Genomic DNA, 144,179 nt, shown 5'->3' on the forward strand with positions numbered 1-144,179 from the left:
GATGGCGCCAGCCGCTCAGCCAGACCGGAGGAGGAAGTCCGCTCCCGCCCTGAGCGCTAGTCTCCAGGAAGCCCATCAACCCTCAAAACCCATCAAAGTGGGTGTGGCTACCAGCACAGTTGCAGCTGATCCAGGTACCCGGTTTCCAACTCCCTCACCCTTAGCTGCGATAACTCAAAATATTTCCCACAAGCTTTTGGGGGTTGTAGCTATCAACGAAAAACAACAACTGTAGAGGCACCTGGTTTCTACCTCAGAGACTAGAGTAGGGAAGATACAGGTGGAAGCTCATTTCCCTTCACACTGGCTATACCCACCACCCTGAATACAGAGGCTCAAACTAGGAATAGACAACGCCACCTACTGGAAGCAAGGAAAACAGTGTTCTGAGAGACTTTTTTTTTTTCCTCTCTTTCTATTTTCTTCTCTCTCTTCCACAACTTCAGCATATGTGAAACCAAGAACTGAGCATGAACAACTGAATTACCAAAGTAATATAATATAGAGGAATTGCATATACCCCACCTCCCCCGTATTTTTTTCTGTATTTCTATCTTACTTCCCTTTCCCTTCTCTTATTTCTCTTTTCTTCCTTGTTATTTTTTTCTTTTCTATTTTTTTAATTCATATTCTCTCTATACCACTTTCAATCTCCTAACTTTTGCTATCTATACATAGGGTAACTATCTAAATAGGAGGTTGAGTCTATACATTCTTCCATAAATTACCAGTCGAGTGGTTAGAGTTCTCCAAAGGTGCTAAGTTAGTTTAACCTCATTCCCTCACTCTTTTCTCTTTAAGTATAACATCCTTCGTCTGAAAATAAGTTTTCTATATGCCACCAGATATGGTACGCCTTTTATGAAACTAAGGAATATATTCTTAAGTAATAATTAAATCCAATATCTATAGTCTTAGAATCTAACTATAAATGTATTAATAATGAAAACTTGTCCTTAGATAATGTACTGTTGATATTGGGATCTGTTAACATTGTCTTTCTCCGAAAAAGAGGGATATTGGAGCTATTCAAGAACAATACAAATATATAAGGGGAAAAACATTAGCTCAACAGTTTCACAAAGCTAGAAAGAATCATGAGCAGTATGAAAAGACAAGGAAAGAAAGGACCACAAACAATACAGGTCAATTCAACATTAGATGAGTTAATATCTGCAGCTGATGGAATGTCAGACAAAGAGTTCAGGATATAGATGCTTCAGATGATCTGGAGTCTCAAGGAAGACATTATTCATCAAATTCAGACAATGAAAAATCACTTTGACAATGAATTACATAAACAAATCCAAGAAGCAAAAGATCAACTCTATAGGGAGATAGAGGATATAAAAAACAAACAAACAGAAATCCTGGAAATGCAGGAAACAATAAACCAAATTAAAAACTCAAATGAGAGTATTACGAGCAGAGTAGAACACTTGGAAGATAGAACTTCAGACAACGAAGACAAAGTTTTTCAACTTGAAAAGAACATAGACAGCTCAGCGAGAATGTTAAGAAATCATGAGCAGAACATCCAAGAATTATGGGATAACATCAAGAAACCAAACCTAAGAGTTATTGGGATACAAGAGGGTACAGAGGTCCAAACCAAGGGAATGAGTAATCTATTCAATGAAATAATACTAGAAAACTTCCCAGACTTAAAGAATGAAAAAGAAATCCAAATACTAGAAGCCTACAGGACACCGAATATACAAAATCATAAGAGATCCACACCAAGACACATAATAATGAAGATGCCCAACATACAGAATAAGGAGAGAATCTTAAAAGCCACAAGAGAGAGGAAGCAGATTACATTTAAGGGTAAACCAATCAGGATAACTGCTGATCTTTCAACACAGACTCTGAAAGCTAGAAGATCCTGGAACAACATATTTCAAACGCTGAAAGAAAAAGGGTTCCAACCAAGAATCATGTATCCAGCGAAATTAAGCTTCAGGATTGAAGATGAAATAAAAATCTTCCATGATAAGCAAAAGTTAAAAGAATTTGCAGCTAGAAAACCAGCTCTTCAAAACATCCTTGGCAAAACATTACAGGAAGAGGAAATGAAAAATAACAATGAAAACCAACAACGGGAGGTAGTACAATAAAGGAAAAACTAAGCATAGAGGAAAAACTAATCATGTTAAGTATCATACATAACCAAATATGGCTGGAAATACAAACCATATCTCAATAGTAACCCTAAATGTTAATGGCTTAAATGCACCAATCAAAAGACATAGGCTAGTAGAATGGATTAAAAAAAAGATCCAACAATATGCTGCCTACAGGAGACTCATCTGATAGGAAAAGACATACACAGACTGAAGGTGAAAGGTTGGGAAAAATCATATCACTCATACGGACCCCGGAAGCAAGCAGGGGTGTCCATACTTGTATCAAATAAAATAGACTTCAAGCCAAAGTTAATCAAAAGGGATAAACAAGGACAATACATACTGCTCAAGGGAACCATACACCAACAAGACTTGACGATCATTAATATATATGCCCCAAACAATGGTGCAGCTACGTTCATCAAACAAACTCTTCTCAAGTTCAAGAGTCTAATTGACCACAACACAATAATCATGGGAGATTTTAATACACCTCTCTCACCAATGGACAGATCTTCCAACAAAAATTGAATAAAGAAACCATAGAGCTCAATAATACAATAAATAACTTAGACTTAATTGATATATACAGAATATACCACCCAACATCAAGCGGATACACTTTCTTCTCAGCAGCACACGGATCCTTCTCAAAAATAGACCATATATTATGTCACAGGGCAAAGCTTAGCAATTACAAAGGAGTTGAGATACTACCATGCATTTTATCTGATCATAATGGAATGAAATTGGAAATCAATAATAAAATGAGAAAGGAAAAACCCTACATCACATGGAGATTAAACAATATGCTACTGAATGAACAAAGGGTTACAGAAGACATCAAAGAGGAAATTAAAAAATTCTTAGAGGTAAACGAAAACTCAGAAACAACATATCGAAATCTTTGGGACACTATGAAAGCAGTACTAAGAGGAAAATTCATTTCATGGAGTTCATTCCTTAAAAGAAGGAAAAGCCAACAAATAAATGACCTCATACTACACCTCAAAGCCTTAGAAAAAGAAGAACAAATCAGCAGCAAATACAGTAGAAGGCAAGAAATAATTAAAATTAGAGCAGAAATCAATGAAATCGAAACAAAAGAAACAATCGAAAAAATTGACAAAACTAAAAGTTGGTTCTTTGAAAAATTAAATAAGATTGATAGACCACTAGCCACACTAACAAAGAGAAGAAGAGAGAGAACCCAAATTACTAGCTTACGGGATGAAAAAGGCAACATCACAACAGACAATTCAGAAATACAGACGATAATTAGAAATTATTTTGAAACCCTATACTCTAATAAAATAGAAGATAGTGAAGGCATAGATAAATTCCTTGAGACATATGAACTACCCAGATTGAATCAGGAAGATATAAACAACCTAAACAGATCAATATCAAGGGAGGAAATAGAAGAAGCCATCAAAAGACTACCAACCAAGAAAAGCCCAGGACCGGATGGATATACAGCAGAGTTTTACAAAACATTTAAAGAGGAACTAATACCAATACTCCATAATCTATTTCAGGAGATAGAAAAAGAGGGAGAACTCCCAAATTCATTCTATGAGACCAATATCACCCTGATTCCCAAACCAGGGAAGGACACCTCAAAGAAAGAAAACTACAGACCAATATCCCTAATGAATTTAGATGCAAAAATCCTCAATAAAATTCTGGCAAATCGTATACAAAAACATATCAAAAAGATTGTGCACCATGATCAAGTAGGATTCATCCGTGGGATGCAAGGCTGGTTCAATATACGGAAATCAATAAACGTTATTCACCACATCAATAGACTTAAACATAAGAACCATATGATCATCTCCGTGGACGCAGAAAAAGCATTTGACAAAGTACAGCATCCCTTTATGTTCAAAACATTAGAAAAACTAGAGATAACAGGAACTTACCTCAAAATTATAAAAGCTATATATGCTAAGCCTCAGGCTAGCATCATTCTAAATGGAAAAAAACTGAAGGCATTCCCTCTAAAATCTGGAACAAGACAGGGATGCCCTCTCTCACCACTTCTATTCAATATAGTTCTCGAAACACTGGCCAGAGCAATTAGACAGACGAAAGAAATTAAAGGCATAAAAATAGGAAAAGAAGAACTTAAATTATCACTATTTGTGGATGATATGATCCTATACCTAGAAGACACAAAAGGGTCTACAAAGAAACTACTAGAGCTAATAAATGAATTCAGCAAAGTGGCTGGAAATAAAATCAACACGCATAAATCAAAGGCATTCCTGTATATCAGCGACAAATCTTCTGAACTGGAAATGAGGACATCTACCCCATTCACAATATCCTCAAAAAAAATAAAATACTTGGGAATCAACCTAACAAAAGAGCTGAAAGATTTATACAATGAAAACTATAGAACCCTAAAGAGAGAAATAGAAGAAGATCTCAGAAGATGGAAAAATATACCCTGTTCATGGATAGGCAGAACTAACATCATCAAAAGGGCAATATTACCAAAAGTTCTCTATAGGTTCAATGCAATGCCAATAAAAATCCCAACGGCATTTCTTGTAGAAATAGATAAAGCAATCATGAAATTCATATGGAAAAATAAAAGACCCAGAATAGCAAAAGCAATTCTAAGCAGGAAGTGTGAATCAGGAGGTGTAGCGATACCAGATTTCAAACTGTACTACAAAGCAATAGTAACAAAAACAGCATGGTACTGGTACCAAAACAGGCGGGTGGACCAATGGTATAGAATAGAGGACACAGAAACCAATCCACAAAATTACAACTATCTTATATTCGATAAAGGGGCTAAAAGCATGCAATGGAGGAAGGATAGCATCTTCAACAAATGGTGCTGGGAAAACTGGAAATCCATATGCAATAAAATGAAACTGAATCCCCTCCTCTCGCCATGCACAAAAGATAACTCAAAATGGATCAAGGACCTTGATATCAAATCAGAGTCTATGCGTCTGATAGATGAAAAGGTTGGCTCCGATCTACATATTGTGGTGTCGGGCTCCAAATTCCTTAATAGGACACCCATAGCACAAGAGTTAAAAACAAGAATCAACAAATGGGACTTACTTAAACTAAAAAGTTTTTTCTCAGCAAGAGAAACAATAAGAGAGGTAAATAGGGAGCCTACATCATGGGAACAAATTTTTACTCCTCACACTTCAGATACAGCCCTAATATCCAGACTATACAAAGAACTCAAAAAATTAAACAATAAGAAAACAAATAACCCAATCAACAAATGGGCCAAAGACCTGAACAGACACTTCTCAGAGGAGGACATACAATCAATCAACAAGTACATGAAAAAATGCTCACCATCTCTAGCAGTCAGAGAAATGCAAATCAAAACCACCCTAAGATACCATCTCACTCCAGTAAGATTGGCAGCCATTATGAAGTCGAACAAAAACAAGTGCTGGCGAGGATGTGGGGAAATGGGTACTCTTATACATTGCTGGTGGGACTGCAAAATGGTGAGGCCAATATGGAAAGCAGTATGGAGATACCTGGGAAAGCTGGGAATGGAACCACCATTTGACCCAGCTATTGCCCTTCTCGGACTATTCCCTGAAGACCTCAAAAGAGCGTACTACAGGGATACTGCCACATTGATGTTCATAGCAGCACAATTCACAATAGCTAGACTGTGGAACCAACCCCGATGCCCCTCAATAGATGAATGGATAAAAAAAATGTGGCATTTATACACAATGGAGTACTACGCAGCACTAAGAAATGACAAAATCATGGAATTTGCAGGAAAATGGATGGCACTAGAGCAGATTATGCTAAGTGAAGCTAGCCAATCCCTAAAAAACAAATGCCAAATGTCTTCTTTGATATAATGAGAGCAACCAAGAACAGAGCAGGGAGGAAGAGCAGGAGGAAAAGATTAACATTAAGCAGAGTCATGAAGTGGGAGGGAAAGGGAGAGAAAAGGGAAATTGCTTGGAAATGGAAGGAGACCCTCATTGTTATACAAAATTACATATAAGAGTTTGTGAGGGGAATGGGAAAAAAATAAGGAGATAAATGAATTACAGTAGATGGGGTAGAGAGAGAAGATGGGAGGGGAGGGGAGGGGGGATAGTAGAGGATAGGAAAGGTAGCAGAATACAACAGTTAGTATTATGGTATTATGTAAAAATGTGGATGTGTAACCGATGTGATTCTGAAATCTTTGTAATGTTTTGAATAACCAATAAAAAAATAAATTAAAAAAAATATAATTGTGGTAATTATACCACAACATTGTAAATGTCACTACTTAAATTATTTTTTGATAGGCACTTTTATGAGAATTCAACCTCAATAAAACCAATAAGAGAAAAAAAACTTGAAAACACTTACGTCTATGCAATTATAGGTAGAAGTGACAGAAATGAACTATGGAATTGGACATAACTTCCTTATCTTTGTATTTGAACACATGACCAGTGTGACTGAATTATGTAGAACCCAAAAATGGAATCCAAAATACAATGAGTTATACTCCATGTATTTATAATATGCCCAAATATTTCCTATCATCATGCATATCTAAAAAACCCAAATAAAATAAAATAAAAAGAAAGATACTATGGAGTTATAGTCTCCAACATGTACTCTGCATCACCAAAGAAAAGCATGGGTGGTAACACTGGATACTAGAAATCAAGAGCCTTCTCTGTGTCAGGCAGTATTCTTGATTCATTATTTACTTTGTTCTTATCTTTACACTATCTTGGGTTCTGATTAGAAGATCTCTTATCTAACAGATGAGTACAGCATGTTTGAAGGATGACTGATTGTTCCAAGGTCACCATCTATGCAGACTAAGGCTCTGAAAATTAATTTGTGTGATTTTCAATTACTGTATCATGTATCACAATACAAAGTCTGTCAGTGTTGTTGTTGTATTGTTTTTGTTTGTTTTATTTTCCCTGGTGGGAGGAGGAAGCAAGAGGTAGAAATTAAACAGGGCACCAAGAACCATCTGCATAAACTATCAATATTAAAAACTTGATTGTGGTCATTATTACACTGCAAAAAAGTATATCCAACATGACAAATTATGACTCATGTATGTATAGTTTATTGTATTTTAGTATTATCCTAATAAATTTGTTTTAAATTTGAATGAAAGAAATAAATATGTCTCCAAAAACCAAGTATATATTTAGAAAGCATAGAAAAAGATGCTGAGTATTATATGTTATTAAGTAATTACAAATTAGACACACCTATTAAAGTTTACAAAATTTCAAACTTGACAATATGAAGAGCTGGCAAAAATGGGGAATAAGAAGAACTCTCATACATTGCTTTTGGGAAAACAAAATTGGACAGCCACTCTGGAAGACAGTTTGGTGTACACTTAATATGGCCACCTAATTGTATTTCTCAATGTTAATTCAATGGAATTGAAAGTTATGTCCACACAAAACCCACATACAAATATTCACAGCTTCTTCATTCATGATTGCCAAAAACAAGAAGCAGCTAAGAGAGACTTCAGTAGCTATTTACCTGTTATTAATGTAAAAACTGTGATAAATCAATACACTGGAGGGTTATTCAAAAATTTTGAAAAAATAAAATTTACTATCAAACAAGGAGATATCATAAATATATACTGCCAGAAATAATATACTGTCTGAAATATCATATTTGTATAATTCCAAATGTATGACATTCTGAAATATCATATTTGTATAATTCCAAATCTATGACATTCTGGAAAAGTCAAAACATTAAAAATATTTAACATTGACAAGAAATCAGGGGGAGAAAAGATGTTTAAAGAGGTGAAGAACAGAGATTTCTGGCATGGTGAATCCACTCTGTAAGATGCCATCATGGTGAAAATTGACATTATTCTTTGTCAATGTTTAAAAATCTGTAAAATTAGTGTTTTAATAAATAATTAAACTATTTATTGCTATTAATAATTATTCAACACCATCACTATTGGCAAAACATTTTGATTTATTACTGACATAGAATATTTCTCCATAATACACAAAGAAAAAAAATGGAGAAATTCTGAATAAGGGAAAGCATATGGGAAAATGGTACTATGTGCTTTGTTTTTCTGTAAATCTACAAGTCTCCTTAAAATGAAGTTTGTTAATTAAAACAATCAAAGAAGGCTTGGTGGTTCTCCTAGCCTCAAACATGCCTGGCATAAAACTGACCCTCAATAATAAAATTTGCACTGAGAATTAATAATGTCCAACAACCTGGTTTTTGTTTGTTTTTTTCTTTCTTTATTTCTTTAACTTTCTTTCTTTTTTTCTTTTTTGTATATTTTTCTGTGAAGTGTTGCTGGAGTTTTCCTACAAAAAAGTTTTTGTTTGATTGTTTGTTTCATTTGTTTCAAACAAATCTATTTCTACAATTTTCATGATCTCTTTAGAGAATAGTGAACATAAGCCCTTAGTGAATAAACTAGTACATTATTAAAAAGATGCTTATACATCAATAAAAAAAATGATTATTTATCACTCTGCTCCATAGGTAGTAATTTTTTGAATACTAAGGAAAATATGTTCTAAACTTATTTTACTGCAAATAATCATGAGAAAATTATCTGAGATTTTTTTAAGTCCACCTTACTTCCAAAATGCTACCTATAAAATGAGATTACTTTTTTTTCTTACCCAAAAAATCTCTGGTTGAAATAAATGAAGATAGTTCAAGTAAAGAGGTGTACTGATACACATTAAGGCGCAGATAAATTGTGGGTGATATTACTTAGAAACACAGGCCTATTGATCAAATAAATACTAGGCATTTGATGAGACTGAAAATTCCATATTCTTTTTCCATATTTTCTTTATAACTTAATCTTTCCCATTTAGATCTTTCATTTTTAAGCTATGGTAGTTACCAACACTATCCTACCAGAAACAGATAACAGGGTCCATAAGTCACTTCTGTCAAGATTAAGTTCCATTATGCTCACAACAATATTTAGTAAAGTTGGACATGACCAGGGCCAGTCAGGACCTTCTTTTACATTTCTCAGCCAAGGTTAACAGAAAAGAGGTTCTCATTTTGATTCCTAGAATGGGAAGGAGAAAATCCTGCATGATTGGTATCTACAGTTCATTTTTTTCACAGTTCTTAAACTACCTGCTCATAGCTAAGCTGAACTGTACAGTAGTTGAAGAAATTATCTTCAAGCACAGATTGGTTCATAATGACAATGTATATCTGCTAAATATTCAATTTGATGAGGTCGAGAGAATCAGAAGATGGACTACAATGAGAAGGGGTAATTGGGAGAAAAACTGGCTTCCTCAGAAAGAAGATGCTTTAACCTGTCTTCATTCCCAAATGAGAAAAACCATTTGTCAAATGTTTTCCTTCCTTTCTCTCTTCTCTCCTTTCTTCCTTTCTCGTTTTATTGGTTTTTTCCTTCTTATCTCTCACTCTCCATCCCTTCTTTGATTTCTTTCTAAGAGAAGATGTCTCAGTTTACTCTTCATATTTACTTCTCACAAACTAGTCATTTGGAAAATAAAGCTCTATGGGAGCCATATACATTTATATCAGGTATCGTTACTCTGATTTTTTTTAGTTGAAAAACTTGAAAAATATATTTTAAGAGTATACACACTAACATAAAACATTACTGTTTTTTTGTTTAATTTATTTTCTTATACAACAAGTCATACATGTCCAGGGTCTAGTGAGAAGCCTTACATTATTTTGCTAGGAATAGAACCAAAAACAAACAAACAAACAAACAAAAATCACAACAGTAATAAAATCCAAATTATTTTCTATTACATTACTGACTTTTGTGTAATAAGAGCAGTTTATAATAATTTAGAGAAAGTTATTTTATCTTTTCCTGAGAAGTATTCAAACTTTCAAAAGAATTTTCACTGATTTTTTTCACCCAAATATCAAAGGATGATTTTGTTCACTGAAAACTTTAAAGAAAAAATGCTTTTCAAAGACAATTTAAATTCATTCAATGATTGTAACCACAGACTTTGGGTGTTCAGGTAAAGTAAGCATTTTCTATAGAAAAATTTTTTTTTAATTTTAAAAGAAAAAGGTAATTGAATCATCAGAGTACAACTTTGCTCCAAATATCTGAATCCACACATTGATGTCAGGATGGCCAAAGCTGGGGAAAAAATGATATTTTTCTTGAAGAAGACTCAAAGCCCTGGCTACCAATTTCTTTGTATTCATGTTTCTTTCAGGCACTGGGGGACTATTCTGGAAGAGGCAGCAGAGTTAATGAATATTGCAGCATTATTCAAAGTGTAGCCACTTATCTGAAAAGACTTTCTGTTATTACTGAGTTTATCCATGGGAAATAGTCATTTTTCTTCTTGGTCATAGATGTGTCAAAAACAGTTTAACAAGTTGAACTTGACAGTTTTTTCTACCACAGTCTGGTTTATTAGTATCCCTTGAAATGAAGCATTTTATTGAATTTATTAAAAATATGTGTGTAAACTATTATGTTCTACTCTGTCCTCAGCAGCAAGAGAACTGATGATCTATTTGCTTAACTTTGTTTTTTCTACAAAACATCTCTAGGCTTCATTTTTGCGTTTCCAGCTAAATTCAGCATGATATTTATGATAGAGCTTCTTTTATTTCCCTATTTCTTAACACTGTAATAGTATCTGATATTCTCCTAATATAAAACACCTAAATATCTTAGTGTAGTAATTATCTTAATACACACACACACACACACACACACACACACATAAAAAATGTTGATTCCACCTTTCATGGAACTTAGCTTTTAATTCAGAAGTATTTCATAATCTTCATCCTGCTCTCATGGGGGCTCTGTCACTTCCCTTGTGTGATCCTCTTATGTTTCATTTATTTCAAATGTTTTCACATTTATTTCAGGAGAATTATGTCAAGAGTATGAATGACATTACACTCCATTAGCAATAAATTTGATAATATTGGAGAGTTAGAGTGTTAAAATATTTTATCCCATCATTTCATACTTCCATGTAGAAACTCTGATAGAAATCATAGCTACTTTAAGTGTTGTATGGATCAAAAACTTAAGATATGGGCTAAAAATTTTGAGTAAAATACCCCAATTGAAGTCATGGCTGTGTTATTTAATGAAATTTTAACAAGTGACCACAAAACACTGGACAAACACACACACACACACACACACACACACACACACACGTGTGTTTAAAGAAAGGAATCTTGGAGGTGTCAGTCCTCTTCTGGGAAAAACAAAAAATGTTTAAAAAATATTGTTATTGAGGATTAACATTTGTCAAAGCAGGCTAATGTTAAGGTAGGCATTTCTCCTCTAAAGCATGAAGTCTTGAGTGTACTACATTAATTCTCTCAAGGAAGGGTTTATTACAAGCCTAACAACTAAGTAAAAACCCATTATCAGAAGAATTCTCAGCTCAGTTCTACAAGAAATTGAAAAAAAAAGAATGAACACCAATTCATCTAAAATTATTTATGAAATAGAAAATAGCAAAACCTTCTAACCTCATTCTATGAAACTAATATCAACCTGATGCAAAAACCAGACAAAGACACATCAAGGAAAGAACATTTCAGACCAGTATTCCTGATGAACAGAGAAGTAATAATTCTCAATAAAATTATGGCAAACAGCATAGAAAATCATATTAAAAAGATTGTACAACATGATCAGTGGGCTTTGCCCCAGGGATGCAGGGTTGGTTCAACATATGGAAATCAATAAACAATTTTAAGTAAATAGATGTAAAGACAAGAATCAAAAAAAATTATCTCAACAAATGCAGAAAAAAACATTTGACTAAATTCATTGTCAAAAAACTAGAAAACTATATATAATAGAAAAATATCTTAACACTACAAAAGATGTTTATGGTAAACACAAGGGAAATATTCTTCTTCTTCTTCTCCTTCTTTTTTTTTTTTTTTTTTTTTTTGTTTGGAGTAAGGAGATTTTACTAAAAACAGAAAACCAAAACCGGACAAAGATTAAAAACAGGAATGTGGACTCCTAGCAAAACAAAAACAAAAACAAAGAACAAAAAGGGCAGGGGAGTGTCCGAAGGACAAAAGGGGGTAGCGAGAGTGAAGAAAGGGGTGATATTTTTTTTTCGTCTTCCCATTTCTTTTAAAAAAGCCAACACAAAGAAATACAAACACACACAACCCTTTGTTCCCGAGTAGAAACATAAATACGGAAGAATCGAAAACTCTGTTCTTCTTTCTTCCAAAGGCAAAAAAAAAAAAAAAAGTGTAAAAGAAAAGGCAGGCTGAAGGCTGCACCGCACAGAGCCCCTTCTGCAGCAGTGTGTAGAAGGGGCGGCTAGGCCCTGGGTTTGTGTGACACCTGGCGGCAGCGCGGGGAACAGAGGCAGTACTAGGGGGTGTCATGCACTCGCCCCCAACCCCCCAGGAGCAGGGGGTCCACCTTGTCAAGTCCAAGGCGCCCTCTCCAAGTTCTGGGCACCCTCTAGGAGGGGGTCGCCAGGGCAGCACCCTACCAACTCCTGGGAGCTCAATCCCCGTGCCCTGCAAGCCCGCTCCTCAAGAGGAGGCAGGCCGAGAATGCGCCCTGTGCTTGGGCTCAGTACCAGGGCACCTAGTGCTGGAGTAGCAGCTGGCGGCTGCTGTTGACATGACTGAGGACTTTCTCCTTGAGCTGCACCACCTGCTTGGGCAACAGCCTCCTGGTGGACGCCAGTTCGGTGTTCTGACTCTTGAGCTCTTCACTTTCTCCTCCAGGTGAGAGATGCTCCAGCTTGCCCTTGGGGAACTTGAGCAGCTTCTTGGGCTCAGCCTTGATGAGCTCCTGCATGTCCACGTCAATTGGCGACAGCAGGCTCTCTCCCAAGCTTGACAAGTTGGGCACCATCTGTGGCTGTCCTTGAGCACAGCTAGGCACAGCAGCCCCATTAAATCACTGGGAGGCAGCGGCTGTGGGAAGGGAACGGGCTAGGAGGAGATGGCGACAGTTGCAGCATCCCCAGCACCCCAGGCGCCATCCTTGTAGTGGCTCAGGTTTAGGAAGACTGGTGCCAGCTGGGAGGGTGGCTCCCGATGCCGTGCCAGAGGGTCCTCCTGCAAAGCCACAGCAGAAACCAGGCTGCACCCAGCCAAGCTGGTGCTGCTTGTTCAAATCCTCCAGGGCCTTGACAAAGTCCTCGGTGAACTCCTGCTCCTCCCTGGCCACCATCTTGGGTAGAAGAACTGCGTGCTCTTCAGAGTGGTTGTGACCAGCCCGTTGGTCTGGATGTTTGGTCAGCGTGGTTGAACCAGCCCCAGGTTGGGCTGGAGAGCAGGCTGTCGGGCCACTGCTGGGGGTGCTTTCTGCGCAGGGGGGCCAGAGGGGGCGCCACGACCACTTGTTTGCTCAGGCTCAGCGTCAGCTGTTCTCCACTCTGCCTATGATTCACCACTCTGCCTGCAACGACGCTGTTTGGGGCGCCCCAGGGACAAGCGGGCCAGGAACGCAAAGTTGCTGCTGATGCCACTGACGCCATTGCCCAGGCTGCTCAGTGTTTCATTATCATAGAAGGGTGTTTCCAGCCTCCGCATCACCATTGCGCCTGGTGCGGGAGGACTGTCCATGGCCTCCCTGGGGGCTCCCTCCCCTCCTCTCCCTATTCAGCCCTGTGCCCACCCAGGCAGTGGCCACTGCACCTGGGCCTTCTGTGGTGGCTCCTCGGAAACATTGTTCATAAGAGAGAAAAAATTAAAGCATTCCCTCTAAAATTCAAAAAAAGGCAAAGGATGCCTTTTTTTTTTTGCCAGTTCAATTCAACATCATCCTTAAAGCTCTATCCAAAACCTATGTTTCTATTCATTTATCTTTAATAAATAAATAAATAGATAAATGAATAGAAACATAGAAAATCAACCTATCACTATTTACAAATGACATGATTCTATATTTAGAAATTCCAAAAAATTTCACTTGAAAACTTTCTTGACTAATAAATTCAGCAAAATAGCAGAATATAAAATAAACACCCATAAACCAAATGAATTTCTATACTCAAGCAATGAATTCAGTGTAATAAAAATTAGGAAAACCACCCCATTAGCAATGGTCTCAAAAAAGAAAAAGAAAGAATAAAATAAAATACTTGGGAATCAATCTAAAAAAGAGGTAAAAATACCTCTACAATGAAAACAAAAGAACACTAAAGATAGGAATTGAAGATCTCTCATGCTCTTGGTAGGAAGAATGATTATAGTCAAAACGGCAATACTAACAAAATACTTATACAGATTCAGTGCAATTCCTTTTTTTTAATATTTATTTTTTTTAGTTATCGGCGGACACAACATCTTTGTTTGTACGTGGTGCTGAGAATCGAACCCGGGCCGCACGCATGACAGGCGAGCGAGCTACCACTTGAGTCACATCCCCAGTCCCAGTGCAATTCCTTTTAAAAGTGCAATGACATTCTTCATAAAACTAGAAAAAGCAATCGTGAAATTCATTTTAAAAAATAGAAGAGCCACAATAGTCATTCTCAACAAGCAATTCTCAACAAAATGATTGAATCAATAGACATCACAATACTAGACCTTAAACTATACTACAGAGAAATAATTTAAAAAAGAAAGAAAGAAAGAAAAAGGAAACCCCATATCAAAAGACATATAGACCAATCCATACTAGACAAAGGTGACCAAAACATAAATTGGAGAAAAGATAGCCTCTTCAACAATTGGTGCTGGGAAAATTGGAAATCTGTATGTAGAAAGATGAAATATCCTGCTATACAACACAAGCAGATGAAGTTGCTATTTTTTCAATCTAAAATAGAAAAAAAATTAAAGAAGAGCATAAGTTTGTGAGCAAAATATACAAAGAAAACACAAAAGAAACACTTTACAACATTGCTTTAGGAAATGGTCCTTTGGTTATGACAGTAAAAGGACAGGGAAGAGAACCATAAGCAGACAATTAATTCCATTAAACCAAAGCTTCTGCACAGCACAGTAAAGCATGAACAGGGAAAAGATTCAACTGTTGGAATAAGAGAAATTACTTACACATCACCTGAGAAGAGTATAAAATCTGAAACACAAAATAATCTCTATGAATATCCATTAAGTGAGCTGGGTACAGTGGGACATACCTTGAATACCAGTGGTTTGAGAAGCTGAGGTGGGAGGAACACAAGTTAAAAACCAGCCTCATCAAGTTAGCCAGGCCCTAAGCAACTGAATGAGACCATGTGTCTAAATTTATATATATATATTCATTTTACTACTATATATATATATTCAATTTACATATATATATATATATATATATATATATATATAGAGAGAGAGAGAGAGAGAGAGAGAGAGAGAGAGAGAAGCATGTTGTTTGCAAAGAAATGTGGTTAGTGTGAAATGGGGTGCTGCTCTTCAATGGATATAAAATTTTATTTGCATAAAATAAATAACTTCTAGATATTTGCAGCAAAATTCTGTACTTACACTTTACAATAGTATAATGTTCACTTATATGTTTTCAGAGTACATGTATCCTACTTAGTGTTCTTACTATTGTGCAAGGGAGGAAGGGAGGATACAAGGGACTGAGGGAGGAAAGAATAATGGAGAGAGAGGAGGAGGCAGAAGGCAGGAAAAGGAGGTCTAGCCCCATGATGCTCTTCCTACACAGTCAGGATTACTTCTCAAGGTGGACCTGTCCTTGATTGAATATTCTGCAGTTGCTATCATAATTTTTATTGATTTAACCTTACTACTTATTTTTCATAAGTAAATTCCAAGAAGGCAGTGGACCACAGGTATAAACACAGCATATAAATGTAACCTGCAGGTATACTGCATTTGACCACCTCATGAACACTGAGTTTTCATTCCCATTATCACAAATTCCAGTGGGCAAGAAAATATAGTAGCTAAGAGAGAGTTGAGCACAATATGACCATGTCTTATTCACCAGTAAGTAAAAAAAGGGAGCATGATGAAACCCGGGGAGGCCACAACTTAACTTTCAACCAGAATTAGATTCAAATACAGAAAGAAGACAGCTTTTTCACTCAAGGTACTTCACTTTGTTAACCCACTTCTCCAGCTGAGAATATGAAGGGAAAGGAAAAGTAGGGTGATCCACAGTCATTTTTTTTTCCAGTTCTTTCAAACTCATTAACAAACCAGCTGGAGAAATTGTTCACAGTTATCAAGTTGTAGTAAAAACAATTGCACTGGTTCTGTGTAACATTCACTGCTTTGGTATTAATGAACACAACATGGATATGTAAGCTCTCCAATGTGACTTGCTCATAAGTTTGCACTTAGAATTGATATGGCATACATAAAGATGAATGTTAGAAGTCTTGATAAAAATTTAAAATTCTGTAATAAGGACAATTAAAAGAAAGACAAAATTTACCATGACATGTGAAGAGATCACAGAAGAAAGAAATAGATTTCTGTGGCATGATGTCAATTGTAGAGGTCACCTGATTTTATACAGGGAGTCAAAGTTTTCATTTTGCATTGGGCCTGACATATTACACAAGTTTCCCTAAAAATACCAGTAAAAATGTATATATTTCCAAGGAGAAAATGATGATTCTAGGATCTGATTAGATAAATTAAAAAATGAACCTGAATATAGTAGGAGAAAGAGAAGGAATAGTAAGAGGAGAGTCTCCCAAGATGTCCCACATGTGGATTCCTGAAAAATGACATGAGAATCAAAGTAAAAGATTATGAAAGAGTGAAAGCTGGAAAAATATGAGCAATAAAATAAAAATCATTATCAGTAAATTATAAGTGAAAGCAACAAATGAATATATATTTACTGATAAAACATAATTGACTTCATTGATAATAAGTGATGGGAACAGACAAATATTTCATATAGAAGAGTTCAAAACAGTGCAGGAGAATAGCATCCCCTCCTGCATGTAAAGCTTAGTATCCTTGTCTTTTATGGGTGGGCAGATTCAGTGACTTGATTGCAACAAATAGTGAAGGAATAAGGAAAATATTACATTCCCAAAGGATGAAGCTGGCACAAACTACCTTGACAATGGATGGAATGTAGCACTTCAAATATTTCAGTGACCATCAGATAACCTCTTTATACTTTGAGAACAAAGCATTTCAAATGCATTCTATTATTTCCAAAATTATTTAATAAGTTCTCTTTATAGATGACTAACAATAACCATTTTCACAAGCAGGAAAAAAAAAAGGATACTCTCTCCCTTGGTGTTGAGTGCCTACCTTTCAGTGATGAAATAGAATAATTAGTTTTAATTTGTTTTTAATTAACAAATATTTATTGTGCATGTTAATGGAATTGAACATTATATTTCCAAATGCAAGGCAGACAGTTATCATATCCAATTATCTATCTTCTACTTTCACCCCTTGCCCTGCCCCAGCACCCTTCCTACTCTCCAGAAATTACTATTGGGCTTCTATATTACTTCTAAAAAATCAACTCTAGGGTGCAGGTGGCAAACATGGTAATAGATAAAAGATTTCTGCAGTCACAAACATTTGCAGAAATAAACTCTTCCTACATCTCAGAGGCCATTAATGTTAACACCTGGCTGAGTCTTCCTTTATCTCATTGTACACAATCAGAAAAATTATCTCCAGCTTTTGCCTTCACTATGCTGACCTTAATTTTTACGTAAATCTTTCATTTGGCTTCAGTTCCCACCACCTGAGGACAGGGGCTCCACTGAGATCATCAGAAACCACTATGGCACCAAATCACAAGGTCCCACCTTTGTCACTCTTTAGTTCACTTTTTAGTGGCTTTTAGAACAAAAGGTTCTGCCTTTATTTTTAAAATCATCTCTTCCAGAAATTCATGTCATTACATTTCCCTGGTTTTCTATCTCCTTAACTGGATGCCCTCACTCTCTGTCTCCTTCATATAATTTTCTTCACCAATGCTAAATATAGTAGTGTTCCCGGCTCAGAGAAATGCTCCCTCTACTTCTATATCTTTACCCACACCTAGGGTCATGCTCAACCTCATTGCAGTATTTTGCACATTCCCCCACATTCCAAATATTCATTTTCTTCCCAGTCCTCTCCTCTTATGTTCAGACATGTTCATGTGGAAATCAAGGAGAAATCACAAACATCAACACAAAAGCCTTCTTTGAGACTAGCCTCATGTGTTTTTATCTGCTCCATACAGGATTGGGTATCAGCAACTACCCTAGAGTGCTCAAGTCATAAATTCAGCAATTGTCCTTGATCTTTTCACCATTACACTCACTCCAATTAATCCCCAAACCTGCTTATCCTAAAGACAATATTATAAACATATATGTGTGAAAGAGAGATACATGTATTCCAAATTATTGCTTTATAAGTATATAATTATATGTAGATTAAATGTTTATAAAATATATAATTATAAATAAGTAAATCAGTTTAAGCCAGTTTTATTCCTGTTACCAAGTCACGCCATCATGTCATATAATACATATTCTATTGATAATCATATCCATGGGGACAAGTTCTGCTAAATAGCCACAAATCCTCCTCATATTGAGGGACTTAAAAGCTGCTTTTGCCAAAGAGCAGTGAATATTTACTTAGGCCTAGAGATGACCAATTGACAACAACAAGTGAGATAACACTTGGCATCTCTGAGATATATTTTTTTCCTATTTAATGGCTTATAATATCCACAGCATAGAAAAAAAATACCTGCAATATTAGTAAGGACTCCTGAAACATCCCAGAAACAACAGGTGTAGAAAGAGGCCATGACTGAATTGAAACCCTTATTCCACTTCTGAATAAATTTTGAAAAAAAGATATATGTTCATATCTATCTATCTATCTATCTACCTATCTATCTATCTATCTATCTATCCACACACACACACACACACACACACACACACACACACATACACACACACATACACATACATACATACTACTCCCTTTCATACCTGGATGATTAATTTCATACGTACAATTAATGAATATTCGTATGAAAAAAATTAAAAAGCTGCTTATTAAACAAATACTGAAGGGCTTTCTAAAATATTTCTTAACCAAGCCAGCCAATAAGTAGGTAGATACTTTCGTGGACGCCAGAAAAAAAAATTCAAAAGTAGAGTCCTCACGCCATCTAGTGTCTAATTAGGAGTTAGCACTTCTAACAATGGGAAAGTGGGTACATTAAGAAAAACAGTAAGTACAAGTAGGGATGAGACAGGAATTTTTGAAACCTCAGCGAGGGGTGAGGAGATGCAACTGGAGAAGCCAACAAGGGAGGGATCCTTAAGGAGGCCTTTATCTCACAGGTAGAAAAGGATTGGGGCAGTTAAGTGACATGGTGAGGGGTGTGTTTTAGAATAATTGAGAAGGTAAAACATTGCCATGGATGGTAACATTAGATCAGATGCCTAAAGGGTGTCAGTGCTTCATGTCCCTTTAGTGCCTGAATTCTTGCTTCAGAACAGGGTAATAGTAGCCCCCACAAGAATGAGAGCAGAGATTCCTTGCTGTTTTGTACATGTCTGTGTCCTCTTTGCCTAGAACAGAGCCTGGTACTATAGTTTTATTTTAAAATGTGAGGGGTTATGTTTCAATATATAAAACTAAATGAAGGTTGTGTTTTTTCATAGATGTAAAGTGTTCCCCTATTACACATAGGCAATGGGTTCAAGCCTCACCATCACATAAAAATAAAATAAATGTATTGTGTCCACCTACAACTAAGAAATAAATGTTTAAAAGAAAATAAAAACCTAAATGATAATACTGTCAAAATAGATGCCCTGCCCCTTCCATGCCAAACTGCCTTTTAGAGAAGCTGGACCAGCCTGAGAGAAAGGCATCACATCCTGTTCTACTTTACAGATTTAGGGAGTTCTCCAAAGTCGCCCCAGGAAAGGGTTAAGGCCTCCTCCCCCATCTATGTTTTTTCACTGCCTAGGTGCTAGAAAACACTTCCTGTGCCTGAGTGAGTGAGTGAAGTGGGCTGTGCTATCAAAACTAGGTTCCAGCAAGTTATGGCTGCATAACAGGCTTAACCTCTCTGGACCTCAAGGTCTCAGAATGTACACAGTAGGCACTAAGAGAAGTCTCTGTGAACACGCCAGTAAAATTTTTGTTCCCCAAAAACAAAGTGTCTCAGGTGATATTTCCAGGACCTCTTCCAGAAATCCCATGGAACCCAATCAACCTGAAATATAAAAAGTGCACAGCATCCCATGAGAGGAAGGAACCAAGAAAGGCTGTGCTGTGGCATCTTCAGCTTCCCCCCATTGCCTCAGTGTGTAAGAGGAAAAACTGAGACCCCCAATGGAACAGACCCTGAGGTCACATTTCTGTCTGAGATTCCAAAGATCCTGCTTCCCCACTGACTCCACAGTGTCTCCTGACAAAATTTCCAGATGCCTCACCTGACTCCATTTGCCGCCTGTGGGCATACCCACCATGCCCACTGCTCCTGCACCACTGTGCCTCCTGTTTCCTAGGCTGTGCTCTCCTAAGGAGTGCTGGATGGGGTGTTGCCTTCCACACGCATGCCCTGTCTCCTCCCTACCCACTGTTGGGTGGGCTCCACTCACTCCGCCTGACTCTGCCTCACCAGCTCTGCCCAACATTCAAGCCCCACTAGGTCATCTCCACTTTATTTAAATGGGCTCCACCCAACATCTTGCCTCTTACCTGCTCTCTTATGTAGAGCCACGCCCACTGCATCCATTTGATCCTCTGCATTCTGTCCACGTGGCTCAGCCTCCACGGACATATTTAACACTCTTGGATTGCAGGTTTTTCCCTCCTGCTCTGGCATATTTGCAGTCTGGCTTGGCCCAATTCCACCAACATCCACTAACATAAAAAATGGCTCTGATCTTTTTCATTAGCCATGCTTTTCCATCAAGTTCACTCCTATGGCAGCCTCCTTGTGTCACCTGGCCTCTCTACTGCTCCTTGAAAACTCTATCTGAAATGAAAAAATGGGATCTTGCAGAGATGCCCATGGTTGTGACATCACTGAGTCTAAGGGACAATTACCTTTGGGCTCTGGTCACCTTTGAACCCCACATCTTTAATGTTTGATCTTGAACAACTCTGCTAACCTAAGTCAGAATATCTCCATTTACAAAATTCAGCTGATGATAATACTTTATTTGAATAACCGTGAGCACGTTTTCAACACTTGCCTAGTGCACATGAGGTGCTGGGTTATATCATCAACACCACATAAAAATAATAAAAAAATTTAATAATGGCAAAAATTTAAAAAGTTATCTGTGTATTATGGAAGCAGAAGAGGCACTGGCAAGCAACTAGCAAGGTCCATGCCCTATATGTGAAAGAGCCCAGCCAGTATTTAAAAAGCATGTTTGCAAAGGAAATGACCTTCTGCTTTTCTTTAGATCTGTGGCCTTAAGCACCTTCTCTTACCCTTTCAGCACAGGATGGGCACAGCTACTTGGCAAACAAGAATCATCTGTGATCTCTTCTCCAGCCAGCTGGGGCATCTCAGATTTAGGGAGCATAAGTGTCTGACCATGGCCATCTTTCTCAAGGTTGAGTCTCAGAAGAAAAGCCTCTTTATAATGACTTATGTATAACTATTGTTTATTTTGACAGCCTGACTCAATGCTGTAGAGATAGGGCAGCAGTTGGGGAATTGTGTTTCAAGTTGCAGAAACTGAACTGGGTGCTTTTAAAAAAAATGCTCTAGATGACACTGGGGAGGTCAAGGGAACCTGATGGCAAAATTCAATAAAACCAGGAGCTGGGTTTTGCAAGGTAATCTCAGTGCCCAAAACCCCTTTATAGTCTTTTCTGGATCCCACGGATATATGAGCACACTGGAAGCCTTTCTGCTGTAGCTTTGGTGCTGCTCAGATTCTTAGTCTTCAGAGAAGGGGTCTAGTTGGCTGGGTATAGGTATTGGCTGAGAATATGAATTCTTCACATTAAAGTAGCTATTGAAGGATGAGTTGAAGTAGGCTGAAGAACAAATGGAAGGACATTATAGGTAAGAACACCATTTGTGACCTCAAAATGAAATTTGTGTCTTTTCAGAATCACACAACCACACCATGCCAGGTGCTTTCCTCATCATGTCATTCAATGTCCACAAACCTTTCAAAAATAGTGCCATATTTTGGGAAACTGTTTGCATTGTTCTACAACAATGCTAAATGCTCCTATGAAACATTCAAAATATACAGTAGAATACTGAAAATCTGATTAAAGAGTGGGAATCTTGCCAAAACCCAGTGCCCCAAACACCAGAATTAACATTAGGTAGTATCATTTCTCAGGTCTTTTTAGTCACACAGATTGGAGGGTAAATAACAATGCAAGGGTGGGTAGAAAGAATGAAAAGAATTTGATTAAAATGGGGTTAAATATGGGCTGGGTTTGTGGCTCACTGGGAGAGTGCTTGCCTAGTGCACATGAGGTGCTGGGTTATATCATCAACACCACATAAAAATAATAAAAAAATTAATAATGGCAAAAATTTTAAAAGTTATTAAATATGAAAATAAACCATTTTCACTTGAATTTAAGGAAAAAAAACAAAATCAGTAAAAGAGAAGTAGTTGCTAACATGACATATTTATTTTGTGACCAAAGTGCTTGTTTGATATAAGAATACACTAATATTGTGATTAACAATGTGTCTCAAAAGTTAAAAAATAACATTAAAAAATCTAAAGATGAGGCTCAGTGGTATGTGCCCCTAGATTCAAACCCTTGTACAAAAAAAGAAAAAAATTGTAGTTCCTTTTTCTTATGTTACATATTGCAATTTTAGCATTTATTTTCACCTATAGTGGAGGCTGTAAAAAGTCAGTCTTTCACACATATGTCCATTTCCACACCTGACATTTTGCTGTCAGGCTATTGTTTTATGTCAAGGTCTATACTTTACCTGCCACCTCACTTTAATTGAATTTTTTTTTCAAATCCTAGGTTTCTCTGGAGGCAGTGTTTATCTTCAGTCCTTGGACCCTGGCTTCTTCCTTCTGTGTTCATTTAGATTCAAGTCTTTTTGGAGAAGATCCACTTCAAAAAATGTGAACAGTAAGGCTTGCTTAAAATCACTTTCCCAATGGCCCATCAGTGCAGGAATTGAGATTGGTACCAGTGTTAGCCTCTTGTGGAACAGTTCTCAGGAGAGCCATGGGAGCCCTTAGATTTTGTACTTGAGTGTTGGCATCAAAAGAAAATATACTCACTCTCTGAGAACATTCTGGGGCAGGTGAGAGATCCTGGAGATTACTCAGGCCTAACTCTGCCCCAAGGGCTCAGATTAGATAAAGTCGAGGTTTTGTCTTGTACTTTCTTTCCATCCCCAGAGACCTGTATAATAATTGTTGACAAAGATGGCTGGTTCTCTTGGCATACATTATTCCTGTACCTGAGGACAATGAACAGAAAGTAAAAAAAAAGAAAAGAAAAGAAAAAAAAATCAATGCATCTCTCTTTCCACTACTAGAAAAATATACCAATAAAATACTGAAAAAAGATTTCCTTTTACTTGAAAGTCAAAAAAGCCCAGTGGTTGGAATTCTGGGCTGCTATGGCTATCCAGCTATGCTATCATGCCCCAGAACCCTTTCTTTTTTTCATTTTGCAATCTATTCAATACAGCAATCATGGGAAAGGGAAGAAGAAAAAAACAAAGATCTAGAGGCCCAGTTGCTTCCACTGATATCTCATTGGCCAGCACAGAATTATAGAGACCCCTACCTGCAAAGAATATTGGGGAATACAGTTTGTTTTTTACCTTTAGTTTGGGTTTGGTTCTGTTTTTTGTTGTGGGGACTAAACCTGAATTGCTTAAGCACTGAAAAACCATCCCCAACCCTTTTTATACTTCAGAGACAGCATCTCTCTAATATTTTTAGGGCCTCACTACATTGCTGAAGCTGTCCTTAAACTTGGGAGCCCCCTGCCTCAGCCTCTATAGTCACTGGGATTATAGGCATGTGCCACCAGGCCTCCCTGGTTTTTTTTTTTTTTTTACTTGCTGGAGTTGGATCCTGGGAGGCCATCCTTACACGTGATTTGAGTTACCTCCCTGCCTGGGTGAGAGGTGCTTAAACACAGCCTGTGTTAAAAAGCCTTCCCCACCCTTTCCCAGGTCCAAGGGCTTCTCCGTGCTGAGCCGTTCCTGGCCACTGACCTGAAGACCCAATTTCTGGCTCTGAACTTAAGATGCTGCCCCCCTTATCCTTCATTGGATGGGATTTTCCCTTGAATTTTTTGTTCCCCAATAAAAGCTCACTCCCTGGCATGCTCTCCCTCTCTCGCTAGTCTCTTCTGTAAAACTCGCCACTATATTAGGTGGCTGGAGGCGGGAACCAGGAGAAGCCATCTTGGAGCTGTGCTAAAGGTAATGAGAGTCTCTCTAATTTAAAACTCACTAGCAATTTTTTATGCACCAAATCTTCTTTCATGATGCTCACGCTGGTCACGTGGCAGAGGAACCCAGAGCCAGTCTCATGGGAAACACTCGTTGTACTACTGAACTGAACTTTCAGCCCTAAACCTGTTATTTTGAATTATTAGAAACCCATTTTATAAAATATCAGGTCCCAGTGAAATGAATATGTGATACCTGGACATGGACCTTAACAACCAGTTGTGCTCAGGTGGCTTAGTGCAGGCTCAGTGCATAGTCCCACGGTGGCATGAAAGAATGGGCATCAAGTGAGGAATGGGTACTCATAGGCTGTTAAAGGAGAAATGCTGGATAGGTGGCCAGGCTGAGATATTGTTCTTTCATATGTGTTAGGGTGGTCATCCCAGATAGAGAAGGGGTACAGGGTGAGTGCATTTGGGTGGTTACCCACTGAGATACATCACCAGTTTTTAAAATATGTTTTCTTTGTTGATAGATCTTTATTTTGTTTATTTATATGTGGTTCTGAGATCAAACCCAGTGCCTCACACATGCCATGCAATTCAATTGTGCTACCACTGAACCACAAGCCCAGCCTCATCCCTAGCACCTTTTATTCATTTATTTGATTTTGCCCTTCTGGGATTGAACTTTTGGATACTCCACCACTGAGCAATATCAACAGCCTCATTTTGTATTTTATTTAGAGTCTCACTAATTTTCTTATTTCATCACCGTTGTTGAGAGTGAATATGAACTCTTGATCCTTCTGCCTCAGCCTCTTGAGCTACTGGGATTACAGGTGTGTGCCACTGTGTGTGCGTCCCATTTTCTTTTTTTTATTATTTTGATAAAGGGTTAAATTGTTTCTCAGGAACTCACTAAGTTAATGAGGCTGGCCTTGAACTTTCAATACTCCTGCCTCAGTCTCCACATCCACTGGAATGAAAGGCCTGTGCCACTGAGCCAACTCTAATACAATTTTTAAAGTTATTTCTTCCATGGTAACATGGATCTACTTAAACTTACAATCAAAAACATACATATAATATATTCACTTATTATAAATAATTTTTTAAGAATTAGCATATGCCATTTTTATAAAAATAGATGTCACAAAAATTACTCCCATTGACCAAATGTGACCCATAAAATTTTGAAAACATGGATATTTGATTTATATATTTTTATTCTTTTTACAGATTTATTATTATAGACAAGTTCAAAACACTGAATGAGTGAATGCAAAGAATTATGCCAATTTCCCAAATAATTAATTGAGGATAATATTTTTTTCCTAGTAATGACATTTATTTTCCACAAATACTGCATGTGGCATTTATGTGTTAAAGCTAAAAAGTTGATTACACAGAAACTGAAACAGAAATGCTTCCCAGATTTATGATAAGAATGAGAAAGAGATTGATTTTGTGTAAGGAGTGCCAAAATCAGTTAAGACCAGAAAGTAACTCTTAGGGTTTATGGCACGATAAGGTGATTACGTTCTATAATAACTTCTTAAAGAAATCAAAATGTCCAAAAATCTGCAGGTTTCAAACAAAAAATAATAATTTTAATAAGATGAAAATTACCCTGATCTGATAATTACACACTATATACACATGTTGAGTTACTATAATGGGTCTCATATCCAAGTACAAATAGTAGATTCCAGTTAAAAATTAAAATAAACAAAAATCAACTCTTTGATGTTTTCACCAAATATCTACATCACCTCAGATTTTAAAATGGTATCCTATGTACATAAATGTTTTACTATTTTGGTTTTTTTTACAATCCTGTCTTTTATATCTAAAAGGTCTAAAGAGTCATGGAACTATTTAGTCTCATCCACATGGTTTTCTGAAGACTGCTATTTTTTTTTTCAAAACTTGTTTACACTTTATTTTCTTATTTTATTTTTTATATGGTGTTGAGGATTGAACACAGTTTCTCACATGTGCTAGGCAAACACTATACCACCGAGCCACAATCTTAGCCCTGATGCCTGGTATTTTTTTTTTTTTTAATATGTGGCTTGAAACAATTTAAAGTACATACCTACTATTTCAGACACTTGACTTAAAACACAACATGTCTTGTATAGAAAATATTCTATCAGATTAACATCAAATTTTCTGTATCATTTTTATGTGTGGTTTTTTTACTGAAGAAATACATTGCTTCCTTCAAGCAGATGAATATTGGGATTTTATGGAAGTTCATCTTTTAGGCTTGGGCCAAATTCTTGTTCTTTAATTAATAAACCTTACAATGAAATTACTTTGAGTCTATCTGAACTGTGTCTTTAATTACCACCTTTATTCCAGATGATTGAGGAGAAGACAATAATAATATATTTCTACTGATATTCAATAGCTGGACTTTGGTCACTTAAGATATTTTTTTCTGGTCATAATAATAACATATATGCAAGGTGGATAGCTACATTGGGGATTCAAAGACAGGCCTAAAATACTGCCAAAGAGCTTTCTACACATATTGCTAGAATATTTTAACATTATGAAAACAATTTGAAGCAAAAACATATGTAGCCATTATTAAAAGAAAAGATTTAAATCTATTAAATCACATATATGAGGAATTGCATAATTAAAACATAATGGCCAGCATTTCTATTGAGGACTTTTTATTTCAGAAACTCATCCATATTTGATACTTGTTATTCTTTCATACACAATAGCTCTAGAATATATATATAATGTGACTCCTTATTTGTCATACACGATGATCAGATTTAGCATCAAGGTAACACTTTAGCTCAATAAAAGATTAAAAATACAAATTAAAAAACAATAACTAGAGGGCATGATTTTCAGTGTCATATTTGATAATTTATTAAAGGCATTAGTTCTTGTAATAAATGTCAAAAGACAGCTCTAAAAAATACATAAATGTGCACACCTACTACATTAAGATGCATTTTTGAGAAGGTTGCAATTCTTTACTTTTGTGCAATCCTTCAATTTCAATTCACTAAAAATTGTTGAGTTTTCAATATGTTCCTACTGCTTAATCAATAAGAGAAATATGAAATCAAAGTAACACACTACCACAGAAAACCTCAAGATGACATTATATCAATAACTTTTTTGATAATATATGGTAATTCTGAATCTATAAGAAAGCCTATGTAAATTGGGAGCACAACTACCATTACATAATCCAGACGTAATTTGGTAATAATACTGGAATGGCACCTGGAGTATATTAGAGGGACTTGATAACGGAAGTGAGAAAAATGTGTTTTGGGTGAATCCACATATATCCCTGGTAAGAGAATAGGCTGAGATTGATGAATATGACACTATTTGAAAGAAAGGCTTCTGCTTCATTTTCTCCTAAGATATATACTATTAATATGAAATATGAAAAGGGATGAAATAGATCAACAAACTATATTATTTTATTAATAAAATAAACATTTTCCTCTGAAGTTTATTTTGAGATTTCAGCAAACAGCATAATTTTCTTCAGAAACTTCACATTCCTTTTTTAGCACAAGATCTAGCCCAAGACCTTTACCATTGGTATCTTGGCCCTAATACATCTAGGTTTGCTAATAATTATGGGGTTCAGAGTTACAGATGTTTTTGTCTCATAATTTTGTAGATGACATCAAATAAAAATTAATAATCTACTTTAACTGGTTTTTTGGGTGTGCTTCTCCATTTGTACCACCTGTCCACTGAGTGTTCTCTATGACATCACCTTCAGCCCCAGAAGCTCCTGCTTGGCAAAGTTCAACCATCAATTCTCACATCATAGCCTGTGATTCCTTGTTCCTTGTGGGTATTCTACATGTTTTTGAATGCTTGATTCTCATTCTCTTCTACTGCCATCATCAATGTGACCTAAAATGATCTTTTATTCACTACTGTATGCTGAACAATTGTACCAATGTATTAATTTCTAAGGCATTTATTTTCAATATTGGGGGTGTTCCAGGAAGTCTTTTTTCTAAGGCTTATGGCCTCAGGTCGTTCTAAAAGTCAATAAATAGATAAAACTCTAACTAAAAAATAAATGATGTTATCACTATTAATACATGTACATTAAAATTAATAAACAATATTTAAAACTCTCAGCCCATAGGTGTAAGGACTTAGATTACATAGGTCAATTTGGTGGAAGACACAAAATACCAAAATGCATTGTATCCTTGGTGATCTTTGTACTGGGAAGAAATTATTGTTTTCAGCATTTAACTCTCACCAAGCCATGGGTTTATTTAGGGTAGGACATTGCTGTTTACTTCTGTAACCATGACATGGTACCAATCATATGTAAAAAGAAAAAAAAATAACAGAAATAGAAAATGGTTCTCTCAGAAAAAAAAAGTACAAGCACATTGTGATAATGCACAGAATATCCAAAATGTGGCCTCTGTATATGGGGCATCTACAGAAAGCATGAACTTGTACACCTGCTGGGAGAAAGAAAAATGTTGCAACCCTCCAGCAAATTGGCCTTTATTGTTTGAAAGTATAAAAAATAGCCATTGATAAAGCAATATTTCTTGCAGGACTGAACATTGAATGTACATTTGCAAGAACATAAAATAGATTCCCAGAGCTATTCAATACAGAAACATTGTTAAGTAATGAAATTCAGAAATAGCCCGAAAGTCCATCATTTGTTTAGTTCCAAGTTTCGTCTATCTATTTCATAGAAAGTTAAGATTTTTGCATATGTGGAGTGTTTTCCAGGTTGTTTCATTGAGTGAAAAATAAGGGGCAGAAAGCATATATAGGAGCACTCCCTTTTGGGTAAGAAAGAAATTTACATAATAACATATTATTGTTATTTCCTCCTACCAAAAAAAAAGAAACAGTAAGAATATATACTAGAAACAATTAAATCAGTTGTTCATGAAGGGCAATGTTTAAAGATTAGTGGGGATGGAATATAGGTGAGACTTCAGTGTATTTTAACATGGGTTTATATTTGAGCCACATAAACAAAAAACATGTTCAAAACATAGAATTCAATCAAAAGACAAAAATCAAGCCCAACAGACAGGTAAGAGTCTGACAACACAAATATGAACCATACTATTCTGTGACTAATTAATTTCTTAAGCTTGCATGATTTCCAGAATCTTTTCTCCAATGTGAACAAAATGTTTACCTAAAGTAGCAATGCTTGCTATGATGTAACATTTACTGATCAGTAATTGGCAATAAAGGATCACAGGATTCATATGCAATGTTTAATGTCAGCACAGCAAGGGACAAGATGGGTTTTATGTGCTCTCCATTAGACTGGAGTTTACAAGAGCAGTGGCCACTTCTTACTTAGTGTGAGCAGCCTGCTGAATACATAGATATGACTATTAATATGCACTGAAGAATTCTTTGAAAGTTTAATGCCAAGAACACAGAAAGGACTTGAAAGTTACTTTCCAGTCCAGGTTTCAGAAGCTTAGCTATACACACTTGGAAGAAAATGACCAGACCTAGACCCTGTGTGAGTATTTATTTTAATGTTGTGGTAGTTTATCATGAGCCTAGGCAGACAAAGGTGGGGTCCTGCTGGTTATTAAGTCATGGAATAGGATTATTGTCATTTATTAAAAGAAAGTTTCAAAGAAACTTCTCAATTTATCCTGTGAGGACAGAGATGGTGTACTTCCTTACTCTCATCAAGCTACTATAATAATCTATGGTAGACTGGGTGGTTTATAAGCCACAGACACTCATTTTTCACAGTGTGTAAGATCAAGGCACAAGGCAATTCAATGTTTGCAAAGGGTATTTCTAATGGGTAGAAGCTTCTGGCTGTGTCATCATGTGGTGGAAGAAGCTAGCTAGCCTGTAGCACTGTTCATTAGAACATTAATTCCACTGATGAAGTCTTAAACCTAAGGACCTCAACTCCTTCCCAAATGTCACGACCCCTTGCCCGCAAGGAAGACGCAACTCAGGAATCTTCTTTCAGCAGTTTATTCAGGCCTTGATTAAAGTATCTTCTAGTGACCCCCCCTCCTCCCGAGCGCCCAAGCACAGCCTAATAAAGCCTCCCACGTACCAATCTTAAGCCGCCACGTGGATCTTTCTCATAGGGTGGCAAGGGATAGCGTGCCAACTCTCCATAAAAGGAGTTGTTTACCACAGGCCACAGTGGAAGCCAGCGCCATCTTCTAATGGCGGCCACAATCTACAACAATGGCTTACCACACCCAAAGACTCACCATCACCTTAATGGACAGGAGTTCAACCAAGTTACCCAAGGGGACACAAACCTTCAAATTAGAGCTGTCTATGAAAAAGAAAGTTCTCAATAGTCAATAAACCTGTTGGAAACTTGATCTTAGACATCTGAGCTTTCAGAAGTTCACAAATGAATTTTTTTTTCTTGTAAAGTATATGTTTCTAGTATTTCCTTAGAAGAGTCCATACAGACTAAAATATATTTATAGTGATAATTCTGTCTTTTTAATTGTTTCTTCAATATGAACTCTTCCCTGAATTTTACACAGATTATCAACTCTCTGAGCATTCCTCCATGTATGTGCCTATGTACATGCACATACAACAGCAAGGAGCTTGGTGCTTTTCACCAAGCCCAATCCTCATATTCTGCATTTCTACATGTCAAATTTGGGAACCACCCACTTGGCCCCATCCCTTCAAGGCAGGCACAGGCCTCCTGTGGTATTACTCTCTGAGCTACCTCTTTAAGATAGGAGTGAAACCTCCTTCTACCCTGCACTCTGAACTTTACTCTCACCTCCTCAGGGGCCCTGCCTGTATCCTGGTTAGAGCCAGGTCTTCCATTGCATCTTTACACCATTTTCCTGCTCTATGACATGATCATTATGTGCCAAAAATTTACCATGCTCATCTGTGCATTTTTTCCTCTGTTCCCACAGCAACAACGAAGCTACCATTTGCTAGCTGTGTGACCTTTAACAAGTTAACTCGACACAGCTGAGCATTCCTGTCCTGCAACATGGGTGTAAACATGGTTTCAACTCATGAAGTTCTTATTGCCAGTGAAGAGGTCAGAGATAAAATTCTGAAAAACAATAGTCCAGTACATGGTCATCAATAGCTCCTGATGTCATTAAGTGTCACCATTACTAGCTGTCAATCCCACTTCACAACATGGGAAACATGAATCTTTGAAAAGGAAAAAAAAATAATTAAGTTCATGTGGCCAGTGGGCCCAGGTTTGCTCTGACTCTAGATTCCCTACCCCCAACCAGAGCTCAGGGCAGAATAAATACAAAGGTGCCACATGAGGAGAGGACTAATGTAAAGCAGATAAAGGCAGTTTCATGAATGGACAAAAAGGAAAAATTAGGGAAGGAGCCAAATCCTATATCTAACACTTGGAGAATCAGGAGATTTTCCCTTCACATTGACTCCCCCCTCTTGAGAACAAAACTGTACTGATAACAGACCACTGAGACAGGTTAGTCATCAATGCAGACAATAAAGGACACTCTGGAAGTTACCAGGCTGGTTGGTGCATGTACAAATAGTCAGAGCCATGGATTTGGAAGACCTCAAATGGTTCACATGAGACCTTTTGCTTCCTCCATCTTCATTCCCTCGTTCACACAATGGCAGGCTGAGCTTGGACCCTGAAGGTCCTGTGTGCTGGCAGGTGATATCCCCAGAAAATAGCATCTACACATATTTTCACAAGTTTACTCATTCTACTTAGCCATAAACAAGAATGGAATTACATTGTTTGTGGGAAATAAATGAATCTGGAGAACATAAAATTAAATGAAATAAATCAGATGCAGGAAGTCAATCGTCAAGTTTTTTATCTCATATGTGAAAGGTAAAAGAAAAATGAAGTTGAAAAAAGAAGTGGATCTCAAAAAAATTGGAGAAAGAATAGTTGAGTTTAGACTGATGGAAGAGAGGATAAGAGAGATGATTCAGGGACTGAGAAATGAGACTGGTCATTGATGTTATGCCCATATATGTATAGGTCACAATTGAACATATTGATAAAATAATTACAATGTCCTAAATTAAATGACATTTTTGGTACCAGTGACTGAAATTCAGCAAGCTTTACCATTGAGCAATATCCCCATCACCAGTCATATTTTTGTATTTTTTTAAACAGGGTTTTGCTAAGTTTTTCAAGGCTTTGCCCAAAGAGCTAAACCTGGGTGCCCACAAAGCAAAAATACAAAGGCCTGTCATCCCCCTGGCTTATGGAGCACTAACTAGGCACTAAGTGCTAACTATCTATGACATCATTTAATTCTCACTATAGTCTTTGGAAGCAAGTGGCATTATCCCCATATTAAAGATAAATAAATAGAAGAGAAATTAAAGATCTAAGGAGAGAAATTAAAGATCTATTTAAGCTAAGTGAGGTGGCACATGTCTGCCATCCCAGCAGATTAGGAGACTAATCTAACTAAGGCAGAAAAATTATGAGTTCAAAGCCAACCTCAGCAAAATTGAGGTGTTAAGCAACTCAGTCAGCCACTGTCTATAAATAAAAACACAAACTAGTACTGAGGATATGACTCAGTGGCTTTGTGCCCCTGAGTTCAATCGCAAGTACCAAAGGAAAAAGAAACTATTCAAGCCTCTATAAATATATAAAAGCCAGAATACAAATGTATGATATGTACGCAGGACCTTGGTCCATTAACATTTATCTTATACTAGTCATAACATCTAGGAACCTCCCTTCAAGCTTAATATATCTAATGCTTGAGAGTATTCCCCAGATATTTTTGTTTCACTGACTGGAGCTAAAGTCCGGGTATCAGAGTGATTGACTCTACTGCTCACAATTAGAGATGCAATCACTTTTATATTAAAAATCAGGGAAACTTAGACAAAATGATTGGATTCACCTGCTCAATGTTGTGCATCAAGTCCACAGGAAAACCAGGGTATGTGTCTGTACTTCTGTAGTTCTCCAAAGAGATCACTGTGGCTCCAAACAAAAGAAGACTCCACAAAGCTGAGGAGACACAAGCCAACCCCTCTGCCACAACTAAACCCACAATACTCCCAGGGAATAAGCGTACATAGAGGAGAGAATTCCAGGTGGTAACTTGGTGATCAATGGACAATGCCACGCAAGAAAATAGGGAATAACCCAATTCAGCAAAGGCAGAGGAGTGGCTGGACCAGGATGGGGGCTGGCCTAGAGGATAAACTTTTCCAAGGCACATGAAGCCCGGGGCTTCCTCCTCCACAAATGAGCCTTGCCTTATTACACATATGCTTGTTCAACTACTTATGCCCTTCTCCTATTTTATATTTCTTTTGCACATGTCTTTGAAGCTCTCATGATTTGGCATTTCTTATAAATTGTTTTTCTGCAGCTTTCAAACTACTCCAAATTCAACCATGTGGAATATTACCTGTAGGCCTTACAGTTTTTATTTGATTTTATTACCATTTAATTCAAGTTTCCAAATCTCTCTCAAAATAACTTTTTTTTTTCATTTTTATGATACTTGTATTAACTCTTCACACATTGACAATGGTTGTGATAAAGCAGTATCTTCTGACTCCACACTGGAATTTTAGTGACCTCCTTGAAATGATTGTACTTTCTTTTTATTCTACATCACAAGTTTCTATTTTATTTTTTATGCTTTAAATAACTGTATATATAGTACAGACAAGACCTAACTAATATTACATTTTTTTTCTCAGAGAAAGAGCAGGCCTCTCCTCTACCTCCATTAGTGAATATGATGGCTCATCACAGGTTCTTTAGGGTTGCCTTTCAGCATGGGCTCTGACTCAGCTCCATGTTCAATCTTCTTGTGATCTCCTTAGCCTGTAGCCTTCAGTTCTTCTTCTTCCTCTTCTTCTTCTTCTTCTTCTTCTTCTTCTTCTTCTTCTTCTTCTTCTTCTTCTTCTTCTTCATCTTCTTCTTTTTCTTCTTCTTCTTCTTCTTTTTCTTATTTGAAATTTCAGATTAATTTCATTAATTAATTGTTAATTTTAATTAATTATTAATCATTAATTAATAATTAATTTTAATATTTTACACAGAGCCTGAATCACAAAAATGCCATTTTAGAAATGATGGCATGCAGAAACAACACTACCCAGAAACCAGGTGCTTCATGTGAGGAAAAGCTAGGGAAGAGGAGCCTATCACACATGATAGAGAGAGGACACTCAAAGCAAGGGTGTAACCATGGGAGGTGCCAGAAATACCTCACCCCAAATTGGAGTCATTGTAAATTGTTTAATTTGACTGGACTAATTTGATCTTATGATCAGAGTAATAGCAATTTTGTTTGGACATGATTCCAAACAAAATATTTTTGAAAATCAAATGAATGAACTAGTAATTCATTCAAATGAATGAACTAGTAATTTTCCATTCCCAATTAAAAATAAACAGGAATATAATTTTCAAGTTTAGTGGAGGAATATTTGTCTTCATTTGTTCTTTGTGTATTAGTTTCATGTGTGTATATATATATATGACTATATACATACATATATGCCCTTTCCCATGATTCCAATTGAGATGCCTTTCCAAATATGTCCAGAAAAAAATTTGGAGACCAGATCTCCCAGGATTGCTGTAATCCACCAAAGAAGTAAAATTAAGAGAAAGCTTATGTGTTACACTGGGAAAGCCACAGTTCTGTGTTTTCCAGGGAGATTTTTGTCATATTTCTCTAGACAATAATATTATAGGCCTGCAGAGACAGAACTGAAAGATGTCTTTCCTTAAAACGTGCAACTCTTTAGGCTATTACCTGCAAAACATCATCCTTTGCCTCATCCATCGGGATAAGTGCCTCTGCATTCTTAGATTTAGAAGTAGTGTGAAGTTGGGTCATGGAAAGGCTGTGGAAGGAGGAAATTCTAGCATACTAGTGAGGTTCCTTGTAGATGCAGAAGAGAGTCTTCAGCTCCAACAGTTTTACTCAATCCAAAGAACTGTGTTCTGTATGGTACATTGAGGATATTTTCTTCTAACAATGTTTGCTTCTTCAATTTATATCCTCCAAAATGAGTCATTTTTAATAGGTAATAATGATTAATTTAATTTTCAATTTGTTCTAAGTTTAATGAGTTCTAGTGATACAACTTACATATGGAATGTCATCTAGAGATTTTAAAAATTACTTATTTGTATATATATTATAAAAGAAGACATGAGTTTTAACTTGATATTTTATAAACTTTTATTTTTAATTTATTTTCATGTGGTGCTGAGGATAAAACCCAGGATCTCACACATGCTAGGCAGTGCTCCACCACTGAGCCATATCTCCATCTATAATTTAGCATTTTTTATTTATAAACTTGCTTCTGTAATATTAAAAAAATAAAATAGAACTACTATTGGTATGAATTCTATAATTTGAGTAATTGTAAGTTTTAAAATTTTTAGAATAAATGATATTCTATGTTCAAAACTTCATTTCATAGAGGGCAATATCACAATTCTATAAACTACTTATATTTCTCATAAAGTCTTTGGATCCAATTTAACTCAAAAGATTAAAAATTTCCTGATCCTGTACTCTTTCGGTTAGGAAATGACAAATGAGAGAATCATGATAAAAGGGTTTGGAAGCACACAAAATATTTTTGAAAATCAAATGAATGAACTAGTCATTTCCCATTCCCAATTAAAAATAAACAGGAATATAATTTTCAAGTTTAGAGGAGGAATATTTGTCTTCATTTGTTCATTATGTATTAGTTTCATGTGTGTTTATATATATATATATATGACTATATACATACATATATGCCCTTTCCCATTTTTGTCACAATGAAAATGTCTGAATCTAATTTTTATTAAAGGAACATTTAGGTCAGTGGAAGCTCATCCTACCCTGATCACTGTACTTAAATTTCTGATTTTTTCACAAACTCAGTTGTTTGTTAGTTCTTTTTTTTGCTTGTTTGTTTGTTTGTTTTTTGTCTTTACTGTGAACAAATAAGTGTAAACCTATCTCATTCTCTGGTCACTGAAACACAAAGAAAAAGATGACAAAGGAAAGCCAAAGTTGTGGGGAAGAAAAGCAGGACTTGAATTTTACATAACTACATCAATCAGAGAGACAGACTGCCCTCTAGGACTCCTTGGGTTTCCGACAGCTTGACATCTGTGAAGAAGCACCTCTCTGGCTTCCTATTTCTTTACTTTAAGATTAAACAGATCTTAACTTTATGAATCATATAAATTTATTGATTATCAATTATGTGAAAATTCTTAGGCTAGACTCTGGAATGAGGAGTTCTTTAAGCCACTGTGCATTTTCTAGCTTGCATGATAATTGCTCTCTAATTTAGAAACTGTATGATTACCAAGAGTTTCTAAAAAATTCTATAATTAGAAAGAGGTATATAACTCATATAAGCATATATTACATTAATACATCTGAATAAATGAAGCACGTGAGATCACAAAACAAAAACATAGAACTAAATCTCCTCAAAAAGCTATAAAAATTTCTGCAATTACAAAGCAAAATAACTGTCTTTTAGGTCCAAAGCATGTGTTTTCAAAGTCCTGTAGCTAATAAATGTCTATACCTTCTTTATTCCAAATTTATTGCTGTGCATGCATTATCACAATTTGTTTCAAGGATCATGTGTTGATATAGTGTTTCATTTCAAAAGACTCTCTTAAAAGAACTAAGAATTTTTCTTGTAACATCATCCATCACTAATTGTATTAGTACCATAGATATATGTTGAATTTTGAGCCTATTGGAGAAGTTTGCTTAAAATTTAAAAATTCTGTGTCACTGAAAAGGTAGGAGATATATTATATTAAAGCTGACCTTATTGTTTAGGAAATAGAAATCTGTCAAAGAAAATATATCCAGATATTAGGTCATTTTTGAGGTACTGATCTGTGTATGATAAGTAAAATTTAATTGTATTTGCAGATTTATGGAACTGTGCTTTAAAATAAATGTGCCTTGAGAAATAATATTAGTGTATTTTACCTCTACATCTATGTCTAGAAAATTTACCTAATATTATAAAAATTATATGATTTGTATAGAAATGCTATTCACTGTATAGTATTTTGAGGAGATTCATGGATTTGGTATTTTTGCTTCAAATATGTTTTGTCAAAAATAAACAGAACTTGGTTATAAAGCTTTCTGTTTTATAATATATCATTAATTTATGGTGACATTATTATTCTCTTTCAAGCACAACTATATATAAAAAAATAGTGATTCTTTTCTTTTGGTGTCATGTTATCTTCCAAAATTCTTATTCTTTCTGAAAAAAAGATAATTCTGTAGTGCAGAATTAAATCCTAATAAAGCCTATTTTATTTCCTCCAATTTTAATTATGGATCTAAATTCATATTAAAATGTATTCAACATTTTTGATTGTGTATTATAAGCCCATAAACTAACTATTTTACTTAGAGATCTGGATCTTCAAATATACAAGCCTATTTTACAGACAATGAATTAAAGTAACAGTAAAAGAGAAGCATAAAATGAGATAAACATCCACAATGAACATAGGAGGTAATCTTCAGTGACACAAAGATTTTAAAGACCTTCTGAAAAACAGAAAGTCTGGAAGTAGATGAAAGATACATTTGAGTTATAATTAGGGCTTCCCAGGAGGTGGATTAAGACCATGACTAGGCACCTTGGAAGTCCATAAGTTAGTGTGCTTCAGATCAGCACAATGGAAATAAAGGGAAGGAAGCACATTTGGGCACACAGAATCTGGGGTTTCAGTCTAATCTCAAAGGAGGCTTCTGCTTACTCAAAGTGAAATTATGGATCTGTCTTGCACTCTCTTATTTTCATACTTGAGACATGGAGTGTGATTTACATGAGTATCAAACAGTCTTGAGTTTAGGAAGCCTTAAATGGTAATAGCCAGAAAAACAATCTTCTACTAATAAAAATATTTTGAAAAGACCACTTTCAGCAATTGTCTGGAAAATGAATCCTTCAGTCGTAATGGTGCCATAAAGCATAGTTCCCTATAGTAACAACACAAAAACTCACTTTTCAGTCTAAGTTCTGTACTTAGTTTATGGTACTGGTGAGACTCTATTCCTGAAGAAAACTTATAAGAATGGAAAACAGTGCAATTAATTACAGTTTTGACAGAAATGGATCATCTGTTTTCAAATTGAATCATCTGATTTTTATCTACAAATATAGAATAGATTTTTATATTTGGATACAGTAGATACCATGGTCATAGACCAATAGTAATATTTTTATTATTGTTAAGTGTGGTCTGATTCAATTTTAGGCATGATGTATTGGCACTTTATTAGTGGTACTTGCTTAACATTACAACATGGAATCAATATACTTCTGGTGAGGAGAGTGAATTGACCTACATAGGATTGTAATTTCTCCTCTTGCTTTCTGTTTTCTTAGTACATAGAATTTAGAGTCCTCAGGTGCAGTTTAAATTTTAGTTGGAATTTTGTTAAACATTCTGTTGGTAAAGTGTCCTCTTAAATAATTAGGATTTCTAAAAGTGGAGGATGCAGAGGCATGACGTAAGAAAATATGATTGCCAAGTGCATTAATAGGAGTGATGGTGAGTTAAGACTCTTAAACTTTGACACTCTGGTTCCTGGATCTATATAGTGTGTCTCTTGGTAGCACAACCTGATATAATGATGTAAAATTTAAGAAGTGTTAGCAACACCATCACCTGTTCCAGAATAATACCAGTCCAGCAGCTTTTTATTTCTATTTTTAGATGATAATACAGTGGATACCATGGTCATAGACCAATAGTAATATCTTTATTTTTGTTAAGTGTGATCTGCTTCAATTTTAGGCATGATGTATTGACACTTTATTAGTTGTACTTTCTTAGCATTTATTGTCTGTAAAAGCAAAATTAAAAAAAAAAGTTTGGGATTTTCTGGTTAAAATTATTTCTGGGTTAAAAGACCTCCACTTGTTAATTTATTATGAGAAAATGATGAAAAGAATGATAGTGTAACAAGAACCTAGAGATAGATCTTTCCTCCTAGCTGGCTAGATATTTGGAAGAAGCATTTGATAGATAAAATACGGTGACTGGAAACCACTCTGGTACTCAGTCCTCATTCATCCTGTGCAGTATCAGAGACTGGATAAAAACAACTAGCCAAGTCCAATTGTCAACTTGGTTGTCTTGTACAATGTCCATGATGTATGTGCTTTGGTATGTGATAGCATGAAATCCCATGATAGTTACACTGCATTGTCTCTCTCAGAGATCTATCCTTATTACTGTACCCCCCAAATTTTATAGTCTTCCAAGTTCCTTCTAAACCCTTGACCAAGTCTTGATTTCTTCTTATTATTTTATGTACCTTCTTATGTACCTTCTTACCTGAGGTAACTTATTATTCCACATGAAATTAAAGATGAAGTGTGCTGCCAAATATTATGCTCTTTAGAGTTTTTTCATTTTTTATTTTTCAAGGGTAATCCTGAAAGATACTGTACTATGGTGTTATTTTATTTCACGTTACTTCTAAATGAAGATAACTCATATTTATTTCTAGTAATATTTTGATAGAGGTTGGCCAATTTCCTCTTTTATCTGATTTACAAAAGGGACCTTTTCCCAAAGAAGAAAATGAATAGGTGTTGTATCACACCTTTGCTCTGAAATTGATTGGGGTTTTCTGAGAAAGAGTGTAACTTCAGTGACTATCTTCTTGGTTAGTTATTTGCTTAGTTATTGGTCACACTCTACAAGTGTAACCTCAGGTGAAATGCCAAGGAAGATAGAGAGTAAAATGAGTAGAAGTTATCAATTGATTATACTTTTGTAACTGAAATAAGGTTTGTGAAGTACTATATGACTTACATATCTCTCTGCCTTCCATTTAAAATCTTTATTTTTATGTATCACCAATAAACTTCTAAAAATAAAATTTACATCTATTATTTTTCTAATCCTGTTTATTATTTCTCTATTTTCATGATTATATGAATTTTTTATAACTGACACTAACTTGATAATCTGTGTCATTTTTTGGTTTACAAACACTTATTGATTTTTATCTCTTTTTAGTTATAATTGGCCTCCAGTGACTAAGGGAAGTCTGCTCCTTAGTCAGACTTCCAGTCTGCTCCTCCCAGCCCTGCTTCAGCCTCTCAGCTTCCCAGACCCTCATGCAGTTGGTTGTAAATTTTTCCAGAAGCTGTTTTACTGTCTACTTCTAAGGACAAAAAAAAAATCAAAACTTAAAAACAGATACTTTAGGGCTGGGGGTATGGCTCAAACTAGTAGCATGCTTGCCTAGTATGCATGAAGTACAAAGTTTGATTCTCAGCACCATGTAAAAATAAAAAAAAATAAAGATATTGTGTCCACCTAAAACTAAAAATGAATATTTATTTGGAAAAATATACTTTAAAAAAGTAAAATGTAGAGGGAGAAAGTAGCAACATTTTTTTTTTGTAATAAGGATTTTTTATTTATTTATTAATTTTTATTTTTTTATTATTAGTTGTTCAAAACATTACAAAGCTCTTGACATATCATATTTCATACATTTGATTCAAGCAGATTAATAGGCTTTTTAAATTGTATTTAAATATTTGTCTGATTTTAGTGTGTGTCATTCACTAACACTTCATCAAAATAACAGTTTCTTTGATGAGTTCAGATGACCAAGGAATAGCCACACCCTTGGAAAAAAACAAAACATACACACACACACACACACAAAAAAACAGAATTATCTTTAACCTAACTTTTTATATGATGTCTCAGATCCCCTTAACTTTGCACATTAGCTTCTTTGTTCAGTTGAATTGTAACTGCTTTTTGAAGTTGGAAAGTTTGTGACTATTGAACTTGAAACATTTTATTCTGGGCATCTTGGTGGTTTCTGGTGAGGTTACATGGGTGAGAGGGTGAAGGGAAAGTGGGGTATTCTTTCCTATCATAACACGAACTTTCCCCCACAGTCTGTTCTCAGGTGCCAGACCTCAATTATTTCTTACAGGGGTATACTTTGATTATTTTTAACTTCCCCTTTACCCATAAGTTTTAGCAGCATTTTATCAAACTGCACTTATTTAGATCCATTTTTTGAAATAAAGTTATAGTTTCACCCAACCAGTCTGCACTTATTGCTCATGGTTTCACTCACCTGCTATACCTGTTTTTGGTCTGAAAAACAGATATATTATTTTGCATATTTTATCCATTTTCCTACATGTATATACTGAAAAGAAAATTAGGTCTGAAAATATTCCATTTTGATTGAATGCAGTAATCAAGAAAATAAAATTTAAATATGCTAAATATATCTCCAGATTTTCTCAAGTAGCTATGCTTAAAACAAAGAAAATATCCTGAAATGAAAAACCATGGTCAGCTTCATGAAAGCAAGAATAAAACCCAAGTATTTATCCTTAATGATGGATTATAGATGATAAATACAGAATAACCACAAGATTTAAAGGAAAAATAGTATTCAACCTGGTATTCTAAAATGAAGCAGATTGTCCATCAATGATAATTAGAAATAGATTTTCATAAATAATAAAAATCAAAAAAGCTATTTTCCATGCCTCATTTCAAAGAGAATTAATCAATATAGAAAAAAAAATTTAAAAAGGGAGAAGAGTTTGTGGACAGAAACAGTGGCTCTAACTGCAGAGCTCAAGAAAGTTATGCTTATTCTGCAGTAGACCTTGAAAATAGTTTTTTAGCATACTTCAGTCCTACATTTAAAATGATGGTTTAATAGAAGTATTAGCTAGTGAGTAGTCAAGTGATTGAATGTAGCAAAAGTTAGAAGATTCTAGTGGTCTATTTTTCTCACCACACACACAGAAAAATGAATATTAGAAAATACAGAGAAAACAAAGTGATGAAAAAAGAAAGTAAATACGCACTAAACACAAATAATGGAAAGCCAAGTTTTGTATATAAAACACAGTAAAATGTGCACTTTTTGTAAAATTTAATGGAAAAAAAGAAAGTAGTATTGATTGTTCTTGATGGTAAGAACATCCCTCCATGAGCAGCATTCATGTCCTTATATTGGATGTCAGAAAGGCTAATAAATTCGAGAAAGAAATCATTCTTACTTCTGGTGTCTGTTTTGTGATAAAAGGTATCTAAAAGTCAAATTTGTGAAAATGCTTATGGGTTTTTAACCTTCATAAATTTTTTGTAGACAAAGAATGCAGCACATAATAATTTTTTAAAGAGAATAACTAACTGAGGAAGCATGAACACAGGGACTTGTAACTATTAAAAAATAGAAGGGGGTGTGGTGGCCTGTACAGATGCTGATACTCAGAAATATTAAAGTGTCCAATGTAAATTAAGCAAGAAATCACAGAACACTTACCGTAAATGATAATCAGATAAACGCTAAATCCTTTTAATATTTGATTGATTAGGTCTGAAGAAAAAGAAGTGGTCCCATAAGTTAAATTGGTTTTTCTCCCTCTCTCATTGCAATTAGAAAAAATAATGGGAAAACCTAAAACATTGTGTAGGGTCTTCTATTTATATTTCAAGATTATGATCAATATAATCAGACAACTAGTAGTACATATGGCTAAATTTAGTTTCCTTTTAAAACTTTACATAGTTGCAGATAGAGTGTAGGCTGCTGATTTGGGTGTAAATTTTGGAAAGTACTGTTTTATATGGCACTGGGAATTGAACTCAGGGTGCTTTATCACTCATAAATATATAAAAATTATTTCATATTTTATTTTGAGACCTGGTCTCACTTAGTTACCAAGGCTGGTCTTAAAGTCGTGATCCTTCTGTCTCAGTCTCTATGATATTTGGGATTACAGGAATGTACTACCACATCAGGCCTAGACACTACTTTTTTTTTTTTTTACATGCATCTAATAATGAAAATTATTTTAAATATTTTTGCCTTTTCTTTGATATAAAATATTCAATACTATCTTACCAAGTTGGTTTTGACCCTAATATTTTTTTGAAAAGGCCAATATTCATATTGAGTAGTTATTCTTTCTTTTCTTACCATAACAAGATTTACTCATTAGATTCTATCCTGAGTTAGCAAGTCAATTTTATCCGTGTTTTAGAAAAACAAATTGCTATAAATTGTACTAGTCATGGTTTTAATAGAAGTACCTTCCTCTTAGTCATAATAAAAAAAAAAAAGATAGGAGAAAATTTAGTAAAGTCAAAAGCTAAGATCCAACATTTGGCCAGTTCTTGTTTCAATCAGATGTTTTTGATTTGATTGTTTCTCTTTTAAATTTCTTCTTCTGATTTCTCTGATGGCCTTTTCTATGATATTTAATAGTCAGCTTCATTTAAAAGCACTTGTTTATGTGAAAAGTGGATACTAAGGGAAATAAATATCTGAAACAAATTCATAGTACTCAATATGTTTCTCATGATTTTATACAGTTTCCTCCCACCATTCTGGGATTTCAATTTATAGAGCTTTAAATGACTACCATTCCTCACTATATTTCAATATCAGCACATGAAGAAATAATTTCTCAACAAATTTATATTACATAAGTATCAATTTTGAGAAAACCAGATATAATTTACACCTGTGAAATTAAACAATATATGTGGAAGTTTGCTAAAGAATACTTGGCATATTCAAAGAATAAAATGAAGAAATTTACCAGACCAGAATTGTTGCTTTCCTTTATGTGATAGGGCACGGTTTATTGACATGTTATTTCAAAAAGACATTAACATTCTCCTCATGAAAAAAATAGTTGTTATTCTTTAACATAAATTTTACTTGATTTTTTTTTATTTTTACTCATTTATCTTGCACGCTGAGAAGGTATTTGCTGGGGTCAAACACAGTGAGATACTGATCAATCAATTGTACTTTCAACTAATGTTGTAAATTTCATCTCTGAAACATTTGCTTGTTTTCATTTTATATAATAGCATCATGCACAATCAGCATGAGAAGAGTTTGCTCATTAATTTTGGTATCAATAGTGGATTAGGTCATTGAAAAGATGTTGAGAAAATTACATCTATAATGGTGGAATCTCCCAATTCTTTGTTTTCATCTTTCCTGTGGTGCTTCTTCTCTTGATATTAGTATGTTAACTTTAATTTGCATTGTCCATACAGTTTCTTAAAACATAAGACACTTAGAATTGAGGAAATCACACATAGTAAGTTTATTTCATAAACTGATATAAGACTCAATGAAAGACTTCAGCATTATTAATGTACATTTTATCAAAATTCCATTATATCACAATGGTATACACAGTATTAAAATTTTATGTAGCTAAAGGTTTTTTTTTTTTTAACAATGAATGATAGGCACCCTAAGCAAGTATGTAGTTGGAATTATTCATTACTAAGCTTCATTCATTCATAATATAACAGTTGATAAAAAAAAACACACACATCAGAGTGTCTGTTTTTGAAAAAAATTGTTTGGGGAATTACTAACAATGCAGCATGAAATTTTTATTTATTATTGGTTCATTATACCCACATCTTACTTACATAATAAGATTGTTATAATATTCAATAAGTTGTAGCTAAAATCATGAAATACCACATACCATATTGTACAGATTATATAAATGCTCTTATTATTTCTTCATTTTTTTTCACAAATATTTATCAGGCACTTACTCTATGCTAATTAGAAATAAGTTCATTATAACTATTTCAGATATTTTTTAAAAAACTGCAAGACCTCTTTTGAAAAAAGCAATATAGATTTCTGAAGTAACTATTGCTTCTCTAGTGAATAATGTGTATAGAAATCTGCTAAGGTCTTGGGTATGCAAATATATTTGAGATACATCAGAGAGTACATATGAAAAAACAGTACTGTTTATCATGCTACATAAATAAAGTGAAATGTCATACCAAAGGTTAAAAAAAATAACTTTTGGCGAAAAAAAGCAAAAGGTTGCATAGTATTTCAAATTTTTAGTAAAATTAGTTGTTTCTGAGTCTCATTTCACTCTTTAATTATCTATCCATATTGTTAAGAACCCCTATACGTGTTAAACTATATAAGGTACATATATTGTGCTGTTAGGTGTTATTGGAAAATATTAGCATTCAGTGAATAATGCCATCAATTTTCTGTTTTACAATGTTAAAGAACTATTTCAGATTTATTGCAATGGATAGTTTTGTTTAAAGGTAACAGTAGTTTTTCAATATAGAAATTACCAAGAAAAATTTAGGTGTTTGCTGGGAGCCATCAGCCAAGTAGGTATGACAAATTCCTTGCCAGCTTACTCCCATGCTGTCTAGTGGAAGGACTTCTGAAAGGTGACCTTGCTCAAGGATCAGGGCAGGATCCGTGTTTAGGGTGTTCCCCCTTTAGAATAGGGCGGTTTAGCATAATAGGAGATTAGGGTGTTCCCCCTTTAGAATAGGGCAGTTTAGCATAATTGGAGATTAGGGTGTTCCCCCTTTAGAATAGGGTGTATCCTGCTGCTGAGTTCCTCTTGAGTGCTTAGGGTCAGACAGTATATTTTGGGAGACAGAAGCCCACGTGGAGTGGATTTGGGAGAGAGTGGATTTGGGCAGAGAACGTGGATTCCCTCAGAGCGTGTTTGTAGACGGCCGGTGGAGTTCGGGAATAAAGAATTGCTGTTTGAATCTACAAGCTGTGTGGAGACTCGTGATTTGTGCCCAGCCAGAGACTGCGGCAAAAGTCTGTAACAACCATATTTGATGAACTTTGTGTCATAATGTATAAGAAAAGTTGGTTCCCTACCTCCCTACCTCAAACCAGACATCATTGGAAAAATCTTGTGTAGTATTAGCACATACAAGTTTAGATGAGGACTTTTGCTTCTTTTCTCCTTTTACTTCCCACCTACAACATGGCTTATTTTTCATAAGCATAGTTCTATGCTTGTTCAACCTCTCACACATCTCAGAATTCACTAGGAGGGATCCCTGACAATCTAGAAACAAGCATATCTGAGATAGTGTATAGATTAATATATGAAGAAGTTCAAGAAAATATTGATCTGGCCATGAGATGGTGTGGTAACTATATAGAAAGCTAAAAATTGAAATTGAAAGAAATATAATACTCCTGAAAATTGCTATGAATTATGTAGTCTTTGGAAGAGGATATTTTAAGTAGGAAGCTCTTGAGAATGATGTCCACTGCATCTTTTATAGGAATATTTGCTCTGGTTTTGAGGACCACCAGATTTTAGCCAGTAAACTTTTGGCTTGATATAGCATAATCAGAAAGCCCAGAATTCTGTTTTTATACCTAGGCATGGTTTACTAAATATTCATTGAGTTTTTGCCCAGACTTTTCTCTTATTTTAATATAACTAGCCCATTAGTCTTGTGACATTCAAATTCATTCATTCTTTAAAAAGTAATTTAATTAAATTCCCTATTGCCTTTAAAATGAAAAATTAACCTAAATAATTTCTATATTCTAAAGCATTTTATTGTAGTATCTAGAATCTTTATAACTACTAAGAAATGACATTCTATGTCTCATTTTTACCATTGACTCTCTCATTTTACTTTCATTATAATTTGAGTATGTCCCCCAAATGCTCATGTGTTTGGAACTTAGTTTAAAAGGGAGAGAGTTGGAAAATAGTGGAATGTTTAAGAAGTGAGATCTAGCAAATTGTGGTTAGATCATTGGAGGAGATGTTCTTGGAGAGGGTTAATGTAACTTTCATGAGGCACAACATAGTTCTTATTAAAGCCGGTTGTTACAAATTAGCAAGTATTTTTTCTGAATTTCTTTGACTTCCTGTCTCATTATGTTGTCTCTACCTCTCAAATGCGCCCTCACCATAATGCCACCTCATGTGTAATGCAGGTGAAAAAGCTGTTACAGGAGCTGAGAAGATTCTGGTACAGTGCACTTAAATCTTCAGAACTATGTACTCAAAACTATATTTTTATTTATTTATAAGTTGTAATTAGACACAATATCTTTATTTTATTTATTCATTCATTTTTATGTGGTGCTGAGAATTGAACCCAGCTTCTTTTTTTTTAATTTTTATTGTTGGTTGTTCAAAACATTACGTAGTTCTTGACATATCATATTTCACAATTTGATTCAAGTGGGATATGAACTCCCATTTTTTACCCCGTATACAGATTGCAGAATCACAACAATTACACATCCACTGATTTACATATAGCCATACTAGGTGAGACATTAAAATGTATTATCAAAAAATTATGTAAAAGCTTTAGAATAAAAACTGTTATGCATTCACTGAGTGACCTTTAGAGAGTGATTAAATATCTTTGACTCTAAGCCACTTTACTATGAGAGTGAGTAGAACATCTAAGATTACATTTTAAAAGCTCTGGTATAGTTTAGATAGTAATGACTTAGCATTAATGATTCTTATTTGTTTTTATATTTCAAAGGTGATATCTTGTATTTTTTATATTCCCCATGGTGCTTATATTAATGTATTGTCATTTACTTTGGGACTCAAATATGTGGAAATTGTTTTGTTTAGAAAATCAAAAGCAAGAGAGGTACCTTAAAATATAGCAAAGACTCTATAAGAATGTTTTTATTTTTAATGGGAAGAATTGTCTTATTGCTAATGATTATAAAGGGAGTTTACCTCTTGATGACACCCATTAATCAGAAATAGTCTGAACTGACTAGATCACAACAATTAGAAAACCATGAAAAAAGAGGCAGATAAAAAAATAGGTTTGTCTAGCACCATTTTGAGACTCCTATTAGAGTACAAATTATTGTATTTTTTTCTTACCAGTGAAAGGACTCAAACACATGTAGCTGCATTTTAAGCCTCCTGTAATCACAGAAGTCACCATCAATCATAATACCATTGTAGGAAGAGAAATGTAGATCTTCACAGGCAGAAAAATCAAATACAAAAAGTGCAATTTGCCTTATGCAAAAAAAAAGACCTAATTATTTATTTCATAATTCTTTTAGCTCCCAGGTTCCATATCTTTGAGCTCAAGATATTAAACCAGAAGAAAGTGATTTGTTTTATGCTAGATGAGTTAAGAACTGATATAATTAGAATGTAGAGTAAACATATTTTGACTTGGGATTCAGCTGTTTCAAGTATGTTGGCTTGCCCAGGAAAGCAATGCAGGAAATTTTGTCCTCTATTTCACCCAAATTGTATGGAAAAATTATTATTTGTTTAAATTAAAAGTGGAAGCCACAGGCAATCTACAGCAGGTATTGAAATGTCATGATGAGACATCAAAATGCAGTTGTTTTTCTAATGTTTTTGTATCATTGATTGCTGTGGATTTTGAATATTTAAAATATGTAAACTGTATTTTAAAATAAACATTAATATTCTTTTTTATTTTAAGGTAAAAATTAAGGCTCTTAGCCTAAGGTCATAATACACAGTATAATTACCTCATATTTTTCTAATGTAATCCCAAGACAAAGGAGTTGGGACATATTTTTTATGAAAAAAAATATTTTTACTAAGTAAAATTATGTTGATCTATGTATCATACTTTTCTATGCAGTATATGTTTGGCATTAAAATTAATAGAAGTAAATGTCTTGATGGGACTGCCAAAAGGTTTATATTATCTTGTCATGGTGAATATTGTGGCAGAATATATGGAGGATGAAACAGAAAATTTCTGAAATTGTGTAATTTTATGGCTGGAAACTGTTGAAAGGTACATCAGTGTTATTAATGAAAAAGACTGACTGAAAACAGCAATGTTCTTTAAGCGTATATACATGAACCAATTCTTTGATAAGCAAAAATGCCCTGTGCAGCCAGGTATGGCTGAAATACATTATACTTAGACTCTGGTAATCTCAGTTCTTTTTTTTTTAACTCTAACAAGTAAATTTTTCTAGCTCAATAAATTTCTCTCTATTTCTTTTCTTGCTTTTAAAACCAGAGGAGGAATACTTGTCTTTTTTAACTTTCTGGATTGTTTCCCAATTTGACTGCAATAAAATATGCAGAAAACTTTTGGAAAATATTGTAAAACATTCAAATGGAAGTGAATAATCTTTGCTTTCTTTGTGACACTTTTTTATTCAAATGCTGTTGTAGCTCAAAGTGGGTAACTTATCATTCTTCAATTACCTTTAACTTATTATATGTCCATTTTTGCCCTAGTATTTGGAAACCACACTTCATCCACTATTGGTCTCTTGCTTAAGTCTTTACAAGTTTTTATTTCTATATTGTTGTGTGTTGATCCAATTGATTTTACTTCTAATTTAGTGTAGTTTCATGTATAATTAAATTGGTATATATATATTGGAGAATGTGCAATGTCCCCAGATCTTGTTCTTAGGCATATGTTGCTGTAAACTCAGTTCTTCATGAATTATATGTAATGTTAAAAAAATTGTGAATGATATTCAATATGATTTTTGTATGGATTCTGTGTATAAGAAGTTTTTACCCTATTTTACCTGAAAAGCCAACATTTTATGATAAGAAACTTAATCTTTACATACAACCTTCTCAGTTTACCTCCTACCACTTGGTCCTCAGAAAATGAGAGTATAAAACATAGCTCATTGATTATTTTGTCATAAGTATAAGGCCTCACTCAAACTTGACTCCACATCCATTTCTCTAATTCTGGCCCTGAAATAACACTACCTACAGAATAACAAGGATGTCAGAATTTACTAATGTAAATGAAAACACTAATCACTTACCTCATTCACAGAAAAATGAAATGTCTCCAATGAGGATGAAGTCTTGAAGGCCATTATGCACACAAGAAAGTAAAGCTCTTCTCTCCTGTAAGAGATACCTTTGGGTTTGTGGATATTCAGTCTATTGAAATCACTAGGAAATGTTAAAATGTTAAAGAGTTAAAATTTTGAAATTTATAAATCAAGATATAAAATTCTGGGGCTTATTTTCCTATATATATTTTCTTCTTATAACTCTTAATTTCACCATAAATACGAACAGAAAAAAATAATGATCTGACTTATGCAAATTGTATTCCACATTAAGTTTGATTAAAATGTGTAAATGTATTAACAGATGCTAGATTATTATTTACTCAAAAGTATGTTTTAGTGTTACATAGAATATTTACTCAAGTGCAACACTATGATGTCTTTTATTTAACAACAGGGTGCAATACATGAGTGTTAACATATAAACAAATATTCAGTTATAAAGACATATTTCATACATAAAGTAAATATAGGTACAAAATAATACACTGTAACCCTGGCATGATGGTCCATGCTTGTAATCCAAGCAAATTGGGAAGCTGAGTAGTTTCAGAAGTTTAAATTCAGCCTCAGCAACTTAGCGTGGTTTCAAGCAACTTAGCAAGACAGTCTCAAAATTTGAAAAAGTGGAGAGAGGACTTAGGAATGTGGCTCAGTGTATAAAAATACCTAAACATAAACTGAAATACAAAAAAATTAAAGTTTAAAATATTACACTTCAGTGATAAACATCAAAAATAGATTTCATATAATTTCTTTCTCAGTATTTAAAAGTGAAAATAGTATTTTTTTTATTTAGAAAAACAATTATATTCTTTCAAAGATGAGGTTTCTTCACTATTCATGTATGATATTTATGACTGATATTTCTACAAAATAACTTGATAATGCTTAATAAATTTAAGCAAAAATTAAAGACAACTACTTGTTTTCTACACTTAAATGAGTTCTGTATTTTACTGATCCTCATATACAGCAAGGTGTAATATACAGAGAATTCATTTACTATACTCTCACATTTATTATAAATGTTTCATTGCTATATAAGGCATACATTTTGGATGAAATCTGTTCAATGTTCACTACTTGTAAGTGTTTTCAGATGATCAATGAATTTAAAATTTAAATACATTTTGGAAAATATTATTTAACTTTTTAGGGTTTCAGGGCACAATGAATTCTCCCAAAATAAGCCGAGTTTAAGAAACATGTGGCTAACAATTTTTTTTTTGTCATTTGTATTTTCTCTAACCAGTATGAACCCACAGGTACTGAGTATTGGTGAATAAATTTTGGAGGCATTGTCACATTATCACTTTTCACATTTCAAAACTTTCTCTATGCTATGGTTATGTGGTGAGGATTAAATGTTGTCCCTTTCTTATAGTAATGGTACAATATTCTAATTTGTAGAGCTTCTCTCCAGTGTGTTTTCTCTGATATCTAGTAATATATGATATATAATTTAAAATGTTTCTACATTCTCTATATTTATATGTCTTCTTTACAGAATAAGTAGCCTAGTCGTGAAAAGAACTGATTACTTTTTAAAAGCTTTGCTGCATTGTTTCAATGTGTAGGGTTGTTTTCTGAATAAATTCTGTCATTAATAAGGTTTAGTCTTTTTTTATGTTTATTTTTTAGTTGTGGTTGGACACAATACCTTTATTTCACTTATTTATTTTTATGTGGTGCTGAGGATCAAACCCAGGATCTCACACATGCATGGCTAGAATTCTACCACTGAACAACAAATCCAGCCCCAAGGTTTAGCCTTTCCTTAAAAGTATTATCACTTTATTCACATTTCACATTCACCAAGATGTCTTCTGCTGTGGTGAATAACGTTTTATTTTTTATTATAAGCTTTTCCACATTATTCACATTTGTAGGGCTATTCTCCATTGTGAGTTCTGTTGTGGCAAATAAGGCCTGTTTTTTTGCCAAAAGCTTTGGCACATTCCTTATATTTTTAAGTCTTTTCTCCAGTGTATATTCTGCTGTGGAATATAAGGTGTAATATTTGAGTAAAAATTTTGTCACATACTTTACATTTGTGAGGCTTCTCTCTAGTGTGAGTTCTGTTGTGGCAAATAAGTTGTGATTTTTGACTGAACACTTTGCCACATTCCTTACATTTGTAAGGCTTCTCTCTAGTGTGAGTTCTCTGTGGCAAATAAAGAATGTTTTTTGAGTAAAAGCTTTGCACATTCTTTGCACTTGTAGAGCTTCTCTCCACTCTGATTTCTACTGTGGCGAATAAGGTCTGATTTGTCACCAAAAGCTTTGCCTCATTCTGTACATTTGTAGGGCTTCTCTCCATTGTGAGTTCTGCTGTGGCAAATAAGGTATGATTTGTGACCAAAAGATTTGCGACATTCTGCACATTTATAGGGCTTCTCTCCAGTGTGAGATCTTCTGTGGTAAATAAGGTCTGAATTTCGACCAAAAGCTTTGCCACAATTTTTACATTTGTAAGGCTTCTCTCCAGTGTGAGTTTTGCTGTGGCAAACGATGTCTGATGTGCGACCAAAAGCTTTGCCACAATCTTTACATTTGTATGGCTTCTCTCCATTGTGAATTCTTCTGTGGCGAATAAGGTCTGATTTTTGACCAAAAGCTTTGCCACATTCTCTACATTTGCAGGACTTCTCCCCAGTGTGAGTTCTCCTTTGGTGAATAAGGTCTGATTTTCGACCAAAAGCTTTGCCACAATCTTTACATTTTTAGGGCTTCTCTCCAGTGTGAGTTCTCCTGTGGCAAATAAGGTCTGACTTTTGATCAAAAGCTTTGCCACAATCTTTACATTTGCAGGGCTTCTCTCCAGTGTGAGTTCTTCTGTGGCAAAAAAGGTATGATTTGTGACCAAAAGCTTTGCCACATTCTGTGCATTTGTAGGGCTTCTCTACAGTGTGAGTTCTGCTGTGGCAAATAAGGTTTGAATTTTGACCAAAAGCTTTACCACAATCTTTACATTTGTAAGGCTTCTCTCCAGTGTGAGTTCTCCTGTGGCAATTAAGGTTTGATTTTTGACCAAAAGCTTTGCCACATTCTGTACATTTGTAGGGCTTCTCTCCAGTGTGAGTTCTGCTGTGGCAAATAAGGTATGATTTGTGACCAAAAGCTTTGCAACATTCTGTACATTTGTAGGGCTTCTCTCCAGTGTGAGTTCTGCTGTGGCGAATAACGTGTGATTTTCGACTGAAAGCTTTTCCACATTCTTTACATTTGTAGGGTTTCCCTCCAGTGTGAGTTTTGCTGTGGCGAGTTAGGTTTGATTTTTGACCAAAAGCTTTGCCACATTCTTTACATTTGTAGGGCTTCTCTCCAGTATAAATTCTCTGGTGGTGAACAAGGCCTGATTTTTTATATGATTTCTGGTGTTCACTCTCACTTGTAGTTTTCCATATTTTCTTTTGTGGTAAATAGTCAACATCACAAATTCTATATTTTGCACTTATCACTTCATGAAATATATGTTTTAGGCACTTTTCTGGTGAATATTCTTGGGTATGATTAGGAGTCATGGCTGAAATAAAGAAAAAAAATTTAAAAAACAATACCTATTAGACTAGGTGAATATATATTTTGCATACATAACATGTAATTAAGGTAAAATAAGTACATCAGGAGTGTAGCAGATTAGTAAGTTCAAAGTAACCATAAATCCAAAAAATATATTAGTTCAATAAAAATGTATAGAAAAATTACCTTGAGAATATTACCCAAATTCTTGTAGAGACCACAGTATCCAAGAGGAGTACATCACTAAGAAGAGTAATATAATAAAATGTAGAAAAGTATTATTAACAGCCTTTTGTCCTTTATAAGAGAGTATTGTATATTTACGAAATATCTACCAGCTACCTTCACTGTCAGTAGAAAAAGAGAAATGTAAAACATGTACAAACATTTCTGGCTTTTTCACACAGTGTCCAAAAAATGTTTTTTGTCTAACATGACATAGATACATGAATATAACTAGTAGATTTTGAGTGATAATACCATAAATATTCAACAAGTGTAAAAAGGTAATGGACTCTTAACAAGAAATATGAACAAAAAGTTTACTAAGAAATATACACATATATGTCTATAAAATTTTCCATAAAACATTTTTAAAGACTATAAAAACTTTGCATAGTGTATGGTCATAATATTTTGATGAATTCAACACATGACAATCAAGTGTAATAAATTGATTTTTATATTTTTATTGGTGTGATATGAAAATTTCCTTTATTGACAAATACAACTTTGTTTATTTATAAATATATCATGGTATTTTATACTATATATACACAAGGTAAAATGACTAAATAGAATGCATTAACACAATCATTATTTCATATAATTGTCAATTTTGTTCTTTCAAGGTATTGTATTCCTTCTACTAGTATTTATGAAGAAAATAATAAACTCACTATGAGGTAAAATAAAACTCTTGAAGCTATTATGCTCAATAAAATAAAAATATTGAGACTTTCACTATAATATCAACCCTACGCAAAACACAGTACCTGGTGAGCAAAATTTTGCTCACTGAATTTCTGACTTCCACATGTGAATCAAATGCTCCTACAACTTAAAACCTGCCTGCCACCTTTCACTTAATTCAAAGTTCTGCATATATTTCTTATAACACTTTAAGATAAAAAATATTTTATAACTAAATAATAATAGTATATAAGTGCATATTTTTACACATTTGACATTGATGGGCACACACATTGAGTCCCTAGCTTTAATAACGAGAAAAATGTTTGCACTAAACACAAAAGCAGAGGTATCTTTTCAATTTTCTGATTTAATTGTTCATAGATACATATTTAGTACTGGCAATTCTGGATCTTTAGGTCATCCAATGTTTAATGTTTCATGTGTAGTACTAGAGATTATCCTAAAGATTCTACATCATGAACTACAACAAGTCTTTTTAAAATTGTTAGAGCCATGCTATTTCTAAATTTCTGTGACTTCTCTCAAATATGAAGTACTTTTGCATGGCCTTCCCAATTAGCAAATATTACAAGGATGCAGCACTGTTCTTGCCTATTTTTATTATTGAAAAGTTTTTATACTTTTTTTCCAAAAATGGACTATATAATCTACTGATGGCTCCTTTAATGAACAAATAAAAAATAGTACATCAGATATAAACAAAGAGAAGCATGGATAAATGCAAATGACAAAAAAAGAAAAAAAAACATTAAGAATTTAACATTAGGATACTGATAGTTATGAATTACTCAAAAAACACTAAATAACTATTTAAAAAATTAGAGAGTCAAATAGAAAAATATTAATATCAATGAGCACAATGTTTATGTGAATAATTCTTTAAGAAAAAATGAGAGGGGCATTGCTAGTGTACAAATTTGAAATTCTACTAATATGGGAGAGGCTTATCAAGCAGTACCAAGTTTAAGACAAGTCTAATCAACTTGTAAAATACTGTAAAAATTAAAAACCTATAGGATATATAAAGAGAAGTGGGATATATATATATTGAAAAGAATCCAAGCATGCCACAATAAAAAAAACAACAATGCAGAAATTGAATCACCAATCAATATTAAATAAAATAAAAAATATAAATAATTACAAACTAGAAGTATAATGATTTATTTACTTCAAAATATTTATGATTGCTAATGCATTATTGCAAAACACAAAACAAAATAAAAAATTTATTAATATAATTGAATCTAAAACAAGAAAATGTCAAGTCAGTTCCAGCAGAGAGCATGAAAAGAAACCAAGAATGATCTGCTCCTATAGGCCCTATTTTTTTAAAGATGGATAATCCTCCTGCCTTTACATCTCATCCTTTTGCACAAATTTTAATCAATGAGATATAGTTTTAAGTCATAAAATTTCTCATAATTCTTTTGGATTAGCTTTTGTTGAGTGATCAAATTGTATCCTAATACTTGCCTTTTAAAACAGAAACAAAGATCTAGTCTTTTATATTAAGATGCATTAAATATTGTTTTATTTACAGTTAATGTGCTCAATATACAACATAAAGTTAATACACAAAATTGGTGATCTGCATTGAATAGACATTTTATTCTCAAACAGCCCTTACCAAAAAAATTATGTAATACATGAGGTTCCACCTGACCAGCATGACAAGATCCTATGCCTTTGATCACGTGGGGAAAAGCATAGACTGCTACACTTATGCCAACATGTCCTGTTTGGACTCTAGCTTCATGCTTGAAAAATAGCAATTATAAATGTACATCAGGGACTTCACAAGCTGATTTCTAAGTTTCATTTAACCTTGTAAGATAAGAGTTCATCCAAACAAGAGATTAATCATTTTCCTCAAAAGAGGAGAAGCATTAAAAAAAGGACCCCAAGGTACTTGAATTCTAGTTACTTGGAGGGATATAAAACCATTAACAGCCTAAAATGAGGTTAGATTGTACTCTAGATAACTTTGTTAATGCTTTGATTGCTAAACTCACACAAAACTCTGTAAATGCTTTGGTATGAATAACAATTTTGCTCTTTTTTTGTACACCAACTCTGGGAAATTCAGTACTGTCAGATCCCGGAATTCTGGAAGCCATTACGATATCTTGACTCACTTGCACAAAATTGTTATATACCTGCAAAAAGGTCTCATGGTATTCATTGTTGTCTTAGCAGAAAAATGTGTCCTTAGAATCCACATACTATTTAATAGGTCACCATCCTGTGCAATTTATTCATAAAAGGTCTATGCCTCTTGACAAAAACTGTGATGATTCAGTGAAGCTTTTCTCTAAGGCAGAATTTAACGCTTTGACATTCTCCTTAGTGGGTTTACCTGGACTAGCTCTATGGGCTTATAAAACTTCTATGAAACTCACCTATGCTGTCATAAACAGTATTATTCATGCCTCAATGGATGTAAGTATGCTTAATGGAGAACAAAAACAACATTGTCAAGCCATACTTGACAATCATGCAGCAATTGATTGTCTGTTATTGTTACATCATAAAGGATATCAGAAGTTTAATAACACATGTTTGTTCAATTTAAGTTATAATAGTAATTTTATTTCAAAAGACTTAGACTACCTTAAAGATATCATTAATAAGGTTCAACAAGATGATGGATTTTGGACTTTTTGGATTGGTTAACTTCTTGTTTACTCAATTTCATCTGGGTCAAAAATACTCGCAGGTGGATGTTTACTGATGTTGGAACTTGTTGTTGTCTATGCCTGGCCTTTTTTTTGCCCCCACCAGCATTAAGGAGATAAGTAATATTATTTACTCAAAAGGCCTTTAAAAAAAGGGGAGGTATTAGGTATTCTGACCTTGGAATAGACAGGAAAGTGTGGGAGTGATTGTAACTGACACCGTGAGTCCCAAAATTGTAATGCTCAGCAGTTTCTCCCTGAAGCTATTAAGACAATTTTACAGGTGCACTATCTAGTTTCTGTGGTAATGTCCTTAGGAAGAAGGGGCTCTATATTTGTATTAACTGTACCTAATGTTATTTAGCTAGCACTTGGAGTTAAAGAAACACTGGGTTAGAATGTAGTCATAGTATCAGAAGCTATGTAATTTTGGGGTATTATATGTGCAGCTGTTAAAAGGGGTGGCCATTTTTTTTTTCCTTTTCACTCTTTGTGTTTCTCTCTCTTCTGTTTCCTTCTTTAAAGGTTTCTTCACAAGAAGATTTGAAACAGATCATCCTAGCCCTCACAACAAAAGGTAAGTTTTGATGGTTAATCTGAAAAAACTGGTACATCACTAAAGAAGAAAAGAGAGAACAACAAGGAAATTGAAAATGTGATAAATATAGGGCAGTATGTGTTCAATGATTACAATCAAAATAAATAAATAAACCTAAGCTTCTGAAAATTTTTTCTGCTGGATAACTACTCTTTCAATATTTTTTAGTTTGGTTTTCTCCTTGACATTTGAACAACTCAACTGTGTTCCCTGCTATGTGTAATCTACAATAGTTTACATCACTAAATTATACTAGGTACTACTTATCTAAAGTGAAGGATGTGCAACACACAAAGAAAGAGACAGATTAAAGAGTAAAATTATATATATATATATATATATATATATAGAGAGAGAGAGAGAGAGAGAGAGAGAGAAAGGGAGAGAGGGAGAGAGAGAGAGAGAGAGAGAGAGAGAGAGAGAGAAATGTCTGTACTAAAAATGCCCTTTTTCTTTGAAACACAAATCTGAAACTCATTCTTATAGAGAAGTTCCCAGAAGATACCCTGCAAGAGAAGTAAATTAAATAATAATTATTAGTTAATAATTTTAAAGGGAAATTAAACTTACCAAGGAAGGCAAAGTTTCTATAATTCTCTAGCATCACATCTCTATATAAATTTTTCTGAGCAGGCTGAAGGCATTCCCACTCCTCTTCAGTAAAGTCAATGGCTATATCCGTAAATGTTAAGAGTTCCTAAAATAAGAATAGGTAAATAAATAACACATTGACCACATGAACATTTGCAGTCTGTAATATAATTAAAGTTGAAATGAGAGTTAGTAGACTATCATGTAGGTAGTGTTTTGGAACACAATGAAACTATTATCTACTTCTGCAGAAAAAGTGATTTAAGTTCAAAAAAGTATACATACTCCACATGTATGAAACACAATATAAAACTCTGGCATTATCACAAAAATATATATTTTGTAATTTTTTATATCTTGATCTAAATTATATATATTTTTCAGATGAGAAAATCATGGCAAATAAAAAAGGGAATCCTCAAATTTTAATTGTACAACCACTAATCAAAGATTTATTAATGTGAAGAATCTTAATTGTTCTTTCTCTGATAGAGCTGGCTATTCTGATTGTGTATTGAGATCTCTAGTAATTCCAATATCAACGGTATAAGAGAAATTTTGAAATGTAGCAAGGTTGATAGACCACTTAATGGAAATATTTAATAGCTTATTTAAGTAAAAACATTTTATGGTTTATAAGTATGTTATTAATATAAAAAAAGCAACAACAATCCTGTTTGAATTTTCCTTTTTATAATTTTTAACATTTTTTTAACATACAAAATTATATATAAACTTTGATCAATGTGTATATTGTATGATATTTATAATAGAATATACGTATGGCTCTTAAAACAAATAAAATATATATATATATATATATATATATATATATATATATATATATATATATATATATATATATATATATATTTGTTCTTCCTAGTTCTACCTGACAGTAAAATCGATTTTTATGGTATTATGCAAGCATGGGATATATCTTATCCTAATTAAAATCCTGTTCTTGTTGGTGGTTACGATGGTAGGATTCACTTACAGATATATATCTTTTATATTTTAATCCTTGTCCTTTTTATTTATTTATTTATTCTTTTTTTTTTGTTTACCTTTGTGGCATCTACTGATTTTTTTTTATTTTTTTTTTACCCTTCCCCACTTTATGAGCTTTAGATTTCACATATCAGCAATAACTTTCAACTCTTGGTCTTAAAGAAATGGTTTGTTTTACTTAGCATAAAATCTCCAGATTGATCCATTTCCTGGCAAATGTCATAAAGTCATTCTTCTTTATGGCCAATTCATAGTTTATTGTGTACAAAGGCAACAGTTTTTTATCCTGTCATCATTGAATGGACCCATTCATCATTGAATGGTTGGTTTTATAGCTTAGCTATTGTGAATTGTGCTGCTATAAACATGAATGTGGCTGTGTCAATATAGTATGCTGATTTTATGTCCTTTGGGCATATACAGGGCAGTCAAAAAACTGGGTAAAATTGTGGTTCCATTTCTTTAACAATATCCATACAGGTTATTATGTTTAATTTAGACCTCCATACAGCTGGAAAAATTGGAATTCATCTATACCTGAGGTGAAAATAAAACATACACAAAAAAATTAGTAAGCCATAAAATGACTAGAATTTATTATCAAATCATCCATCCCAATAAAAAGTAAAATTTAAAAACTAAAAGTAAAGAAAGTGTAAGCAAAAGAGAAAAATTAGAAGCTATTAAACATAAACATAACACAGAGTTACCAGTATCAATGTTGGTGCTTTTAAAAAGCAAATGAGCCCAGTCTAGTAACGGACAACTGTAGTTCAGTGACTGAGGAGGATAAGAAAAAAAGATCACAAATTCTAAGACAATATTATATATAATATTTTCTTATATATATTATACTGAGCAACATAATGAGGCACTTAGAAATTCAGCAATACTCTGTCTCTAAATAAAATTTTTAAAAAGGACTGAGGATGTGGCTTTATTGTTAAGCACCACTGGGTTCAATCTTCAGTACAAATAAAAAAAAGCAGATACATTTTAAAAAACACTAGCAAATTTGAAAATTCAAAAAATAAAAAATATATGAATTATACATTATGTAATTGCAAATATAGGCATATATAATGATTTCTCACTTTATGGAAATACACTCTGGAAAATTGATCCTAAGAATCTTCTGCAATTTTCCAATTCTCTGAGTGCAATGACAGAATCTAGATGCTATAGACTAGTACATGGCTAAGATATTTACTAGATTCATGGTTGTACATAAAGTCTACTGCTGACCAGAACACCATGATGCCACATGATTGATGTTATGAAGTAAAATCAATCAGGGTAGACCTCATAATAAAATAAATCATGGAACTACAGAAAACACCAACAACAAAACTCTTAAAACATGCTAGGATATTGGGAAAAGAGTGTGATAATAAAATGCTATTTTATCCCTTCATTCATAAAACATTACAACATATTTTGACACATTAAATGCTGAATATAAGTTATTAATAAATAATACTGAAATATATAAGAAAGTACAAAGCTCAAAAGTTTACATATAAAAGATAGGGTCCATATGGTGGTGCACACCTGAAATATCTACTATTTTGGAGTCTAAGGCATGAAGTTCAAAATTTAAGGCCAACTGAAGAAATTGAGCAAACCCCATCTGGAAATAAAATTTAAAACAGAGCTGAGAATATGCTCAGCATTAAGACACTTTGGTTGAATCCCTAATATCACAAAAGAAAAAAAAAGGTGTTTTTTTTTCAAAATTATACAATATAATAGACTTAAACTTATGAATTACAAAATATTAATACAAAAAATCTATTCATCAAATGATTACATTAAAAGCTGCAAAACTGCCAAGTTAAAAATAAACTCTAATTTCCTCACATATAATCAAACACTTATAAGAAGAAGAAATAAAACAGAATGCATAAGAAAAACAACAAATTCTGGAAGAGTCACTTTAAAAAGAATATATCTATGTGTTCAATAATCATAAAAACTCAAAATCTTTAGAAATTAGGTAACATTGAATAAAATCACATCATATAGGTGAATTGAATAGTATTGATGAATATGTGGAATTAATGCATTCACAAAAAAAGGAAAATAATAATTTAAGCTTTTATTATCCATTTTTAGAAACTGTTTTGTAATCATATGTATACGATACACCCACACAGGAAACAGAGACTAAAACTACAGCAACTGTTCATGAGAATACATCCACATTCTTCCAGAGTTGAAACCAAGGGGCATGGCTAAAGAGGAAGAAATAATTATTAAATTTTGTAAAATGTAAATTCTAGGAGCTAGAATTTTTTTTTGATGTATTATATACAGTTTGACAAATACTGTAAAATACCATGTATGTTTTATGCTGATGTCACATGAATGTTGCATTTCATATGCAAGTATGTTTACAAAAGGAATATGCAGTATTTGAGAAAATAAAAATACAGAAAAGAACATAAAAGACTCAAATATTCAACTTATTTACAAAGGATAAAACTATTATAAAAATGATCATTTTCCCCAAGGTACACTTTAATAATAACTGGTCAAAATTTTACCATTCTTTACTATTTGTTAAAGAAAATAATCAAAGCAAAAACTACTAAAATTTTCCTGGAAAGTTAAAAGTATAAAAAATTAGTCAAGAACTCTCTCATATATAAGAGCAAATGTACTAGTGATCATTACCTGACACTAATGCATGTTATAATATTACAAGAGTGTAGTAATTTTAAGATAAAGAAATCACAATACAAAAAACTACATAGAGCAGTTCATATGTATGCAAATATCTTTCTATTGTTAATTATTATAAGTATATAAAACAAAACATATCAATAAAATATTTAATGTTAATGAATGCTACAATCCAACTTCAAGGTAGATGTTAGAATAAAAGGCATAGATTACAAAAGCGACTTGTGTGCAGAATGTGTGTGACACTGGAATTATACACAAGCATCCACCAAAGAGCAGATATAAAGAGAGATAATTTTAAAAAATAAAATAAAAATAAATAAAAGCAGAATATAAGCCTACCTCCATTTATGGATACACAAAATAAATATCTACTCCTGCTTTGAGTCCTTCTAAAAACTGTAAAGGAATTAGAGGCACACAAATTGGAAAACTGAAAAAAAAAATATTGACCAAAAGAAGATAAGTAGAGTGCACTTGAAGATTTTTCTGATTTGAGCAATATGCAAAATTACTGGAACAAAATGCCCAAATCCAGTGCTAATATAAATAAAGGAAGATTGGTTTGCGTTTGAAATATATTATTTAACTCTAAATTGCCTGTAGTTTAAATGCTAATTTATCTGTACACACAGAGGAAAGAATAAGATATACATGAGTATTTACTCCAAGGGGGGGAAAAATAAGTGGTTTTCTATGGCCATGCAAGATCCATGGTCTTTATTCCATTAAGCCAGAGTGCAAGAGGTGTTAAATGTTAAGGTAATCCCTTAATCCCTTAGAGGGATTTGCCAACATTCTCTAAAAAGGCAAATTGCTGTTGCTGACAGTTGAACTTTTATCTAGACAGTAACAAAAAATTAACAGGGAAATTACAGACCACCAATGAAAACCAAAGTGGTAGTTTAGCACTTCCTGATCTCTCTCACCCAGCTCACTTTACTAATAACACCAGACCTAACCAATTGTTTCTGTAAGTAAATTGTCCCGATATTAACTTTTTCCATTCAATGGACTACATTTGAAACCTCAAAGCATTTAAAGCACTGGTAACTGTGCAGGTGCAAATCTCCCTAGATCAAATAGGAGTGTTTTCACATTGGTGTGAAAACATTGTAATGGGCTAAAATCTCTAATATTAGTAAAGAAAAATGGTTACAATAAAAGATCTCTCTTTACTTCTAAAATATTTGCACATTAATTTTTTTCCAGTGAACATAAGGCACCCTGGAATCTAAAAAGCTTGCATCAGAATTTTAGTGCACCATCCAACTATAAGATCTTCTGTATGAGCACAACTGTTAGAATGACTACTCTCAAAAAGTGGAATAGTAAGTAGTACTCCAATTATATGAATGTGGAAGAAAGAAGCACTGTGCTAGACTATAAAATTAGTGAAGACATTTAAAAAAATGGAAGTTGAGAGTCCTCTCAGTTATTTCTTTGAGAAACTAAGCTCTCTACATTTATATTGCTCTTAAACAAGAAAAGCCCCAAGTACTGGTCTGGACTTATGAGAGGCATTAGATGTGCCAGCTGTGGGATCCTCATATTACATAGTTCTGAAACACAGTTCCAGGAGAATACCAGAGAAGGGAATGAGAATGCTCTCATATACATTCCGCAAAAGAAAATATGAGCATAAAGACACTCTGACAGGTTGTCTTCCTTTGGAGACACAAAGGAAGAATTGAAACACATGATTTTTTTCCAATATCAAGTGATTTTTCTTTACTTTTCAATCATTTAAAATGCTCATAAAAAACAACAAAAAATATTGCTTTTGATATTTTTCTATGGTATTGGGGATTTGAAACAGCAGCATGTTAATTCTGGGCTACATACCCAGCCATGTTTTAAAATTTTGAGACAGGTTTTTCTAATTGTCTAATTAGTCTACCTAAGTTCCTGATGTTTACCTTGAAATTGCAATCTTACTGACTTAGCCACTTGAGTCTCTGTAATTAATATGCATGTATTATTGCACCCAGAGAGAAAAAAATACTTTAAAGTCTCATCAAGTTTTTGGTATAACAATTGAAAATACCATGTTCATTTGAAATATAATATGGGTAAAGTAACTGATAATACTGCAAAAATGTAACTGATAATACTGCAAAAGGGGGAAGTTGTCATTGAACAGGAAGCTAAAATTTTATGTATAAATACAACTCAAAATACTGGAGCATAAATTTAAAATCACACTCAGCAACTCTTTGAAGATAAAAAAAATTAAAAAGTACCAGGTATGTAGCTAAGTGGTACAGTACCTCTAGCTCAATCTACAATACCACAATCTCCAAAAAGAAGGAGAATGAATTCAGGAAGAAAAAAAAAAACTGAGATACCAATAGAGTATCTCACCCCACTCCTGGAGGAAAAAATTCATGGAGTTGTGATTGGGATCATCTCCTCACTCCAAAATCCACAAAACAATCTGAGGGGCTGGGGATGTGGCTCAAGCGGTAGCGCGCTCACCTGGCATGCGTGCGGCCCAGTTTCGATCATCAGCACGTACAAACAAAGATGTTGTGTCCGCCGATAACTAAAAAATAAATATTAAAAAATTCTTTCTCTCTCTCCCTCTCTCACTAAAAAAAAAAAAAAAAAAAAAAAAAAAAAAAAAAAAACAATCTGAGAAGATTCGGAAATACTGCCACAAATGTTCTCACATAGAATTTAAGGTAGGGGCTGAAGATATTCTATAGGATACTATAGGAATTCCAGTGTTTACTGTTAATATATGGTCCAGCTGACTGGCCAGAAAAAAATTCATTGCTGACCTTTCTCAGAAGACCAAAGATTACACCAGGGATTCTAGCCAACCATAACCAGTTCCCACCATAGTCAGTGCAGCCAGTTTCAACCAGACTCACCATCCAGTCTCAGGATTTCACTGCACACTCATCATTTACTGTATTTTTAGGAACCACGTGTCCTCTCTATAAATCACAAAGTACCTATACGGGAGAAAAAATCAGGTTCACTGAACATAAGTGAGAAAGCCTAGAAATGGAATCCCACTCTGGCAGACTTCACACCAGATGGTCACAACTTGCTTCTCTTTACTGAATATGTGTAGATTGCACAATGCTTATGTAAGGGGTCCTGATTAGACACAACTAATGTCTTTATATGCTCAATCTGAGCCTAGTTAGTTTTTTGAGAGTCAGAAGATAACCTCAAATCAAGAAATAAATGATGTCCAATTGTAGGATCTTGTCTGTACATTTATATATTTATTTATTTTTCTTTTGAGGTTCTGGGAATTGAAATCCAGATCCTCAGGCTGCAGCGAATTTAAGGCAAGGTATGCTTGGAGAAGTAAAATCCAGCCAACCCAGAAAAGCATTTGCATTTAAACTTGCATATGAGGCCTTTTTAATTTGAATATTATAGATGTAAATATATTACTTATTGATGGAAATAATACAGTGAAAATCTTGCAAAATTTCAGTTAACTTCTCTTGTATGGAAACAGATTGAACACTAAAATTATATGAGGTGGAAAGATAATTATTTTTTAGAATTCACATAAAAATAGTAAAAATAAATTTTATAGTATAACCCATAATTTCCACTATGTGAAAATTACCATAAAGTAAAAGTATTTTTAGAATAACACCCTCAAAACTATGTCAAGACTCCAGAAAATCTCAGTTCACAGAACCATATTTGAGAGTTATGCTTGTCCTGAGTTCAGGAAGATGAAGGACATGATCACTTCTTTTATGCTACAGGTGAAAGATACATTTATTTTTTTTTACCAATATTTCTCCTGAGATATAAAAACTAGAGAGAAACTGCCCTGAGTGAGAGCAAGGAGATTTAACCAAAAAGTGTATGGTATGTGTGTGTGTGTGTGTGTGTGTGTGTGTGTGTGTGTGTGTGTATAATAATATATGTTTTTTCCCCAGGTCCAAAGATTTGAGTATATTATTTAAATTGATTAATGGTATATTCCTTATTTTATGCCATGGCCTTAGATGCAGTGGCCTGTATATAACATTTTCTTTTTCTTCCTAGGATGAAAGTCCCTTAAGAAAGTGGGCTTGAAATGAAGATGAATTATGTTGGTATTATAATGTCATACCCCTGTAATCCCAAGTAGGGAATTTGAATTTTTGCTTCTTTAAGAATAGTACTAAAGCACAAGAAATAGAAAAGAGAGTCACTAGATGGGATGAATTGAAACTGAAAAGATTCTTCTCAGCAAAGGAAAAACTCAGTGAGGCAAAAAGTGATACCAGAGAATAGGAGCAAATTTTTACCACATGCACATCAAATAGAAACCTAATTTCCAGGATATATAAATAAGTTAAAAAACTTAATAACAAAAAACAAATTTCCCAATCCTTAAATGAAATGGGGTAAGGAACTGAATAGACACACTTCTTAGAAAATAAACAATCAATCAATAAGTAAAATAATGTAAAAAAGTCAATTTTAAAAAATAATTTAAACCTTTTTCTTTTAAACCTTTTTTCTTTTTTTTTTTTTTTGAAATCAATCTCTAGCTGCATTTTTGGATCCTTTTCTCATCTTTTAAGCCAAAAATATATAAAAGACAGAAGTCTGAACTTCAAATTTATACATGAGATATGTTTATTAACTATAAAAATTCAAAATATTTAGAAAGTTAAGAAATATAAAATAAAAACCCATAATGGGAAAAATTAAGTAATATTGATGAACATTTAAAACAAATTAATAATCATTAACTCAAAAGGAGTTTAAATTAGTATCTATTTGTGGAAAGTATTTTGCTATTGAATATACATGATACTCCCCATCACAGAGACTTACTGAAATTAGAGCATATGTGATTATGATAATATGTAATTATGCAATGGTACTCATCCAAACACTAAATAATAATCTGTAGGAAAAATGGTCACTGGGGCCAGTCACATTTCATAATATATCCAGTTTAAAAAAGAGCATTAAATACTATGTATAAATTTTACGTAGGTACCTTATGAAAGTGGTATTCCACATATGTACATTTTTAGAAACAAAATATGTAGAACTTTTGAGAAAATAAAAGTCACAAAAAGCACATAAAAGACTGAATTATACATCCCACGTAAATAATAAAACTCATCATTACAAAGGTTATCATTTTCCCCCAAATTAACCGACAATATATCTCACAAAAACTGCTATGCACAAATATGAATATATCACAGTGAAGTCTACTTTTATGTTTATTCTATAAAGCAATAATTTAAAAAACTATAAATAAATATATGATAGAAGAAACTTGGAGAATTGGGAAAGGGGAACTACTGGATACTGAATGGGAGCAAATTATATTTCATGTTTTATGGTTATGTCAAAATAAACATGACTATTAAATACAACAATAATGTAATAATAAAAAAAATCATCAAGCTTTACTTTAAATGAAGTAAGAAACCAAAGCATAAATTTTTAAAATTCATCTACAAAGTTATATGTAACTTTAGCCAAAAATCTTTTAATTATAAGAGCAAAAAAAGAACTTATCATGGCCTACTATTCATATATATTGTGAAAATATAATATTACAATAATAAAGAATCACAATATAAATAAGTTTCCCATATGAATACATATGCATGTAAAAACACTATGCTTTATTGCAATAGCAAATTCTAGATAAATCAAACCATAACAAAAATAATCTCAGCAACTTAGCTAGGACCTTTCTCAAAATAAATTTAAACTTGTTAGGGCTGTTTACTGGTCAAGAGTTCTTGCTTCGTTCTTGCTTCCCCAATGCTGAAGTATAACACCAGAGAAGTGTGCCAAGGCAAGTTTAGAGTGGAAAGTAGAAGCTTTATTAAAGGATAGTAGAAAGGACTTCTCCCCAGAAGAAAAAGGGGACCCTAGAGGTAGAATCCATGAAAGGGATTTTTTTTAAACTAAGGTCTTTTTAGATTTTTTATAGCTAAGGTCTTCCTTCAGCTATTCTGCATTCCTGTCACATTGCTGTCCTTTGTTCTGTTTTCTTGCAGTGTTGGAATGTAAGTGGGAAGGCTCAAAGTGCAGAGTACAGGTGGGATGAAGGAGTAATCTGGGCAGGAAAGGCTTTTGGATTAGCATCTCCATGTTTACAGTGAGCTGCTTTATTAAAATTTTCTTGGGATGGGCTCAGGGCCTTGGGGACATTTTCAATTCCCCCTATCCTGGACTCCATCCTCAATATGGTGTTTATTCTTGATTTTACTGGATATTAGACCCAATTTACCTAACTACACTAACTACCTATCTGAAAATCTGGCTCCACTACCAAGGATATGGCTAAGTAGTACAGTATCCCTGAGTTCACCTAACTTTAACAAAATAATAATTATGAAGAAAGTAAAAATAAAAGAATGTCAAAATGAATATTAGCTAGCTAAAAAGGAATTTAGGTACCCAAAAATGACAGCCCCTTTCCTGCAGGAAAATGGACCTTGGAGATTTGATTTTGATAATTATTCCACCTGTCAATATCCAGCATATGGTAAGACACTGGGCTGCAGGAACACACCTGCCACATAGTATTTTATGCAGATTCTGAGGATGCCCTTTGAGCATAAGGAAGGCAGCAAAGAGTCTCTGCCACTAACATGTTCCCCACCTGGTTGGCCAGCAGGACTGAGGACATAGTGGCCAAGTGGAGGAGTAAAGCCTGCAAACTCCAGATACTGCCCAGAGTCCCAATGTGCTAGCTCCTATTTTTAACACAGCCAGTCTTGAGGTTCCAAAAGTCTTCCTCCCCCAGCCTCTCTTGCTAGGCTAATGGACAGTCACCATTTCCTGGTTTTCAGGAGTAAGGCTACTTGGGATCCTCAGTTCCTGCACAGTAGAAAAACCTGTGACTCTGAAGTATGAGACTACAGATGGCAAAAATGGAGGACTCAGGAGATAAAAAGTGAAAGCCCACCCTCCTCCTCCCTGATGACACACTATTGGACAGTTCCAACAAAATACTTTTGATTGGAAGGGGCTTCAGATCATGAACATTGAATCTGAGAGAAGTGAGCCCTTTTTTTTGAGTGACAGGGAATATTATCCAATCTAGGCATGAATAAGGGCTAGAATCTCAGGTCGTTGAGTGCTGTTATTATTATTATTTTTTTTAAACTGAGAAATGTATCCCAGAGTCTCAGGCTATTATTTTAAGGCAAGGTTGTTTTCCCATTAGTGGGAACTAACCCAAGCAACAGAACATTTTTATTTAAACTTACATATAAAGTCATTTCAGTTTATGGATTATATATGCTTGTATATTATTAAGGAATTAATATAAAATAATGACAATAATCATCAAATTTTATTTATTTATTTTTTGATCTCTGTTCTATTTAGGTTACAGATTAAACTTTGAACTGGAAAGAAAACCCCTAAAGTAAAAATGCCCAACAAAAACAACACATAAGGGGCTGGGATTGTGGCTCAGCAGTAGAGTGCTCACCTCCCATGTGCAAGACCCTGGGTTCAATTCTCAGTACCACATAAAAATAAATAAGTGAAATAAAGGCATTGTGTCCAGCTACATCTAAAAAAAGACATAAAAAACATAAGGTACAAGGTGAGAAACCAGCCTCTATCTCAGAGCAAAGACTGTCCAAGGAAGGGGGCATGACTCTTGTCTTTGGAAAGACACACAGAGCACTCCCAGTCTCATACCCAACCTGCTGAGTTGTTTATCTACAAATAACAGGAGAGATCTGCTGTGCCTGGTGTCCCAGACTCAGTCAGGCTAGGTGGGGATCCATAGCAACCCCCTAGCAGCCACCAATCAGCATGAGACAGGGAAAATTCCTGGAATTCCTAATGAAACTTCCAGTAGTTTATGGTGATTGATAAAATTTTGGGAAACCATATAGTTCAGCATCTAATCCCCTCATGGCCTAAGCCAATCTGTTCAAATGAATCCGCATCTTGTACTAACCAATCATGCTTACCCAACTTGTTCCCACCAGTAAATGTGCTAATCATGTTTTAGAGTTGTTTATGATTTCCCCAAGGTGTGTGATGATTTGCTAAGAGATGCTATGATGTATGTGGGGTTCCTGCCTTCCCCAATAAGTAAACCCCAGGCTCAGGGCCTCTAAGCCACCAGTTTCTGTGTGCATTGAAGATTGAGCTAGCTTGCAATAAACACCTGTTTGGTGCTTACATCGATATTGATTTCTAGTGGTTTTTTGGTGATCCCACATTTGAGCATAACAGTCTCTCCTGAAATCCATGGAAAAAGAATTCAGCACTCAAGTTCTCTAGGACTGTAGTTTTATAGCACAAAAAGTTACAAAAGAGGGGTGACTTGAGAACTTACACAAATAACAGGATTTTCACAAGCATTATACAAAGACACGTAGTAGATTAATGGTCTAAATGGTTTAACACTTAGGGAGTAAATTTAGATCACAACATCAGAATTTATGATGCACCACTAAAGTTTCAGAGTGAGTTTTTATTTGGTCAGGGAAAGCCAGAATTTATGAGTCATAACTAAAGTTTCAGGGAGGGTTGTTATCTCATCAGGGAAAACCAGACATGGGTGAGTTCAAGGCAGTGGTAGGGATTTCAAGCAAATCACAGTAATTTATAATGAAGCAGAAATTAACTTTTCATGCCTTTGTGATGAGATGGCTCCCAGTCTTAGAAGGAAATTAGGCTGGATTTTTTACTTGCTATAGCCATAGCTTCTAAAGAATATGTTTCATGCTTTAACAAGTATGAGAATTAAATTATTAATGTTAATTACTACTAATTTTTTAAAAGACTGAATAAAATAGGAAATTAGATATTTGTTATTAAATTTATAAAAATTTTGATTAATATATTGATAATATAAACATGGAAAATTTTGACAATGATTAAAAAATATTTAATATAAGGAATTCAATATTATAAGTCCCTCATGTTCAGTGCGTCAGTCCTTCAATGATATTTTTCATTTTTTTTAGGTCATTTTGAATTACACTTCTGCAAATGTTTGTTAAGTATACAAATTTATGATTTTGTATTTTGTAAAGTAGAAAAATGGCAGATATGAACTCCTTTCAGGATTTTAAAACTTATAAGCCATTTGGGGCATCTTAGAAGTTCTTTTTTTTTTTCATATTTGCACACAGTCCAATTCTAGAGAAGAATGAGTTGGAGATATAGTCTACTGTTCTGAGCAAAAGAGAAATTGCCTTAGGATATTTCTAAAGCTTTTAACTTTTCTAACTTTTCAGAATTTTTGGTGATTTGAAAAAAATTATTTATTTTAAGAAATGAATTGTTTGAAATTAATTATTTATCTTTCCTGCATTATTTTTCAGTTTCATTGATTTTTTTAGAAGAGCTAACAGAACAGAATTGCAAAAGAGTTCCATGTAAATTTAAAGGTATGTTTCTGATAAAAAAGATAGAAAGCAGAAGCAAAACATCATCTATTTTGGTGGTTCTGCTTCAAACTAAAGAGTTACTTATTTATTTCTGCTTTTATTCACTAGGTTTCTGAAGTTGCAGAAATCACCAACCAACACACATAAAAGTCTTGTTAGTTTGATTCTCACAACCAATTCAAGCTAAAATACACTAGTATCACTGTAGTTTCAGACCAAAGGGTGTTTCTAAATAATAAAAATATGTATATATAAATCTATATAAAATATAATATAATATTAGATACATTTTTTTCCTGAATAATCATTTTTACAATATCCCTTTAGACACAGTTCTGGGAAAAAAGTGTCACAAATAAGACAGAAATCCTACATTGCTACACAGAGTAATTAAAGCACATACTAAGAGCTTGGTATAAAACTTGGCAGAGTGACATAAATAACTAGAGAACATCATAGATAATTATACCTAAGTGCTAAGTAGCAAATTCATAGTCTTTAAGTACATGAAGAGACAAGTGATCATAGCAAATTTTATAACTCAGTTGCTGCTAATATACAGAGATAGAGATATTTATAAAGAGATGGTTTTATGCAGATTTTTGGTTTAAAAAGGGAAAGATCAAATAATGGGGGTGATTTAAACATGAGCAATAATATTTTTCTGCATTCAGTACCTTTTTGAAGATATATGAATTATAATTAATTCCAACCAGAAAAATGCAGAAATAGTGTAAAGATTATTCACTACGAGTTAAACTACTTAAAAAGAGAACCAAAACTTCCATTTCTGTCCAAATGTTTATTCCTGACAAAAAGACTGCTTCTTTTGAACCATTTCTGTAGATATGATTTTTTTGTGATAAACATTTTGGTGATTTTTTTGCATATTACTTAATATATTTATGCTTCACATTTTCTCTTTTGTCTTATTTTACTACCTATATTCTGAAAGAAAAAAATTTCTAACTCCTAAACTCACTTGAAATTTGAGATATCTTTTAATTAATTTTTAAGCTTATATCATTTCTACAATGAATACTGTGCTTTCAGTAAAGAATGACTATTTTTATGCACCTGGCTCATTGACAGGAATTTTGTTGTGTTCTTTGGTTTTATTTACAGTGACATTTAAAAAAAGGTTAATGTTAAACCAAAACACAAAAGACCACCAACTGAAATTTTAAATCAAATTAAATCAAGATTGTATTGTGTACACAAAAGCTGGCCAGGACTGTCTCTTACAAGATTCCATGCTAGAGATCATCCCCCTGATCTTCAGGAAAACGTTATTACAGCACAAAAAGTTACATAGGAGGTGGGTGTCAAAATATTGTCAGGCCAAAGAGAAATTTTAGTTTCTTAACACAAAACAGAAATACACTTTTTACCTCTAAAAGCTCTAAGAGAATATTTTATTTATTTTTGTATTTTCTCATATCTAATGGCTTCTGACATTCCTTTGTTTGTGACTATAAATGCTTCTCTTCTGTGTTTATGGGGCTTCCAAAACAAAAAAATATAGATAAGCCCTTCTCATAGGGAAGATTTTTCAAACATGGCAAGTAACTGCACTTTAACCCACAGGGTCTGACAACCATATTATAGGATATGAAAGATGCTCCAATATTCTTGTTCTTCCAACCATTGTTTGCAAAGATTGACAAAAGTCAATTCATTGTACAGAATGACTGAGGTGAGTCTCTGCTCTGCAATCCAGAACAGGATGTAAAAGAGCCCCCAAAGTGAGTTTAGGACAGGGCTTTACATGATATAGCTGACAAAATCCTAAAAACAAAAGAAAATATAAATTCAGAAAGAGAACCATACCCACATAATCTCATTTTACAGAATCAAATTCATAAGAGGAACAGAGAACAGAGGTAAATATAAAGGGATTTAACTATATTTTCTTTTTCTAAATTGCTATTAATGTCTCCCAGGATTATAGAGTCCTGGATCTCCTCAGTTACTACTTTATCATTACCTTCAACCTACAATTCATGAGGCACACTGAATTTACCCTCATACTCATGTACTTATCACTTATTTTTTTCTATAGAAAAGCATATGTATATTAATATATTTTTCCCACATTTCCAAGATTCTACCCTGAAAATTTCTGTGATATCACTTCCCTGAAATGCATTTTCATTATTTCATGTCAGTTCATCTAAGTATTCTATATCATGTGTTGGAAAAGTTGAGACAACTTGAAGGCACTTCTTATTTGACTATTTATAAACTATAATTAAACATCAACCTCAGTACCTCCAAAGAACTTAAGTCTCATACACCTTTCTCATTCATAGTGCTTTATTTTTTAAGTAGGTGGCAGAAATTTTATTTTGAGGAAAAGTGATTTAAAGCCATTCAGTGTACTTTAGAGGATCCCAAAAACATATGGTTGTGTTTCTTAAACAACCTTACCACTGAAAGATCTAGATTACACTCCAGGTTGGACACTGATACTGTGCTTCAATGGGAAATGGTTTCTTGGTTGTGAATATTGTCTTTCCCTTTCCCCTATAGTCTTGGAAATGTGTGGATTGTGTGAAGTTTTAGAATCACTATTTTCAACACAGTTAGCATGGACCCATTTGTTAATAGAAGGAATCTATATTCTGAAAAAAAAAAGACCCTTCACCAAGGCCTAAAGAAGTGATAAAGTAATCCCTGGTAAAAATAACAGTCATCCATTAGATTATTTTTATTTAAATACTAAGAATAAGTTTAGTTAGTAATACATTACCATACTAGGAAAAGTGATCTAAATGCAATTTTAATTTTTAAAGTTGTTTCTGATTACTACAAAGAGAGTATAAAAAGCTGGGTACATGGGCTGGAGTTGTGTCTCAGTTGAGACTACTTTGCTAGAATTTGCAAAGCACTGAGTTTGATTCTCAGCAATACATATAAAGATTTTTTGTTGTTTTATTTTTTAAAAACATGACAATGGAAAGCATCGCAATTCTTATTACACATATAGAACAATTTTTCATACCTCTGTTTGTATATAAAGTATGTTCACATCAATTCCTGTCTTCATATATCTACTTTATTTTTTTAGAGAGAGAGACAGAGAGAGAGAGAGAGAGAGAGAGAGAGAGAGAGAGAGAGATTTATTATTTTTATTTTTTAGTGTTCTGCGGACACAACATTTTTGTTTGTATGTTGTGCTGAGGATAGAACCCCGGCTGCACACATGCCAGGCAAGTGCACTACCACTTGAGCCACATCCCCAGCCCCATATATGTACTTTAGATAATAATGTCTATCACATCCCACAATCCTTGCTAATCTTTACACAACACTCCTACACTTGCTACTTCATATAAACTTGCCTCAGGGATTCAATGCATTAATCAAATAGATTTTATTCAGCCTATGCTGTGCTGTTGGAATGGCTATTATAAAAATCTAAAATTGTCATGTGTGGTGGCATATGCCTGAAATTCTAGAAGCTATGGGAAATGACACAGGAGAATTGTTAGTACAAAGACAGCCTCAGTAACATAGCAAGGCTACAATCAACTTAATGAGAGCCTGTCTCAAAATATAACATAAAAAAGAATGTGGATGTATCTCAGTGGTATGCAACTCTGTTTTCAATACCCAGCACCAAACCATACAAAACCAAGCAAATATCTCATAATTAATAGGGACTCAAGGGTACACAAATATGTAAAAATGTTGGTGACAATATAAATTCAATAAATATATTTTTTATAAAAGTGTTAAGGTTCTTTAAAAGCCACAAATAAAAATGCCACATAATCCACTAGTAATAATTTGGGGTAGCAGTGCAAAATCGTACATGCCTGTACTCCCAGTGGCTTAGGAGAATAAGAGGTAGAAAACTAGGGATTTATTCTAAAGTTAAAGACCAGCTTCAAGAACTTGGCAAGGTCCTAAGAAACTCAGTAAAACCCTCTTCAAAAATAAATAAATAAATAAAAGTGTTGGAGACTGGGTATGTAGCACACTGGTAAAGTGCCCTGGGGTTAATCTCCAGTATTTAAATAAATAAAAAAATAAGTAATAATTGTCATTAAAAAAAGCCATACAATATACTAATAATAACTTTGGGTATATATGTAAAAAATTTGGAAACCTTTTGCTAAATATATTGCCACACATCTATTTTTTATTATACCTTTATTCACAGTATTTCATAAAAGGAAACAAATAAAGTATCTTTTAGATAGAAAGTATATCAGAAAATGCCTTCCAGTTTCAAAGCATCCAATTAGTCCATCCCTTCAGAAGCTATGCACTTAAAATTCAAACTGGTCCCTAGAATACAAGACTCAGAGAGTTGTGTTTTCTAAATACTCCAAAAAATTTGGAATCTCTGGGAACTTTGTTTCAAATATTCTAAAACTCAGAACTAGGTCATATGGGAGGTCAGAATGAGAACACAAGACATAGTAAATTCTTTAATGGGGAATCTTACCTCAGACACTGACATAACCAAAAGCAGAGTTGCAGATAAAAAATAGATTCTGTTTCACTGATTTCTGGGTTATGGATTCAAATTAAATATGTATTAGAAAAAAAAGTTAAGGCTACTTGTTAAAATCTACATAAAACAGGTATTAAAAATGTACCAGGTGCTGGGTGTGTTAGTGCAAGCCTGTAATCCCAGTTGCTGAAGAGGCTGAGGAAGAATTATCAAAATTTCAAAGCCAGCCTTAGCAGAAGCGAGGTGCTAAGAAACACAGTGAGATCCTGTCTCTAAATAAAGTAAAAAAAAAAAAAATCCTGGGCATTTGTCTTAGTAGTCAAGTGTTCGTGAGTTCAATCTCCAATATCCCCCATGAAAAATGTACCAGGGGGCTGGGGCTGGGGCTCAGTGAACCTCAGTTCTCTGGCACATGTGAGGCACTGGAATATAAGGTTTATCAACAACATTATATATATATATATATATATATATATATATATATATATATATATATTACCAAGATATTGACATGGACTTTGATCTAAATCGCGTGTAATTTAGCTCTTAAGATTGAAGTTGGTTGGGGCTGGGGATGTGGCTCAAGCGGTGTTGGGCTCGCCTGGCATGCATGCAGCCCGGGTTCGATCCTCAGCACCACATACAAAGATGTTGTGTCCGCCCAAAACTGAAAAATAAATATTAAATTTAAAAAAATCTCTCTCTCTCTCCCTCTCTCTCTCTCAAACACACACTCTCTCTTAAAAATAAAAGATTGAAGTTGGCCAGGCATGGTGTTGCATGGCTGTAATATCAGCTGTTTACAAGACTGAGACATAAGGGTCATGAATTCAAAACCAGTCTCTTCAATTGAGAGGCACTAAGCAACTCAGTGAAACCCTGTCTTTAAGTAAAATACAAAATAAGGGTAGGGATGTGGCTCAGTGGTAGAGTGCCCCTGACTTCAATCCCCAGTCTCCCCCCCCAAAAAAATGGGGCTCAGTAAATAGCTCAGCTTGTAGAGTGCTTGCCTTCTAAGCATGAGGCCCTGGGGTCAATCCCCAGTACAGAGAGGGGGAGAGAGTGAGAAAGAGAGAGAGGAGAGAGAGAGAGAGAGAGAGAGAGAGAGAGAGAGAGAGAGAGAGAGAGAGATTGAAATTGCATGTAATTTAAATTCAAGTTGGTCCCACTTTTATTTTTTCCTGCAACACCAGAATAAAAGAGTTTCCTGAAGTATTTGGAATGTTTGTGTGGGTTATTTATTTATTTATTTTTTATTTACTTATTTTTATGTGGTGCTGAGGATCGAACACTGGACCTTGCACTTGCTAGGTGAGTGCTCTACCACTGAGCCACAACCCCAGATTGCCTGACCATAAATAAATAAACAAACAAACAAATTAATAAATAAATAAACCCTCAATTGATGACCCATTACAGTTTTAAAAAATCCTTAATTGTGACACATAGACCTCATTTAGGAGAGATTCATTATTTTTAATGTCACCTACTTTTATTCTGCTTTCTTCTCATATGAAAATCTCAGAATGATAAATTAAAATCTTTTTAAAAAGACCTCCTGTTCTTGAAGAAAAACATTATAAATGATGCATACATTTAAAATAGAAGATGGGAAAATGATTAATAATGCTGAAAGTGGAGTTTTGAGATTAACCAAAATTTCTCAGTTTGCAAATTGAATCTGGGTGCTTGTCTCATAAATTTTGAAGAAAAAAAAATCTATTTAAGCAAGAAGAAATAGAATGCCCACCAGGTGGCATGAGGAATGATACCAGAAAAAAAAAACTCATTTTTGTGTGCCATCTTAGAAGTTTACAGATGGTTTTGGGCAGAACAGGAAGCAAAATGCATTTAGAATAGGCTTTGGAAAAGGCATTTTGACTACCATAAGGATTCACTTTCATTCTTTCTATGACCCATCTTTTTTTCTTCAAATTCAATCAGGAATCACCCCTGGGACAAAGGACTTTGTTGAAGGTGTTCCCACAATGGGCTTCAAGGTCTTTTACATTTGAAATAGGCTTTAATGGTGCTCATTAACATCTTTAGGTAGCCACCAGGTGTGTTTGAGTGAGGCCCATTATCCACATTACAGGGTCATTATACTATCTATTCTATTTTACACTTATTTTCTGTGAACAGAGAACCCTAGTTTTGGATATGTGAACAGAGAGCTAGAAAACTAGGGGTTTATTCTAAGACCTATGGAGAGCCAAACTGAAGTTCTGGATTTCAGATTTTTGTTTTGGATTTGAGATACTGTTTCTGCTACATTTAAAAATCTCAGGACTCATGAAGAGAATGAGTTAAAAGCCAGCATCATCAAACTTGTGAGGCGCTAAGAAATTCAAAGGGACTCTGTCTCTAAATAAAAATATTAAAAAGGGGTGGGAATGTGAATCTATGGATGAACATTTCTGGGTTGAATTTCTGGTACCCAAAAGAAAACAACATACACACAAAATAATAATAATAATAATAATAAACAAACAAACAAACCCTCATGAGTAACAAGCCCTAAAATTAACAGCCTCTCTCATGCATGAGTACAATAAATGGATTTGTAGTTCTCTCCTGGTAATTATCTCAGTCTTCACTATGAAATCTGGAGACATGCTGGACTCATGGCACATGGAAGCCCACAAAGGGCTTTAGAAAGAAGCTGAAAACACGATACAATTATGGAATAAAATGCCCAGGTTTTCAACTGCTGATCTAAGCCTCACTAGACTAATCAGAGGGAGGTGAAGGCTAAGCTACCACAGAGAGACCCTCTGGCCACAAGACTCTGGAGAGGACCACAAGGAGTCCCTAGCCATGACTGCCAGTTTCCACCATTGCCACTCCTGTCAGCTTTAAGCCCCCTTCCTACACAGTCTCAATATAACAAGGCACACTTACCATTTCCTGGCTCTCAGGGTTCTCAGCGTTCTCCCTGTGGTTTGTTTTCAGATTCTGCATAGCACAGACACCTGGGTCCAGATCCAGAACAGAAGCCTACACAAATATTTTCAAAATGGCAGGTTCCAGACACCAAGGGAACAGAAGATTGTGGAAGCCCTCCCCCTCATCACTGGCTGCGTGAGGATTGGACAGTTCTCACCTAAGTGACTGATTGGTCAAGGCGTCAGGCACTGCCTCCAACCTGAGCCAAGTGGGCACAGAATCAAAGTCTGAATGACAGGCTGCTCCATTGTCATTGTTAACCGCCTACAGATCAGGGCTGAGAATATAGCTTAGTCAGTAGAGTGCTTGTTTTGCTGATATAAGGCCATGCATTCAATCCCCTGCACTTCATGCACACACTCCCCTCCCCCCCAAAAAAAAATAAATAAAGGACTTTGGGGACTACGGTTATAGATCAGTGGTAGAGAACTTCCCTAGCATGCATGAGGTACTGGGTTGAACACGAAGCACCGCATTAAAAAGCCACCCAAGAGGGGGATGTGGCTCAAGTGGTAGCACACTCGCCTGGCATGCGGGTGGCCCAGGTTCAATCCTCAGCACCACATACAAAGAAGTTGTTTCTGCCAAAAACTAAATATTAAAAAAAAAAAGCCAACAAAGAAACTACTAATGATATTGTGTCCATCTACAACAAAAAAATATTCAAGAAAAAAAAGACTTTGTATTGCACTTGTGCACCCTCACTACAGAACTCATGAACACTTTTTATAAATAATATATACATATATGTCTTCAGAAAATGTATAAAATTCTCCTGTGATGTCTTTTCAAGTAACTTATATTACAGGTATGCTTCACAACCTGAAATCCTCCCCACCTCAATTATTATTATTGTTATTATTATTATTATTATTATCATTATTATTATTTGAGGCCTGTTAATTGCATTAAATGCCTCTGTATGGGGTTATTTTAACGCAAAGTTTTCTTCCAATAATAGAACCTTGCCCAGAGAGATATGTATTGACACTTATAACTGTTTATAAGGTTAAAGCAATTTGTGAATAAAAATGTATATATATTTTTATGAAAATGATATCACAATTACTTTAATATATTTTTTAAATTTTTCTATTCTTTGTATCTTAAAAAACAGTTTGAACTTTAAACTCTTTAGCAATGTTCTTATATCCCTTCCCCCAAAAAAGTGACTCACAAGTATAATTCAAATTATTGAAACTCATAAATTTTTGATCCTTTATTTTAACTAGTGAAGTCTAAAGATTTTCTTTTTATTTTCACCTTTAAATGAAGCCCACTTTTCATAGCTCCCTTGTTATGTAAGTGACCTTTAATATTCTGCAAATTTTACCCCCAATTCTGATCACTTTGGACTATTGACATTTTGATGGAGGGGAACTCAATGTGGTCATGCACAAGGTAGGAAATGGATATAGTAAGATAAGATTGGTGATTGCTGAGTATGTAGATTTTGCTATACAAAATAAGTATTGGTGGATAATATGGGGGTAGGGAGAAAAAGAGCAATGAAAAAAACAAGAAAAACTTGAACAGTAGAGGGGTTCACATGCTACAAGTCTACAATGATAGCGTGAATATAGAGGGTGGTGTTCTTGGAAGCAGCAATAAAATTTGAGGGAAAAAAAAGGTAATTTTTTGCACAGTTCCCAAGTGAGAGAGCCAGGTGAATGGGTTCTGTGTTCAACTCTTCCTACCTAGCAGTGGAATTTATAGTTCATATGGTATGTCTCAGTAAGTAGTAAAACACCATTTCTATGTACCTTTACACTTTTTCATGGCTACAAGCTGACTTTGACAATTCCAGTCACATTACATCTTTGAACTTGTGAGCTATTCATTAATTAATTTATTCATTACATTATTTATTTGTTTTTTATTAATTCACTTTTTCTTTAGTTGTCATTGTTTTTACATAACTGGTGATTACATAATTGCATAAATATTCTGAATGTTGACTTTTGGTTAAATATTGTTTTATGTGTTTATTCATACATTTACTTTTCATTGAAATGTTTTTCCTTTACCAAGCCTGATTTATATTAGACCTCAATCTTCATTTATGAAGACTAGATAAAATCACATTATTCCAAAAAACTCAAGGATTTATCATCTTTGCAAAACCCTAATCACCTGCTAAAGTTGACCCAGGCTGGGTCATCTAAAAGCTGTGTGAAAACTCCTCTTTTTTCTTATATAAATTTTAATAAAGGATTTCTCTCTCACTTTTATATTTTGGAGAGCAGACTAATTTCCCAAGCAGTAGTTAATAACCTAGATGAGTTTTCCAACTAGCTCACTAGTACTTTTAAATTATTTACATCCTTGACACTAACTGCTGAGAGCCATAGCTAAGTAAGAATGACGCATGGCAATTTCCTTGTCAGCCTACCCCAAGTTGCTTAGAGAAATGACTCTCCATTGTGGAAATGGGCTTGCCTTGGACCCAGGTCATTTGCAGTGACATTGCATGTATTTTTGAGTAAGGTGACCCTGCTCAAGAACAAGGATGGATCCGGATTTAGAGAGGATCCTGCAGGATTAGGGTGGGTCCAGGTTTAGGGTGTATCCTCCTGGGAACAGGGAGTATCCTTCTGCCTCAGGCGCCTGCTCCTTGGGTTTAGGGTTGTTCCAGGTTTAAGGAGGACCCTGCTGGGAATAGGGCTTATCCTGCTGCTTCAGGCGCCTGCCAGGTCCTTGAGTTCCCCTTGAGTTCTCCTGGGATTCAGAGAGTATTTTGGGATGCAGAGCCCAGTGGAAGTTCTTTTTCCCCAGAACGTGCATGTAGAGTGCTGGTGACAATTCGGGAATAAAGAATTGCTGTTTGAATCTACAAGGTTGTGAGTGGCTCGTGATTTTGTGCCCAGCCAGACTGCGGCAACTAACAGTGTCACTTATTATTTTTTTAATTTTTGCAAGATCTTTCTCTCTCTCTCTCTCTCTCTCTCTCTCTCTCTCTCTCTCTCATATGAAAAATTGAAATCAGATATGCTTTTTTTTTACTAAGAAACACTCTCAGCCATTAATAAAATGTTCTATTAAAGAAAAAATGTTTCACTGATTTTCTTAGAGCCTCACTAAGTTGGCCAGAGTTACCTTTTTCTTTTACTTCTACCTTATTTCTGTCTCCAAAGAAACTACCCTTTACCCTCATACTAACATTAATCCACCATTAGACTTTTAAAATCTCAACTCTTGAGCTGGTCATTCTTTCCCTTTTTCCTTCACAGCACTTTTTTCTCTACCCATACCTATTCTACCTATTCTTTTTCATGAATACTCACTACTACATACTCAGTATCCACCAAGGTCACATCTTGATCCATCCCTGTTCAGCCTTTTTTATGGATCACTTTGAGATGACCTCCACCAAGATATGAATAGTCCAGAGTAAGGTCAGGTAAGGGTGTTATATATACAGGTTTTTAAAAGTTAATTACATAACAATAAGCCTATTAAAATCGGGATGTATTTTGTTTTAGGTTAAAAAAAGAAAATCTACAGACTGCACTGTTATACTGTATTGTTTAAAATTTATTAATCTCAATAATTTGGAAAAAGAAATTCTATATAAAGGAAAAAACATAATACATAAAATTGACAAATTTGAAGACACACTAAGTGTACATATCAAAGAGAGTCATATATCAGTGTTTTCAAAAGACAAATTAATTTGAAATAAATGTAGTTAATGTGAGATGTAGTAATCATTTATTAATTATATATAATGGTAGTATACATGTATATGTACAAAATGCATCTCATATAATTATGAGTATACATTGCAAAAAATGAACTCTACAGTATTTAATTAATTTTTCTGACTAGAGAAAAATTAAAACATTACCAAATGTTCAGGATACATTTTGTACTTCAAAAAGTTTACAATTCACCAACAGACATTTTTTTTTTCAATTTTTAAAAAGAGTAGTATTTGTTTTCAGTAAGAATATAATGCCATTATTTAACTTTAATTTTTAAATATTTTTTAAATTATATATGACAACAGAATGCATTACAATTCTTATTACACATACAGAGCACAATTTTTCATTTCTCTGGCTTTATACAAATTATATTTACATGAATTCACTTCTTTATCCATATACTTTATATAACAATATACATAATATTCCACCATTATTTTTAACCCCATGATCCCTCCCCTTGCCTCCCAACCCCCAAAAGGTCATTTTGATACACAATGATGTATGCTATAAAGTTATAGAAAAGATTATATACCTTATAATAATATGAAGAGATAAAGTTTTGTAACTAATACATAGCATAATAATAATAATAATAAACTTGCCATTTAGACATTAATAAATTATACATCTAGCACTATTGACATCTTTTCAAAAAAAAATTGACATCTTTTCCAAAAAAGGGGGAGTTATTTGTGGTGGGGGAAATGGTATTCTATGCTTTCTTAATATCAAGAATAAATTATTTTCAGAAGTAATATATATTTCAATATAAAAATAAAATAGAACCAGGTTCCATGGCACACACCTCCAATCCCAATGGATTGTGAGACTAAGGTAAGATAATCCTGAGTTCAAAGCCAGCCTCAGAATCATAGCAAGGCCCTAAGCAACTATGTGTGATCCAGTCTCTGTGTGCCCCTGATTTAAATTTCCAGTAAGAAACAACAACAAAAAAAAAAAAAATACAATGTATTGATGAGGACACAGAAAAAATTATCATGAACTAAAGATGGAGTAGAAATTACTGTTATTTCATCATGAAAACTGTATATATTTCTCACCCAGCAGCTTAGACCTGTAGAAATTATAGTATGTGTGTACAATGACAGTGTACAAGTATGTGATAGCATAAGACTAGAGCTATACTTGTCAATATAGTAGAAATCTGCAGCCTAGGAGGAAAGAGGAGGTGATCCAGAAAAATAAAAATAATAAAGTTTGAGAAAAAATGATTCTGGAGCCCAGAAAGATTTTTGGTTTAATTAGAGTACAAAATACCACAAAAGTATAATACTGAAGTTACATCTGTTAGATACATCACATTTATAATGGATTTCAAGGAAAATATGTGGAACTTATCACAAACAAAATAAAAATTTACAAAAGCACATAAAATAGCATGTGTGTAAATAAAACTAATCATTACAAAGACAACTATTTTAACTCAATTTAATATATAATATTTTCCTATCAAAATTTTAGAATGTTTTTCTTTAAATACAAGAAGAGATCTGCACCTGTTGGTGCACAATTGTAATCCCAGTACCTTGGGAGGTGTATTGTGAACTCAAAGCCAGCATCAGCAAAAGTGAGGCCCTAAGAAATTCAGTGATATACCCTGTGTAAATGTCATTCAAAATATGTTTGGGGATGTGGCTCAATTCCCCTGAGTTTAATTCCAAGTACCAAATGAAAGAAAAGAAAAGAAGGGACAAAAAAACTATCTTAGAAATAAAATATATGTAAAATATCCCAAAACCTTTAATAAAAAAAAAACAACAAATAATATAGTTATTGTTATGAGACACATTTAATGTATATTATGAAACTATATTGCAATAATACAGACCAATATATCATAATATAAATCAAATCTGAAACCATATGTAGATCAATAGTATTGCTAAGAGCAATATAAAGGCATATGTAAAACCGACCATATAAAAAATAACATTAGATGTGAATGAATGAATCTATCCAACCTAAAGTTAGAATTGGGACATAGAGGCAAAGTTTACTGTTAGAGTGTGTGTGCAGAATGTGCAATATAGTCAGTTCCAAACTTAGCAACACTATAAAAAGCAAATATTAACAGGGAATGATGTTGAAAATAAAGCAGAATATTAAATGAGACACTCTCCCTCCATCTATAGAGAAATTTAAGGGAAAAAACTACTGTGAGTATCTCTTTGGCAAAATCATGAATGAGTAGAGAGATTTAGATACAGTGGATATTAGTCGAGTCTTAAGAAATGTACCACATTTGGGACAAAATTCCCAATTACTATCATCACCTCTAGGGAACAGAAATGTGAGAGAGGGGCTGAGGATGTTGCTCAGTTTTTAGAGTGCTTGCCTTGTATGCACAAGGCCCTGAGTTCAATCTCTAGCACCACACACACACACAAAAAAAAAAAAGAAATAAAAAGAAGGAAATATGAAAGAAATGATACCAAAAAATGGTGATATCTAGGAGCCATAAAATTTTCCAAAAGTGTTTCATCAGCTGTGACCAAGACACAAAAATACCTATATATCAAAGCTGTCAATTTATCTCAAAAACAAATCTGCCAGCATATTTTCCCAATTGCTGTTGCTGACAGATGAAGTTCACTTTAGCTTGTATTATAGGTTAAATAGGGAGGAATCCAGTAAACCACTCTTAGCCTGAGTGAGATTTTAGCACTTCCTGAATCCTGCCCAACCCTGATACACTAGTAATAAGGCCAGAACTACCAATTGCTCCTAGAAAGTTTTTTTTTTGTGTGTGTGTGTGTGTGTGTGTGTGTGGATGTGTGTGTCGATGTGTGTACTGAATATCTCAACTTTAACATATTTTATTTACCTTACTATGTCCTGAAGTTCCAAACTCTAGAACAAAAGGTGATTGAGCTTATGTAAATCTCTGTAGATTTCAAACAAATGAATTTACATCTTTTTTTCAGATCTTTTATGAACTATGATACCAAACAGCTGTTCAGAAAGGAGCTTAAAAAACAATGATCCCTGTTTATTCCAACAAATCTTTACAGAATAGTCCTACATTGGCTACTTCATATAAACTTTCCTCAGGGATAAAATGCATCAGTCAAAGAGATTTTCTGTAGCCTGGGCAGTGTTGTTGAAAAGGTTATTATAATAATCTGAAAGAGCTAGGTGTGGTGGCAAATATACTAGAGGCTGGAGAGGCAAGTCAGGAGGATTGTGATTTGAAAGACAGCCTTAAGAACATAGAAAGGCTATAAGAAACTTATTGAGATTTTAGTGATAGATCACCTGTCTCAAAAAAAAAAAAAAAGGACTGAAGACATAACTCAGTGGTAAGCACCCGCGGAGATCAATTCCTAGCACCAAACCACACCAAACTTAACAAATACCTGAAAGATAGTAGGGACTCCAGAGTATAGGTGTATATGCATAGATAAAAATTTTGGTTACAATATAAAGTTAATAAAGATACTTTTGAAAAAAAATTTCATGGTTCTTTTTTTTAAAGAGAGAGAGAGAGAGAGAGAGAGAGAGAGAGAGAGAGAGAGAGAGAAGAGAGAGAGAGAGAGAATTTTAATATTTATTTATTCATTTTAGTTTTCGGCAGACACAACATCTTTATTTGTACGTGGTGCTGAGGATAAAACCCAGTGCCACACGAATGCCAGGCAAGTGCACTACCGCTTGAGCCACATTCCCAGGCCCTATAATTGTTCTTAAGAGCTCAAAATAAAAATGCCATATAATCCACTAATAATAATTATTTTTGAAGCAGGGTATCATTGTGAATGTCTGTACTCTCAGTGGCTTGGGAGGATGAAAGAGGCGGAACTTAAATGCAAGACCAGCCTCAAAAACTTGCAATGGCTTAAGTGACTCAGTGATATACTGTCTTATTAAAAAAGTAGGGCTGTAACACAGTGGTAAAGTGCCTAAATAACTAAAAATAAATAACAATAACAATTCTTGGTTTAAAAAATGCCCTATAACCCAGTAATTATAATTCTGGATAAATATCTAAAGAAATTGGAACACTTTTGTTAAAGATATTACTTCACTTTCATTTTTATTGTAGGTTTATTCACAGTATCTAATAAAAGGAATCAAATTAAGTGCCTTTTAGATGCAAGGTATTGATGAAAAGGTTTCTTCCAGCTGAAGATCATTCTTCTACTTGCCTTAAAGGCTGCAAACTTACAATTCAAACTGCTCCTGAAAAGGCAAGACTCAGATATGGATTCTTCTGAGTACTCCAAGAAATTTTGGTACCTCTGGAAAAATTCTGTAAGACGTTTCCAAAATTAAGGAATAGGTAAATTTTGAAGTTTGGAATGTGGACAACATACAGTAAATTATTCAAGGGAGAATCTTAATTCAGACACTGTGATAAGGTGTCTGGTCTGGGGAAGAAAGAAGAAGTAAAATCAGAGTTTGAGATAAAACTAGACTTTGCTTCACAGATTTCTAGGTTATTAATTTAATCCAAACAGATATTGGAAAAGGGTTAAATTACTAATTAAAATTTTTGTAAAACAGGTATTTAAAAAGTACCAGGAAAGGGGCTAGGAATGTGGCTCAAGTGGTAGCACGCTCGTCTGGCATGCGTGCGGCCCGGGTTCGATCCTCAGCACCACATACAAATAGAGATGTTGTGCCCGCCGAGAACTAAAAAGTACCAGGAAAGAGTTGAAGGTGTGGCTCAGTGGTACAGTGCTTGCCTAGCATATATGAGGCCATGAGCTTAATTCTCAGTGACCCATATAAATAAATTAAATATAAATAAATATTTTTTAAAAATACCAGTAGTAGAGTGCTTGAATAGTATGCATGAGGCAGTTTGTTTGATACTGGACCCACATTAATAACAATAATAATAATAATAATAATAATAATAATAATAATAATAATAATAATAATAATAAAGATATTTTGTTCATCCACAACTAAGAAAAAAATTATTTTAAATAAGTACAACAGTGCTATGGCCTGTAACCTTCTAATTATCTGTGTTCTAATTAAGCCCTTGCAATCAACTTTCTTGCTATTTAAATTAAAGTCCAGTTCCACTTTTATTTCCTGCCACACCAGGACAAAGTAATTTGCTTGAATATTAGGAATGCTTCTAAATGTCACTTTAATAAAGTTGTTTTACATATTTAAAAACTCAGTTGAAAGCAAACTTGGTGGCATAGGCCATAACCCCTGTGGCACAGAAGAATTATACATAGGTATCATGAGTTCAAAGCTACCATCAACAAAAGCAAGGCACTAAGCAACTAAGTCAGACCCTTTCCCTAAATAAATACAAAAAAAGGACTGGGGATGTATCTCAGTGCCCCTGAGTTAAATACCTGGTACAAAAAAAAAAAAGAAAAATGAAAAAATTTCAATTGAGGACAAATATTTTAAAGAAACAAACAAACAAAAATCTTAATTTTGGACAAATTAACTACACTATTGTGAGGATGGCCTTAGGCCTGGCCTAAAAAACTCCATTTTAAAAACTTCAGTTTGAAACATGCAGTCTCACCAGGCATGCCTAAAGAAGCCCTGAAGTATTGCCTTCAGACATAAACAAATCACTTCTCCTCACCATAAACAGAGTGAGGCCTCTGGCAGGTTGTACTCACCTAAGAAGAGGGAAGGGTGAGAAAACCAAGGCGCAGACCACCAGACCAGATGTTTCTGGCCCTAGAGCAAATGATGTCATGGAAAAATCTGGTGGTAACTAATAAGGATTGAAAAAAGGGTAAAAAAGCTGCAAAATTTAGTATAAAGAGTAGATCAAATGAACAAATGTTCAGCCAGCTCAATAAAAAATGCACTTGAGCTGGGGAGGCTGATGAGGACTTGGAATGACATCTCATCACTTCTCATCATTTGTATTATCCTCACCACTCTTAAACTCTACAGCCACACCTTAGTAGGAGGGGGAAAGGTAAAAGATTATGTGATGTTCTTCTCATGTGATGAAAACTTAATTTCAGTGGGGAGAAACCCAATGGGGAAAATAAAACCAAGAGTCAAGATCTCCCACACACCCAAAATATATACTTTTATGAATAAAAATTTTATCAAAATTACTTTAAAATTTCATTTAACTTTTGTGCTGTCTGGTCTTATGAGAAAGCAAATTTTATTTTAAACTTCTAAGCAATGTCCTAAGGCATTAATATTTTCCCAGAGTGAAAAACAATATAATGCATTAGTATAATTTAAAAATTTCTAGTATTCATAATAAAAATTAAGAAGAACAGCTTAAATCAATTTAATAACTTAAACCACTATATCCAAAATATTATTATTATTGAAAGTATAAATTGACTAAAAAACAAATGTATTTTTCAAGCTTCATCCTAAAATTCACTCTTGACCTCTCAGGGATATCTATGTTCACCACAGCTATATTCCATGTTTGAGATCCATAAATATCCTGACCTCAGCAAGGTGAAAAAAATGGACAACTCAGTTCTGTGTCATAGGTTATGGAATTAACATACCAAACAACATTATCTTATGGCCAAAGAACAGGAGAGACTCTGCACTTTGAGAGAGAAGCCATCTACAACTCAGAAGTGTACAAAAGTGGAAACTGTTTCTCACAGGATTCTGGGCACAGATCCATTTTCATTTTAGATATCATACTTTAACCAAAAGAGGTTGACATCACTGGAGAGAAGACTCTAGGTAATCAGATCATCAGTAACCCAGAAACTAGAGTCTAAACATTAAAAAAAATTATTTTGCAGTTTTGTCTTTAGCCTAATGCAGAATTGTTATTTCAATTTTCTTCTTTAGTATGGGGTACTCTGAGAATATCATCAAACATTAAAGGCATAGAAGTCTACACATATTTCCATATAATTCAATAAAGCCTGTCAAGAAATTAAAGTTTAAATTTAAATGAATAAAAATTTAACAAGTACCTATAAGGGACAATATGTTTTTCACATAACTTCTGTTCCACATGTGATTGAATCCTGGCATTCAGCCCATGTTTAGTGAATTAGATATCTATCACTGAATAATAAGAAACCATATAAAAATTATTGTCTCAAATGTGGGCTTATCATCAATTAAGCCTGGGTTCATATGGGATCTTTTTATTGCATTAAGTGATAGTTGGTAAGGTTACTGAACTTCAGAGGGAGATATGGTTGCCAAAAAAGCACCCTTCTTCTCAGAATCAAATAAATTAAGGTGGGCTCATTCTCATGGAGATGACAGTGTTATAAAAGTAAAAACAAAGTATTCAAAGTGTTTTCTGACTAATACACTTTCATAGTCACAGATTTACATAAGTCACACACAAAAAATAAGAGCTCAGATCCAAAATTTGGGAAATATACTCTGCACTTTGGCTACAAGAGAAGTAAAAACACATTGTCAACTTTATGTGTACAGATAGGGCTAAAGAATTGTTAATAATGTTGACACTCTGTATCATTCTGCTTTTTGTAATGGATGAGGTTTACATAGCTGTTTAGTGTGAAAGAATATTTGAAAGGTCTCCTGAATATTAAGCAACTTTACTGGAATTCAGGATCAATTCTCTGTGACCCCAAAGCCACAACTCACATCCTTTAGACTACATGAATTATCAATCTTTCATTATTGTCTTAGAAGTTAGACAGTGGCACAAAAAAGCAGAATATTTTTTTGTACCAAGGACTGGACTCAGAACAATTTATCACAAATCACATTTCCAGCCCATTTGTTTTTAAAGACAAGCCAAGTTCTCACTAAGATGCTTAAGGCCCCACTGAGTTGCTGAGTCTACCCTTGAACTTAAAATCCTTCTTCCTCAGCCTCTTGAGTCACTGAAATTACAGACATGCATTACAATATTGGCTCTTGTTTCCTGGTTTATAAATAGGCAAAATTGAAATGATAAGCAGAGAAGCAGCTGTTATAATCACCCCTTTATTAACTATGGCTTAATTCTTAAGGTTTAAATATCAAAACCCATATTTCAAAGTATACTGAAGGTAACATTATCTATTATAGTCAACAGTCTGTTGATCCCCATTTTATCCAGACAATTTTTTACTGCCTAAACTTTGATTTAATTTGAAAATGTTACTCAATATGTTTGAACTTCTGGTTTTTCTTCTGGCATGATTAGGATACTAGGTTCAAATCATACAACCTATGGAAAATTATGGTTTGGTTATAGCTAAAGAGAAGACTATATGATAAATAAAATTTTAAACTCATGAAGATGAGGTATTTTCTTTATTTTTATGTAACCTTGGTGAATAATATACAGAGTACACAGCCAAACCTTAAATCATACAAAGCAGGCTCTAACTCTAGTTAATAAAGAAAAATATCAAATACAAAAGTTGTGTTGCAAAATCACATAGCAGTTGGTTTGTTATCAGCAGCACAGGGATGGGTTTCTGCCATATAATAATATCAGTATGACTTCAATACATATGATATCTTTAGATGCAGCCACACAGCAGTTGATCAATGATAAGTTGCAAGAATGATGAGCTTGTTTAGATACCATCTGTAGATGGCTTTTAGTAATCCTAGACAGGAAGATTGTGTTCTAGTCATATCACAATATAGCATATTTTTTGAGGCCTGTGGATGCAGAGCTCTTACCTCCTTGCTAAAAGATCGTTACAGAAGACTTTAGGTGTGAAATCTATAAGGGTGGATCATTGGAAAGTCCAAACATGGCTATAGCTACTCTGTTGTTGATGCTTCCAACAGGTTACTGTTATTATTATGATGGTAATTATTATTAATATCACTATCATTTATTTAAGTAATGAATACCTTGATTAAGTGTACACATTCATTACCATAAACATTTTTTTCTGAGCATGTGTTCACTATGTAAAATATTGATCATGCACCTTTGTTTTCTGGCCAATATATGAAAAGACCTTTGGAATGATGCAGGATTCTGAGCGCTGAATGCTCTGGGCTACCTGGAAGCTATTGTTACCTCTGCATAAGCATGACTACACTGCCAACTCTTCCTCACATCTCCCAATTGCTAGAGACCAAAATTTTACATCCTGGGTCTCAACACCCACACAGCAACTCGCATAGTCTTTAGGATATTTGCAGGTGAGAGATATCTCAGTCCTCATAGATTAATGGAGATTTTTAGGGGAGAAGTGGCACCTATGGACACGAAGAAGCATACAACACTTTGTTGCCTCAGTCCAATTACAGTGAACTCCTGTGGAGAGCTGTGACATAATGGGATTAGTTCCTTGTAAACAGAAATAAGGATTCTGACTGCACTGTGTGCAAACATGAACCTTGGAAGTTGAACTATCAATGAATTGCTGAGGCCAAGGCCCCAGCCCCTGGCCAAAGAAAAAAGTGGCAGCAGTGGCATAGATGATTTGGAGAAGTAGTCAAATGAGTCATGTGCAGCTGCTGTGGTCATGGGATGAATGGTTTCTATAGATCTGACAGCAAAAACTGATGCAAGTGTATGAGAGACTACCAGAATGAGAAATTTCAAGATAATCAAGAAGTATAGGAATTAAAAGTATATCCAGTAGAGTAAGATCTCTGTATTTTGAAAATACCCATCAACCTTCTCCATTATGATGATTGAGTCTTGGGAGAAGAAGAAGGATAAAGACCTTCAAGTCCAGTCAATGGATGATGCATAAAATGAAACAACAGCAGCCAATGGCTCCAGTGAACAACTGGCATGGCCAGCCCAGGTATCCAAGTTTACCCCATTTTACCTGTTAAGCAGAACTGGTGGACTTAAAAAATAATTTACCCAGATGGCAAAAAAGCAAGATAATTATTTTTTGTCTGTAAGAATTAGAGATAAACAGCATTCTGTGTTGCACCTTAGGAATGGAGAGGTTAGAATTGCTCTTTTAAGTAGAAGTTGTAAAATGCTCAATGCCATGAGGAATTTAAGGACAAAAAATAACCAAGTATGTTAGTACCTGGCCAGGCTTCCAGAGGGCTGTATTTTTAGCAAGTAACCAAGGTCATAAACACTCATATTCACTCTATGTACTCAAGGTCAAAAACATTTGTTTGTGAGCATGCTCTTAAATCAGTAAAATGTTGTTGATATGCCTTCTTTGTCTGACCTGCATAAAAAAAGAATTCTATTTAATAATTTGGGGGGGCTGAGGGATAGAAGCTAGAGTTTGCTTATGAGCTATTGCTGCCTTCAAAAGTAGCATGCCTACCATCCCAATAGTTCCTCATATCCTCATTCAACTGCTTGAGCCCCCAAACTTGCTTTTTTGATATAAGGCCCTGCACAACAGCCACAAATGTGAAATCAATTTTAATTTGAGACAATCACAAATCCTCTGCTTTATGCAAGGAATATTGTGTTGTTTTGTAGACATACTCCCAGAAAAAAAACATATAGTGGAGATTCAGTATATTATTTATTTTAGATTACACATAGGGCCTTAATGTTGTCTCACCCTCACTTTTTTTAATGTAGTGTTTCATATTCTCCATTTACAAAACTTTTGTGATACAGATACAGTCCTTTTGTTGTAGTTTCCATAGCATCCTGCATTTTCATCATGATTGAAATGAAATATGCCTGTTTTCAAATTTCTCCTGATAAGAAATTTAAAAAATATTGCTTGTTCTTGATTTTTCAATTCAATTTTTAGCATTTTCCCAAGTTTATTTTAAATCCTTGCTATAAGCTTTAGATGTTTTTCTCAAACATAATATTTCCATTGAATAAAAAGTTCATCACATGTAAAAATTTTGTTTTTCTTTTCTTTATTCTTTCTTTTCTTTTTTCAAGGGGAGAGGAATGAATTCTTAACCTAGGATAGTTCTCCTGAACCCCTATATCACCAGGTTTTTAAATTGTATTTTATTTTATTTTTAGTTTTCACACAAAGTCTTACTTAGTTTCTTAGGGCCCTCTCATATTTTTAGGCTGAATTTGAAATTGTGATTCTTCTGCTTAAGTCTCCCTGAAAGGAAAGTGACCACAACACTCAGAGCAACCAAAAGATTTTTATTGGAACAGTGCAACAAAGAGAAAGGAAAGAAGAAAAGAGAGAGAGAGAGAGAGAGAGAGAAAGAAAGAAAAGAGAAGAGATGAAGAGGGAGAGAGCAAGAGCAAGAGAGAGACAGAGAGCACGTGCAAGAAAGATAAAGAGCAAGAGATAGAGCGAGAGAGAGGGGGGCCTGGCAAAAGGGAGTTTTTATATCCCAAACCTAATGGGGCCTCTGGGTCTGCAAGCTGCCTTGCTGGCCCAAGGGGGGTTGAGTGCTCAGCCTTGAGTGGGACTTGACACAAACAGGTGATAAAGGACCAGATAGAGGCGGATTTGAGTGTGTGGGCTATCTTGCAGCCAACATCTGTTCAGCCTGCCCTGCAGACAACACAGTTCAGCCTGCTCTGCACCCAACATTCCTCCCTTTTTGTTTTTCTAAGTGACATGGGGGACAGCTTAAAGTCCTCTGGCTTCTTCCTGCTTAATGGTGGGTGGCATTAGACCTAGAAGGGGAAGTGGAGGAATGTTCAGGGGACAGGTCTGAGAACACCAGGGCAGCCAGAAATAACACTCAATGGCTACATACAACTACTGTGGTAGGGGTAAAGTCCATAAAAGTTCCTTGAATACACAAGTCCTTGATGGCATCAAACCAGTCCTGGATGGGGGAGATTCTTGGTATCAGCCACTGTTCCTGTATCAGGAACTGTAGGAAGTATTGGAGGTGGCTTGGTTGAATCCAGTAATGTTAAGGGTGACAACCTGATTGCAGCCAGTGGAAGGGCAATCGCCTTGACCCATAAACTGAGAGTGGGTGGTGTCATCCTGGTGTCATGTCACATTGATGTAGAAGCAGTATCTGTGGTTTGAGATAAAATCTTGAGAGAGAATAATGATTAGTAAAAGAAGAAGAGGGTTGGCGAGAAATTTTGAGTTTGGTGGGCATAGTGGAAATCCAGGACTGGACATTTGGAACAAGTGCTTTTTTAAGGTGGGAGACATGGTACCAGGGGGAGTTTAGGTTTGATGCTTCCTTGTGAGGATACTGTGGAGCAGTCAGAATAAGCAGAGTGGACGTGCTGGAGAGTAGTTCTCATTCCTAGGAAGTGTAAGAGGGGTTGTGAAAACTGGAAAAAGGGGTCAGAGAGGGTTTTAGTGTCCAGTGGCATCCTTTTCTTTTTTTTTAAAGAGAGAGTGAGAGAGAATTTTTAATATTTATTTTTTAGTTTTCGGCAGACACAACATCTTTGTTTGAATTTGGTGTTGAGGATCGGTATGTGGTGTTAAAGATCGAACCCGGGCCGCACGCATGCCAGGCGAGCACGCTACCGCTTGAGCCACATCCCCAGCCCAGAGAGGATTTTGTTTTTATTTTTTTAAGGTTTTCATTCATTTATTCTTTTAAACAAGTCACTTCATACAGCATTTATATATTTAAAGTCATAGATGGGCACAGAGTCTCTGTAGCCAGAGGAGTTGGTCATGAGTCATAGGTCTCCATCTTGGGCATCAGGGCTGGAAGTCTTAAAGAAGTAGTTGATTGACCAGCTTGTTGGTGAATTTGTGTATCTGATCTTGCATGAACTTCTGTAGGCAATTTAATAGTCATGGTCCTATTAGGAGAAACATAGAGAGGACTAACAGGAATCCTCTGAGGGGGAGGAACCAAGGTCATACTTAACTGAACATTCCTCATGGAGTCTGTTGGCCTATTTGCTGTCTCCTCTTTTCCAGCTGTTCTTGTCTTTCAATACTCCCAGGAATGACTGTGTTTTGGCTTAACTGGTTTTGGTAGGTGCTTAAGATCAAGTTGGTTAAAATTGACTTTGTTTCTATCTATTGTTAAGAGTCAGCCGAGTTCCCATAGGGGTCGCTCGTGGGGGAACCTGAGAGCAGCTTCTTAGTTCTGCTAGTGCCATTTGTGCTAGGATGGGTCCAGGTCTTGCTTGACCATGTGGCTTCCCTTGGAAGCATCAGGGATGTCTCCTGTCTCCAATGACCCTCCTATTCACAGCAAATGCACTGATTGGCTGTTCATTCTTCAGTGGTCTCATTAATCTCCCTGATCAGGAGGTTATGTGGCCCAGAGTTGCAAAGCTCTTTAGTGAAGTTCCCTGTTCCCTGGATTCAGACTGACTCAGAGGGCCAGAGCCAAATATTGGTTTTCTTGGCCATTTTATTTTAAGTTTAAGTCTTGATAATAAACATCCAGCAAAGTCAGTTTCACCCTAAATTAAGAGTATTGGACTTTAGCTGAAGTCTGGCCTACTTTGGAGTCATTCTGACATATATTAAGATGGGAAGCACAGCCTTATCTCAGGTAAGCCAGGGCTCTTTATAAATCTTAGATAAATAAAGGGTTCTAGTATTGAAGCTGATCTTTTTTGTTTTAATATTATTTTATAAAGTTTACATATATTGTTGCTTGATATCACATGAATACTAGGTAATACAGTATATTACATTTAAATTGTACCCAGTGTATAGAACTTTATATTAATCTTATTGATAACAGGTCCAGATACAGAACATTAAATGATATAAATAAATATCCAATATATTATTTTTAAGAGCCTAAAATAACCATCCAACCTTTTGGAGAACACCAGCTTGATATAATTTTTTTTTTAAAAAAGCTTCTATCTTAATGAGATATACCTGGAAAATATGAACATATTTAATATACAAAGAAGAGTAATAGTACCACAATTATTATTGATGTTTTTATATTAATCAAGTTTAGCTTTTAAAAAATAACATATTATAATATTGCAAAATAACAGTTGTTGTTTAACCATAGTTGTATATACAGACCTTCTTTAGCACTTACTTACACCTATATAGCCAATATACACAGAACTTTATCACTTGCTTAAACCCCTCTTATTTACTTAATAGACTCTCTTATCCAGAAACACATTTTCCTTCTATTAAATCCATACCTAGAACCTTCTAATTTCTCTTTCCAATCTGTTAACTCCTTCTTTATTCACACTTTGAAACAATCCTTGCAAATTTCTGAATTTAGGCAAATTATTTTATTTTAATAAGAGATATCTTGTTATTTGCAGTACACAATGAATCACATCTGTTGACCATTTCATGAAAACATGAACAATGTTTAAGTATATAGAATTATACTGTTGTAGGGACAGACAAGGCAGGGCACCTAAGATAGCAATGAAGATAGGGAAAAAGTCTTATTTGGTTGCAACCGGATTCAGAGGGCTCTGCTTCTGTTGTAGTCAATCAATTAATCCCCTGAACCCCAAAATTATACAAACAGTGATGACATTTCAGTCCCTTTGAAATTTTGATGGAGGCTCACAGCAGGCCTAGCAGGTGCCCTGGAGAAGACTTGGACCTGGATGGCAGCATTAGAACCTTATTTTTCTCCATCTGAAATTATTCAATATTTTGAGATGACTTTCTGACTGGAGGCAGAAAACAGGAATCATTTCAGAAGAGTTGAGTCAGCTCAGAAATGTGTCAAACCCTGCTGGGCACTCGGCTCAGTAGTTGAGTGGTCAGAAATATCAGCAGTGGCCTCATGATTGGCAGCCTTGCACAAAGAAAGATCAACCTTGGTGCTTTTCCAGTTTCCAGGTAAGTCAGATGGATCCCAAGCATTGGGCACTCACCTGCCTTCCTAAAAAACCTGCAAAGCCACTATCCAGGTGTTCATTCTTAATAGTTGCTGAACACTCTGTGCTTTTCAAGGTGAATAAATAAATAAATAACAGATCATGACTGCTCACCCCAGCCTGCTTGTTTTTATGCAAACAGAGTTGATCTGTTTCAAAAGGAGCTAAGTGGGGCTGTGATCCTGGCTCAGTGGTAGAGCATTTACCTAGCATGTGTGAGGTCCTGGTTTCGATCCTCAGCATCATATTAGATAAATAAGTAAATGTACTGTGTTCATCCACAACTAAAAATTATTTTTAAAAAAGAGGCTAAGTGTTCTGTCTTGCTCTCCAAGTGGTGCAAAAAGTCACATAATCATTAAGAGAGACTCAAGGAAGACACAGGCAGGAGGCAATGGCAGGAAGAAGTCCACAGCAGAGGAGGGTCTGACTCCTGGTGCTCAGGACTTTCTAGATGGAAGAAAAGGAACCCAGCGCCTCCCTGGGAACTGCGCCCCAGTGGTGGCGGCTGGGTCCCCTGTCAGCCGAACTGGACAGGTTTCCAGAGGGTTTCTCCAGGTCCCCAGTCCTGGGAAGACAGTGTCCCCCTCTTGGTCTTTCTTCTTCTTTTAGTTTGCTCGGGTCTAGGGTTGGCACCAGGTGAGCAAGTTGCCTCGGGAGTGGGAGCTCGCCCATGAGGGGGCGGGAGTACAGGCCCAAGGGCAGCAGAGCCTGGCAGCAGGGGAGGCTGGAGCTCCCAGTCCCCCTGTGGAGAGGGCAGGAGGCCTGTAGTGACTGCGGGCTGTGCTCTGGGGTCCATGGACTGGGGCCTTGTCCCCGGATCCCTGGGCTCTGCAGGTTCCAGGGCTTGGTGGTGTCTCTGGCACTCTGTTCTAGGGCTCTTACTTGTTGCTCTCCATCACTGTGAAGGGCCCAGCTTTGGAGCCCGCTTTCCTGAGGCTGTGGGTGCCACCTTCTGTGTGCCCTGGAGGCCAGGCTGCCCAGATTTTGGAAAGGACCAGAGTGCAGCATTTGCTCCATGACCCTGAAAGTGCCTCACTGGGGAAATCAACTCCAGTATGAAGCTCCTGATCCTGAAGGGATCTCAGGGGACATGTGAGTTGGGGCATGGCCTGCAGAATGTGGGTCTTGGGAAGAGTTGGCAGACCTAAGGCCAGGCGACAGCAAAGAAGCCTCCCAATTTACTCTCTGGGCTGGCTGCCAGGCACTGTCAGGTAGGGACACCTGGGGCCACCCGTGGGAGATCAAAAGATTGAAAACAACACCTCCAGTCCCGAGATGGCAGAGCCTAACAGAGGGGCATTTTCAAAAAGATGAAGAGATGGAAAATGGTCAAAACTAGTATATTTTAAAGTTGAAATGAAAGCTTGCAAAATTTTGGGACCGTATTTTTGTGTAACTTGTGCCTAAATAAATATTAGGTCATTGACTCCCTTCTACTCTTTTAGTTTTTGTTTTTATTTTATTTTAGCAAAGAATCGGTTTTGCCAGAATTTTCCTCAGGAGCTGAGCATTACCCACAGCAGGGAAAACAAACTTACACTTCGCAGGTTGATTTTGACTTCAAGTCTGGGATCTAGCACTTCTAAATGTAGAGGAAAATCATTTCTTGCTGTATTTTCCATGTGTGATTCTTTCCCTTATCCTCAAGGACCCAGTGATATTTGTTTATTGGTTTCATAAGCTTCTATTTAAATGTAGTTTTTGTATGAAATACTCCCAGTTGCCACAGGGTGTAGTTTGTCACAGTAAGCTGCTACTGGCTTCACTTTCCAAGAATGTACATCATTTCCTTTCTTTGATTTTAGGGAGTTGATATTACACAGCATCTGATCTTTGTGGGGACAATTTTCCATAGTACATCTGTCATTAAAAAGGCTTTTGGGTTTCCTTCCTAAGAGCAGTGCATAAATTTAAGCCAAGCAATGTTAAAGGATAAGATGTTTTTCAGCATCTAGAGTATTATAAGACTACTGTAGAAATAAATTTTAACAACCAAGACCTACTAAAAGCCACCTCCAGATGGTACCCAGACAAGCTTATCATTCATGCAAATGATCATTGGTCAATTACTTTGTAGCTGCAACTTCAGAAAGCATATGTGCTGAAGCCATTGTAATATTATTTTATTCATCTTGAATACATATGCAACTAAATCTGTAACATACTCATCATTGTGCTGCTGTTATCAAACAAAATGTCATGTGATTATGCAACACAATATTATATATCTTTTTTTTTCATTCACTAGAAATTGATCTTTCAGTCTATGACTTAAGGCTTGTGCTGTATGCTCTCTCAAAGCAATTATCTGCATCTTAGTAACCAGAGATGAATTTTTAAAAAGAATAAAAAGTACCTCATCCTTGGGAGTAACTAGAGTTACAGGAATGCACCATTAGGTGAGTTTGTATACTCAACTTTAAGAATGTTACAAAATAGCCATGTACATGGTCATGCACTTCAATACCGGTGATACAGGTTTCTGATGCTTGAGGATCAATAGTTGTAGATTAGCCTTGACAACTGAGAAAAACCCTGTCATAAAAAAAAGAAGAAAAAGATCTGGGAGTATAACTCAGTGATAGAGGAGTTATGAGTTCAGTTCTTCATATTGCTAACTAAGTTAGAAATATGAAACAAAAATATGATTAAAATTAATACTATTAATATTTTATTATATAGACTTCTCTCTAGCTGTAAATTCATCATAATTTTGCACAGCATTAAAACCAGTGTTCTAACAGAAAGCAGAGAAAGCACAAAAATTTTACAGGATGAATCATATTTTCAAATTAAATCAAGTTTTGAACTGTAACAAATTGTATAGATAAAATGAAAATCAACAGACTCCCAAATAAATAATATTTCCTCATTATGTGTCAAAACAAGTCCAATGTTTAAATATTAGGAAATAAGACAGCATTTAAGATGGGGTGATTTTAACAGCTCTCTTTCTGTTTGACATCACAATTTTGCCTTTGTATGAACTGAAAAGAACTGGTATGGTGATGTGTTTCTTTAATTTCAGTGACTCAGGAGATTTAGGCAGGGAGATGTCACATTCAAGGACAGCTTCAGCAACTGAGTAAATACTAAAGCAAGCAAACAAACAAACAAAACCACAACTGTGTTGGGCAAGGTGCACATAACCATAATCCCAGAAGGATGGGAAAATGAGGCAAGAAGATTGTAAATTCAAAGTCACCCTCAGCCAAAGTGAGACGCTAGACAACTCAGTGAGACTCTGTCTCTAAGTATAATACAAAATAGGGCTGGGGATGTGGACCAGGGTTAAGTGCCCCTGGCTTCAACCTCTGGTACAAAAAATTAAATAAAATGGGGCTGGAGGTGTGACTTTGTGCTTAAACGCCAGTGGGTAGGATCTCTGGTTCAAAAGAAACAAAAAAATCTGCTCTTTTGAATAAGTGTCACTATCTAACATCCAAGAGAATATGAAAATATTGATAACTCATGTAACCTAGAGGAGGTGAGTTTTGGCTTTGAGATAAGGTAAATTTTAACCTGAATTCCAGTAAAGTTACTTAGCAAATATTCTTGTGAGAATTAGCAAATATTCTTTCACACTGAACACCTATGTGAACCTTATCTATTATAAAAGGTACAATAATCATTAATGCCAACATGTAACAATTATTCAGCTTCATTTATATACAGAAAGTAGATGATATATTTTTACTCCTACTCTAGGACAATGTAGAATGTGTTTCCAAAACTTTGAATATGGTCTCTTATTACTTTTAATGAATTATGTAATTCTGTTTGCTATGAAAGAGGTCAGGTATCAGGTCAAGAAATATTTGAATGTTTTCATTTTTGCTTTCAGAACACTGTTACCTCCATGAGAACAAGCCCACAATACTTTTTTAATCATGAGTTATTTGGGGAAAAAAATATCAGGGTGTTTTATTGGCAGCCAGATTATACTCTAAAGTTCAGTGTATTTACCAACTATCAGCTAATCATATGCAGCAAAGATTCCAGGTGAACTGAGCCTAAATGGAAGACCATCCCCAATATGAGCTAATAAGTTTTAGAATGAGTTAATTAGTGACAGATAATTAGTTAATTTATTCACTATAGGCTGGATGCCAGGATTCAATCATATGATGTGCAGAGGTTGTATGAAGAAAAAAACAGCAGTCATCTTATAGACAGTGATTTATTTTTTCTTCATTAAAATTTTGTTGACTCTCTTAATAAACTGTATTGAACTATAGAAAAATATTTATAGACATATATGCCTTTAATTGTGAAAATATTCTCCCACTACCTTATAAATTTGGTATGAATATTAGCACAATTATAAAAGCCAAATATCTCAATCCTGCCTCTAGCGTCAAGGTAAAATTGCAAAACAAGTTTCCCTTTAGTGTATTTATATTGTAGAGTCTGGGATATATATATATATATATATATATATATATATATATATATATATATATACACACACACACACACACACACACACACACACACAAGTAGTGAGGGTACACAAGTCTAATACACAGTCCTTTTTTTCTTAAATTTTTATTTGTTGCTGTAGATTGATATAATATCATTATTAGTTTGTTTCTTTTTTTTTTTTAATGTGGTGCTGAGTGTTCAACCCAGTACCTTACACATACTAGAAAAACACTCTACCAGAAGATTCTGACCTCTTTTTTCTTTGATTTTGAGGGCCTGCTATCCTCTCATGTTTTTAATTGCTGGACTCAGCAGTTTTAGATGTGCTTCTTTTCACATTTTGACACCATTGTCAGCAGATCCAAGATCTTAAATTAGATAGTCCTTAATACAAAGTTTCTCATTTTGACTTCTTAGTTAAGTATAGGTAGATGCAAACTATTATTGAATTAAATAGTTTTTATTTGAGTTTCTTTACAAAAGTCTTTTTTTTTTTCTTTTCTTAGGTCACTATGTTCTCAGGTTAGAATATTAATAGGAGATGCTTTCAGTTCATGGGAAATATAATTTTTTTTTCAGTAACAAAAGAGAATTCGTTTAATTCATTGAATGAATTCTAATGATTTTAATGGAGAAAAAAATGAGTTGTTGAGACACATAAGGAAAATTCACAATATTAAAATCACGTTTAGGATAGACTAGAAAGAAATAATAATTAATAAAAGAATAAGTGCAAATTATCCAGAAAGATTTTAAAAATTTGAAAATGCCTTTCCCCCATAAGCCTGTAGAACCAACATTGGATGATGATAGCAGCATAAAATATTTTAGGTTCTAAGGTGGAGACTAAAGTAAAAGAAAAATGTTGATGGCTTCAGAAGTTCTTTTTCTCCTTATGAGTTTTTTAAAAAAAATTTTATTACTTTTAATTTGGTGGAGAGATACTGAAAAACTTCCATGGCCCAGGGAGAATTGCCCCACCTGTCCACCTTCTATGCCCTCCACCCATATTTCTTTTTTTTTCCTCAGTCCACCTTTGCCCCCTCCTCTGCCCAGTCCTTTCCATAGTGACAGGACTTGAAAGCAGTCACTGCTGGGGAGGAGGAGGGAGGGATGGACTTGCTTCAGAGCCCCCTCCTCTTCTCCAGAGCTCCAGCGGTCCATCTCTCTTGGCAAATGCTGAGATGAGGAGGAGGAGGGGGAGGGGTGAAGCAGGAAGAGGAGGAAGAGGAGGAGGGGAGGAGGAGGAGAAGCAGGAAGAGGAGGAGTGGAGGAGAAGGAGGAGGAGGAGTGGAGGAGAAGGAGGAGGCATAGGAGTGGAGCAGGAGGAGTTGCTAACAGGAGGAGTTATAACACGGAAAGTAGGCTGCTGCACCCTCAGCTACAGCCTCAGCTACAGCTTCAGCAGCGAAGGTCAGCGCCCTGGGCAGCGGGCACCTGACTGAGGATGACAGGAGCCAGTCACCGCGCCTTCCCCCAGGGGCTGCGAGGGCGGGTGGGAGGTAGGCGGGGGCTCTGGGTCCCCAACCCTGGCTGTGAGTGCCCGCGTGGAGCCCCAGGAGAGGAGCGCCCCCAAGAGGGCTGTTTCTGGGTGCTGGCACCGCTGCCCAAGTCTGCGGAAAAGGGGAGTTGCATCCCAGGGACGCCGTGGAGATGGGGAGTTGGGGTTTGGGGTGGGGAGGGCGGGAAGCAGGCAGGGGAGAAGCGGAGTCCCAGGAGAGAAAGGAGGCGCTCCAGCGCCTCGGGAGAACTCGGGAGATGAGTCCCGGAGCGCCAGGCGGTCGGAGCCTGCAGCCCCCGGTGCTGGCCAGATGTGGGCGCCCAGGGGGTCCGGCGCAGGCGCGGACCCCACTGGATAAGCAAGTGCCTGCTGCCCAGACTGTTGCGGTGTTGGAGACAGCCTAGGTTCCAGCTCTCCCGAGGGCAGCGAGGGGAGGTAGGACTCGGGAAGTGCTGGGGGTGTGTGAAGGTGAAGCAGAGTGTCAGAGGCGGCCACTGGCTGAGCCTCTAGGAGGAGAAGGAGGAGGACGGCAGCCCCGCCGTTGTCAGCACCAGGGGCAGGGACAAGGGGCGCAGCCCAATGCGGGCTGACAGGAAGGAGCTGCAGCGGGCAGGGCGGCTGAGGCTCCGGCAGAGCAGGCCAGGCCGCGGATGGGAGGGAGGAAGCCAGGACCAGATCAAACAGAAACTGCTTGCATTAAGATCTGTAACCACCCTGGTGAGGTAACTGAACCCAAAGAAAAATCAAAGCACGAATATTGCGGTTTAGACATAAGTGTGCAAAAGGCTTAATTGTTCTAAGGCAAGGAAGCAATGTAAACCATAATTGTAACTATGCAGTTATAAATCACAATTTTAAACAAAAGGACAGAAAAACAGGCAGAAGTACTGAATTAAAGAACAGGATAGAGTTTTTAACTCATAATAGAAGACTTGACAATCCTTACCAAAGGGGTGAAGATGTTCAGAAATTTTTCTTTATGAAGATAATTTGTGGAAGGAGTGAGTTTTTTGTTTGTGAAGAAAATTTTGGCAGAACGTACAGAATAAGAGAAGGAATAGCAAAAGCACAAAAGTCACAGAAGGAAGCTAGAGTCTAGTAAGATGTTCAGTAATAGGGTTGAGGATATAACTCAGTTGGTAGAGTGCTGGCCTCACATGCACAAGGCCCTGGGTTTAATTCCCAGTACCACCACCACCAAAAAAAAAAAGTTCAATTACAAATTTTTATTGTGTTTATCATGATGCTATTTAGAATTATTATTAGTATTATTATTTATATCAGGAATTGAACCCACAGGTGCTTAACTACTGAGCCAAACCCCAGCTCTTTCTTTTCCTTTTTTTTTTTTTTGAGGCTGAATCTTGCAGAATTTTTGAGACTGGCTTTGAGCTTGCAATTCTCATGCCTTAGTCTCTAGAGCCAAACAAGATTACAGCCATTCGCCACCATGCAATGCTTGGATTTTTTTTTAAAGTTATTTTATTATTATATATCAGGAATTCACCCGACAATGATTGTATTTTCTTTGCTAATGTTTTGAATAGAACCTGTACCTTATACCACAAATAACCTAAAAACTCACTCTTTATGTAAATATGATATCATCTTGGCATGAGTGGAATGACTCTACAGTTCTTGAAGTGACTCCCTAAGTATGGTCAACCATAATGTCAAATCTTTGATATTGTTTCATAAAAAATTTGGAAAAGAATATGGCACATTAAATGTATATTCTAATAAAATTAAAAAGCCTTGAAAAATATGTCTCAGATACTTGTGCTTTAATCCATTAGGAGTAATGTTTTAGACTGTATAGTTGAAAAAACAAATGTTCTTTAGAACCCCACATCTCAGTGATTTATTTAATCAATGTTTATTTCCCACTCAAAAAGGTCTAAAGTGAACAAAATCTAATGGTCAGGCAGGTCTACTGGGTGGCTTACATCTGAGATAGTTCTCAATACTCTGGGGTTCCTGCATTTCATGGGTTTTATGAATCATTTTTCCTCTACAATTTGTTAGTATCACAAGAGTACTTGTTTCCATCAAAAATATCTACCTTAGTCTCCTAGACCTTAGAAATCTTCACTTTGTGATGGTGTGCTGTGGGAGATGCATTAGCTTTCAGAGTCAGTTTCAGCCTTCAGCACACTTGTTTGTGCTACTTGCCATCTTTAAGGATTTTTCCAGCATAAAGTATGCTTAGACAGTTATTTTGTGTATGGAGAAAAACTTGAATTTTTATTTAACTTGCCTCTTGACTGACTGATGTATCTTAACCAGTGATGAATTTCTATTAATACTTTTACATGAATAATAAATGAAAAGGCATATTTAATAGGATAAAATTATAAGTAAAAATAGAATGAGCCATTATGCCTTCATTAAGATTGCCAAATGAGAAAGAAAATTAATGTATTTTAAATATTTGTAATTTAAAATTATTGTACTTTAAATATTATAGCAACTACAGTAACTTTAAAACTGTTTCTTTATCTTAATATATATGATTGAAACTTTATAACTTAAAGATTATTTTTTCAAACCTGAACTCAATGAATCACACCTCACCAGGTGCAAAACTTAAAAATGAAGGCAGAGAATTTGTATATTAAGAACAAGATTAAAAAATTAAAAAAAAAATAGATGGCTATTATAAAACCTGGAAGATAATGTTGAAAAGATTCTTCAGAATGAAAACAGAAGATTGGGCAAAGAGAATAAATTTTCCTAACATGATTCTAAACTGAGAGAGAGAGGAGGTATGGAAAAGGGGAGATAGAACATGAAAAAATAAAACTCCCTACTGCTGAGTGGGAATGTGAATCTTCAAAGAGTTTAAAGTCTTTCCACAAAGTAAAAAGTGATCATGAATAAAGGTGCCAAACCCACAGTTGTCCCTTAGTTACCACCAGTCTCCCTCTCTAAAGACACAGGAGAAGTTCTTTCAAGTTTTTTGAGATAGCTTAAAACTAAACGTCCAAGCCAGTCAACCTTTCTTTAAACTAGGAGGTAAACATAAAGACCATGGTGTCTATACAGACTTTATATCCTGTGATATTACTGTGTCTGTGTTTTAAACAATTTCATCTGTTGCTTTATGAATTGTTAAAAATGACTGTATTCTGTAATGGAGTCCTTTGTAAATTAGCTGATAAATGTTGAATAAGAAAAAAGTTATCTACCATAGCTAGAATATCAATTAGGACATGGTGAAAGGCATTAAAATTAATTAATCTAGAGAACTAGAAGTAAAAGTGTCCCAGAAATGAATGTAAATTTGCTAGTTTACATTTAACTTCTGGATTCTTACCATGTATCCATTAAAACATAAGATTTGAAGAAAAATATTTTTTAAGACAGTATGTACTAGTCCTTTTTCTTGGCTAAGGGAAGTCAGACTTCTTAAGACCAACTCCATTACTCTTTCATATATCCCTAAATGCTGTGTGGTCTTGCACTGGCTTTGGCCTTGTTTTCCAGTTCCTACTGTTCTATTGCACTTTTTGTTCTGACATTATTTAAATAGTGCTCTCATTTTGGATGGTTCTACACATTCTGTATTATGAGCAACAAGCACAGGGTAATTATTAATTATTAAAGAAATACTAAGGCAAATTACTTCTAAAAATAGATAAAGAGAGCTAATTATTTTCTTTAACTGTTTTAAGACCTAAATATTATTACTCAAAAACTTGTTCTTCATTTTTTTCTTTTTGATTTCACAGTGGAAGGATGTGAGAGAGACACATGGACAGACACAGGGGATGTATAAAATTTTCTGAGGTTAAACCTTGTTGTGCACACCCATTTCTCAAGAATTTGCTTAGAATTCTGACTTCTTTTCTCTAACATATTAAATCATTAAGATTTGGTAAATTAGAATGCTTATTAGTTTTGACTTTACATCAAAATTGATTCTGATATTTACTTGCCAAGAATTTATTTATTTCATGATCCTCAGATTTTTGAGGCTTACTTAATATTCTTATAATCTTTCTCTTATGCTTACATTACTCAGAGACAGAATTGCTGTACTCTTTCATATGTATTTCTTAAGAGTAAAAACTTCAGAGTATTTGTTCGGGTATCAAAAGTATTTTAAATTAATCTCATGGTAAAACAACTCTAAATGCTCCTTTCTATGTTTTCACATTTTCAAATTGAGGTTTTCTTCAGAGCATATTTTACTGAATATTTGTGTTTCACAATAACAGACTCAGAAATTTCAGTCACTAAAAGCCATTTATTTACTGATATATGTACAATTGGATTTTTAATTTTGTGCATCTACAGTAATATTTGATAATAATATTCATGATGCTTTCATGAACAAAAGTATATTACAAAAATAGATGTATTTCACTATACCTTAATAAAAATGGACATGTACATGTATCATTATTTAAATGTTTATTTTCACCTCAGGGTATATTTTACCAATATTATTATAAAATAAATCATATAACATTTATTACTTTATGTTTATTTGTTTGTACCATATTTATTTATTATGTTATTGTTATATACATATTGCTGGTTAATACATTCTTTTTTTTAAAGAGAGAGAGAGAAAGAATTTTAATATTTATTTTTTAGTTTTCGGCGGACACAACATCTTTGTTTGTATGTGGTGCTGAGGATCGAACCCGGGCCGCACGCACGCCAGGCAAGGGTGCTACTGCTTGAGCCACATCCCCAGCCCCAGGTTAATACATTCTTAAAAAGAAAATGCTATTTAATAACCATAGCAGTGTTATATTAAAGAGCTTTTTAAACTACTCTTTTAATACATATTTTCTTTTATCTTTCTAAAACCTTCTAGAATGTGTAAATTTATAAATATACACATTGAGAAACAAGAGATCCTATGGCAATAAGTAATATATCAAAGTGTCAAAACCTGATAAATTCAGTGCTAGAAAATTCAGCTTTCCTGAATTGCAGGTCAATGATGTCTCTAATGCAGATAGTAAGCAAAACTTTAAGATAACTAAATTACTGTAATTGAAATGATTCAGCAAACTATTTGGCATGAGCATATATGTCCTCAATTTTAATCAAATATATATTAGATTTATTTATAATATATAGGTTAATTAATTCCTTTATTATTATTATCTCTTCTTTGAGAAATGACCTCTAGTAAACAGCCTCATTTGGCCTCAGGATGCGTGTACAGTAAGAAAAAAAGTCTCAAGAGTTCTCTCTATTATATTCATAATATATTCACATATCCCCAAGGCCTTTTACATACTGGTCAGTCACACACAGCAATCAATTTGAAAGTTCATAAAGTTTTGCAATATAACATTGTTATCAACGAAAATGAATATGTCTTTTTAAACCCAGAACTTGAAATGACACTGGACTCAAGAGATCAAGTTTATGAAGACAGGAGTTATGTTTTATGGCTTCTGTTTATCTGCAGAAGAGCTGTCAAGGTGAAAGGGGTTGTGTGAGAATGGCCTTAGGCCTGAGCCTAAGCAACTCCTGTAATGCCAGATTCATGGGACCCCAATAGACCTCCAGGAGCTGAATCTGATGTAATCACACAAGGGTGTTTATTGTAAGCTCAAGCCTGGACTCACAACCATTTCAGATACAGTGGTCCGAAAGAGTGAATCTTGACCCTTAATTCAGTGAGGATTAATAGATTTTTGGGGATACTGTATGCATCACAACATCACACAGCCAATCATTTCACATCACATAAAAGTCAAACAACAACTCTTAACATTGAATAGCACATTCATTGGCAGGAACAAGTTGTGTAAGGGTGATTGGTTAGTTCAAGTTGTGGATACATTTGAACTGATTGGTTTAGGCCATGAGATGTTGCAAGAGTGTTTATGATAAACTTGCTTAATCATGTTACCAATCAACAAAACTACTGGGAAGTTCACCTGGTGTATCAGGTATTTTCTGTTTCTCATGCTTTTTATGGTAGCTAGGGGGTTGCTATGGGTCCTAACCTAGTGTAACTGAGTCAGGATCACTTGGCATGGAAGATCTCTCCAGTTATTTACAGACAAACAACTCAGCACGGTGGGTATATGCCTAAGACCACTCTGAGTTTTTCCATGGACAAGGGTAACTCCCCCCTTTGGACAGGCTTTGCTCTGAGGTAGAGGCTGGTTTCTCAAAAATGGAGTCACATCAGTTTCTCACTCCATTTAAAAATATCCATTTTGAAACCTGAGGTCATTATTAGAGGTCATTTATCACCAGGCACACGCACAGAGCCCTCTAATATGGCCTCAGACAAATTACTTCCCCTCACCCTGATAAACTGAATAAAGCCTCTGGCAGGCTTGCCTCTCCTGATAAGAGTGAAAGGTGAGAACATCAGGATGGAGACCACCAGACCAGATATTTCTGACCTCAGGGTAAATGAGAAATCTGATGGCACCTGATAATTACAAGGTGTGGTTAAAAAAATAAATTAAAAAAAATTAGTATAAAAAATAGAGTGAATAAACAGGGATTCAGCCAGCCTAAACAAGTATGTACTCCAGCTAGAGAGCCTGATGAGGACCTACACTGACATCCCATCATTTGCCATCATTTTTTTATTCTCTGTGTGATCCTCAGTGCTCTCAAACTCTACCACCTTGTCTGGACCTTTGTGAGAGCTGCAACTTCTCCCTGTGACCCTCTTCTCAACTGGTCGTCCACTCCCCACCAGAAAAAGCCTGTTTTGGTTTGGGACCTGATCACTGCTGTCTGAGTGAGTGTGCATCTGCAGGACATAAAACCTAAGGCTTGATAGTTTTGAACTTAGCATTCAGAGGTAATGTCTGTCACTAGCCTTTCATGATTAAATCTGTTTTGCAATGTTCAGAATTAATCTAAAATTGTTTTCTGGGAATTAATTAATCTAGAATTGCTTGGTGTTATTTGATTATCTCCACTGCAGTGCCTATCATTAAGGATTGTTGTTTTCTTTTTTTAAAGAGAGAGAAGAGAGAGAGAGAGAGAGAGAGAGAGAGAGAGAGAGAGAATTTATTTATTTATTTTTTAGTTTTTTGCAGATACAACATCTTTGTTTGTATGTGGTGCTTAGGATCGAACATGGGCCGCATGCATGCCAGGCGAGCACACTACCACTTGAGCCACATCCCCAGCCTGGACTCTTGTTTTCTTCATTAGGAACCTATAGAGTAAAGTTGTATTAAGAATCTGAGTGAATAAAAAATTGAAAGGGGCAGAAATGCATGAACATTCTTTATTTCTCCCCTTACAGCATATGTCACAAATTTGCTCCCTGGCAATATGTTGTTATTATTTTTAAAGTATTAAATTAAGGAATTCTTATAACTAAGGATTATTATTATCTTCAATTCTAAATGCTGACTGTACTTTTGGCATTATCTCTGTCTTTTGACTGTTATTGTTACTGCTGTCTAGTGGAAATGAGGCCTTGCTTTCCCAATGCTAAAGTATAAACCAGAGAAGCATGTCAAGGCAAGTTTAGAGTGGAAAGTTGAAGTTTTATTAAAGTACAGCAGAAAAGATTTCTCCCTGGCAGAAGAGGGGGACCCAATAAAGTGGTACCCCCTATCTTCACTGAAAAGTCTGCTTCACCATGGCTGATTTGGGGACCATCAGCCAAAGAGTCACTGCAAAAGAGTTCAATGTAGATAAACTTTCTATTTTTGTGTTGCCCTGTTTACTTGGCCACTGGCCAGAAAGATACCAGCATTCCAGGTGCTGGACACCCCCTTACTATTTTCACAAATATATCCAGTATAGTACTTTGAAGAAATGTGCAAACAAGGCCTCTGGCCTTGAGCTGGGCTTCACAGAGATGTCTACATTTTTAAGATAAGTTACAAATGGGCTCTATGGTAACAGCTGACAGAGGGAGGAAAAAAGGGAAGAAGAATTTCTCCTCTTCTCAAGTGTTGTCCTTGAAGGGTTAACTTGCCCAGAACAGTGAAAGGAAAAAGCTGCTTTTATGGGAACTTCTGCAGACTGTGAACTTCTGAGCCCCTCTACTTACATGCTGGGTATAAAACTCTGAAACTCCCTGAACTTGGAGGGGTTGATTGATAACAGCAAAAGCTGTGCTCTCTGAACCTGGCTGCAGCCAAATAAAACTGTTTCCTACTATCTTCAGTGCCTTGATTCATTTGTCCCTACAACAAACTGGGACACAGCAATGGAGGGAGTTCTGTCACATGTGGTGAGTCAAGTTTTGCAAGAGAAAACACCAACTGGGCTGCTATGCTGCTGGGAGCCATTAGCCAAGTAGGTATGACAATTTCCTTGCCAGCTTACCCCCATGTTCCTTAGTGGAAGGACTCCTGGAAGGTGACCTTGCTCAAGGACCAGGGCGGATTCGTGTTTAGGACGTTCCCGGTTTAGGACAATCCAGGGGTTTAGGGCGTTCCCGTTTTAGGAAGGTTATACCTGCTGTGAATAGGGCGTATCCTTCTGCCTGAGTTCCCCTTGAGTTCTCACGGGATTCAGACAGTATTTTTGGGAGACAGAAGCCCAGTGGAGGTGTGGATTTGGGCAGAGAACGTGAATTTCCCCAGAACGTGTTTGTAGAGGGCCAGTGTAAGATCGGGAATAAAGAATTGCTGTTTGAATCTACAAAGCTGTGAGTGGCTCATGATTTTGTGCCCAGCCAGACTGCGGCACTATCCCATACATCTGTCCCACTTAGAGTATCAATCTGATTCTGATTATCACTCCAAATCCTCTCCCCACAACAAGAGACCTTTACATATAAGGGTCTGCTGACTGCCCCATATCAGTCACATGTCATTTGAAAGCCAATGACAGATCCACATGGCTCTACATTAGATGTTTTATCATACACCTGCACTCCACTGCTCCAGGCCCAGTTTCCAGCAGGTTCCAACTCAATGGAATCTCTGTTCTACACCATTTTCATGAATTCCAGTCAAAAAAAGCACTATCTGGTTCAGTCATGATGAGCAACAGGAGATCCGATGGATCTCCAGTGCTTCCTGGTCATGAGAATTTCAAATATTTCACTGTATTGGTCTAGACATCATTCAAGGATGAAGTAGGTGGCACTGTGGGTCTTGATTCTTTCAGGAACCAATAATCAGTGAGAAAACTCCTTTCAATGGATAATATATATATAATAATATAATATAATGTTATATATATATATATATATATATATATATATATATATATATATATATAAGAGAGAGAAATATATATATTAAATACATGTAAAAGTAGCAATAGATATGCAAATCCAAATTCTTAATGGAACATATATCATTCAAAGATCACAAAAATATTCATTTGACTCTACATGGGGTTATGTATAAACTTGTTCAACTATGGAGCTCACCATTGGTTGAACTTTCAGTTCCCCTGGGGTTTGGGGGGAGTGATCTGTTCTTGAAATTTGTATTTGCCAAAGTCAGAGTACTCACATGAATGTACCTGTGATAGCAGGAAGGGCAATATATATGTATATAACAATACATGTTCTGACCCAGCCTACAGAGAAAGGGAATCCATAAGTTATATATTTGTTAAATTTGACTATCCATGGAGAAGTATTAGAATGAAAATGTGACTAGTGTTATAACACATACCCTTGATAAAGAAAAAGGGAAATCAAAGAATACACAATTCCTCCTATGAACTGCCTGCATTTCTTTATTTTAGGTTTGCTTTTATGCATATGTTAGGATTAGTACTCAGAGTCTAGTAGGGTATGGGTTAGGGTCAGAGATTCAATACTTCAAAGGGAAAATATTGAAATCAATTCAATGTGCATATGAACATGTGCTACACAAGATCACTTCCCACTGTCATCCAGAACAATGCCTTGACATTACCACCACCCCAAGTTATACACAATTAGAGAGAGAAGAAGAAGAATATCTGTGAATACATACTGGAATGGAAAATTCTCAGCCGTTCACAACCTTGTAGGTGGCAGAGGAGATTACAATGACTGAGCATTTAATCTCTCCTACTCTTGGCTGTGCCCTTCCAAAACCTGATCTCAGGTAGTTTTTACTGAGTCTCTGGAAACAAAGAATTGATAAACAGAATGCATCAGTGGAAAGCTTTCCAGCATTCATCCTAGTGAATATATGAATAGACTGCTGCTTGCTTTGCAGTGTGGCAACACCTACTATGTTCCTAAGTTCCTGTATTTTTCCTGAATTTTGGCCACTCTCCAGAAGGGGCTCCGGGTTTTGTGTCCAAGATATGTACCAGCTCCAAGCTCTGTGAAATGGCCATGCCCTGGATTGTTGAAAGGAATGCCAAGCATCTCAGAAAACTCAGAAATCAGTGTGACTGGTAAGGGTCTCAGTGGAGAAACCCTGCTTGGCTAGATAGCAACCTAAGTAGCATGATCAGGAACTGTCAATTCCCTAGTGTCATCTTGTGGAAAAGTCTGTCCCTGGGCTGTTTTTTTACCTATTTTTCAATTCCCCTGCATGACAGGAAGGTCTTCGCCTAAGACCACCCCTTTGTGAAGCCTCAAAAAAAACAGTTTCAAAATGGAAATGAAGGGGTCTCACCTGTGGCTCTTTGGTAAAGTGCTTTGTGAAGGGATGTGTCTGAATCAACCTCTTGGCACTGTGTGAGGCTGTTGATTAGATTCTCAGCACCACATGAAACTAAATAAAGATCCCATGTGTCCATCCAAAACTAAAATTACAGAAAAGAACAGTAATTTTGGATTACGTCTCTCACCTTTTTCTGGTTAGGCTCCTGACCTCCATTTAGTTCAAAAAGGGATTCTTTGGTCAAATGAGGTGTTCAAAGCCCTGCAGTAGCTAGCATATAAGTGGCTGTGTTTTCTGCCTTGGACTTTGAATAGCAGGGATAACAGGTATACACCATATCATAACACATAAAAAATCTACCCCCATCAGTCAGTAGGCCTCTAAATTGAGAAGTAGGGCAGTATTAAACAAAGTCTTCTACTTAAGCTCATCCAAAATTAGTCAAGTTCCAAATGAAGCTACAGAAACAAAATTTCTATCAACATTCTCTGTTGATAGAAATTTTGTATTTGCCAAAGTCAGTTGTAGTCATATCCTATGGAGTGATAGTCATATCCTATCACTAACTTTAGCATCCCAGATCTGGTCTCTTTATTTGTCAAAGCCAGCTTCCAAGTTTCTTCTCTGCCTCAAGGCCTCCCATTTCCATGGATCAGCCCACTGCCCCTTTTCTAAGGCAGTGTACTCTCATTTCAGTAACTCCTCATGCTCTGTCTAATGAATATCTCCTTCAATTATCTGTTCACAAAAAGAAACTTGAACTACAAACCTTGTCATTGCATCCATCTTGCAAAAAAACCTTTCATTATTAGAAGTTGAAAACAACTAGAAATAGAAGAAAGAAAAACAGCTGGATGATATGGTGTATACCTGTAATCCCAGCTATTCAATGTCCAAGGCAGGAAATACAAAAGTTCTAAACCACCCTGAACCCCTTGACCAGATTCTGTCTCAAAATTCTTAAAAGGGTCAGGATTTAATTCTGTGGTTGGGAGAATGCATGCCTAGCATATGTGAGACCATGAATGCAATTCTTGATATTGAAAAAAAAAAGAAAAATGCAAACAACAACAAAATAAAGATCACACATAAGAAATGACCTTCTAAACCATTAAATAATCAAAAAACAAAATATTTTCTTCCCAAAATGAAAAGAAGACAAATTTACACGCTTTCACATGTTCTTTTTAACATATTGGAAATCCTGGCTAGATCAATCTGCAAGAAGTACATGCAGAGGGCATGCCAAATGGAAAGGCAGAAGTATGATAACCTCTGTTTATAAGCGAGATAAAGTTATGTCTGGAGAATCTCAAGATTCCAAGAAAATAATCACCACAATGAATAAATTCAGCAAAGGTGTCAATACAAGAGCCCACACACATAAACTGTGTTTCTATACACTAATATATATATTATCAAGAAAACAATTTCATCTGACAAGTAAAATATAATGTAATACTAGTCACAATGTAATACTACCCAATCAAGTAGATCAAACGTGAAGACTTTAGAACAAGCAATGATACTTAGAATAACACCAAAAAGTGAAAGATATCAAATGATTATGGGCAGGAACACTTAAATTTGTTAAAATATCAACACTATCCAAAGAAATCTACAGTTTCTGCTCCAACCCTGAAAAAATTCCTAACTTCTTTTTTTCATGAATACCATTTTTATTTCATATTTTTATTTACTCATATTTGTTTTACATGAAAGCGGAGACTATTTTGATTTATTCATAAAAAACATGGAATACATCTTATTCTAATTAAGATCCCAGTCTTGCTGTACATGATGCAAAGATTATTCATTGCAAAAATTTAAAATTCCATCCTAAAATGATAGGGAATGTGAAAATAACCAACTTCAGAAACATTTTGAACTAGAACAAAATTGGTGATCTAACCTGTCATAATTTCAAAGCTCCATGCTATAAAGTTGCCAGTCATACAAACACAAAAGATAGAAATGTTGATTAATAAAACAGGGTAAGAAATTCAGAAATGAAAAAAAAAAAGTTCTCAAGTGATTTCTGACAACAGCATTCCATGGAAATGGACAGTATTTTCCACAAATACTATTGAGTAAACTGAATAGATAGCAACACAACAAACAAGGAATTTGGGTCCTTATCTGACACCATGGACTAAAATTAACTCAAAATAAATAGAGGACCTAAATGTAAGATTTGAAATATAAAACTCATAACACACAAGAGGAAAAGCCCATGACAAGAGATTTTGACAGTGACTTTTTGAATAGCACATCAAAAGCACAGGCACCAAAAGGAAGAAACAAACTGAACTACATCAACCCCAAAACTTTGATTCATCAATGGACACAGTCATTACTAAAAAGATGACTCACTAAATTCAAGAAAGCATTTGAAAATTATATTTCTGGTTAGAATTTAATATCTATGATATAAAGAGCCCTTATACCTCAATAAGAAGAAAACAACAAACCAATATTAAAATATGCAAAGGACTTCCACAGATGTTTCTCCAAAGACGATATGCAAATGGCTGAGAAGCACATGGGAAGATATTCAATATTAATAATAAGTGGAGAAATCAAAATCAAAATCAAAATCAAAATGAGATCCAGCTTCAAACACATGATGAAACAGAAAGAAACAGAAAACAGAAAAATCCCTGATTGTCTCCCATTCTCCAGTCCAGGAACAAAGAGGCACATCCACCCACCACCACAACTAAAACAGAAAACACCAGTGCTGCTGAGAATGTGATGGAGCCAGAACCCTAGTGGGTTACAATGCAAAGTAGTTCAGGGAAACTGATTGTGGTTCCCCAAATTATCAAAAGAATCATTCAAATGACCCTTCAATTCTACTTCTTTTGAAGAGATATTTATATGCTTATAATTACTACAGGATTATTTATTATACTCAGGGGTACATTGAGGGAGAATATTTTTTATTTTTAGCTGTGCATTATAGTTATACATAAACATGGAATATAGTTTGTTCCAAGTCAGTCTCGAGAACTTGCCCTTTTCCTCCCTTCCTCCCTGACCCAGTTTTCTTCCTTCTTCTATATTGGTCTTCCATCCATGTATTTATAGTTTTTTTTTTAACTCGTGCATTACACATGTACATAAAGATAAAACTCACTGTAGTCTCTTTATATAATGTATATAGGATAGTATGGTCAATTTCATTCTACAATTTTGCCCTTTTCCTATCCCAAGGAAGAATTTTTTTTTTTATGTGTAGCACATGATGAAGTATTATTTGGTCTATAAAACAAAGACAATCCTGGCCAATATTAGAGTAGGGATGGACCTTGAGAATGCAGACTGTACGATCCTACGTATATGAAGTACAGTACACAGAATAATTAAAATAATACAGAAAGGAGAATGGTGACTTCTTAAAGCATGAGGGAAATTGATGATTATTGTCTAATAAATGAGCTTCAATTTTACAAGATGAGAAAAGTTCTGTGGCTGCATGCTGGTTTCAAAAGAATGGAAAAATAAGTGTAATGAACACCACTTATGTGCCTTCCCAAATAGCTGACATGGCAAAACATTGCTGTGAATATTTGAAAATGTATATAAAATTAAACTCATTCTGCTTATTTCCACACAAATAAAAAAAGTAAATTCTCCACTAGTAGAAACTTATCAGAAGAAAGTTCTCCATGAGTAGAAATGTGAAAGAATCAGTCAGATTTAAAGGATGAATCACTCACTTGGTCATGCTAAGAAAAAAAGAATACAATGAGGGTAGCTCCTCAGGAAAATTTAAAACAAGTATCATTGTACAATCAGTTCTTAACTCCTCTCCTAATATGACTGGGGTGCAGTGGTGTAGTAATTATAGAGCTCATGATGTTGCCAGAGCATGCACACCATAAGACTAGTCATGTGCACATATGGGCCAAGGACACCACCAAGCTGAGAGGGCCCTGTGGAGACATGTGCTTAGGGTCTCAGTCTTTGTCTTGGCAGAGGTAAAAATGCAAGGGAGGATGCAACAGGTGGACAGACAACTCTCTCAACAATTGTCCTTGTAACTGTGAAACTCCTGGCAGTTTCCTTCCAGAGTCAGTCCCTTTGAACCACAATGGTCATAACTCACATCTTGGAGGAAAAGCTCCCCCCACCACTCCTGAGGGACCATCCCTGATCAACTACCATCCACCAGCCCAGGATCCAAGAGGCACATCCACCCACCACCACAACTAATGTAGACAGATGTCAGATAAGAATGAGAAAGCAGAAATCACTGTTGGAGCTCCAGGTCAACAGGAACAAGCGTCAGTGCACATGGGAAAGGCTTTCCATCACCAATGTGTTCCTGCCATCCCTTATAGCCACAGATGCACACACATGCAACCCAGCCACAGAGATCTGTGAACACCTCTTGCTGAGGTACGTACATGTGAAGAGGAACACTCATTGCAAACCCTTCCACCACAGATATCATTAAAACCCCTCACATTTGGAAACAGGTGCATGACTCACAACTCACTGCCATCCCACAAAAAACACAGATGCATAAATCACTTTTATCCCTGCTTTCACTGAATACACACACCACCACTTCCTTTCTAAAAAAATATACTCTATACATACCCCCAAATACATATGCCTGTTATCACCCAGGTACTGACAGAAATGCAACTATAATCTATACTTTTCCAAATGCAGGCTTATACATTCCTATATACTCTACACTTCCTGAAGACATGCACATGATATAACCAAACACTGAGTATGCATGCACACAGAAATACAACATACAACCCCCCTACACACACACACACAAAAAAAAAAAAAAAAAAAAACTATTTGTTACCAGAAGTCAAATAAACAAAACCCTAAGTACTCTGGAAAACCTCACTGACTTCATCCTCTCATCAGAAATACAATATACACAAAAATCTCTTTTAACTTCCCCAAGGTTGAGTGCAACCAGAAATACCCTGATTACAAAAATGTAACATCCTTAACCCTAAATGACACAGGTACAACCACCAACATACACAAATAAACATAAGTCCATATTCCCAGAATCACTTGATATGCAAACACCAACTCCCAAACACACATAAAGTTTTCCAACCCTGTCCAAATGTACACAACAATGATGTCACCTATAATCTACTCATTGTCATTTCCCAAATACACACATAATATATGTGTGGCCTTAATACACATATTTTACCCCTGCACTCTAATGTCACACCCTTTCCTAACCAAAAAAATTAAATTTAATTTAAAAATCAAGATTTTGTGAATATCAAAAAGTATTCACCAAAATACTCCATTCAAACACTCTTCTTAATAATTATTCACAAGTCCCACCATGTCATAATAACCCATATACACTGTCAGTTCTTGTATTCCCATATAAATATAACTCCTATATTCTCTCAGTGGAAACACACACTACCCATCTACAATTTGAGAATGAATACTCAGCCATCACAATCCCTAAATACATTCACAGTCCTAGATTACACAAGTCTGGGAACACACGTGTCCATCTGAATCTACAAATCCACAATACTCTCACAGACCCAAAGTACATGCAGCCACTCTCTCACTATTAAAGGGCACAGAACTCACTATTAATGTACAGAACTGCTCATACTTTCTGATATACTCAGTCAACAGCACACAATACTGTGGAACTCTGAAAATCCTCAGTTGCATAAACTTCCTATCTTCCAGATGCCTGAATGTAAACCCAGAGTTTCTCATGCCCAAATTCAAACAAATACACAGCAAAATCCAAACAATTCCAATCAATAACCTTCCTTACAAAGTCTCATACATATTCCAGTCACCTCCAAGAAACATTTAAAATAAATATGAATTAGGACCGAAGAGGCTGGATCCCAGAGGAATTTTCAGAATGCAGGTTTATTGGCTGTTGCCAAACAGTCCAGAGTGTGGCTCATGCCTGAAATATTCTATGGACAGATAATTTCAAAATATTTGACTTTTATGTCCCATGGGGGAAAAGGGCTTGAAGATTCACTTGACAAGTGCTTTTCATTTTGTTCTCTAGGCCAGACACAGGTTTCACATGTATTTACAAAAAAAAAAAAAAAAAAAAATCTGGCGTTTACAAGAAAGAGGAAGCTACCAACCACAGTAACCTTTGCACACTTGCTGCTGATCTGACAAGAGAAGAAGCTTAATTATGGCAAGGGTCTTTTGGTTGAGAGCATCTGGTGTACATCAGATACACATATCTTCAGACCACACACCAATCAGTATCACCCAAAAAGCAATCACACAAACACTTCCTCAGTAACTGAATGAAGCAAACAAATTACTTATTAACATGACAACAATTTGTATTCTCAAATGAAAATATATACAATCACCTCTATGTTGCAAACATGCACATACACAGAATGCCTCAAAATATGAAGTTCAACAACAAATCTCAGACATAAAGACACTGGTAACTACTCCTACATACTCACAAATGATACCCTTCCATTCCCAAGAATAAGATGATCACCTCAACGCCCTGAACAAGAAAATACACAGCAGTCCACTTGAGACATTATCAACAGAATCTATATACATCTATGTGCCACATATACATAATTCCAAACACCCCAACATACTCAATGATTCCATTTTCTCCAAATCTCTGTACACCAAAGATTATGTTCCTAAATTCTCACCTAGACACCATGAACATACAAATACATTCTAAAATCTGAAAATGCACAGATCCAACACATAATGGTAAGACAACATCCTAACTCTTCTCAAATGCATTCACAATAGTCACGTTCACAACAGTCCACAATGCCAACAACACCTAAAGATGCACCACTAAAAACCTAAACACATGTCCTGCCAGAAAGTTACTCAGCCAACACTGACCAAAGAAATTACTCAGAAAATATTTACACACAACAATAAAACAGTCCCACACAAGATAATTTATGGTGTCTTTTCATATTCTTTCCACACCTATACACATGGAACACATGAGAGCACAAAGTCCTGGTGCTAGAGAGACAAGTGACAAGTTCTTGTGTTCTCTCTCTCTCTCTCTCTCTCTCTCTCTCTCTCTCTCTCTCTCACACACACACACACACACACACACACACACACAAACACACACACATACAGAACATCACATACATAATCTGAACATTGACACAACCAGTTCAAGGATTTTATCTTGTGAGCCCTGCACATAGAGGTAGAGGTGTGAAGATGCAGATTTCAGGCACATACCTTGTTGTTGAAAATGTAAGAAAATATAAAAGTGCAAAAAAGAGAGCACATTCCCTCCTATAAAACTGAAAAGTACTTGCCAGCCATTCAATAACTGCTCAATATAGAGAGAAATCCTTCAAATAACAAGAAAGTACTCTCAGATAATGCTTCTGGAGATGAAGGTACTCTGGGACACTTAAGGGGTTTCTAAAGGAGAGAATCACCCCAAATAGATTCTTTTGAGTATCCACCGTCAGCCCAGATAGATATCTTCTAGCTGGAAAGCCAGACCATTGTGCAATGTATGTTTCCATGCCAGGACTTGGCTTGTTCACCTGGGCTCCCCCCTAAACCACATCAGCTTCAATTTATGAATGGGGTCTGCAGTGTTCTCACACAAGAGGCCTTTGGCATTCTTACATGCCCAAATTCTAACCTGAAGATATTACTGGCATATTTGTTGCTCAAAAAATTAGTGAGTAAATTGCCAGCTTTTCTGTGCTACATTCAGACAGAAGAGATGAATTTGGTTAGAGAAAGTTCTGGGGTCTCTTGTGTTTTGGACGGCAGCTGTCCTAATCACTTTCCAAACCTGTGAGAATATACCTGAGATCACCAAATTCAAAGGAAGCGAGATTTATTTTGGCTCATGATTTCAGAGATTACAGTCCATGGTCACTTGGCCCACTTATCTCTAGACCTGTAGCAAAGCAGAACATCTGGATGAGAGTGTATGCCAGAGGAAAACTGATCACCCCATGGCTGCTAGGAAGCAGAGAGAGGTAAAGACAGAAGTGCATTAGGGTCCCAATCAGGGGCACATCCCCAGTGAACAATTTTCATCAACTGGGCCCCACTTTCCACAAGCCTCCAACACCTCCCAATAATGCCTTCAGCTAGGAACCAGATGTTCAACAGGTGAGCCTTTGAGGAACAACAAATGTTAATGCCAGAACATCTATCCCTTGTCCCCAAAAGCTCATGTGTGTCTCACAGCAATAAATAATTAAAAATAAATAAATAAGTAAGCATTTGGACTCCAAGAGTCCACAAATATTAAGAGTGCATTCTCAATACTTCTTTTCCAAAGTCTCTTCTGAAACTCAAGGGAACACAAGGCAACAGCCAATAAACCTGCATTCTGAAAATTCCTCTGGGATCCAGCCTCTTCGGTCCTAATTCATATTTATTTTAAATGTTTCTTGGAGGTGACTGGAATATGTATGAGACTTTGTAAGGAAGGTTATTGATTGGAATTGTTTGGATTTTGCTGTGTATTTGTTTGAATTTGGGCATGAGAAACTCTGGGTTTACATTCAGGCATCTGGAAGATAGGAAGTTTATGCAACTGAGGATTTTCAGAGTTCCACAGTATTGTGTGCTGTTGACTGAGTATATCAGAAAGTATGAGCAGTTCTGTACATTAATAGTGAGTTCTGTGCCCTTTAATAGTGAGAGAGTGGCTGCATGTACTTTGGGTCTGTGAGAGTATTGTGGATTTGTAGATTCAGATGGACACGTGTGTTCCCAGACTTGTGTAATCTAGGACTGTGAATGTATTTAGGGATTGTGATGGCTGAGTATTCATTCTCAAATTGTAGATGGGTAGTGTGTGTTTCCACTGAGAGAATATAGGAGTTATATTTATATGGGAATACAAGAACTGACAGTGTATATGGGTTATTATGACATGGTGGGACTTGTGAATAATTATTAAGAAGAGTGTTTGAATGGAGTATTTTGGTGAATACTTTTTGATATTCACAAAATCTTGATTTTTAAATTAAATTTAATTTTTTTGGTTAGGAAAGGGTGTGACATTAGAGTGCAGGGGTAAAATATGTGTATTAAGGCCACACATATATTATGTGTGTATTTGGGAAATGACAATGAGTAGATTATAGGTGACATCATTGTTGTGTACATTTGGACAGGGTTGGAAAACTTTATGTGTGTTTGGGAGTTGGTGTTTGCATATCAAGTGATTCTGGGAATATGGACTTATGTTTATTTGTGTATGTTGGTGGTTGTACCTGTGTCATTTAGGGTTAAGGATGTTACATTTTTGTAATCAGGGTATTTCTGGTTGCACTCAACCTTGGGGAAGTTAAAAGAGATTTTTGTGTATATTGTATTTCTGATGAGAGGATGAAGTCAGTGAGGTTTTCCAGAGTACTTAGGGTTTTGTTTATTTGACTTCTGGTAACAAATAGTTTTTTTTTTTTTTTTTTTTTTTGTGTGTGTGTGTGTAGGGGGGTTGTATGTTGTATTTCTGTGTGCATGCATACTCAGTGTTTGGTTATATCATGTGCATGTCTTCAGGAAGTGTAGAGTATATAGGAATGTATAAGCCTGCATTTGGAAAAGTATAGATTATAGTTGCATTTCTGTCAGTACCTGGGTGATAACAGGCATATGTATTTGGGGGTATGTATAGAGTATATTTTTTTAGAAAGGAAGTGGTGGTGTGTGTATTCAGTGAAAGCAGGGATAAAAGTGATTTATGCATCTGTGTTTTTTGTGGGATGGCAGTGAGTTGTGAGTCATGCACCTGTTTCCAAATGTGAGGGGTTTTAATGATATCTGTGGTGGAAGGGTTTGCAATGAGTGTTCCTCTTCACATGTACGTACCTCAGCAAGAGGTGTTCACAGATCTCTGTGGCTGGGTTGCATGTGTGTGCATCTGTGGCTATAAGGGATGGCAGGAACACATTGGTGATGGAAAGCCTTTCCCATGTGCACTGACGCTTGTTCCTGTTGACCTGGAGCTCCAACAGTGATTTCTGCTTTCTCATTCTTATCTGACATCTGTCTACATTAGTTGTGGTGGTGGGTGGATGTGCCTCTTGGATCCTGGGCTGGTGGATGGTAGTTGATCAGGGATGGTCCCTCAGGAGTGGTGGGGGGAGCTTTTCCTCCAAGATGTGAGTTATGACCATTGTGGTTCAAAGGGACTGACTCTGGAAGGAAACTGCCAGGAGTTTCACAGTTACAAGGACAATTGTTGAGAGAGTTGTCTGTCCACCTGTTGCATCCTCCCTTGCATTTTTACCTCTGCCAAGACAAAGACTGAGACCCTAAGCACATGTCTCCACAGGGCCCTCTCAGCTTGGTGGTGTCCTTGGCCCATATGTGCACATGACTAGTCTTATGGTGTGCATGCTCTGGCAACATCATGAGCTCTATAATTACTACACCACTGCACCCCAGTCATATTAGGAGAGGAGTTAAGAACTGATTGTACAATGATACTTGTTTTAAATTTTCCTGAGGAGCTACCCTCATTGTATTCTTTTTTTCTTAGCATGACCAAGTGAGTGATTCATCCTTTAAATCTGACTGATTCTTTCACATTTCTACTCATGGAGAACTTTCTTCTGATAAGTTTCTACTAGTGGAGAATTTACTTTTTTTATTTGTGTGGAAATAAGCAGAATGAGTTTAATTTTATATACATTTTCAAATATTCACAGCAATGTTTTGCCATGTCAGCTATTTGGGAAGGCACATAAGTGGTGTTCATTACACTTATTTTTCCATTCTTTTGAAACCAGCATGCAGCCACAGAACTTTTCTCATCTTGTAAAATTGAAGCTCATTTATTAGACAATAATCATCAATTTCCCTCATGCTTTAAGAAGTCACCATTCTCCTTTCTGTATTATTTTAATTATTCTGTGTACTGTACTTCATATACGTAGGATCGTACAGTCTGCATTCTCAAGGTCCATCCCTACTCTAATATTGGCCAGGATTGTCTTTGTTTTATAGACCAAATAATACTTCATCATGTGCTACACATAAAAAAAAAATTCTTCCTTGGGATAGGAAAAGGGCAAAATTGTAGAATGAAATTGACCATACTATCCTATATACATTATATAAAGAGACTACAGTGAGTTTTATCTTTATGTACATGTGTAATGCACGAGTTAAAAAAAAAACTATAAATACATGGATGGAAGACCAATATAGAAGAAGGAAGGAAACTGGGTCAGGGAGGAAGGGAGGAAAAGGGCAAGTTCTCGAGACTGACTTGGAACAAACTATATTCCATGTTTATGTATAACTATAATGCACAGCTAAAAATAAAAAATATTCTCCCTCAATGTACCCCTGAGTATAATAAATAATCCTGTAGTAATTATAAGCATATAAATATCTCTTCAAAAGAAGTAGAATTGAAGGGTCATTTGAATGATTCTTTTGATAATTTGGGGAACCACAATCAGTTTCCCTGAACTACTTTGCATTGTAACCCACTAGGGTTCTGGCTCCATCACATTCTCAGCAGCACTGGTGTTTTCTGTTTTAGTTGTGGTGGTGGGTGGATGTGCCTCTTTGTTCCTGGACTGGAGAATGGGAGACAATCAGGGATTTTTCTGTTTTCTGTTTCTTTCTGTTTCATCATGTGTTTGAAGCTGGATCTCATTTTGATTTTGATTTTGATTTTGATTTCTCCACTTATTATTAATATTGAATATCTTCCCATGTGCTTCTCAGCCATTTGCATATCGTCTTTGGAGAAACATCTGTGGAAGTCCTTTGCATATTTTAATATTGGTTTGTTGTTTTCTTCTTATTGAGGTATAAGGGCTCTTTATATCATAGATATTAAATTCTAACCAGAAATATAATTTTCAAATGCTTTCTTGAATTTAGTGAGTCATCTTTTTAGTAATGACTGTGTCCATTGATGAATCAAAGTTTTGGGGTTGATGTAGTTCAGTTTGTTTCTTCCTTTTGGTGCCTGTGCTTTTGATGTGCTATTCAAAAAGTCACTGTCAAAATCTCTTGTCATGGGCTTTTCCTCTTGTGTGTTATGAGTTTTATATTTCAAATCTTACATTTAGGTCCTCTATTTATTTTGAGTTAATTTTAGTCCATGGTGTCAGATAAGGACCCAAATTCCTTGTTTGTTGTGTTGCTATCTATTCAGTTTACTCAATAGTATTTGTGGAAAATACTGTCCATTTCCATGGAATGCTGTTGTCAGAAATCACTTGAGAACTTTTTTTTTTTCATTTCTGAATTTCTTACCCTGTTTTATTAATCAACATTTCTATCTTTTGTGTTTGTATGACTGGCAACTTTATAGCATGGAGCTTTGAAATTATGACAGGTTAGATCACCAATTTTGTTCTAGTTCAAAATGTTTCTGAAGTTGGTTATTTTCACATTCCCTATCATTTTAGGATGGAATTTTAAATTTTTGCAATGAATAATCTTTGCATCATGTACAGCAAGACTGGGATCTTAATTAGAATAAGATGTATTCCATGTTTTTTATGAATAAATCAAAATAGTCTCCGCTTTCATGTAAAACAAATATGAGTAAATAAAAATATGAAATAAAAATGGTATTCATGAAAAAAAGAAGTTAGGAATTTTTTCAGGGTTGGAGCAGAAACTGTAGATTTCTTTGGATAGTGTTGATATTTTAACAAATTTAAGTGTTCCTGCCCATAATCATTTGATATCTTTCACTTTTTGGTGTTATTCTAAGTATCATTGCTTGTTCTAAAGTCTTCACGTTTGATCTACTTGATTGGGTAGTATTACATTGTGACTAGTATTACATTATATTTTACTTGTCAGATGAAATTGTTTTCTTGATAATATATATATTAGTGTATAGAAACACAGTTTATGTGTGTGGGCTCTTGTATTGACACCTTTGCTGAATTTATTCATTGTGGTGATTATTTTCTTGGAATCTTGAGATTCTCCAGACATAACTTTATCTCGCTTATAAACAGAGGTTATCATACTTCTGCCTTTCCATTTGGCATGCCCTCTGCATGTACTTCTTGCAGATTGATCTAGCCAGGATTTCCAATATGTTAAAAAGAACATGTGAAAGCATGTAAATTTGTCTTCTTTTCATTTTGGGAAGAAAATATTTTGTTTTTTGATTATTTAATGGTTTAGAAGGTCATTTCTTATGTGTGATCTTTATTTTGTTGTTGTTTGCATTTTTCTTTTTTTTTTCAATATCAAGAATTGCATTCATGGTCTCACATATGCTAGGCATGCATTCTCCCAACCACAGAATTAAATCCTGACCCTTTTAAGAATTTTGAGACAGAATCTGGTCAAGGGGTTCAGGGTGGTTTAGAACTTTTGTATTTCCTGCCTTGGACATTGAATAGCTGGGATTACAGGTATACACCATATCATCCAGCTGTTTTTCTTTCTTCTATTTCTAGTTGTTTTCAACTTCTAATAATGAAAGGTTTTTTTGCAAGATGGATGCAATGACAAGGTTTGTAGTTCAAGTTTCTTTTTGTGAACAGATAATTGAAGGAGATATTCATTAGACAGAGCATGAGGAGTTACTGAAATGAGAGTACACTGCCTTAGAAAAGGGGCAGTGGGCTGATCCATGGAAATGGGAGGCCTTGAGGCAGAGAAGAAACTTGGAAGCTGGCTTTGACAAATAAAGAGACCAGATCTGGGATGCTAAAGTTAGTGATAGGATATGACTATCACTCCATAGGATATGACTACAACTGACTTTGGCAAATACAAAATTTCTATCAACAGAGAATGTTGATAGAAATTTTGTTTCTGTAGCTTCATTTGGAACTTGACTAATTTTGGATGAGCTTAAGTAGAAGACTTTGTTTAATACTGCCCTACTTCTCAATTTAGAGGCCTACTGACTGATGGGGGTAGATTTTTTATGTGTTATGATATGGTGTATACCTGTTATCCCTGCTATTCAAAGTCCAAGGCAGAAAACACAGCCACTTATATGCTAGCTACTGCAGGGCTTTGAACACCTCATTTGACCAAAGAATCCCTTTTTGAACTAAATGGAGGTCAGGAGCCTAACCAGAAAAAGGTGAGAGACGTAATCCAAAATTACTGTTCTTTTCTGTAATTTTAGTTTTGGATGGACACATGGGATCTTTATTTAGTTTCATGTGGTGCTGAGAATCTAATCAACAGCCTCACACAGTGCCAAGAGGTTGATTCAGACACATCCCTTCACAAAGCACTTTACCAAAGAGCCACAGGTGAGACCCCTTCATTTCCATTTTGAAACTGTTTTTTTTGAGGCTTCACAAAGGGGTGGTCTTAGGCGAAGACCTTCCTGTCATGCAGGGGAATTGAAAAATAGGTAAAAAAACAGCCCAGGGACAGACTTTTCCACAAGATGACACTAGGGAATTGACAGTTCCTGATCATGCTACTTAGGTTGCTATCTAGCCAAGCAGGGTTTCTCCACTGAGACCCTTACCAGTCACACTGATTTCTGAGTTTTCTGAGATGCTTGGCATTCCTTTCAACAATCCAGGGCATGGCCATTTCACAGAGCTTGGAGCTGGTACATATCTTGGACACAAAACCCGGAGCCCCTTCTGGAGAGTGGCCAAAATTCAGGAAAAATACAGGAACTTAGGAACATAGTAGGTGTTGCCACACTGCAAAGCAAGCAGCAGTCTATTCATATATTCACTAGGATGAATGCTGGAAAGCTTTCCACTGATGCATTCTGTTTATCAATTCTTTGTTTCCAGAGACTCAGTAAAAACTACCTGAGATCAGGTTTTGGAAGGGCACAGCCAAGAGTAGGAGAGATTAAATGCTCAGTCATTGTAATCTCCTCTGCCACCTACAAGGTTGTGAACGGCTGAGAATTTTCCATTCCAGTATGTATTCACAGATATTCTTCTTCTTCTCTCTCTAATTGTGTATAACTTGGGGTGGTGGTAATGTCAAGGCATTGTTCTGGATGACAGTGGGAAGTGATCTTGTGTAGCACATGTTCATATGCACATTGAATTGATTTCAATATTTTCCCTTTGAAGTATTGAATCTCTGACCCTAACCCATACCCTACTAGACTCTGAGTACTAATCCTAACATATGCATAAAAGCAAACCTAAAATAAAGAAATGCAGGCAGTTCATAGGAGGAATTGTGTATTCTTTGATTTCCCTTTTTCTTTATCAAGGGTATGTGTTATAACACTAGTCACATTTTCATTCTAATACTTCTCCATGGATAGTCAAATTTAACAAATATATAACTTATGGATTCCCTTTCTCTGTAGGCTGGGTCAGAACATGTATTGTTATATACATATATATTGCCCTTCCTGCTATCACAGGTACATTCATGTGAGTACTCTGACTTTAGCAAATACAAATTTCAAGAACAGATCACTCCCCCCAAACCCCAGGGGAACTGAAAGTTCAACCAATGGTGAGCTCCATAGTTGAACAAGTTTATACATAACCCCATGTAGAGTCAAATGAATATTTTTGTGATCTTTGAATGATATATGTTCCATTAAGAATTTGGATTTGCATATCTATTGCTACTTTTACATGTATTTAATATATATATTTCTCTCTCTTATATATATATATATATATATATATATATATATATATATATATAACATTATATTATATTATTATATATATATTATCCATTGAAAGGAGTTTTCTCACTGATTATTGGTTCCTGAAAGAATCAAGACCCACAGTGCCACCTACTTCATCCTTGAATGATGTCTAGACCAATACAGTGAAATATTTGAAATTCTCATGACCAGGAAGCACTGGAGATCCATCGGATCTCCTGTTGCTCATCATGACTGAACCAGATAGTGCTTTTTTTGACTGGAATTCATGAAAATGGTGTAGAACAGAGATTCCATTGAGTTGGAGCCTGCTGGAAACTGGGCCTGGAGCAGTGGAGTGCAGGTGTATGATAAAACATCTAATGTAGAGCCATGTGGATCTGTCATTGGCTTTCAAATGACATGTGACTGATATGGGGCAGTCAGCAGACCCTTATATGTAAAGGTCTCTTGTTGTGGGGAGAGGATTTGGAGTGATAATCAGAATCAGATTGATACTCTAAGTGGGACAGATGTATGGGATAGTGCCGCAGTCTGGCTGGGCACAAAATCATGAGCCACTCACAGCTTTGTAGATTCAAACAGCAATTCTTTATTCCCGATCTTACACTGGCCCTCTACAAACACGTTCTGGGGAAATTCACGTTCTCTGCCCAAATCCACACCTCCACTGGGCTTCTGTCTCCCAAAAATACTGTCTGAATCCCGTGAGAACTCAAGGGGAACTCAGGCAGAAGGATACGCCCTATTCACAGCAGGTATAACCTTCCTAAAACGGGAACGCCCTAAACCCCTGGATTGTCCTAAACCGGGAACGTCCTAAACACGAATCCGCCCTGGTCCTTGAGCAAGGTCACCTTCCAGGAGTCCTTCCACTAAGGAACATGGGGGTAAGCTGGCAAGGAAATTGTCATACCTACTTGGCTAATGGCTCCCAGCAGCATAGCAGCCCAGTTGGTGTTTTCTCTTGCAAAACTTGACTCACCACATGTGACAGAACTCCCTCCATTGCTGTGTCCCAGTTTGTTGTAGGGACAAATGAATCAAGGCACTGAAGATAGTAGGAAACAGTTTTATTTGGCTGCAGCCAGGTTCAGAGAGCACAGCTTTTGCTGTTATCAATCAACCCCTCCAAGTTCAGGGAGTTTCAGAGTTTTATACCCAGCATGTAAGTAGAGGGGCTCAGAAGTTCACAGTCTGCAGAAGTTCCCATAAAAGCAGCTTTTTCCTTTCACTGTTCTGGGCAAGTTAACCCTTCAAGGACAACACTTGAGAAGAGGAGAAATTCTTCTTCCCTTTTTTCCTCCCTCTGTCAGCTGTTACCATAGAGCCCATTTGTAACTTATCTTAAAAATGTAGACATCTCTGTGAAGCCCAGCTCAAGGCCAGAGGCCTTGTTTGCACATTTCTTCAAAGTACTATACTGGATATATTTGTGAAAATAGTAAGGGGGTGTCCAGCACCTGGAATGCTGGTATCTTTCTGGCCAGTGGCCAAGTAAACAGGGCAACACAAAAATAGAAAGTTTATCTACATTGAACTCTTTTGCAGTGACTCTTTGGCTGATGGTCCCCAAATCAGCCATGGTGAAGCAGACTTTTCAGTGAAGATAGGGGGTACCACTTTATTGGGTCCCCCTCTTCTGCCAGGGAGAAATCTTTTCTGCTGTACTTTAATAAAACTTCAACTTTCCACTCTAAACTTGCCTTGACATGCTTCTCTGGTTTATACTTTAGCATTGGGAAAGCAAGGCCTCATTTCCACTAGACAGCAGTAACAATAACAGTCAAAAGACAGAGATAATGCCAAAAGTACAGTCAGCATTTAGAATTGAAGATAATAATAATCCTTAGTTATAAGAATTCCTTAATTTAATACTTTAAAAATAATAACAACATATTGCCAGGGAGCAAATTTGTGACATATGCTGTAAGGGGAGAAATAAAGAATGTTCATGCATTTCTGCCCCTTTCAATTTTTTATTCACTCAGATTCTTAATACAACTTTACTCTATAGGTTCCTAATGAAGAAAACAAGAGTCCAGGCTGGGGATGTGGCTCAAGTGGTAGTGTGCTCGCCTGGCATGCATGCGGCCCATGTTCGATCCTAAGCACCACATACAAACAAAGATGTTGTATCTGCAAAAAACTAAAAAATAAATAAATAAATTCTCTCTCTCTCTCTCTCTCTCTCTCTCTCTCTCTCTCTCTCTCTTTCTCTCTCTTTAAAAAAAGAAAACAACAATCCTTAATGATAGGCACTGCAGTGGAGATAATCAAATAACACCAAGCAATTCTAGATTAATTAATTCCCAGAAAACAATTTTAGATTAATTCTGAACATTGCAAAACAGATTTAATCATGAAAGGCTAGTGACAGACATTACCTCTGAATGCTAAGTTCAAAACTATCAAGCCTTAGGTTTTATGTCCTGCAGATGCACACTCACTCAGACAGCAGTGATCAGGTCCCAAACCAAAACAGGCTTTTTCTGGTGGGGAGTGGACGACCAGTTGAGAAGAGGGTCACAGGGAGAAGTTGCAGCTCTCACAAAGGTCCAGACAAGGTGGTAGAGTTTGAGAGCACTGAGGATCACACAGAGAATAAAAAAATGATGGCAAATGATGGGATGTCAGTGTAGGTCCTCATCAGGCTCTCTAGCTGGAGTACATACTTGTTTAGGCTGGCTGAATCCCTGTTTATTCACTCTATTTTTTATACTAATTTTTTTTAATTTATTTTTTTAACCACACCTTGTAATTATCAGGTGCCATCAGATTTCTCATTTACCCTGAGGTCAGAAATATCTGGTCTGGTGGTCTCCATCCTGATGTTCTCACCTTTCACTCTTATCAGGAGAGGCAAGCCTGCCAGAGGCTTTATTCAGTTTATCAGGGTGAGGGGAAGTAATTTGTCTGAGGCCATATTAGAGGGCTCTGTGCGTGTGCCTGGTGATAAATGACCTCTAATAATGACCTCAGGTTTCAAAATGGATATTTTTAAATGGAGTGAGAAACTGATGTGACTCCATTTTTGAGAAACCAGCCTCTACCTCAGAGCAAAGCCTGTCCAAAGGGGGGAGTTACCCTTGTCCATGGAAAAACTCAGAGTGGTCTTAGGCATATACCCACCGTGCTGAGTTGTTTGTCTGTAAATAACTGGAGAGATCTTCCATGCCAAGTGATCCTGACTCAGTTACACTAGGTTAGGACCCATAGCAACCCCCTAGCTACCATAAAAAGCATGAGAAACAGAAAATACCTGATACACCAGGTGAACTTCCCAGTAGTTTTGTTGATTGGTAACATGATTAAGCAAGTTTATCATAAACACTCTTGCAACATCTCATGGCCTAAACCAATCAGTTCAAATGTATCCACAACTTGAACTAACCAATCACCCTTACACAACTTGTTCCTGCCAATGAATGTGCTATTCAATGTTAAGAGTTGTTGTTTGACTTTTATGTGATGTGAAATGATTGGCTGTGTGATGTTGTGATGCATACAGTATCCCCAAAAATCTATTAATCCTCACTGAATTAAGGGTCAAGATTCACTCTTTCGGACCACTGTATCTGAAATGGTTGTGAGTCCAGGCTTGAGCTTACAATAAACACCCTTGTGTGATTACATCAGATTCAGCTCCTGGAGGTCTATTGGGGTCCCATGAATCTGGCATTACAGGAGTTGCTTAGGCTCAGGCCTAAGGCCATTCTCACACAACCCCTTTCACCTTGACAGCTCTTCTGCAGATAAACAGAAGCCATAAAACATAACTCCTGTCTTCATAAACTTGATCTCTTGAGTCCAGTGTCATTTCAAGTTCTGGGTTTAAAAAGACATATTCATTTTCGTTGATAACAATGTTATATTGCAAAACTTTATGAACTTTCAAATTGATTGCTGTGTGTGACTGACCAGTATGTAAAAGGCCTTGGGGATATGTGAATATATTATGAATATAATAGAGAGAACTCTTGAGACTTTTTTTCTTACTGTACACGCATCCTGAGGCCAAATGAGGCTGTTTACTAGAGGTCATTTCTCAAAGAAGAGATAATAATAATAAAGGAATTAATTAACCTATATATTATAAATAAATCTAATATATATTTGATTAAAATTGAGGACATATATGCTCATGCCAAATAGTTTGCTGAATCATTTCAATTACAGTAATTTAGTTATCTTAAAGTTTTGCTTACTATCTGCATTAGAGACATCATTGACCTGCAATTCAGGAAAGCTGAATTTTCTAGCACTGAATTTATCAGGTTTTGACACTTTGATATATTACTTATTGCCATAGGATCTCTTGTTTCTCAATGTGTATATTTATAAATTTACACATTCTAGAAGGTTTTAGAAAGATAAAAGAAAATATGTATTAAAAGAGTAGTTTAAAAAGCTCTTTAATATAACACTGCTATGGTTATTAAATAGCATTTTCTTTTTAAGAATGTATTAACCTGGGGCTGGGGATGTGGCTCAAGCAGTAGCACCCTTGCCTGGCGTGCGTGCGGCCCGGGTTCGATCCTCAGCACCACATACAAACAAAGATGTTGTGTCCGCCGAAAACTAAAAAATAAATATTAAAATTCTTTCTCTCTCTCTCTTTAAAAAAAAGAATGTATTAACCAGCAATATGTATATAACAATAACATAATAAATAAATATGGTACAAACAAATAAACATAAAGTAATAAATGTTATATGATTTATTTTATAATAATATTGGTAAAATATACCCTGAGGTGAAAATAAACATTTAAATAATGATACATGTACATGTCCATTTTTATTAAGGTATAGTGAAATACATCTATTTTTGTAATATACTTTTGTTCATGAAAGCATCATGAATATTATTATCAAATATTACTGTAGATGCACAAAATTAAAAATCCAATTGTACATATATCAGTAAATAAATGGCTTTTAGTGACTGAAATTTCTGAGTCTGTTATTGTGAAACACAAATATTCAGTAAAATATGCTCTGAAGAAAACCTCAATTTGAAAATGTGAAAACATAGAAAGGAGCATTTAGAGTTGTTTTACCATGAGATTAATTTAAAATACTTTTGATACCCGAACAAATACTCTGAAGTTTTTACTCTTAAGAAATACATATGAAAGAGTACAGCAATTCTGTCTCTGAGTAATGTAAGCATAAGAGAAAGATTATAAGAATATTAAGTAAGCCTCAAAAATCTGAGGATCATGAAATAAATAAATTCTTGGCAAGTAAATATCAGAATCAATTTTGATGTAAAGTCAAAACTAATAAGCATTCTAATTTACCAAATCTTAATGATTTAATATGTTAGAGAAAAGAAGTCAGAATTCTAAGCAAATTCTTGAGAAATGGGTGTGCACAACAAGGTTTAACCTCAGAAAATTTTATACATCCCCTGTGTCTGTCCATGTGTCTCTCTCACATCCTTCCACTGTGAAATCAAAAAGAAAAAAATGAAGAACAAGTTTTTGAGTAATAATATTTAGGTCTTAAAACAGTTAAAGAAAATAATTAGCTCTCTTTATCTATTTTTAGAAGTAATTTGCCTTAGTATTTCTTTAATAATTAATAATTACCCTGTGCTTGTTGCTCATAATACAGAATGTGTAGAACCATCCAAAATGAGAGCACTATTTAAATAATGTCAGAACAAAAAGTGCAATAGAACAGTAGGAACTGGAAAACAAGGCCAAAGCCAGTGCAAGACCACACAGCATTTAGGGATATATGAAAGAGTAATGGAGTTGGTCTTAAGAAGTCTGACTTCCCTTAGCCAAGAAAAAGGACTAGTACATACTGTCTTAAAAAATATTTTTCTTCAAATCTTATGTTTTAATGGATACATGGTAAGAATCCAGAAGTTAAATGTAAACTAGCAAATTTACATTCATTTCTGGGACACTTTTACTTCTAGTTCTCTAGATTAATTAATTTTAATGCCTTTCACCATGTCCTAATTGATATTCTAGCTATGGTAGATAACTTTTTTCTTATTCAACATTTATCAGCTAATTTACAAAGGACTCCATTACAGAATACAGTCATTTTTAACAATTCATAAAGCAACAGATGAAATTGTTTAAAACACAGACACAGTAATATCACAGGATATAAAGTCTGTATAGACACCATGGTCTTTATGTTTACCTCCTAGTTTAAAGAAAGGTTGACTGGCTTGGACGTTTAGTTTTAAGCTATCTCAAAAAACTTGAAAGAACTTCTCCTGTGTCTTTAGAGAGGGAGACTGGTGGTAACTAAGGGACAACTGTGGGTTTGGCACCTTTATTCATGATCACTTTTTACTTTGTGGAAAGACTTTAAACTCTTTGAAGATTCACATTCCCACTCAGCAGTAGGGAGTTTTATTTTTTCATGTTCTATCTCCCCTTTTCCATACCTCCTCTCTCTCTCAGTTTAGAATCATGTTAGGAAAATTTATTCTCTTTGCCCAATCTTCTGTTTTCATTCTGAAGAATCTTTTCAACATTATCTTCCAGGTTTTATAATAGCCATCTATTTTTTTTTTAATTTTTTAATCTTGTTCTTAATATACAAATTCTCTGCCTTCATTTTTAAGTTTTGCACCTGGTGAGGTGTGATTCATTGAGTTCAGGTTTGAAAAAATAATCTTTAAGTTATAAAGTTTCAATCATATATATTAAGATAAAGAAACAGTTTTAAAGTTACTGTAGTTGCTATAATATTTAAAGTACAATAATTTTAAATTACAAATATTTAAAATACATTAATTTTCTTTCTCATTTGGCAATCTTAATGAAGGCATAATGGCTCATTCTATTTTTACTTATAATTTTATCCTATTAAATATGCCTTTTCATTTATTATTCATGTAAAAGTATTAATAGAAATTCATCACTGGTTAAGATACATCAGTCAGTCAAGAGGCAAGTTAAATAAAAATTCAAGTTTTTCTCCATACACAAAATAACTGTCTAAGCATACTTTATGCTGGAAAAATCCTTAAAGATGGCAAGTAGCACAAACAAGTGTGCTGAAGGCTGAAACTGACTCTGAAAGCTAATGCATCTCCCACAGCACACCATCACAAAGTGAAGATTTCTAAGGTCTAGGAGACTAAGGTAGATATTTTTGATGGAAACAAGTACTCTTGTGATACTAACAAATTGTAGAGGAAAAATGATTCATAAAACCCATGAAATGCAGGAACCCCAGAGTATTGAGAACTATCTCAGATGTAAGCCACCCAGTAGACCTGCCTGACCATTAGATTTTGTTCACTTTAGACCTTTTTGAGTGGGAAATAAACATTGATTAAATAAATCACTGAGATGTGGGGTTCTAAAGAACATTTGTTTTTTCAACTATACAGTCTAAAACATTACTCCTAATGGATTAAAGCACAAGTATCTGAGACATATTTTTCAAGGCTTTTTAATTTTATTAGAATATACATTTAATGTGCCATATTCTTTTCCAAATTTTTTATGAAACAATATCAAAGATTTGACATTTGACATACTTAGGGAGTCACTTCAAGAACTGTAGAGTCATTCCACTCATGCCAAGATGATATCATATTTACATAAAGAGTGAGTTTTTAGGTTATTTGTGGTATAAGGTACAGGTTCTATTCAAAACATTAGCAAAGAAAATACAATCATTGTCGGGTGAATTCCTGATATATAATAATAAAATAACTTTAAAAAGAATTCCAAGCATTGCATGGTGGCGAATGGCTGTAATCTTGTTTGGCTCTAGAGACTAAGGCATGAGAATTGCAAGCTCAAAGCCAGTCTCAAAAATTCTGCAAGATTCAGCCTCAAAAAAAAAAAAAAAGGAAAAGAAAGAGCTGGGGTTTGGCTCAGTAGTTAAGCACCTGTGGGTTCAATTCCTGATATAAATAATAATACTAATAATAATTCTAAATAGCATCATGATAAACACAATAAAAATTTGTAATTGAACTTTTTTTTTTTGGTGGTGGTGGTACTGGGAATTAAACCCAGGGCCTTGTGCATGTGAGGCCAGCACTCTACCAACTGAGTTATATCCTCAACCCTATTACTGAACATCTTACTAGACTCTAGCTTCCTTCTGTGACTTTTGTGCTTTTGCTATTCCTTCTCTTATTCTGTACGTTCTGCCAAAATTTTCTTCACAAACAAAAAACTCACTCCTTCCACAAATTATCTTCATAAAGAAAAATTTCTGAACATCTTCACCCCTTTGGTAAGGATTGTCAAGTCTTCTATTATGAGTTAAAAACTCTATCCTGTTCTTTAATTCAGTACTTCTGCCTGTTTTTCTGTCCTTTTGTTTAAAATTGTGATTTATAACTGCATAGTTACAATTATGGTTTACATTGCTTCCTTGCCTTAGAACAATTAAGCCTTTTGCACACTTATGTCTAAACCGCAATATTCGTGCTTTGATTTTTCTTTGGGTTCAGTTACCTCACCAGGGTGGTTACAGATCTTAATGCAAGCAGTTTCTGTTTGATCTGGTCCTGGCTTCCTCCCTCCCATCCGCGGCCTGGCCTGCTCTGCCGGAGCCTCAGCCGCCCTGCCCGCTGCAGCTCCTTCCTGTCAGCCCGCATTGGGCTGCGCCCCTTGTCCCTGCCCCTGGTGCTGACAACGGCGGGGCTGCCGTCCTCCTCCTTCTCCTCCTAGAGGCTCAGCCAGTGGCCGCCTCTGACACTCTGCTTCACCTTCACACACCCCCAGCACTTCCCGAGTCCTACCTCCCCTCGCTGCCCTCGGGAGAGCTGGAACCTAGGCTGTCTCCAACACCGCAACAGTCTGGGCAGCAGGCACTTGCTTATCCAGTGGGGTCCGCGCCTGCGCCGGACCCCCTGGGCGCCCACATCTGGCCAGCACCGGGGGCTGCAGGCTCCGACCGCCTGGCGCTCCGGGACTCATCTCCCGAGTTCTCCCGAGGCGCTGGAGCGCCTCCTTTCTCTCCTGGGACTCCGCTTCTCCCCTGCCTGCTTCCCGCCCTCCCCACCCCAAACCCCAACTCCCCATCTCCACGGCGTCCCTGGGATGCAACTCCCCTTTTCCGCAGACTTGGGCAGCGGTGCCAGCACCCAGAAACAGCCCTCTTGGGGGCGCTCCTCTCCTGGGGCTCCACGCGGGCACTCACAGCCAGGGTTGGGGACCCAGAGCCCCCGCCTACCTCCCACCCGCCCTCGCAGCCCCTGGGGGAAGGCGCGGTGACTGGCTCCTGTCATCCTCAGTCAGGTGCCCGCTGCCCAGGGCGCTGACCTTCGCTGCTGAAGCTGTAGCTGAGGCTGTAGCTGAGGGTGCAGCAGCCTACTTTCCGTGTTATAACTCCTCCTGTTAGCAACTCCTCCTGCTCCACTCCTATGCCTCCTCCTTCTCCTCCACTCCTCCTCCTCCTTCTCCTCCACTCCTCCTCTTCCTGCTTCTCCTCCTCCTCCCCTCCTCCTCTTCCTCCTCTTCCTGCTTCACCCCTCCCCCTCCTCCTCCTCATCTCAGCATTTGCCAAGAGAGATGGACCGCTGGAGCTCTGGAGAAGAGGAGGGGGCTCTGAAGCAAGTCCATCCCTCCCTCCTCCTCCCCAGCAGTGACTGCTTTCAAGTCCTGTCACTATGGAAAGGACTGGGCAGAGGAGGGGGCAAAGGTGGACTGAGGAAAAAAAAAGAAATATGGGTGGAGGGCATAGAAGGTGGACAGGTGGGGCAATTCTCCCTGGGCCATGGAAGTTTTTCAGTATCTCTCCACCAAATTAAAAGTAATAAAATTTTTTTTAAAAAACTCATAAGGAGAAAAAGAACTTCTGAAGCCATCAACATTTTTCTTTTACTTTAGTCTCCACCTTAGAACCTAAAATATTTTATGCTGCTATCATCATCCAATGTTGGTTCTACAGGCTTATGGGGGAAAGGCATTTTCAAATTTTTAAAATCTTTCTGGATAATTTGCACTTATTCTTTTATTAATTATTATTTCTTTCTAGTCTATCCTAAACGTGATTTTAATATTGTGAATTTTCCTTATGTGTCTCAACAACTCATTTTTTTCTCCATTAAAATCATTAGAATTCATTCAATGAATTAAACGAATTCTCTTTTGTTACTGAAAAAAAAATTATATTTCCCATGAACTGAAAGCATCTCCTATTAATATTCTAACCTGAGAACATAGTGACCTAAGAAAAGAAAAAAAAAAAGACTTTTGTAAAGAAACTCAAATAAAAACTATTTAATTCAATAATAGTTTGCATCTACCTATACTTAACTAAGAAGTCAAAATGAGAAACTTTGTATTAAGGACTATCTAATTTAAGATCTTGGATCTGCTGACAATGGTGTCAAAATGTGAAAAGAAGCACATCTAAAACTGCTGAGTCCAGCAATTAAAAACATGAGAGGATAGCAGGCCCTCAAAATCAAAGAAAAAAGAGGTCAGAATCTTCTGGTAGAGTGTTTTTCTAGTATGTGTAAGGTACTGGGTTGAACACTCAGCACCACATTAAAAAAAAAAAAGAAACAAACTAATAATGATATTATATCAATCTACAGCAACAAATAAAAATTTAAGAAAAAAAGGACTGTGTATTAGACTTGTGTACCCTCACTACTTGTGTGTGTGTGTGTGTGTGTGTGTGTGTGTGTGTATATATATATATATATATATATATATATATATATATATATATATATCCCAGACTCTACAATATAAATACACTAAAGGGAAACTTGTTTTGCAATTTTACCTTGACGCTAGAGGCAGGATTGAGATATTTGGCTTTTATAATTGTGCTAATATTCATACCAAATTTATAAGGTAGTGGGAGAATATTTTCACAATTAAAGGCATATATGTCTATAAATATTTTTCTATAGTTCAATACAGTTTATTAAGAGAGTCAACAAAATTTTAATGAAGAAAAAATAAATCACTGTCTATAAGATGACTGCTGTTTTTTTCTTCATACAACCTCTGCACATCATATGATTGAATCCTGGCATCCAGCCTATAGTGAATAAATTAACTAATTATCTGTCACTAATTAACTCATTCTAAAACTTATTAGCTCATATTGGGGATGGTCTTCCATTTAGGCTCAGTTCACCTGGAATCTTTGCTGCATATGATTAGCTGATAGTTGGTAAATACACTGAACTTTAGAGTATAATCTGGCTGCCAATAAAACACCCTGATATTTTTTTCCCCAAATAACTCATGATTAAAAAAGTATTGTGGGCTTGTTCTCATGGAGGTAACAGTGTTCTGAAAGCAAAAATGAAAACATTCAAATATTTCTTGACCTGATACCTGACCTCTTTCATAGCAAACAGAATTACATAATTCATTAAAAGTAATAAGAGACCATATTCAAAGTTTTGGAAACACATTCTACATTGTCCTAGAGTAGGAGTAAAAATATATCATCTACTTTCTGTATATAAATGAAGCTGAATAATTGTTACATGTTGGCATTAATGATTATTGTACCTTTTATAATAGATAAGGTTCACATAGGTGTTCAGTGTGAAAGAATATTTGCTAATTCTCACAAGAATATTTGCTAAGTAACTTTACTGGAATTCAGGTTAAAATTTACCTTATCTCAAAGCCAAAACTCACCTCCTCTAGGTTACATGAGTTATCAATATTTTCATATTCTCTTGGATGTTAGATAGTGACACTTATTCAAAAGAGCAGATTTTTTTGTTTCTTTTGAACCAGAGATCCTACCCACTGGCGTTTAAGCACAAAGTCACACCTCCAGCCCCATTTTATTTAATTTTTTGTACCAGAGGTTGAAGCCAGGGGCACTTAACCCTGGTCCACATCCCCAGCCCTATTTTGTATTATACTTAGAGACAGAGTCTCACTGAGTTGTCTAGCGTCTCACTTTGGCTGAGGGTGACTTTGAATTTACAATCTTCTTGCCTCATTTTCCCATCCTTCTGGGATTATGGTTATGTGCACCTTGCCCAACACAGTTGTGGTTTTGTTTGTTTGTTTGCTTGCTTTAGTATTTACTCAGTTGCTGAAGCTGTCCTTGAATGTGACATCTCCCTGCCTAAATCTCCTGAGTCACTGAAATTAAAGAAACACATCACCATACCAGTTCTTTTCAGTTCATACAAAGGCAAAATTGTGATGTCAAACAGAAAGAGAGCTGTTAAAATCACCCCATCTTAAATGCTGTCTTATTTCCTAATATTTAAACATTGGACTTGTTTTGACACATAATGAGGAAATATTATTTATTTGGGAGTCTGTTGATTTTCATTTTATCTATACAATTTGTTACAGTTCAAAACTTGATTTAATTTGAAAATATGATTCATCCTGTAAAATTTTTGTGCTTTCTCTGCTTTCTGTTAGAACACTGGTTTTAATGCTGTGCAAAATTATGATGAATTTACAGCTAGAGAGAAGTCTATATAATAAAATATTAATAGTATTAATTTTAATCATATTTTTGTTTCATATTTCTAACTTAGTTAGCAATATGAAGAACTGAACTCATAACTCCTCTATCACTGAGTTATACTCCCAGATCTTTTTCTTCTTTTTTTTATGACAGGGTTTTTCTCAGTTGTCAAGGCTAATCTACAACTATTGATCCTCAAGCATCAGAAACCTGTATCACCGGTATTGAAGTGCATGACCATGTACATGGCTATTTTGTAACATTCTTAAAGTTGAGTATACAAACTCACCTAATGGTGCATTCCTGTAACTCTAGTTACTCCCAAGGATGAGGTACTTTTTATTCTTTTTAAAAATTCATCTCTGGTTACTAAGATGCAGATAATTGCTTTGAGAGAGCATACAGCACAAGCCTTAAGTCATAGACTGAAAGATCAATTTCTAGTGAATGAAAAAAAAAGATATATAATATTGTGTTGCATAATCACATGACATTTTGTTTGATAACAGCAGCACAATGATGAGTATGTTACAGATTTAGTTGCATATGTATTCAAGATGAATAAAATAATATTACAATGGCTTCAGCACATATGCTTTCTGAAGTTGCAGCTACAAAGTAATTGACCAATGATCATTTGCATGAATGATAAGCTTGTCTGGGTACCATCTGGAGGTGGCTTTTAGTAGGTCTTGGTTGTTAAAATTTATTTCTACAGTAGTCTTATAATACTCTAGATGCTGAAAAACATCTTATCCTTTAACATTGCTTGGCTTAAATTTATGCACTGCTCTTAGGAAGGAAACCCAAAAGCCTTTTTAATGACAGATGTACTATGGAAAATTGTCCCCACAAAGATCAGATGCTGTGTAATATCAACTCCCTAAAATCAAAGAAAGGAAATGATGTACATTCTTGGAAAGTGAAGCCAGTAGCAGCTTACTGTGACAAACTACACCCTGTGGCAACTGGGAGTATTTCATACAAAAACTACATTTAAATAGAAGCTTATGAAACCAATAAACAAATATCACTGGGTCCTTGAGGATAAGGGAAAGAATCACACATGGAAAATACAGCAAGAAATGATTTTCCTCTACATTTAGAAGTGCTAGATCCCAGACTTGAAGTCAAAATCAACCTGCGAAGTGTAAGTTTGTTTTCCCTGCTGTGGGTAATGCTCAGCTCCTGAGGAAAATTCTGGCAAAACCGATTCTTTGCTAAAATAAAATAAAAACAAAAACTAAAAGAGTAGAAGGGAGTCAATGACCTAATATTTATTTAGGCACAAGTTACACAAAAATACGGTCCCAAAATTTTGCAAGCTTTCATTTCAACTTTAAAATATACTAGTTTTGACCATTTTCCATCTCTTCATCTTTTTGAAAATGCCCCTCTGTTAGGCTCTGCCATCTCGGGACTGGAGGTGTTGTTTTCAATCTTTTGATCTCCCACGGGTGGCCCCAGGTGTCCCTACCTGACAGTGCCTGGCAGCCAGCCCAGAGAGTAAATTGGGAGGCTTCTTTGCTGTCGCCTGGCCTTAGGTCTGCCAACTCTTCCCAAGACCCACATTCTGCAGGCCATGCCCCAACTCACATGTCCCCTGAGATCCCTTCAGGATCAGGAGCTTCATACTGGAGTTGATTTCCCCAGTGAGGCACTTTCAGGGTCATGGAGCAAATGCTGCACTCTGGTCCTTTCCAAAATCTGGGCAGCCTGGCCTCCAGGGCACACAGAAGGTGGCACCCACAGCCTCAGGAAAGCGGGCTCCAAAGCTGGGCCCTTCACAGTGATGGAGAGCAACAAGTAAGAGCCCTAGAACAGAGTGCCAGAGACACCACCAAGCCCTGGAACCTGCAGAGCCCAGGGATCCGGGGACAAGGCCCCAGTCCATGGACCCCAGAGCACAGCCCGCAGTCACTACAGGCCTCCTGCCCTCTCCACAGGGGGACTGGGAGCTCCAGCCTCCCCTGCTGCCAGGCTCTGCTGCCCTTGGGCCTGTACTCCCGCCCCCTCATGGGCGAGCTCCCACTCCCGAGGCAACTTGCTCACCTGGTGCCAACCCTAGACCCGAGCAAACTAAAAGAAGAAGAAAGACCAAGAGGGGGACACTGTCTTCCCAGGACTGGGGACCTGGAGAAACCCTCTGGAAACCTGTCCAGTTCGGCTGACAGGGGACCCAGCCGCCACCACTGGGGCGCAGTTCCCAGGGAGGCGCTGGGTTCCTTTTCTTCCATCTAGAAAGTCCTGAGCACCAGGAGTCAGACCCTCCTCTGCTGTGGACTTCTTCCTGCCATTGCCTCCTGCCTGTGTCTTCCTTGAGTCTCTCTTAATGATTATGTGACTTTTTGCACCACTTGGAGAGCAAGACAGAACACTTAGCCTCTTTTTTAAAAATAATTTTTAGTTGTGGATGAACACAGTACATTTACT

General features: G+C 35.6%; 1 pseudogene; it reads right to left on the bottom strand.

Moving 5' to 3' along the window:
- Nucleotides 1-12,720: 12,720 nt before the first annotated feature.
- Nucleotides 12,721-13,697, bottom strand: LOC143387870 (transcription factor JunD-like; annotated as a pseudogene).
- Between the last annotated feature and the right edge of the window lie 130,482 nt (nt 13,698-144,179).

This window comes from Callospermophilus lateralis, unplaced genomic scaffold (assembly GCF_048772815.1).
Source record: "Callospermophilus lateralis isolate mCalLat2 unplaced genomic scaffold, mCalLat2.hap1 Scaffold_730, whole genome shotgun sequence".
Classification (NCBI taxonomy): domain Eukaryota; kingdom Metazoa; phylum Chordata; class Mammalia; order Rodentia; family Sciuridae; genus Callospermophilus; species Callospermophilus lateralis.